At 41.4% G+C, this 144,179-nt stretch overlaps 1 protein-coding gene across 1 annotated transcript; it reads left to right on the forward strand.

The window, feature by feature from the left end:
- Positions 1-21,712: 21,712 nt before the first annotated feature.
- On the forward strand, positions 21,713-104,047 carry tcerg1l (transcription elongation regulator 1 like). The gene is made up of 14 exons (XM_076999433.1): positions 21,713-22,259; positions 22,880-23,140; positions 25,265-25,411; positions 25,650-25,830; positions 35,219-35,395; positions 83,995-84,120; positions 95,196-95,278; positions 96,367-96,455; positions 98,218-98,369; positions 99,565-99,640; positions 100,125-100,260; positions 100,602-100,691; positions 101,221-101,339; positions 102,996-104,047. Exons 2-14 carry the CDS (start codon positions 22,889-22,891, stop codon positions 103,150-103,152), a joined length of 1,785 nt encoding a protein of 594 aa, XP_076855548.1. The 5' UTR covers positions 21,713-22,259; positions 22,880-22,888; the 3' UTR covers positions 103,153-104,047.
- The last annotated feature ends 40,132 nt before the right edge of the window (positions 104,048-144,179 follow it).

The following is a 144,179-nucleotide window of genomic DNA, read 5'->3' on the forward strand; positions in this document are numbered from 1 at the left end:
TCATGAATATTAGAGGAATCCTAACAACTCACATCTATCCCTGCAGATGGATGTAACTGCGTAATACTTCATGTGGTGGTGATGTGGTGGTAGGTAATCATTACAGCAAAAGAAGTGAACTGAATAGTGTATTAACAATAAGAGTGTTTTAACAATAAAATCAATGTCAACTAAAAGCAATATAATTTTTAAAATTAATATTAACAATATATTAAAGTTTTTAAAACATTGTTAGCTAATTTGTATGATGAAGTGTATAGCATTTGGTCAGAGAAGTATTGGTATTAATATTAGATATATTAGTATTAGTAATGCTATAGCAAAGGTTAAGTGGTAGACTGAAGATGGCAAAAAATTTTATTCACAGCTTTTTCCCGTCTTCATCTTCTACCTCCCCGTCCTAATCTCTCCTCCTCTTCATCATATCCTCTCCTCTTCTTCATATTGCATCCTCCTCCTCATCTCCCCATTCTCTTCCTCATCATCCCTCTTCTTATCTTCCCTCCTCTTCATTATATCCCCTCTTCTCTCCTCCTCTTCTTCATCTCACCTCCTCTTCATCATATCCCCTCCTATTCCTTCTTCTTCCTCATCTTATCACCCCTCCTATTCTTCATCTCCCCGTCTCTTCCTCATCTCACCTCCTCTCTCCTCATCTTCCTCATCTGCCCTCATCTTCCTGTCCTCTCCTCCTCTTTCCTTTCTGCTACCCTCCTCCCCTGCCTGGTGCCCTGTAGCAATGTTCACAGAAACTCTCAAAAGAATTAATTCTACAGTCGTGCTCAAGCTGGGTTTAAACTAGAAAGTATTTGAAAGACACAAAGCAGACTGCTACAAGCAATCATTAAATCTGTATTGGATCCTTGTACATCGTATATTGTTTTACTAATTTAACTACAATGCTTACCCATGCACACACATGCACATCTGCACACACACACACACACACACACACACACACACACACACACACACACTATATTTTCACAGCTAGGCCATAGGGCTTCAATTTACTGCATGTGCATATCTTTTCCATTCACACTTATGTGAAAGTGTGAAAGCATTTATTTTTCTTGGGATGATTGCTTTCAATAGCTGCTGTCCAGGGAGTGTTTCGTAACAGGACTTACATTCGGTCTTAATCAAACACCTGCAGGCATACGGACTGTGTATGAAAATGAGATAGATGTACAAAGTGATTTCTTGAGTACATGTGCGAATACAGTGAGAGAGAATATGGATCACTGCCTCAGTCTCACCCGCACCAGGTCCAGTGAACTGTGGCAGTGAGGCGGTAAATCTGGAGAGAGAGAAGTCGACAATGACAAAGTCATTGTGAACAGAACTGCGAGTGTATGTCAGGGCGTGTGGGTGTACATGTTTATGAGACAGAGGGAATGAGAAAGAGTTTCTCATGTTAGCTGGAGCTCAACAGGTGTGCACTAAAGTCGCTTTGCCCACTGTGCTTCTTGAGAGTGGTCACATGGCTCTCCCCCTTGACCTAGTCCAGTGGCCCAGCAGAGGATGGCTGTGTCTGCTCCCCTGGAGAGATGGTGTGCTGGTAGGGAGCAGCTCTGGACATGCCTGTGTCTGTCCCTCTGTCCTGCCACCCTCTGCCCTATTCAGGGATGTTTCAGCAGTTAATCTTAGTGACACCCTCTAACACCAGCAGGTGAACCAACAACTGAACCAGCTTCTGATCCAGCCTCCGAACCTGCAGCTCAACCAACAACTGAACCTGCAGCTGAACCTGCAGCTGAATCAACCTCTGAACCAACCTGCTGAAATGCTGGCAAACGTTACTCAAACCACTGCATTCTCATGACCGGCCTGGTGCAGCATGGGGGGAGAAAATTACTAGAGTGATTTCAAAGGAGGTAGATGTTTCCCATTTAGTTAGCATCAAAAACATTTTATTTCTTGATTCACATGTTTATTTAATTGCATTTTAAGCTATATGCAATATTTTTTTTCAAGCTAGAACTAAAAAAACTGACAACTCAATACATCTGAAAAATATTGATGCTTAAAAAAAAAGTTCAGATTCCTGATGAAATTATTACAATATGTGACTGTCTGTTTTTCTTCAGTGATTTCAATTATGGATAATGTTTCCAATACAGTAAACACGTCTAGAAATATTGAATGCAAATACTAGGCATAATGAAAATCAGAAAATAAATGCTCAATTTTAATTCATTTTACCCCAAAACGAATGCTAAGCACTGCCTAATCAAATATCAAAAACAAACAAACCAAAACAAAAAAGCAACTGGCATAAATTTGATTTTATTGTGTTATATGAATCCCTTCCACGAACTGACCTAGCTGATTTCTGTCTCACCATAAAAGGTAGCCGATAAATCCTTTTGATGTGTATCTCGTCTCCAGCATCAGCTCCCAGAGTTCATTTAAATTTTTTGAGATGGCAAATACTTCAAAGAAACAGAAGTGAAGTAGAGCATACCAGAAAAGAAATTGGGTGGGTGTGTGTAGAGTGTGTGTGTGGAGTGTGTGTGTGTGTGTGTGTGTGTGTGTTTGGGGGGGGTGTCACATGGGTTCGCTGCCATTCTTAATGACTTCACCACTATGGTTTTGTAAGAACAGATTTGATTTGCTTGATGAATTGTGCCTCGAAGCAGTTGCTCTTTGCTAGCCATATTGCACATTTTAAAGGTAACCATGTGCGCATCAACGATCTCCAATGTTAAATTCACACCTACAATGTTTACAGAAGTCCAGCTGGAGTTAATTCAGTTCTAGTATCCATCTCTGGCTATGACTGATAGTTTAAACCACTGGATTGTGACAGTGCATAGTGTCGGCAGCATCTGAAAGATATGCTACTTCTACTGTTTTTATGGCTAAAATCTCATCTGAAAAGATGAGGTTTACATCTGCCAATATATCTTACAAGTCTCAGGGCACAGGGTGGAAGGCTGAGGCATCATGCGTTCGGATCATTAGGCCACCCTGGGGGACGGCCAATAGTTGTGGTTTCACCTTATCTGATAGACCTTAGATGGTGCGATCAGGGTTTTCACTCTCTAGTTCCAGGGCACAGCATCATTGTAGTTCACAGTTACGGCCTCAACACACACAATTGGAGACTGAGAATCCTGTCCTCAAAATGGATTATATACTTTGGTCGTGTCCTCTATGGATTACATGGTAAGATCATGTCCTGCATGAAAATGAAGGGCCTGAACCCGAATGTCTCTATTGAGAAAGCAGAGCTGAGAGTGTACTGGTAGCCTCTAGATGCGTTTCTATTAAAATAGGGGTAAAATAGGGCCTCACATGGAAGAGACAAAGGTTGATTTGCTGTACACAGGATCCAACAGTCAGTCTGGTGTCTTTTACTGAATTTACTTTTACTGTATTTTTTTCTGGAAAGCAAATATATTGCAGCTATTGACAGGGCAGTCATGGCCTGGCGGTTAGGAAACTGGTCTTGTGACCGGAGGGTCGTTGGTTCAATTCCCAGACAGGCCATGACTGAGGTGCCCTTGAGCAAGGCACCTAACCCCAACTGCTCCCCGGGCGCCGGGCTAGGGCTGCCCACCGCTCTGGGCATGTGTGATCCACAGCCCCCTAGTAATCACTAGTGTGTGTGTGTGTGTTCTGACTGCACAGATGGGTTAAAAGCAGAGGACAAATTTCGATTGGGGTGTAAAAATCACAATTGACAAAATATGGCACATTTCATTTCATATGAACTTACTTATTTTTCCAAATTTCTCTGGCTTTGCTAAGACAGCAGCACTGAGTCCTCTTTTCATTTTCATGAGGTTAAAAAACATACATGTTTCACAGGTATTTGAAAACACACTTAAACCCACTCGAGATTCTCCAGAGTGCCTGGTCCTCACTTGGGGAACCTCCGGTTCTACTCAGCTCACAGGCTTTCAATGGGATTTAGGTCAGGGGAGTTGGACGGCCACTGTAAAAGCTTCATTCTGCTCTTTGTGAATTTTTGTGTGGACTAGAAGATATAAATTGGATCACTATACTTCTGAAAGATCGAGAAATGACACAAGCTTAGAGTTCTTGCAGATCTCAGCTGGATTTACACCTAAAGCACCTGGTATTTGACAAACATTGTGAATCCTAACAGGATTCCCAAGGCCTTTGGAAGGGATATAGATATTTGTTTTCAGAAGTGAGCATGATTTTTCTAGGCCTTGCTGTGTCCTTTTATTTTGTGGTCATCACTTTCATTCTCAGCTGTTATGCAGCTGATGGATGACTAAGGTATATGGCATTAGGAGCGTTAGCTATTGTATTGCTACAGTGCTGTAGTGGATCATGGATCAATTCATCGTTATTTTCGTTTAATGTTCTGTAATCTTTCCAATGAAAGACTAAATTGACCACATTTTTTTAGCCATATCAAAGATGATATTTGTGGAAGCAGTGCTAATAATGGGACTAAGGGTGTGTGTGTGTGTGTGTGTGTGTGTGTGTGTGTGTGTGTCGGGGGGGGGGTGGTTTGCAGAGTGCCTGAGTTTTAACAAGACCTTGTTAAAACACATTTAGTCAGATGCATTTTACATTTGGTATTGTACTTTGCATGCACTCTTAAAGATTATATCACTATTATTAAGAGTGAAAATGAGTCATTAAACATTCTCATGCTTTGTGAGCCCTCACCCCACACCCCAATCTGAAGTGCAACATTTGTATTACAGGAATATATGTGCTCTCAGCATGACTTTTAAAGCAAAACATTAGAGTTTTGACCTATTGAATGAGAAAGAGAGAGAGAGAGAGAGAGAGAGAGAGAGAGAGAGAGAGAGAGAGAGCATTATAGGCTGGGTTTGTAGTTGGTTGGGGTCAAGATGGCTATTTCCTGCTGTGATGTTAGAGGACTCCCTGCATAAAAATCACTGAAAAATCTAACCTTTCTGGTCAATTACAAGGCGAGATTAGATATAATAAAGACTGCACTCAAACATTCATAAACTTTAACAATTCTAGTCGATTAGTGCCACTGTCAACAGAGGAGGGGCGGGGGATTCTGCCTGTGTCGAACGTTGACAGGGGGGGGGGGGAGTTGAGCGAACTACTAATAGACCAGATTTATTTAAGCGCACTCGGAGCGGTCATTTTCTGCGTGGTCCTAGCCCTTGATTCGTCGCTATTTAAATATCTTTAAATGTCTGTAAATTTTTTTGCTGATGCTGCCGCGTGCCACTGATTATGCCTAAGCCTCGCGTGCCATAGGTTGCCGACCCCTGTCCTACACTAATGAAACTTGTTAATTTTTAAGGTTACATCTGCTGCACCTCTGGGTTTATCAGATTTTTTATGCATTTATTATATTTTGTATAACAATATATTTTTTACCCAGATTTTGTGAAAATAACATAACATCCTCAGCCATGTATGAAATTACAAGTCACTGAAGGCAAAATAAACAAGAAAAATCACATTTTCTGTATTCATTTATTTTCTAATAGAAGTCCTAAGTCACGCAAATCATCACAAATCTGTGATGTTGCAGCTGCTCTGCCCAACATGTTTTTGTCAACATTCTGATTTTGTGGGTGTCACAGTACTACATATCTTCTCTCAACACCACACTGAACACAGAATGACCACAGGGCAAACCTGACACTGAAGATGCACTGCTGTAAGGTTGCTGGTACAGTCACAGGTAGAAAAACTAGGTTTGTTATCTAAATCACGTTGATACTACACTACAACAAACAATTAAAGGAACAGTTCAGCCTGTAAAGAGGCTAATGATGACAGAAAGACAGTCAGAGATGGCTGTCATGACGATGTTCGATTAACACTGTTGGCACTTTTCATCTATCATCCATTACAAGCAGTGCTATCATATTAGCAGAAGATAACAAAAAAGAAAAGCTTGCTTTGATTTTCTCCATGACCGGCTAGCGGGGCACGGCCCTGTTCTCTCCTCCGGGAAGCAGGCAAGATGGACGGCCTTTGTTTTTTGTGGAAAACATGCAGTTTTTTTTTCAAATATTTTTTTGGCTTGACACATTGAGCATACAAAGAGCTTTCCTGACATGCCAAGCAGGCGACACAGACGATGGGCAGAGAGCTTTTTACTGATGGGAGATTTGATGAGAGATGACAGAGTCACACAAGGAGAAAATCTCAAACAGAAAATAAATTGGTCTACATTCTCCCAGACCTGTGGGGTCCAGCTCCCTCACAGGACCATTTAGTTGATAAGAGGAGATGACAACCAAGAGACAGCCACCCAACCACCCTCAGATCAACCAATCTGTTCCCAGCTTCACCTACCTGTACACTCAACATCTGGACATCCGACATCTGGACACCCAACATCTGGACATCCGACATCTTGACATCCAACATCTGGACATCCAACTGCCAGCTGTCTGTATATATATATATATATGTGTGTGTGTGTGTGTGTATATATATATATATATATATATATATATATATATATATATATATATATATATATATATATATACAAAACACAGACATTACCTATAACGTTGCTGTTTTTATGTACAGGAACAGGTGTACAGATATTAAGCCTCTTTCAAACTGCTAAGACCTCACACTCCTGCGTGATAAGACCAGCATTTCCTGTGATACATCGTGACACACACAGATTGTATATGTTATTAGTTTTATACCTGCACAAAGCATTGTGGTCACATAAGTGCTTCTACTGTTGCTGTAGTAAAACCTGCTGTGTTAGCTGCGGATGTTGACTCGGATGTCTAGTACAGCGCTTCCTTATTTTACCATTACCTCTGCGATCAACAAAACACATCTGCATCTCATGCAACTGAGATACAGCCACTCTTAATGGGAATACATTTAACATAATATTCATTTATGGCACACCCCCTGTTCATCTTCCCTCGTGTTGTAAGTGTGTGTCCTAGCTGTCTGAAAAACAGGCCGGCCTTCATTTGTGTTAGGGATGCTCTCCATCAAAGGGCTTTTAAAAACGCAGCTGCAGAATTCTTTATCACATCCTCCCAAAATCATTGTGACTGATGGAGTTTTGAATTGGAGGTGAGAGGAGTTGATGATGTGGACAGCTGGGGGGAGGAGCTCCTAAAATCCCTTCAGGCTCACAGGAAATGGCAAGATGGAAGAAATCTGTCTGGTGAAGTCAGAGCAGAACTATTAGTGGTGATATTGCAGTTACTAGCAGATAATTATTAATTTAGTTATTTATGTATTTTAAATATTATATATGAATAGAACCCTGGTGAAAAATTTGTTAATAAGTCAGAACTAGTACTTCCAGTGAATCATCCCTTCCTGAAATTATTACATTGTCCTTTAACTTCCTCTAAGAGTAACCGATGAATACTAAACAACTAATGAGCGTTACTCATCCTGGACAAGCCCCGAGTTGTGCTAGGTAGGTTATGCTATAAGAAGAAAGGTCTGCCTTCTGTTTTCTGCAGTGTGCACTCTGTGCACTGGGACCTAGAACAGATTTTCACAAAGAGAAACAGCTCACAACACAAACACTTACAAATTGTGAAGCATATCAGCATCATTATAAGTATTGTTTAACCTAATTTATCCACCTGTAACCTAATACACATTTAAAAAATATGATAGCACCCAGGCACTGAAAAACTTCTACAGTGACAAAATGCTAACGCCACTTTAACTGTTTAACTGTAAATACATTTTTCTTTGAAACAGAAAGAAGAAAGACAAGCTACAGTGTGGTCTGAAGGATGCCTCTCCCATCGTAACCCCTCCTTTCTAGCGCTTCTGCAATGCTTTGGATCAAAGCTGAGTTTTTATCACTGTTAACCAGGAGGCCCAACTGAGGACCAAGACACAGGGCCAGCTGAAAGGACCAACGGTCATCTGTCCATGCTCAGAGACACAGAGGGAAGATCTGCCTGTCATAACACTGTTGCAGGATGTGTGGTTCCTTCCTCAGCAGCACATGTGACATGCTTTCTCCACCAGACCTGCAGACCTGACCATGCCAGCCCCCGTCTCCTGATATAGCAGTTAGACAGGTGCCAATTTCCTGAAGAGCACGACACACCTCTGCACCTTCTACCTTATCCACTTTGGTGTGTGGATTGTCTGTATTTCCCAGAATGCAAAGAACCACAGGATGCTGAACTGTACATGGAATGCCAGACAATTATCTCCCATTGAAGGGTGTTTTGATTAAATGCCATAGCCAAACCTATAATTACCCAATCTATTGCTCAAAATGGCTTTCTGATTAATCTGATGGACTCTATTTTTGATAATTATACATGATAAGTGCCTGCCATTTATAAAATGGACTCTGTGTAGTTCATGTAGTCTTTTGTTTTGGATGTGGCTCTCTCTTCACTGGAAACAAAGTAAACTTTTCATTTACGTGAATGTACATAGAAGACAAGAAAACACCACTGTTACATGCTCTAACAATTTCACCCATAAAGTTATTTAGTTCTGCATATGTTGCATATATTTACAACAAACTGAAGATCCTGATGGTAGCTCTGACTTAAAGCTGCCTTTCACAACACGCTGACCTGCTGGCCCGGTTAACAACAACTAACTGCATTCTCATGCCTGGTGCTGAAGTCAGTGCTGCAAGAACTCAATAAGTACAGAAAACTCTGTTCTCAATCACCAATCATGAGGCAGAGTCCTTTAAACTCACAGCTTACTGAATATTCATTATTTTAAATTTAACTGTCACGCTGGCAGCCATGAAAGACACAAAATGCCTTTTCGTCTTTTAACATCCAAGATGCATCATACACACAAATTGAAGGGTAAACTATGCTCAGAGCATATTTCATGCATCTTAGGAGGAAGAGCAGAGCTGAGAAAGAGAATGTGGATGCAAACAGAATTGGCCCCCAGCACCACTGCTGTGTAGCATGTGTGTGAATGCTTAATGTGTGTCCCGGATGTTTGAAAGTCTCTTTAGAGGCAGGCTGAGTTTGACAGCACTACACAGGAGTGGAGTAATGAATGGGTAAACAATAGTGTGGTTATGCAGAGTCAGATGGCATTGTGGGAAGGAAGCCTGCAAGTAAACTTGTTAAGAGGTGACATGGAGTGAAATGAACATGGGTGCAGTTCCCAAGAGGCACTGCACCCTAACAATGATTGTAAGATGGAGTGAGGATTACTTTGAGCAAATTCTTTAAGAGTTAAGCTGTTGATCCTGACACGATGTGTTTTGGAAGCTGGTCTCATTTTTAACAGACTGACGGCTACACATTCTAATGAAATAAAGAATAAATTTAGCAGATTATACGACATAAAGCTGAAATGCCCATACAGAGCATGTTATTCACATGACCCTTTTACAGAATGAAGGACAGGGGTGATGCCCTGAACAGCATTTAATACATATATTTCTCCCTTATCCCCAACCCCTCAAAACCCCCACTATGCATTAGTGACGTTCAGTGAAGTTTTGAGACATTTTTGTATACAATTTAAAACCAGCACAATATTTTACACACAATATGTTTAATGGACTGTTTACAGAGTCCTGACAAAAGAGGATTTCAGCTTTCTATGTGGTGGCATGTGGGTGCTGAAGATAGCAAACAGAAAGGACAGAGTGATTAAACACTTCCCAGAACAGCTCGCCAACACAGCCAGGAAGCAGTTGGAGAACTACGTGCAGAGCACCAAAATCAAGTGTCTTGATGTAATGAAATTAATTTCTCATCATTAATTTTGCTAATTTCCCACAAATATGTACAGAATTACTACACTGCACAGAGAAAAGCTGCATCTGGTATGTATGACAACAACCAAAGGCTTCAGGCAGGTTTGCCTTATGCTGGGTAGAAGTGGGACAAGTATATGGTTGGACAGGTAGTGGGACAAGTATATGTTTAGACAGGTAAATGATTGGACAGCTAGTGGGTCAGGTAAATGGTGGGACAGGTACTAGGACAGATATATGGTGGAACAGGTATATTGTTGAACAGGTAAGTCAAGTCAAGTCAAGAGGCTTTTTTTGTCATTACATCTGAGTACAGGTACACAGTGTAATGAAATTACGTTCCTCCGGAACTGTGGTGCAACTTGAATCAACAATACAATAGACGACATAAAGTGCAACAGGGTAATAATGTGCAATGTGCAAAATGTGCAGCATGGAACAATATCATTTCAAAAAGTACCATAACACTACAAAAAATACAATAAATACACCAGACCAGATTAAAGACAATTTTCTTGTGTCCCTAAAATGTAGCTTATGTATCATTTTTAGCATATTTTTTGCATTGTTTTACTTCATTATCTAAATTCATAATTTTTTTTTCTTCAGTTTAGGTGAGTTGTTTTTTACACATATATTTGTAAAGCACTTTACATTATTGCTTCATAAATAACTGTACCTTGCCTTGCCTACACCTGCTCTGTGTCAGGGGTGTTACAGATGCAGGGGCCTCATGATGCAGTGGCCCCTAACTGCCGTGTGTAAGTCACCCTCTGTAACCCTATAGTGTACACCATCCTGCTTCACGCTCCACATCCCAAATCTGTGTGAGCATTTGGCATAAATGTTATTTTTCACAAACTTTTGTCACATTCACTTATCAAGTTCAGTGGTTGAAGAAAGGACTGCGGTGAAGCATTTTGTGCAGTGTCATAAACAGTTGCAATTGTTATAAATCTCTGGGGCTCCAAAGAACCTCTTTAAAATCTTCTTGATGTAAAGAGTCAACAAAGGAATGTTGCCTTCAATGCTCAAGATTTAATGTATTCCTGATAAGAGGATCAAAGCCACCCCCCCCCCTCCACACACACCTTTAAATATCAGTCACCAAAATAAACACTTCATTCCTGGGTGAACAGAAATCTTTTTTTTTTATATCGTCTGGTGTGTGGCTACTCTCGTCTAGCCTCCCGCAACAGACAGGAATCGTGTTCTATTCTTCCTCTTCCAACCTAATCATCCTCCTCTTCCCTATCTGTGCTTCAAAGAAACAACTGCATGAAGCTTTGAGGTGTGCGAGTCGGGGACGTCTCCCACCGCATGACTCTAATGAATTGAGCACTGTTCTGTTGTTCACCAGTGCTTTGTGCCTTACACTCTCAACTTTGTGTAAGTTTGTTTGGCAAACCTTCTTAAACCTCTATAGCAATGGACACTTTTTTTTGTCACAAGAAAGGTTTGTGGGACTCACTGAAGCAGTATGCTAATGATGCTTTATTCAGCTTCTTCTCAAATAATGTCTAAAAATACAATATTTTTATTCTAGTACAGTAATGAATTGAGATTATACTATGCTCCTGGGTAACACACTTCATCCAAAGTTCCTCCACACACACTGCATGATGAAACTGCTGTCTGCAGTTTTTTCCCACTTTTTATGTCTTTTATAGGAGTACTGAGGTGTAAGTAATTTAAATGCAATTAAAATGATCATTCTAAAAACGATTAGTCCTCCTATCTGATGCACTGCACACTGTCTTTTATGACATACAGAGTTAACTTTTTAAGACTCGTGTGAGTCACGGCTGCTGCATATAATCAGTGCTTCAGTGTGGTTGGGGGGAGGGGGGGTCTGCGGGCAGTGACCCTGTCACAACATCCTAGGCCCCCCCTAAGACCCCCCCCCCAAGACCCCCCTAAATGAGGCATGGCGGGAGACACATCATTTTTGTGAATGGCGATAAAGTGGCAGCAGTATTGACAACTAAACAATTTTGACGCTATATTTAGCGAGTATTCAGACCTCTCTAGCTCTTTTTTTTCTATAATTATACACGATAAGTGCTTGCCATTTTCTAAAAGTGCCCCTCCCCCCCCCCCCCCCCCTGTGGTGTGAGACACATCACACACACACACACCCCCGTCAACAATCTACTGGTCCCCTCCACTGCCTCCGGGGCCCATCCTGCTGCTTTGCTGATGGTCACAACATGAGTCTGGCCCCTCTAGGTCCCTGATCTGCCAGTCTCTGTCTCCCGCTCTCACTCTCAATGGGGAAGAGGCCACAGCGGCAAGCAGAGGCACCGAGGCTCCAACTCCGATGACTGTGCACTGGCTGGCTGATGTTGTGTGAGTCCTTGTAAACATCCACAATCAAAAGATGCAATCAGAGCAGACATAAAAGTTACTGAATCACACCACGGCTGCTCAGAGCGGCAGACCACATTATGAATATCTACAGCACATTACACTGTCTTTATAATGCAATTGAGAGGTTTGGTGGGAGAATCTATTGGTGCACACAGTGCAGTCATTCTTATTATAGTGCACCACCATCCTAGACAACACAGAATGGAAGTGTAACCTGAGACCATCACCTCATTACTGAAACACGAAGAGCACATATAACTTAGTGCTCCGATTTATTGTCCAATTTTCCACAAGACACATTATTTCAAGCATTACAGCTTGAAAACATAATTACTGTATGCTATGAGACAATTTTCTATCAGCTTAAATCTTTAATGATGGCTCTTTAAACAGGAAGCTGATGGCTTTAAGCTCGTGCTAGCGTGAACCTTCTGAAATGATTGTAACTCTAGTCCACACAAACCACTGAACACTTTTTAGTGTTCTCGTTGTTCTCGTTGCTACTGGTCCAACTGATGGTGCTTAACCAGACTTACTCCTGAAATCATGAGCCAAATGCAACACCTCCACCCTCACAACACAGCAGACATGGAAAAAATGTTTCCAAATGCCTTGCCATGCACAAAGAAAGGATATATGTCACTTCTGTTTTAGGAGTCCAAATATGCACATTTCCAGCTTGTGTGATCTAATTCACCATGAGTCTACCATCAGCAACGTCATCTCTTGGTTAATATTGGTTAAAATTTCAAAATGGTGTTTTCTTATTATTAAGTGGCTGTGTTTCTTGCCATTGGATTACAAACACATCACTTTGTAAGAACTGGGCTAAACAGCCATGTAACATTTCAGGCCAGTACAGTGTACTAGTCATGCTATCAGATTATATATATATATATATATATATATATATATATATATATATATATACCCTTCCCTGTATATATATATATATATATATATATATATATATATATACATATATCTCCTTAGATTATATATATACAATATATAGGAGAAAAGTGGAGAATGTGTGTTGTGGAAAGAAGTTAAATGCCCTGGCCTTCAGGGGGGAAGGGTATAGGGTGTAGGGGGTGGGGGGTAGGGAGTAGGGAGTAGGCGAGGAGGGCAGTGCATGAGGTGAAAATGGGCCACATACACTGAGCAGCATCGTTATCGATCACCCGCACACCGCTTCTCCTGCAGACCCTGATTCACTAATAGAAATCACCTCGGGCGAACGCTAACTTGGTCTGCTCTCCTCCCCGAACCTGGAGCTCAGGACTGTTGGAGGATTGGGGAAGAGACCCTGCAGCTTCTCCGTGTTTGCCTGAAGGAGAAGAACTGGAATTGGACTGGATTATTGTAGAAGCTTTTATGTGGCACAGAAATTGAATTTGCCTTATGTAAGTGCTCAGGAGACACAAGATGTGGGCAGCCATCAGATGAATATATATCGCAGTTATTACTTGCAGGAATCGCGGCTTGGTAATGGAAAGCCCACCGGCTCCTGTCTTGGTGGAGGAGAGGCGGTAATGCACACACAGGCCGTTATCTCATTATGCTAGCCTGCTCCTGCTCGCTTTATTGCAGAAATACACTAAGCAGTTTGTGGGTAAGTATAGCCATTGCTGAAGCAGATCGTGTTGGTGGGGTCCTAATCCGTTCCCAAGTGGCAATAAATACAGGAGCTTATTCAGGTTGGGTGTTATGTTCCAGGTACTATTGTTGTTTTGACCAAGCAACGCACACTCGTACGCACACTTCTAAAAGTATCATATTAACACTGTACACAGAGAGACGAGAAAGAAAACTGTTTTGAAAATGTAGCATAGGATCTCAGAAAGGCATTGCAGCAGGTTTAAAGTGAACTCCAGATGTACGCCTGCATGTGAGGAAGTCCTTTGGCTTTTGGTGTGGTGTGGTGTGGTGTGCATTAGGCAGATGCCTGTTTAGCAAAATCGAGTTGGATGGAGAAATAGGAGTGGCTAAACACTGATTAGATCTGAGGGCTTGTGACATTTGGAGGAGCTGAACCTTCTCTGCCAATCCAAGAACAGCTCTCTCATAATCACCGCCTCTAATGTGACAGTGCCCACAGGGCACCATGGGTAATCAGAGGTGAAATGGCCTGTGCTGGATTCATGCTAGAGTACTCCTGGAGAGCTCCAGAGAGTATGCATAGTTCAGACCAGGAGTGCTGTTATCTGCTACATACCCTTTTAAATATTTAGCTACTAGGCAATAATAATAATAATAATAAAACACTCACATATCCCTAGTTGTCACAATTATATATAGAGACGATTTGGTAAAAATATTTACTGAGTGTTTGTGGCTTCTGATGGTAATGAAAAACATCAGCAGACATGAGTTGGCAAATATCACTTTAAATAAGTTACAATAACTGGTGTATGCCTGATGCTTTATTCAAAACCATGTGGCCCAAAGGTTTACTCAGGAGCAGACCAATTAGACTTTATGCCTCTCCATCATTGCCAGGGTAACTTTAAAAGGCAAATCAAATATAAATGTTTCTTATAGCAAAACATAAAGCTTATCTTGTTAAGGCAATAATGTTAAATAACTTAAACTGACTCAGAGAACTTCCTAATATTACTATATTTTATAATAATATTTTTTCTATTTTATAATAATATATTTTAACCTCATTTACAATACATTTCAATAAGACTCACGATAGACTGTTAACTGTTAAGGATGAAGAATGTTTATTTTGCAACACCTTAAAAAAAACACTATTCATATCTTGTTCAGTATCTAAGAGATAACTCAAAATGCACTCCTGTGTTACATGAGATAAAATGTTCAGCAGAGCAACTAGAAATCACATTTTGAGTCCTGCTCACTATTACAACCTTTACTCTGGAGGAAACCACAACATGGTGGACCTGAGCTCCCTGCTGCTCTGGAACATGCCACGTCTACTGGAACACCAGGCTGGCTTCCTAATGCACACGATAAAGGAATTTAAAGTAATTACATATGTTGCAGCATTTGTGCTGTGACCATGATGACAGTAGGTGGTGGTGTGAATCCCTCTCTCTCTCTCTCACACACACACACACACACACACACACACACACACACACACACACACACACACACACACACACACACACACACACACACACACACAGACACACACACAGTGCAGCACATGGCTGCTGAACTTGTTATCCCTGGCATGCACAAACACACCCAGTCGTAATTATTTCTCTCCTCCGGATGATCCCAACAGCTGTTTTTCCACCACCTTAATGGCTGCGTTTAACAAACCTGCCTTCCCGCATGGTAAAGGTCTGGGAAGTCAAGGACCAATTTGAGGCAGCTAGATAACTAAAAAAGTGGAGAATTCAGCTTCAGGAAAAAAGCATTGAGGCCAAGGAAGCTTATTTCTTTGAATCCAAGGGTGATGAGATACTACTGAACCCAAGGGGGAAGAGATTCTAGTCAACCCAAGGGGGATGATATTCTACTGAACCCAAGGGGGTTGGCATACTACTGGAGTCAGGGGGGATAAGATTCTAGTGAACCCAACGGTGATGAGATACTACTGAATTTAAAGGGGTTGAAATACTACTGAACCCAAGGGGGTTGACATACTACTGAACCCAAAGGGGTTGAGATACTATTGAACCGAAGGGGGTTGACTTACTACTGAACTCAAGGGGGTTGAAATACTACTGAACCCAAGGGGGTTGAAATACTACTGAACTCATGGGAGATGAGATACTACTGAACCAAAGGGGGTTGGGACAGAACTGATCCCAAGGGGGATGAAATTCTAGTGAAGAAGTTATCTGTCACAAACACAGCTTACAAGAACTATGTTTCCTTCCATGTGTAATCGTGTTCTTATTGCAGATGATACAGAGAAAAAGGATTTTAACATAAGACACTTGCCAAGTGGCAAAATCCAGGATACAATTTAAAATAATGACCAAAGAGAAACGGGAATACTTGACAATGCCTTCAAAGGCAGACTTTAATGTTTCATCGAAGAAAATAAAGTATTCCAGTGGGACATTCAGAACAGAAGAAAAGGTGGATGAGACACGCTGGGTATTCCGCTCTGGATAAAAAATAAATAAATAAATAATTGAGCTTTAATAGCAGTGCTGTATTTAGATATGCTGTTTACCCCAGGTGCCAGACAGGTTGTCAGGTGCAGACAGAGAGAGAGAGAGAGGCAGACAGCACTTTCCCCGAGGAAACATACAGAACCAATGCTGTCGACATGGCATGCTAAACTGCTCTTCAACCACCTGCACTCTGCTCTGAAAAAATAGCATGAAAAATCTGTTTCAAAAGAGGATCCTGGCATACTTTTATAGCTTCTGATGGATAGAAGTCATATGATTGTGACAGCTGGGTGGCTGGTGAGAGACATGGTGAGACCTTTTAAGGATGGAACCAAGTAGAAAAAGATGATCCGATATGAAAACCTATTTAAAGACAATGTGAAACTCAACGTGAAACAGAGATCATAAGCCTGTTTTTCTTTTTTTATTTCTGAATCAAACAGGTTGGGGCAGGACTTGAGTTTGAAGAGTAGAATTTGATTGAACAATGAAAATGTGACATTATTGGATACTATAATTTTTTGACCCCGCTTCTTCCCCTCCACCGCGCCAAGACGCCGCCCCTACACCGGAGCAGCTGGAGTCGGACCGGGTGTGCGCCTTCATGCTACGCGGTCCGAGTGACCGAGGATCCCGCGTTAAAAGCGGAGCTCTACCAGGGAGTGGTAGACATGTGGAGGAGGCGAAACCCCTCTCCTTCCCGCGCCCTCTCGCCTCAGAGGGCAGGCGCCTGCACAGTCGGCGCTACCGCGTCGACCCCGGAGGAGGAGTTTGGAGAGGGGGAGTCCGAGGAGGAGTCCGAAGAGGAAGAGTACCCCCCTCCACCTGTGGGCCCTTCTCCCGGCGTGGGCTATGAGGAGGAGGGGGAGGAAGAAGAGGATTACCCTTCATCCATGTACTCCGCTCCCACCGTCCCACCATCGACTATGTTGGGGAGGGGGAAGAGGATGAGGAATACCCTCAGTCCATCTGCGACGACACCACCGTCGACTATGCTGAGGATTACCCTCCGTCCATCTACGGTGAAGAGGAGGAGGAGGGGTCAGAAGAGGAGGACTGCCTCCCTCCGCCTGTAGATCCCTCTCCCAGGGTACAGGAGGACGATGCGTCCACCGTGGATTACGGTGCAGAGGACTATTCCCCGTCCGTGAGGTCTGGAGTATCGGAGAGCGACCCCTACACGGAGGATGAGGAAGAGAGCCTTCCCTCCTCCGTGGGGACTGTAAAGGGGCGGAGGACTCCGGGGGAGAACGTGTCCTCCAGGTCTTCCAGGGCCAGCCCCATGGACTGTTCCTGGGGTGAGAGCCCGGCGGAGTCCATGGAGGGGATCCTGGAGGGTGAGGAGGAGATTATGGACACGGCGGAGGAGCTCCCTCGCGCTGCACCTGGCGCGTACGACAGCCGCGCTGCACCGGGCGCGTACGACAGCCGTGCTGCACCTGGCGCGTACGACAGCCGCGCTGCACCTGGCGCGTCCGCCCGCCGCACTGCACCCGGTGGAGGGTTCGCGGCGAAGGCAGGAGGGGGACTACCCAACGCAGCTTCAGCAGCACCAGATCTCTCTCCTCTACTCGCTCTCCTCCTGGCGCGAAGCCTGGCGCCCATGTCGTGTGTGTGTGTTCCAGTGTTTGTCAGTCTTCCCCTTTGTGTACCTAACCCGTTTTTCCCTCTTGTGCCACTATGTGTAAGCGTGCCTGTGTGTGTGTTTGTGAATGTTCCGTTCAGTGTGTCTAACGTCTTTTCCCCCGTCTTCCCAGGGAGGGTGTGCTAGGCGATTCGTAGCGGACGCTTCGCCAAGGGCAGTCACCTCCCAGACGCAGGACTGAGCGCGTCGGATCCGCCCATCGTCGTGGGTTCGGGGCACTCGGTCCTGTTGGCACCTCGGGACGGGTAGTGCCCTTGGAAGGGGCGTCTGTCACGTTGAGGACCCCGGCCCCTCCCTTTTGGGCGTGTGTCAACGTTGTTTACGTGCTTTGTCTGCGTCAGTGGATATCCGTGGTTAGGGTTTTGTCATGGGATTAATAAGTCTCACCTGTGAATCGTCTCGTGATCACGTGGGGATAATGTGGTTTGTCTATTTAATGTGCGCTCGCGCAGTGTCCTGTGCTCGTTGTTGTCTACAGTCTGCACGTTGTGTACTGTGTGTGAGTGTTTATCGTGCGCTGATTGCGCAATACCTGTTGTAAAAATAAAGTGACTGTGAGCGAACAACCGGACTTGTGTCTCGTCCGTCTCTCTGGCGCCACCGTCACAAAAGCTCTCGATTTACTGGTAAATCTACGTTCAGACTCTTACCTATGGTCATGGGCTCTGGGTAGTGATCAAAATAATGAGATCACGAATACAAGCGTCAGAGATTAGTTTCTTCCGCAGGGTGTCCGGGCAGGTAGAGTCGCTGCTCCTCCACGTAGAGAGGAGCCAGTTGAGGTGGTTCGGGCATCTAGTCCGGATGCCACCTGGGCGCCTCCCTGGGGAGGTGCTCCATTCATGTCCAACTGGGAGGAGACCCTGGGGAAGACCCAGGACACACTGGAGAGATTATATCTCTCAGCTGTCCTGGGAACGCCTCGGTATCCTCCCAGAGGAGCTAGAAGGGGTGACTAGGGAGAGGGAAACTTGGGCCTCTTTGCTTAGGCTACTGCTGCCATGACCCAAACCCGGACAAAGTGGATAACAATGGATGGGTGGATGGATAATGTGAGTTATATTTCTTCAGTGTAATATTCATTCAACGCATCAGCAATATGAACACCTGTGTTTAATTTGGAAAGTAACATTCTGTATAGTTTTGATTCACATGTTCTTGCTGATAATTAACCTGCAACCACTAGAGTTAGAATAAGCCATCAGACACATTTGTGATGTTCGTAGTACATTCCACCCCAGGGCACCTGGTTGATGTTTGTGAACGTGTAGGTAAAAAAATCCCAAAAGCCCTCTGTGGTCCATCAGGAACTCTCATCTGCAATTCCAGATGAATGCTAAATGTCTCCACTTGAAAATTAACCTTTGATTCAGTGTCATGTTTTGTACTGAATTACATGTGATTGCACATTACAAGCACAGATGATTTACAAACAAAAGAATAAATTAATTAATGGAAAAAGCAGAATTAAGATGTTGCTTTGATGTTGCTGCTGGACACTAATTCAGGCAGACTGACCCACGGGCAATCTGGTTCTGATTTAAAGCTCCTAATTACCTTGGTCCGGAAGGAGCCAATCACGACGCAGGGGGCTGTCTCAGGTGAATCACGTCTCTGCCCAAACCAGCCAGGCGGCTGATTGAACAGTGTCTTCGCCTCCTAATTACAAACGCTCATCCATGTTTGAAAGGACGAGCGTCAGGGCAGAGGGTGCTGAGCCTCGTGTGGGTCCTGCCTTGATTTCAGGAGTGGGGATGAGGGAGATGTTGCACTTCAGGGAACACTCAGTTCATCTTCAGCCAATGCTGCATCTATTGCCAACCTTTCTCTCACGTTAATATAGCAGGAAGGCGAAGGTAGGCTACAACTGGCACTGGTGCATGTTGATCACACTAATACTCGTTTAATCAATCGCATAATTAATATTAATAATCAATAATCATGATCAATACCTTTACAAGAGGTCTGTCAGATTAGGAGAAACATGGACTGAGGGATACATTACCCCTTAGCAGCAATAAGTGTTCTGAGGGGGTAAAATAAATATAAAATGAAAATTCTCAAACAGTACACTGATAAAACCACTGATAAAAAAATCCAGCAACCACATAGCAAATTGTAAGTGTTCCAATTCCAGGTGAAACTCTGCATGGTGCAAATAGGACTCAAATCAGTACCAGTGACTTCTCCACAGTGGTCCACAGTGATGTCATTTATATGCACAAAAACACATGCACATTTGTTTAAGACAATGAATCACTGAAGATAACAGTAGACCATAAGAGGAGAATCATGTACATTAATCAGGCAGCATTACACACATGTGTGCGTGCACACACAATTATGTGTGAAGGAGAAAGAGAGCGAAAGAGAAATGCTCAGACACAGAGATCCAGAGAGAGAGAGAGAGAGAGAGAGAGAGAGAGAGAGAGAGCGAGAGAGAGAGAGAGAGAGAGAGAGAGAGAGAGAGAGAGAGAGAGAGAGAGAGAGAGAGAGAGAGTCTTGTACTAATTTAAGGTCGGTTTACTCTCTCTGCACATCTCATTTACAGGGTCTCCTCCACACAGCCAGGCCTGTCCATGTTACATGGTGTAGGCTGTACACACTTACTATTCTACTCTGCTCTGATGGACAGTTTAGGCATGAGGAGACTGCACTTGTCATAGATTGGCTGAAAACAAGCGCACACATGACAACAGGGGAGGTATCATCTCTGTTTCTTTCCTGTTCTGGAGTGCTCTTGTGGACACTGATCCTGCTACACACATGCAACATGTGTCTAAGGGCATAGCGAAGAGAAGGACACCACAGCCGCTCCTGAATCGTTTCAGATGTATGAAGTGCATGAATGCACACACACAATAGTGTATGGATGCACACACACAGCACTGACAGTCACAGACAATTAAGGCTGGCACTGGGGGCAAGGTTGTTTTTGAGGGATTTATTTAAAAACAATCAAGCAAACAAAAAACTTTGTGAGATCTGTCTGTCATGGAGTGGGAAGTGGTGTGGCTTTAAATCAGTGCACTTACACTCTTACTGACCTAGCCAGAACGACACGTGAGCACACTGTAATCAAGTTTCTGTCATGGATGTGTTCAGTTGGAGGGACCAGCTCACAGGGACAGACAGATAATGATTGAAAAGTAGCCAATGGCTGCAGGCAGAATGGGAAAATAAATGCCTTCTGCTGTTATACTCATTATGACAAAAGCATTTTAGTGTTTTGTGTGTGTGTGTGTGTGTGTGTGTGTGTGTGTGTGTGTGTGTGTGTGTGTGTGTGTGCGTGTGTGCGTGTGCACGCGTGTGAGTATGTGCGTACGTAGGCTACATGCATGTTCAAGCGCGCGTGTGCAATAAAGCCCCGTCCTGTGTAAGAAACACTACATTTTAGGAGAACCTTGTCTTGTCCGTTGTGTTTAGGAGTATTTTGGAGCTATTTCACTCACTGTCTGAACACGCCACGAGCAGGAAACTTTAGATAACCTGCACTGCCGGGGATAGCAGTTCAAATTTACCCTCTGGCGGGCTAGCAGGACTGCGCATACAGATGGCAGTTCGTCTGAAATAGGGACCCCTGTTTCAGCAAGATGTCATAGTGTAATTCAGGTCAGCGAGAGGCGATAAAAAACAATCTGACCAATTTGACAAAAAATTGGAAACCTACATATTTCTAGGACGAGTAAAACAATTATCAACCATTTCAAATCATTATCTCCATACCCGTGAGGATAAATTAGCGTATAGTTTTGTTAATGTCTGAACCGATAACAGACAGTGTGCGCGTAATGAAATAATGGATGTAGCCCTGATCAGTCCCATCTGCGCGTTTGTGCACGAGCCCCCCCCGCACGCGCTAGGCGAGTCGCACAGCGGCATATCCGCTCAGAATAGCAATGCACTTCGTGCTGGCGTAGAAGGAGCGGGGTACTTTCATATAAGTTAAAACAAAAAACACGTACATTTAATTCCTTCGATCTGTGCGGAATCTATGGATGGTGACTTGAAGGACATAAAGGCCATAAGGACATAAGTTATTTTAACCCGGAGGATTATAATATGAGTTGAGGTTTATGAAATCTATTTGCACGGCGCGGTGCCCTTATAGGAGTGGCATTTCGGCTGCGGGAGGCGGCGGAGACAGGCTGAGGGATAATCAGAGTGACAGTGAACATATTCTCCAGATTCCCGTGGAGCTTTCTGACAACCCACAGACTGACGGAAGAGCCCTCGAGTCTAATCATGTACATAAAGAGCGCGTGTCGTCCGTGCGCGCGAGGACGGGGAGCAGTCTGCTGTCATTCCGGACACTTTTGAATTTGTTTCGGATCTCAGAGAGTAAATCTTTTCTTTGCACGTTATTTTAAATATATGAACGTGACCGATGCATGATGGATTGAGGAACTAACAGGGCGCGCTCAAGTAAAGGAATCTACGAATCTCATCATTGGTGAGTTTGACGATATGTCCAATTTAGAAACGCGTGAAAATAATCCCGTTACAACTTGTGGAAAAGGATGTGGAGGCACGGCACAGTGCACGTGGAGTGGATTCAAAACCCGACCAGTTCCAATAACTTATAACCGTCCGAACAGCGTTTGCTCGGCGTGTTTCAGTAACGTGCGCATGCTGCAGAATTTGGGAGGTTTTATTTAATAATTTTTCAACACGACAGAGATGTAGCTTCCACGATTTGAACGAAGCTACACTAAGGACGCAAAGCAACTATTTATCTAGAGCCTGAGACGAATTAACGCAAGCTGAAGAGCCAGCTTTTTTTCCTGTTTTTTGGAGGGTTCATTCTTCTGCTTGACTCTAGCGTTTGAGTTCCAGTATACTGCTAGAGAAAGAAGTGCAGTCTTATCTTTTGGCCATGCCAGACATTTAGAAGAAAGCCTTTACACACTCTGGTGTGTCTAACTCTAGTAGTAAGACTTGCTGAAGTGCGTAATGGCCTTGGAGCAATAACACGGACGGGGTTAATAAATTTTTATTGTCTTATGTCGCTGTTCATGTTCATGTTCGCTAGTGTCCGCTCTGTGTCTAACCCGGAGACTGTGCCCGGTATAGGATGTGGGCATGATCCCCGTTCAGCGTGTGAAGGGTCAGCCGCGGATGTGGCAGATGAGCGGGGAGCCTCCTCCGTTGGTGTGGATGATCCCGACCACGAGCGGGCTGTGCGCGGTGGGCTCCGCTCCGTTCCTCCTCACCTCGCGCCCTCCTCCTCTGCTGCACGCCGTCTCCAGCTGGCACTTGTCCTGCGATCCATTTCTGCCGTTAATACGCGCGGCGGATCCAGTCATCAGTCAGTTTCCGCTGCCAAATGTTCAGGTAATGATTGGTTCTCTTGACGGAGTTTGCAAAATGCCATGTTCAGTGTCTATAAAAGTTACGGTTCGTCGAACTCTAAGCAGTTGATTCGGACTTTCATTCAGAAAAAAAAATAGATGTGGCGTGATTGGGAAGCATACAGTCTTCACCATTAGAGAATTGCCTGCATGTCATTGCCTGCGTTTATTGAACCTCATTAAATCTCATTAAGCCTCACATTTTAGCTGTCATGTTCCATAGCTCGGGTACCTCTTTGCGATTCAGTCTAGTGCAGATTCATTCCATTACAGAATGCCACAGAGGGTAATAGACTGACTTTGGACCAGCATTAGCATATTGTCCATTACTTTACAGTTTATGAGTGAGGTTAAGTGGGCCAATAGGAAGGTGTTGAATAAAGAGGGGCAAGCCATTCTTCTCCATGTAGCTCTGTTCTCTGACCACTAGAGGTGTCTTTCTATGACGGATCAATGTACATCACCTCCGGTACCTGAAAAACCGCTAGACATTTAATTTGCATACAAGAAAGAGGGGGAGGATCTTTCCTCTACAGTGACGTAGACATTATGACGAAAGTGTACCAGTCAAAGGTTTATGCCTTATATATTTATATATTTCTGCTAGGATAAGAAAGTGAAAAACTTTAGAGACTTGCTTAGTGCTCAATAGCTGAGTATGAATGAGGGAGAGAGAGAGGGAGAGAGAGAGAGAGAGAGAGATCTAAAAAGTGAGTGAGTACTCATAGAGAGTATATATAGTTTTAACTCTGACTTTCTAGTGCATTACACAGAGCTTGAGGAGAAAGAGAGGGAGAGAGACAAAAAGAGAAAGAGTTGTGAGTGCAGTGAATATAATTTTAGCAGCAACTTTCTAGTGCATGGCAGAGAGAGCTATTGGGCTTCTGATTGACTTACACTGTAGAGAAGGAGAAGATGACTCAGCTGAGGAGAGTGTGTCACAGGTTCCTCTAGGAACCGAGTGTGGTTAATACTGAGCACAGTGGAAGTAGATCAGTGATAGTGCAGAGAACTTACTGCGCTGTGCAGTACCAAAGAGTCCTCACGCCTTCAGCTCAGTATGGGCATAGAACAGCTGAGCAAAGAACATGCAGTCTGCCTACACTGAGCTTATCTGCTACCTGAGGCAGGTGGGACTCTGCGTTAAACGAGTGTGAGCCTGAGGGCTTGAACTGAGAGTCTCATGCATTAGTATTATGTGTTCAGAAATGTTTGTCAAATGTTTAGGTTAAATAGGTGAATGGGTGTTGATACTCCTGTGGTAGTGATCTCATTGATGCATTTCAAATATCTTTGATCTCACTGATCATAGTAAAGAGTTCAGGGTTCTAGATTATGTACAAGGTATGGCAATGTGGGCGTTGGTCATAATCCATCTGCTGCTTCATTCAGGGAATCGTACGCTGTGGAAGAGAGGCCTGGACTGAATACATGACAAAATATGGGATAACCATGCCCAAAAGACACACACACACACACACACACACACACACACACACACACACACACACACACACACACACACACACACACACGTACATACACACGCATGCACGCACACACACTCACACATACACACACACACGCACTTACACACACCATTAGCTGTAGGCAGTACCATGAGATTTTCTGCATTTTCCCTGAAGCTTGCTTTTTGCTCCCGTATTTGTATTAGCTAAATAAAGACCACCTTCACACATTTGTTGTACACTCAACCTACATCGCATAGAGTGTGTAATCTATGCACTTGAAGACTGTGTATGAAGGTGCAATTTTCCAGTAAAAAAAATATAATAAAACCAGCTGATCGCTAACGCCTCACCAAAGGTTATTTAGAGAGAACCACTTTTCAAGAGTATCAGTCATTATTGCTTGTAAAGTGGACTTGCAAAGGCCCTGTCTGTTCCCACATCTAACAGATAACACCCTATTGTGAGTGCATTCATCCCACCAAGGCGCCTGCATTCATGCCAGTGAGGTGCTTACGTTCATATCAGCTAGGGGCTTACCGCACTCTCACACTAACCCCATGGGCTTTCGTGTGTAGAAATATGAATTATTATGGAATTAAACTGAATGACCATACCCTATTTCCTCGGTCTCCCAGTGGGAGGTGCCACCCAGGCCTCCTGCTCTAGGGTTTCAGCCTGCAGCGGGCGTGGACCTGGTGCCCGTGTTCCCTCCCGTGTACCGTGCCGTTCTGTCCCCGCACTACCGCAAGGCCTGGCCGGACAAACGAGTGCCAGACTACAAGGTACAAGTGGATTTCACTGCTGTGGATTTCACATTGGCTGTGGGATTTACCTTTAATTTGAACATAGTTAAAACCAGCAATGTAATTAATAAACAATCATCCATTAGAACAGTAGAGCAACACAGTGTCCTCTTAGCACGAGCACCAGTGCCATATATTACATTAGCTAATCATTAGTCAAACATCACAGAGTGTTTTAAAGAGTTCTTCAACATCTGCTACCTTCTCCTGTTTCTAGGTGTATGTAAATAACGCTCTGGCTCTGGAGACCACCTGGATTGGACCAGAAGAGACGAGAATCTTTCAGCGGCAGGAAAAGCCAAGGTTGATGACAAGCCAAGCAGCGATGAGCATATCCAGGCCGTTGGCTGCCTCCAGGAATTTCCACACTCTCTTTCTGACACCGAGACGCATTTCAGGTAGGAGGGAGGACCTTTTAACTCCCCTGTTCCCATGGCCACAGCTACAGTCCTGCCTTAATCAAGGACTTTATTCTTCAGCCCTTCTATTCCAGACCCTGTTAACAAGTTTTCATTCTCCTGGGTTTAATCCTGTGTTTTAAAACAGGATGTACAGCTATTGGAATGTTGTCAAGCTTCATTATATGGTGCTCATTAAAAAAAAAAAAAAAAAAAAAACGTTTTGGGTTACCATTCCATCTGCATGTTAACGTGTGGGAGGGGAGCCTGCATTATCGGTGCTTGTGAAGTCAATCTGGAAACACTTCACATCTTTCTATGCATAATTTTATTCCTACATGCGTCTTCACTAGCTGATAGAGCAACAGACCCACATACTGTAAACGGATTTTACTGACGGCGTGTGAGGTAGACCCATGAGGAAGAATCTGTTGCCTTACACACAGACCTGAACAAAGGCTCAGAGTATGGCAGACATGAGCAAACAACATCCTAGTGTGTTGTGGGCTGTCTAGCATTAGGAACTGCCCCAGCATCCGACACCCAGAACACCTGCGAGTGTAAGGGAGCGCTCCCCCATAGCAGCCATCCTGAGACAGGTGCTTACGGTTCTGTTGCCCTTATCTGGATGAGGTGTGTGCAGCACCAGACTGAAAATGTAGACTGGCTATTGACCTGTGGGGTCTGGTGTTAAAAGCCCTCTTACGGCATGTTGAGAACAAAAATAATGACTATCAAGTATAGCACACTGTATCAACTTCAGCTTAGAAGGTTAAAACATCTGTGTTTTTCAATCACAGCCATTTATCAGAGGAGCGTCAGTAATTGAACACTGGGCTGGAGTTGATTTTAAATATGCATTTGCATATAGATTTGCATCTAGTGTGTGTTGTGTCTCAATGTGACAAGAGCTATGGCTAAAATGTTTGGTGAATCAAAATAAAGTGCTTAAATGTAGTTAAGCTGTAACTGCAACCTGGCAGACCCTGAAAGGGCAGAGATGTGGATGTCCAAAAAAGCGCTTTCAACCATGAAGAAAAGCTACTGAACAGGTAGAGTACTTTAGATACCACACAGAGCAAGAGAATACAAACAGAACATGCCACCATGAGCTCAGGTGAACCTAGGAGAGGCAACCCACTGGACAATCCAGAACAGCAGGTCACAGCGTGCTAAGATGAACATAAAGTTCTCAGAGCTCTAGAGCAGTTTTATGGAAATGTGTGTTTAGTAGATGCACAGCAGTGTGTAGCCAAAAAAAAAACCTGTTCTCTAATTCCTTAAGGGCTGCAATTATTTAGCATTAATGTAACAGGATGAATGCATTACGTACACAGCTAATGTAAAGCAATAACAGTATTGTGGAGGTGAATCAAGATGCATTGTCACTGAAATAGTTCTTTCTCTGTCTGTCTTTGTTTTTTTCTTCCACTCTCTCTCTCTCTCTGAGGGGTTAGTCTTTGATTGCTTCACGGAGATGGTGGCATGTCCTGCCATTTGCGTTGTAATTAAACAATCAATTACTTGTGTTTGTGATTGAATAGCTGTCAGAGAGGAGCACTCCACTGGAGCCCTGTGGAAGCCAGTGGCTTAACGACCGCATGTGTCTTTCACCACAGTGCTGACAAGCTTGACCTGTCTACACCTTTATCGAATCACCATGCTTATGTTTGAGAGGAAGTAAAAGGAGTTGCTGTGTAAATGGGTTGAGGAGAGAAGAGGTGCTATCCAACACCATGGATCACTACAGACATCTCTGCCTGACACGACAGGCTGCCACAGGGGTCACGAGGTTGAAAGTGAGCGATGGCTTTTAATAGCTGGTTCTGTGGGGCTGATCTCATGGTTTATTGGTCACTTTTCATTCTGATGGCAGTGTTAAACACACAGAACTAAACTGCGTATGTATGTACATGTGTGTTTGTATCTGTAGGTTTGTGTGTGTGTGTGTGTGTGTGTGAGACCATGCAGTCAAATCAAGTTTCATTACTTAAACATGACCATGTTCTCCACTTTAGCTTAATATAAATACAATGAACACATATAATTGTATAATATTTAATATAGTTAAATTATCAATATCATTATCAGTGTTATACCGGTGAACCTCAGTGTGTTCACTTGTGAAGAATGAATTGTTCTTTATGAACATGTTCATGTAGACATGTGATTCTGTGTGCTGAGATACCTGAGAAACATGGAGCTTGCTAACTTGTGGTGAAGGATTGGGTAACTTCTGCAAAACCTCATCACCCTGTGGAGCATTTTAGCAATGGCAGACTCTCCCTTTCTGTGTAGTGTGAGTGAGACATCAATCAGAGAATTCATACATTTTTAAATGCAGATAACATACTAGTAGCATACCAGTGTACTTTTACCATAAACAGAATTTGACAAATAACTCTTATTTAAATCGATGACATTGAAGGTGATGGAATTCAAAATAGTGACTCATGTTACAGTTGCTCGTGTTTTCCTGTAAGGCAAGTCAAATATTAATTTCATTCTCGATATTCCTTAGCATGTCACTTTTCACAGTACATTGTGAAAACATGTTCAAGCTTATATCGCCAGCACCAAACTGTGATGTCCTAAATATTTGATGAAATGGAAATTTCCCAGTAAGCCCATAGTTGTCTCTCAGCACAGACCAGAATAAAACAGAACCAGATGTACAATGGTAAGATCACATGGGGCATCTCATAAAACCACCTCGACCCCATGGTGCCAGAGTACAGAAGCTCTATGGCTCCAAACATTAATCTTCTTCAAAAACTCTTACCCAAGTGCATCCTTTTCTTACGTTTGTTCATAAACCCAAAATATTCTCTCCAGAGATGAGACCATATTTTATCGTCAAACTGACAGCAGCCGTTGAGGACACTGCAGTTATTATGACATCACAATGAGGGTCATGGTGACACTATATGCTGCCTGGTTTAACTCTAAAGATCCTGATGTTCTGGAGACTGCAGTCTTAGCTCTTTAGACCTGGATGGGTATGTGTGTTAGGGTAGGTTCTTCACCCTGCTCTATCACACTTTACTCATCTGTCTAATTACCAAGCACTTTCCCAGCTTTGTGTAGTGGAACCCCAAACATTGCAGTGCTATGGTCCAAATGTACTGCCAGTGAAAAAAAATGTTCTCCATCTGGAGCGAGCATCATAAGGACTGCTCTGTAAGCAGAGGTGGGAGTGTGCACATAAACGTCGGCTTCTTCTGGCTTCTGGCTTCTGCCTTGTGACCCTGTAGCCACAATCTATTGCCCTTATAATTACAAGCTGCAAAGGTTATCAGAACTACAGCTGCTTCTCCACTGGGTGGACTTTGTTTAGAATATGACCCTGTGGCATTTTATGCGGGTTGGTTGTTTTTGATCTGAGTGGTTTGACTCTTTGGATATGCAGGGATACATTGACCTGAAATCCCTACCTCCTTCTGCCTTCTACTTCTGCCTCCTCCTTCTACCTCCCCCTACCTCCTTTTGCCTCCCCCTACCTCCTTCTACCTCCCCCTACCTCCTTCTGCCTCCCCCTACCTCCTTCTACCTCCCCCTACCTCCTTCTGCCTCCCCCTACCTCCTTCTACCTCCCCCTACCTCCTTTTATCTCCTCCTACATTCTTCTATCTACCCTAACTTCCTTCTATCTCCCCCTACCTCCTTCTACCTCCTACCTCCTTCTATCTCCCCCTACCTCCTTCTACCTCCCCCTACCTCCTTCTACCTCCCCCTACCTCCTTCTACCTCTTCTTCCTACCTCCTTTTATCTCCCCTACCTCCTTCTATCTCCCCCTACCTCCTTCTACCTCCCCCTACCTCCTTCTACCTCTTCTTCCTACCTCTCCTACCTCCTTCTACCTCTGGTTTACAAGAAAGGTAAATAAGTCAACATTTAACACACCAAACATATCAAACAATTTCTGTATTGGCATCACATTGCTATTGAAGAATGATCAAAACAAATAAATAAATAATACATTTACTCATAAATCTTGCAGGAAGAGCCTTGTGTGTCCTAATGCTGGCTTTCTAGCAGGCCAAGTAAACAATTAGGAAATGTAAAGTTGAACCTTTTAAACAATGAAGCCTAAAGTTTTCTAACTAAAACATTTCAAACTATAGGCCAGGCCATTCCAGATCATTGATTTCAATAGAATAGTAAATTTTACCTCTATTTATTATGTAAGATAAATATGACCTGTCTCTTTTATGCTTGTGTGTGTGTGTGTGTGTGTGTGTGTGAGTGTGTGTGTGTGTGTGTGTGTGTGTGTGTGTGTGTGTGTGTGTGTGTGTGTGTGTGTGTGTGTGTGTGTGTGTGTGTGTGTGTGTGCACTCTATTTTATGCCTTTTCTGGGCTTTGCATTTCAGCTCACCCTATACCTTGCTGACACTTTTAAAATGTTCTCCTGGGCACAGGAGTCATTGTTATAACTGGTGCACATAGATTTTACTGTAAATATCTCTACAAGTAAACAAACACAGATGATGACATCAGTACTGTCTTCCAATAATGGCAAAATAGTGCAAATTGATCTGGTCTGAATGATTTAAAAAATAATGGTTCAGTGTCATTCTGTTTTAATGACCAGTGTTGGGAACGTTACTTAAAAAAAGTAATTAGTTATAGTTACTCACTACTTGTTCAAAAAAGTAACTGAGTTAGTAACTGAATTACTCTATAATAAAAGTAACTCGTTACCAGAGAAAGTAACTATTTGCGTTACAGTTAAAAAAAAGTTATATGCCAATGAATAAGGATTTTTTTTGAAAAAGCAGTTTTTACAGTGAGTTGAAATGAGTAGATCAGAAAGGTGTTTAACTTTTGATATTTATTGCACATCCACAGACCAGTGCAGGATAAAATCCTTTAATATCCCAAATCTTTGTAAAAAAAATAAAAATAGTAAACAGTTACACTATATAAAGTGCATTTACATCTATCAAATAAATTAAATTCTCTCAATCTGAGACAACTGTTTGTTCACAACAGAAGTAAACTACAACCTCTATTCTTAATAAATCAAATACCCAGTCTGGTAGACATTCAGGAACTTCAAGTATTTTCTTAAATAATGTTTATATCGCCACCTTGAAAATGCTCATTTTTCTTCGTCTTGCTCCTGACTCGCCATTTCTGTCTCTTCTCCGTTTGTGTCGTGTGCTTCGGCGCGCGTGTAAAAACACTGGCTCTGATTGGCTACCATAATGCTGCCTTAGACAATCGCTTACTGACTTGTTAAGTTAAACAGGTGTTACACCGAGAACCGTGAACTATCGAGATCTGTTACTCCTCACTAGTCTGGGCAGCGGTCCGCTCGCATTACTGTTAGTATATCAATATATAGTAACGCACCGCTTTTAATGACCAGTAACGTCAACGGCGTTGTAACGACAGGAAAAGTAATTAATTATATTATCCCGTTACTAACAAAATGACGCCGTTACCTAACGCCGTTATTTTTAACGGCGTTATTCGCAACACTGTTAATGACCATAAAACTATTTGACTTCTGGAACATGGATGTCCCCTCTTGAGACATCATACTGTTACAGCCTAAGGCTGGCACAGAAACCCATGGGCTGTACAAAACACCATTATAATCATCATGGACTGGAAAAAAAGTCTCCAAAAATAAAGTATTTGGTATTTGCAGGGCAGTCTACTTCGGTCTGACCCTGTGAATTGAGAACACATTTGCACAGGCTTCAGTTTATAATTTGCATCTGATTTTGATAATTTGCGATGGTAGAAATTTAACTGGTTTCAAAGGGACCAGTTATGTGAGGAGTGATTCTGTGCCTTCCATGTAAACTCAGGTTCCACTGGTGGCCATTGTGTGGCTCTTGGTCATTTTAAAGCAATGAAGGTGAATTTACTTTAACTCTCCAATTGCATTGCTTGATAGACCTGCCCACAAAAATCTCATTTTTTATCACGATGAATTTGAGCCTGGTCTTATTGACTGGACCTAATGAAATGTGAAAAGTCACTGTGGCCTTGTCAAGATATTTCTACTCATGGAAAATGGAGTCTGGAGGAGAGCAGTGAAGCGTTTGGCGGTTCCGTGGGCTGCTGACTGCAGATCAGTCATACGGCTCCCTCCTCAACTCCTTAATGTGACCTCCTGCTCTGAAAAGGTTCACAAAGACCTTTCATGCTCTAGCTGATTTTCTGGGAGAAGCCTGTAACTAAGACTGCACATAGAAAAGCATGCATATATGTGTTACTGGAGTGAAAAAAAATGTTAGGAAGGTGATAAAGGAGGTGAGGAGGTGGCACTGATGGTGTGCTGGCGTGTTCAGCATATTCACCTTCTACTCTGCAGTATAAGATGTTTCATATAGTAGTAGCATGCCATTTTCCCCTCATACACCATGATGCTACATTGTTCTTAATGATTCACACATTTCTCTGTTTATATTTATATATGTACAAAATATTGTGTTTTTTTTCATACATTTCTTTGTGGAAGAGACAAAATGCACAAATGTACAGTAATTAGAGATTTTAATTCATATAAATTAAATATTTAATATATATATATATAAATATATATTATATATATATATATATATATATATAAATTAAATATATAATATATTCATATAAATTAAATATTAAAAATAATGTTTAAATGTTCAAATATATATATATATATATATATATATATATATATATATATATATATATATATATATATATATATATATATATATATATATATATATAAAGTTTGCAGCTGCTTTGCTTTGTCTTCATGTCTGTTCTCCTCCTCCAGACTCAGGCAGCACAGTCTTACAAGTCATGAGCAGCTTGAGTGGTCTTGTCGCAGGCCAGCAGCAGCAGTGCTCCCCACGGGGCACAGCTTTAGCTGTTTGACAGATCATGGAGGGGAAGCTCCCCCTTGACTGGCTTCTGACAGTCCATTTGCAGAGCAAACAAAACCTTACTGTCATTTTCAAGCTTCTGTTTTTGGAATAAAAACTGGTGTAAATATGTCAGAACAAAAGCATGTGGAGTAGACCTTCAGCATGAAAGTAATTTTGAAGTAAATTTCAGATAAACATAGAGCTTCCTGGGTCATATAGGCTAGAACAGCACTATAGCAGAACAGCAGAAGTGGAGAGAGATGGGATGGGGACTACAATTATATTTACAGAGACAAAGTGAATGGGTGATGCCCTATAAAGTATAGGTACATCTGGACCAATGTTGTCTATGAATACAATTGTCTGGTGTTTCAGCACCACAAGCAGATGGACAGCTCCAGCATCTCACAAGATTTTTTTTAATTTAACTGGCTGCATAAAAAATTCTACTGGTCCTAGATTTTCTGTTCAATTTGTTTGAAACAAGATCCTTTAGAGAGTGAACAAGCCAACAGAATGTCAAGAATGTCATACATATACTGATCAGACCCTGTTATAAACCAGCAACCCGTATCACATACACATACTGAAGTCACATACGTTTACATTTATTGAACTCTACATACTTTTATATTTATTGAACTCTACAAACTTTTACTTTACTGAACTCTACATACTTTTACATTGAACTCTACATATGTTTACATTTACTGAACTCTACATACTTTTATATTTATTGAACTCTACATAATTTTCAAACCAGTCAGGGAGATGCCGGGTACACAAGACGAAAGGGAGGAGAAATACCACTTTTCTCGTGAGCATTACAAATGCTTCTTTTCTTTTTTAGAACGATTTATCGTGTCTGAAGATATTCCTTTTATCAGAGAGAATCTCCAGCATGTATAATTCACAGTTTACATCTTAAATCGTTGGTGGAGAGCCTCCCTCAAGAGAGGCAGCATCACATTCCAATGTCTCAAACTTCATCTCTGCTGGTCTTGTATTTAAGTTGTCAGATTTAAAGCCTCAGTATAAAATCCAGATCCTGACCTCTGCCTCTTCTACCACTGATAAGTTCCTTTTTGACTATTTCTGTCTTTGTTTTTGGTGTCAGGAAAGAACTCTGTTGTAGTGACTCCATAAGGTATTTCCCAGGTGGCCTGCATGTGCATGACAACCACTCTGTCCCTGATACACCCACTCAGTGGCATTAGATAAATACAGTGTGTTTCGGAAACATAGAGTAGGATGCACACTCTAATGTATTTTGGTATCATAGAGCACATTTTCTTCCACAGTGCAGTATAGCTTCGTTTCTCTGAACAGAGCAGGGTTCATTTATCATATTTCTTCGGTGTAGGCTAGCATGGCATAGGGTTATCTCACCGAATACACTAGCATGTCTGTACAGAATCTGATCAGGATGTCATGCTTCTTCAGCACACAGATGGCATTGTTGACTCTGACTTAAAGAGATAAGATGGTTAAAATCAGTTTTACATAGGTTTTTGCAAATTTCAAATATGTTCTCATTGTCACAAAATATGATACGTGTCAAGGTTATTGCTGTGGTAAGTCATACTTTACAGAAGGGTTGAGAATTTTTTTATAGACATTGTGTCCTCAAAATTCAAATAGTTTTATTGGCATTAAATGGTCAAAATACTTGTAATACAAAATATTTGAAAAGAGATGCATGGCCCATCTGAAGTTACAATGATTTACATAAGGTGTGTGTGTGTGTGTGTGTGTGTGTGTGTGTGTGTGTGTGTGTGTCTGTGAATGTGTGTGTGTGTGTGTGTGAGAGAGAGAGAGAGAGAGAGAGAGAGAGAGAGAGAGAGATCTGATTAAGTCTCCCTCAGTGTGCTGGTTCTGTTTGGGCTCCAGACTGACTGGGCTCTGATAGTGCAGTTCCATCACTGGATGCCTCAGATCAAAGAAGCTGCAAAACCCCATGAAAGCATTTTGGCAGCCAGCTAGACCGGAGAACAAAGACGAGCTTTCACACATCATCCAGGAGCAAGAAGGAATGAAATAAATTACTCACAGCTATCTGCTGATAGAAGGGAGATCACAGGAGTTTGCTGGCTCTACCAGTGTCCAGTTTTCCATTATTATTTGTCCTTGTTTCCACTGTCTGTGTGTACAAAAAGTGATTATTTTCTGAGCATGTTTGGGAGTCTGGCAGATCATGCAGCCTTTTAACACCATGTGTTCTTGGAACACAAACTAATTATCATGTGGCAAACCTACGTCTGAGTCCTCTGAGGTTATGCTTGTTCATCTTAATCAAAGTCCCTCAGCTTGGCCGTAAGGGACATTGTCTTCAAGCCCTGCTGTCTCGTGTTTCTGACCCACACTGAGTCTAGTCCTTGAAAGCTGCCTGAATAAAGATTTGCTCGTGCGTTATCCAGGGACATGGGGAAACTAGGCCTCCACACTCTTGTTCAGATAGCAGGCTGGATGTGAAATGCTGCGATGGCGTGCTCACTCCTGCCGCTGTTCTCCCCAGGTTGCCCCGTGGCCATTAAACGAGTGCGGAACAGTAAACGGATGGCTGTGGCTGCGGCTGCTCTGATGGCGATGGAGTCCGACGTGGCCCAGGGCCCATCTGGGTCTTCTGCTCATCCTCTGCATCTGCTCTCTCTGACGCCAATTAAGATCCCGCTTCTGACACCACCAAGCCGAGGTAAGAATGACCTCTTAGTACCAGTGATATCTCCCTTACCCAGCTGGAGCAGGAAAAGAGAAATACTGAAACAGCATACATATTTAACTGACCAAGATTTATGCATCTAATTCTGATCATTCACAAGTAGTGTATATGTCATCTTTCCTGATAACCTACATACTCACTCAACCCAAGTAACTGTTCCCAAGTAGCCCAAGTTAGTTAAGGAACTCTTCTCCAACCATTCGTTTGTTCACATAATGAGTAGCAATGTTGCATACCATAATATATTTACTTAAACCAAGAAAATTTAGACCGATTTTCAGTTGTCTAACCTCATTACAACTTCTGTTTCTAGGCCAAACTTCAAACATCAAAACTTAAAATTTATGTATAAAAATTGTTTGCACATATTATAATCCATAATCTGGTCATGGTACATGTCTCTTCCTGCTATTATTATTGGCTGCTCCTAATATTCTGTTGTTATCATGTGTAGATCAGAGAGTGAGTGCCCTTTACTCACTGGCCTGGCATAAAAGCCACACCAAGCCAACCACATTGTTGTAGTCACACATTTCCCCCGCAGTTAGTACTGGTTTTGTATAAAGCCAGTGTTATCTTAGTTTCCAAACTGTAATTGCAAATGCACGGGGTAATGAATGTATAACTGGAGACAAGGCTGTGTTGCAGAAGCAAGGGCTTTAGATGCAGAGGCTGAGAAAATGCAGAGGCTGAGAAATAGGATTGTAGGCTTTGTTCTTGACCAGGTAGACCGTGGTTCTCTCTTCAGGAGTGACAGATAAGGGAATTTCACTTTGCTGGGGCAGAGTAGTTTAAATCAAGGGTTGGAGTGTAATGATTGAATTGAAAATAAATGGAGAGAGGAGGTTCATTTGCAGGAACAGACAGAGCGTGTCCTTTTCCTCTCACTCACTCACTCACTCACTCACACACACACACACACACACACACACACACACACACACACACACACACACACACACACACACACACACTTCCCTCTTGCATATTGATTGACTGATCTTTTCCCTGCTCTCAGTGTTCTAGAAATACTTTTGATTCCTTTTCACAGGTAGATAGCCTGAGGTAAGGAACAGGAGGAATGTGTGTGTGTGTGTGTGTGTGTGTGTGTGTGTGTGTGTGTGTGTGTGTGTGTATGTGTGTTTGTATGTTTGTGAACTTCTCAAAAACCTGAAAGAAACCTTTTTGAAGAGGTCCATGTGGTCCACCAAGTGTGTGGGTATAATGACTTTGATGAGTGCACCCATTCAAGTGTGTGTGCATATCTGTGTGTTTCTAAGACATAGGCTGGAACTTAACAATCAAACCCTTCCTTCCACCTCTACTGCAGTAGATCTTACAGATTGCCGGTCCGCTTGTCGCCCTGAGACCTTGACGAGTGCAGTAAGGGGCAGTCAGGGCTGTTGTAGGTGGTTTGTTAAAAAAAGGCAAAGAAACTGTATGCTATAAAGATACACATTTCTGAAACTTAAGTAAATGTATATATGAGCATGATCAGTATAATGTCTATATTATTTTTGCAAATCATGCTTTTATGTGAGCATATGATACTTAGGCATGTTTAGCTTTGAAGAGTAACTCCCATTTTGTAAACATGTATTTTGTACAGCCTGTATTGAACTGCTGAAGCACATTTCAGGCTTTGAAGGTCTGGCCACTTTCACGTAGCTCATGAGGTTCCATAATTGCTTTGGTTATATTTCATTGTTTTGAAACTAACCGCTCCTAGCACGTATCATCTGTTAGTACTGTATGATGTTAATTGGGTAATTCTCTCAGTAGTTCAGCCTGCTGGTCTGTGTTTGAGAACAGATTGAGACTAAGCTCATTCTAAGGTGTGTGTTCCCTCAAATTGTGAGATAGTTTTTTTCAGATGGTACAGTACAAGAGAGAAATAACACAGCCGATTCCCCACATGTGGTTATAATCTATACTGGATCATTGCTTTCAGCATATTTAATCCACTTTTATGAACCATATGATATCAAGAATAATTTCCATCATCAGTGTTCCATTACATCATCATCAAAGTCTTGCAGTGAACCAACAACAATTGCTGAGGTAATTGCAGAGAACAGTCTCTCTCTTTCTCGCTCTCTTTCTCTCTCTCTCTCTCTCTCTCTCTCTCTCTCACACACACACACACACACACACACACACACACACACACACACAGATAATGGGCTGGATTCATAAAACTTTCAGTGTCTGCCCTATGCCCACTAAATGTGTGACCTGGCATTTAATTCCTATTCATGAAGTTACTGTGGCGATAATTAGTATCAACTTACCAATGCATTATAATGACTTGTGCCTTAGGTGAAAACCAATCAAAACTGACATGCACATGAGGCCATACGTATTAAAGACCCACGCCAAAGGACTGACCAGCCCCAGTTGTGAAACCCTAGGAATGGCAAAAGTCACTGGTTACATAAAAATGAAGCACATTTTTAACTTTTACCAAGTTGATATGGTGATATCAGTACTTGATAGCAGCAAAACTGGACCTCTTCTCAGTCTGTAATCTGTTTATACCTTCTTCCTCTCCAGCACCTAAATTAGCATTTCGTGTGGCAAAAGTACATGGCATTCTGAGGTCCTGAGGTCCTGGTGAGGCAAGTCTCCTTCTTTTTTTTTGTTCTCCCACGTACTGCAGCTGCAATATTTGCAACCATTCTCACTCTAAAGAGACCAAAAACAGGTCCTTGTAATACATTTGACTAGCTAAATAGGTGTGTACAGAAGTTTTGTTGATCACTTGCTTGTGTGACCAAGTGAGACTATCCTGGCATACATCAGCTTCTTACCAGGACATACCGTCAGACAGGTGTAGGTGGTCATTTTTATGCACCGGTATTCCATTATGAATTGCTAACATCATATGCAAATGAGGACAAAATGTGGTAGCCCACTGGTCTTTGGTAAAGCTTCTGCAATAGTAAACTATCGAGCGAAACACAAAGCCACCAGAAGTGGTTAATCCGGCTAGCTGGCAGCTGTATAAGCAGGCAACGCTTTAAACGTTATGCAACATTATTAGACGGTTTTCTGAGATGCTCGGGTTTGGGAGCTATTACATAAATGAACATTCGCGCCAACTGCGCGCGAGCGGGATTTACTTACCTTGTACTATAACCTATAACCTGTGCGTAAAGTTAACAGGTGATCCAACTTAACTGTCTTCCAAGCTGACGCAGCAGAGATTCTCTAGACTGTAAAAAAAAATGGCTCTCCTACTACATATGAGCCTTTACAGTATAACGGCTTTGAGTGCTCTTCTGGATGCTGGGAAAAATAGCACTTGTGCATTAACTTTTGCGAATAACTTGCCAAGCTACTAAATGAATCAGGGCAAGCATGTTTCTGGAATTATTCACTGTTACGTAATTGATAACATCTGACAAGAGCACCACAGAAACCTTCTACTAGGTTTGCTAAGCTTGCACTTAAGTACAATAACCTGAGACTACCGTAATATATGGTAAAATTGTCATAGATGAACCCAATCAATTAACCCAATTAAGCACCTCCTTGACATGACAACAACTAAAAAATCCAGTATATTAGTTGGAAATAACATATTGGAAAATGATGAATGCTGCACCACTGGGAACATGTGTGAACAAACATGCAGGTCAGGGAGCATCACAAAGGAGCAACGGTGACCGAGGCCGTCTTATTGTTGGGTCACGCATTCCATCTCTAAAATGCCATCTGTGTAAATTTCTTACTAGGTATTGAAGCAGACTGTTATTCCTAGCGTCAATATATTGTTGCATTGCTTCTTATCCACTGTGCATTGCATGAAGCCGTAAACAAACTCACTAATAAACAAAACAAACAAAAATATGGGAACATACCAAACCCGCATTATTATGATATTGTTCTATCATGATAAGAAATGGAAAGACTTATGGAAGTGTTTCTTTTTTTTAAACATATTTTCTTGAATCTTTAGCAAGCACCAAAGAGGCTATGAATAACCTAAAAAGCATGGAGGAAAACCAATATTTTCAAAGCAATAATATCAGACAGGTTCTACTGAAGACAGGAGACAAATATGTTTACTTAAAAGGAGACAGCGAGCTTAGGCAGAGCCTGAGCAGTCCATACCGGCGTGTTTGTGTGGTTACTGCAGAGACAGGACTGCTCCACACAGCGGGTACTCCACACAGCGGGTACTCCACACAGTGGGTACTCCAGCATGTTGAGGGGTGGAGTCATCATGCAAGATGTCTATTATTGATATTTTCATCTATAAACAAGTTCTTGTCTACAAAAACAAGTTCTTGTCTACACATCTACAAACAAATTATAATCGGGGCAAAATGTTTAGTCCCATTTTGAATGCTAACTGTAGTGGTCCATCTGAACACTTTCTTCCCCTGTACACTGGAATATTTGGTTCAGTGTATACAGATGCTGTAGTTCAGATTCAGATAGCAAGGTGATATTGATACACTACTGATTTTTAAAATCAGAACCAGCTATATTATTTAATCCTACCACTTCGTCAGATGATACCAATTATCCTGTCACGAGGCCTTTTCTGCGCTTAACAAAGGCGATGGGTTCTTTGATGATGGTTTTGATTGTGCCTAATTGGCAAGAATAAGAATCAAAGCTAAGAGACAGAAAGTCACCGTGAAAGGTAGCTTAGTTAGCTAGTGAACTAACAAAAAATGCCGTCTTACCTTAATGTGTTTACATTGGGGAGTTGTTTGGTCATCTTCCCCCAACAGATCTGTGTCTGTCTATTTGATATAGCGAATAGCTGTACATTCTCAACCAAATGAAAAATAAATAAAATAAATTCCACTGCCAAATTAATCACACCACTCTTTAGTTTTTCAAGTGGATTGAGCGAGTCATATATTGCAGGAAATAAATGCATTTTTTAACATGGTAACTATAATTTATTATTATTGATAGGGCATACCGGCATGGCAGCACCATGGTTCCAAGATTATTACATTATTAGAAATCCAGTTATTTATTATAGATTAGTGGGTAATACTATATATCACGCAAATGGTAAAGTATGCAGGTAATTCATATTTATGAATAATGAGACATCCCTGTATTATTTGCTGTTAATCAGGGTAAATCTGGTGGTACGTTTTGTGAATTTGTCTTGTTTGTGTTTGCTCGATGTTGTCCACATGCCAGACAGGTAGTAGAACTTCAAACTGTTCCAACTGCTAGCACAGTCTCCTCTGAGAATGTAGAGATTAAAAAAATAGTACAAACAATTCTGTTAAAAAAATCACTGATTACTTTAAAATGAGTGAAAAAGAAAGCTCCTCATGGGTGCCTTGTGAAATCGCCCTCATCCATAATGTATGCTTATTGGAGGCAAAGAAGTAATGCTGTTCTGTATTTATATCCCACAGTGCACCCAGGTAATGGTACTGTAATTCTCATCAGGTGCTGTTTAATAATGCTTCATTGCAACACCTAACTGAATAATGAACCAATTGGCAGAATGAATCACTTTTAATTCCAGATGCCCTTATTATGATGTTTTATTTGTATATATTTTTTTATCACACGCTTTTAAAAAGTGGGTCTTGTAGGTCTTGATATCATCCTATACTGGCGAAGGAAAGATACTGGTGAATCAAGATAACGGCCTGTTCCACAGGGTTAAATGTTAAGACCAGGATGTTTTAATCCTAGGAGTTACCACAAGGACTGATGAATAAATCACAAGTTCAGTCATACAAGACTGCTCACAGCTCTGAACCAGAAATTGCAACTCTGAATTGGAACAGGAATACCAAAAACACACAGGATTCTAATTAGATCTTAGATCTTTGATCTTTGTGAGTGCAGGAATGATGTTTCTCTTATGCTATTTATGTAACACAGAATCTTTTATAATGTATAATTCTGTGTCAAGTTGCAAAATTGTATAACTCTAATTACTATGCTTTTGACAACTTTGCTTTATAATACTTTAGAAAGGCCTTTGAATATCATATTTCTGCATTTGCTCATTTCATATTGATATATATATTGATGGCCAGTATGAGGAATGAAGCCCAAGTTGAACAAAATGTCTATCAAACAAGCCCACAGGAAGAAATCCATAGAGAACAACCTTACAACCTACATCCTTACAACTTAGGGCACAGCCTTTTGCAGAAATAGTAATAGTAATGCTGAGTAGCTACACAGACGAAACATTGGAAATTCTTCACAAAGAATAAAGGAAACAAACAAGGGACAGGTGGGTTCGATAATCATGTGATAAGTGTGTGAATGGGCACAAGGTAGGATGGAGAGCAGAATTCTGGGAGTTGTAGTGTGACGAAGAGGTGATGTGACAGCCAATGCCAATATTTAGTATGTAAGCAAGATCTGTCAGACCAATGGGCAACATTTAAACAGAGTAGACAGAATTAGGATACAGCTCCTTTAATTGTTGTTACATGACTGTAGTTATGTGAGTTACATGACTGTAGCCATGAGTCTTACACTACTGTAGCTATGGGTCTTACATTACTGTAGCCATGAGTATTACATGACAGCAGTTATGTGTGTTACATGACTGTAATCATGAATGTTACATGGCTGTAGTCAGGAGTGTTATATTACTGTAGTCATTGGAGGTCACCTTTAGTTTAAAATGTGTCTCCATTGCTTGGTTGTCCAGATAAGATTTGCAAAAAATGAAGTAAAAGCACTAATGAAGTGATTGAGCGGGTGAAGAGGCCATGTCTTCAGCAAGCAGCTCATGCTGAGGGAAGTGTCAGTACTTTTCCAGTCAGAATTAGACTGTCTGGAGGAGCCCAGGGTTCTTAATTCGCTCAATCAGACTCTTATCAGAGAAGGAATTGGGTGATTGCCCTCGATGTCAGGGTCTGGCTGTTAGTCCCGCTGTTCTGCTCTTCATCGGTAGGGCAGAGGATGAGGAGCACACTGGGTGAATCAAACTGGGTAGCCTCTGTCTGACCCCTGTGCCCTGACCTTTGGCCTGGGGCCTGTCTTAGAGATAAACATACATATTACTATTATTTGAAATAGATCAGTATGTTTGCACTTTTATGCATGTGTGTGTGTGTGTGTGTGTGTGTGTGTGTGTGTGTGTGTGTGTGTGTGTGTGTGTGTGTGTGTGTGTGTGTGTGTGTGTGTTTGTGTGTGTGTGTGTGTGTGTGTGTGTGTGAGAGAGAGAGAGAGAGCATGAAAGAGATGTGGATGTTTTTGAAGTGGAGCTGTACATAGTCTGTTGTTCATGTCATTAATCTTGTGCAGTCTGAGTATGAAAGAGAACACGTCCTGGTGACTCTGAAGGCTGGGGACGCAGCAGCTGTGTAATCTGTGCAAATCTGTTCCTTCCTCCAACAGCCACTTGAAATAGAAGCCTAAGGCTGAGCAGACGTTGTGTCAGTGTCAGGGAGTAGGATAGATCAAAAAATAACTACCACAAATTTGAAAAAGAAAAAAAAAAACTTACGGTGTCTTGCAATTTCTGCCTCCTATAGCTACTGTGCACCTGGGCAGGACCCTGTAGTGTTGGACAGATGGTAAGCTGTAAGTCTTCTGATTTGTAATACAAGTTGGATTAGCAAGCAGACTCCTGCAGGTAAGGAGCCATGAATAACAGCTATTTATTTTTATTCAAAGCATACAGCGCAAGGGTTATTGTCGTAGATTTTTGAAGGTTTAATTGTAGTTGTGACAATAGCGCTATTGCTGTTTAAAATTTTCAAGAATTCCCAGACACCAAACAGGTGTAGGTTAGGAAATTAAAGATCTGTGGAATCCGTGTGCAATATTGAAAGCTGCTGAGATGACTCATAAAGTAGCCCATCTAAAGGAGGAAGAATGAAGTCTGTAATTTCTGAAGACATAGTTTGACAAAAGCCAGACTTATTTTTCAGGTAACCACATCTACACACGATGCATAGCTGAACAATTGTTTTCCTTGCAGAGACCTATCATTACATAACATGATCACACAGGTGTCCTTCCTCCATCATGCATGGAGTAAGCCCACAGATCAGACCCACTCCACAGAGCAGCACAAGCATCCCAAGATTGATCTCATGAATCTGTGTATATTCTTGTTTATGTATTTACGGTACCACCTCTGAAAACACCACTGTAACTCTTGTTACACATACACTTTTTGCTATACTCTACTGTGAATAATATATTTTTATGGTATGCTATTAGGCTCTAGAAGTGTAGCTCTGTAACATCAAGTTATCAAGGCTTTTGTTTCAAATAGGAATCAGAACCATCAAAACTGATATATACATTGGATATATATATATTGCATACACATTCTGAATAACACATTATTTTTAACTTAGTGCCACAACCCAACCAACATCTGGTTAAATGCAACGCATTGTGCAGTCATACATTTCCAAGATCAGCAATTGCAGCTCCAGACACCACTCACCCCTACTTCCCTGTTCCTCCTCACCAGAGTAGTTATCACACACACCTGTTTTCAGCGACGCTAGGGCTATACAAACCCACAGGTGTCTATCAATGTCACACCTGGCCCCGCCCTCACCTGTCAGTCAAGTCTTACACTGTGTTTACATTTGTATGTCCATGCCCTGCCATTTGTAACTCCGCCTTTCGTTATTGGTTTCACGTGTCTCGTTTAGTCCCCTTGTTAGCTTGATTATGTAAACCTGGGTTTAGTTAATCTTGGCTAGTCATTGTGTTTAATGATGTGCTTGTGACCTGTGTCATTGTGTGTTGTTAAGGTAAATGTATGGTTCTGAATAAATGTTTCATGGTTAGATTTTGTTCAGCCTGTTGAGTTTAATTATGTTCTTGTTATTATGTTTCACGCCTTAGATGTTGGCTATATGACCATGGACCATTCTTATGACTATAAGTATGGATTTGCCCTTAATAAATCGCTCTACTCAGTATATGCGTCCCCCTCTCAATTGCGCCACAATGCCCTCGGCATTACAATCGCAGGTTCTTTGCATTAGCTTAGCAGCCACTCCAATGCTACATCAGCATGTGTGGAGCTGGGCTCTTCTTTGAATCTATTTATTGACATATCAGTTGTTTGCATGACTTTTCATTTCCATTATGTCTTTCTGTTACACATGTTCTTTGGACCCTTTTAATAAATCTAACCATGCTCAAGTGCTTGTGACTAAGTTCCTGAGTTCAGACACTTAGTCTCTGCATGAAACTGTATATTCAATATCATAGTCATAATTCAAAACAACTATTTTTTATTATATATTAATGAATGATTTATATATAGAATACCCTACCCCATGTAATGAGAGATGTGCTGTCAAGAAAACGGACAGACCACATTGACAGATAATGTTTATGTCTTCTGTCAAGCTCTGGGGGACATACACTCTAATTATGAGAGCTGTGGTTTATTTCCTTAGACGTTTGATTAAAAGACTTTGGCTGAGAGCTGTGATGTAGTCTGATTCCTGGAAGAATGGCTGAATTATACCACGGAGCTTTTGAAATCTTAAAAGGGCATCATTACCTCTCCATTAGATATGTTCTCCGGTCATGAATGTCTGCACAAAAGAAGTTTGTGTGTATGTGTGCGTGTATTTGTGCGTGTATATGTGTGTGTGTGTGTGTGTGTGTTTGTGTGTGTGTGTGTGTGGGAGGGGGGGTTCTCATCAACCAAGCAGTTTGTGATTGGGTTCCTACTGTGTGTACGACATAATCTCTCTAAGAAAATTATTATTCAAATCATAATCCAACTTATATCGCCCCTTGAAAGTATGGGAACATTGTTTTATGTTCTGAGGCTGAACAATAATAATACTGGCTATTCGTTTTTGATAAAAAAAAAACCCTGATTAAAATATTCCCTTATAAACTATTTCCAAGAGAACATAACTCAAGCACAGTGAAAGAGGTGTTCTGAGAAGATAGCAATGGGATACGACAGGAAATAGGAATTTTGCAATATAATGCAAAACATATAGTGATTGACATATAGTATTTAATATATGGCAGTATGAAAAAAACACAAGACAGTCCTACTGAATTTTGCTTAAAAGTTATTTATATTTATTGTGTTTTTGAATAACATGATTCCACAGAATACTAGTTTCACAGCACAGTAGAAACCTCTCAGATTAGTATTACAAAGGCCATTGATACATGAGATCTAAAATTGCTTAAATGAATATTAACAAGTCGGTACTCATGTATGTAAACAGTGTGCTATGACAAATAATGCAACAATCTGCCATAGTGGATAACTGGTCTCACACTGAGGTTAAAGCCAGCTTTTGAAGAGAAACGTGAGAATCTCATTCCATCTCCAGTGCTATAATTGCATATCAGTAATTGTAATCATTGGGTTAATTTGTGGTCTGTTTTTATTATTTAATTTTACAACAATGAGTATTATAACAAAGCAGCTTTGTGTGAAAACGATTTCCTAATGAACGATACTGTGCTAACAATGACAAGGGAAAAACAGCATTTTTTTTACACTGTGTATAACATTGCCTCTAATGGTACACCTGTGTGGTACCCAACAGCTTTATATAAGGCAGCTGGAGCAGCATCTGTGGTGAGTACACATACATATGACTGTAGCAGTGATACAAGCTATTTGATATGAGCTTTTAAGAAGCTGTGGCTTTACTGAATGGTCGAGCCCAGGGAGAGGTGTCCCACTGCTTCAGGGTCTAGTAATCACCCTTTTCATTTTTGCCGTTGGAGCTAAAAGCACTGCAGTGTGCCTCTGGGCTCTTCTCCAGGAGAATCCCATGCCTTCACCTCATCAACTCTCGTTCCACCACTCCTTCTTTGTGCCCTTCCACATCAATATTCTCCAATTAATTCCGCATTAATATTCAATTAAAGTTGGAAAAATACATCGCAAATCTTCAAGCTGTGCCTTTGATTCCCTGTCACAGTAGATGAGGATCTGCTATATGCTGGTAGTATGCTAATCTTGCTTAGTTCTGTCTTCTGATGTTGCTCAGTGGGATCCGTGCCCCGCCTGCCCCGGCCGCCTCAGCCACTCTCTGCTCTTTACTCACTTATATGCAAATTATCCTTTAGCAGTAACGCCTCCTTAGTTCAATTTCACGTGTCATGGTGGAGTAGAATGTGTGGATGTGCTCTTTGCTGTTACGCCTTCTTGAAGCAGTGCTGTGAAAACCAGGATTGATGTGGAGATGGGAGTGTTATTGCTGCTGTAATACGTGAGAGGAGACCTTTACCACCACAGGATATACAACACATGTCATAGTCTGGTTGTATGAGACACTGCATCATTCTATTTAAATGTGACTGCATTAAACCAGAGGAGGCTTTGATGGATAGCAGTTAATATGTACCAAGAAAGCGCCACGCTGTGGACCAATACACTTGATATTTGTATTGAACTTCACTGGATTCACATATCGGTCCTTATGTCACATATATCATGACCTGTGAATGGCGAACTGGCCCATGTGTGTCCCTGTACATTCTCAATATACGACATTATGAATGTAATTCAAGCGTGTGCTCTTTACCCAGGCCTGTAATTACTCAAATCTAACAAGTAGTTGTTATTACACTTCATTAGTCCTGCCAAACTCTCACTTCCACTCTGTAATTATCACAAAGGCATTTCAGCAAAGGAGTAATTGCAGTTTCTGTTTCTAAAGGCACCGGGGAAGCTACTCCGTGTGTGTGTACCTATATCAGTGTCTCTTTGACCTTTACATTGATTTGGTTTACTCTTCCCGCCTAGTGTGTGTGGAATAGAAACACTTTTTGTTTTGGCACAGATATCCCCAGGGTTGGTGAGGAGTATTTGTATACCTGTAGTATGTCCAGAGTTGGTGTGGATATTTGTACACCTGTAGTATCCCCAGAGTCAGTGTGGAGTATTTGTACACCTGTAGTATCAATCGTAGACCATTTAGCTTGCTCGTCTTATGGCTTAGAGGGTACTGGTAGCAGTCCTGGTGATGTATAATTCATAGACTAGTGAAATATAAAGTCTCTGGCTCACAAGAGGCCCTCGCTGAAATCTGTACACTTGGCAAGTGTATTTTGCAGGATCTCATATTTCTGCCAATACTATTGTAACTTTCTGAAGCGCTTGGTGGGGCCTTGCAGGCCTAATAAATGGATATTCAGCAGTCTTTACGGGGACAGTGGTCATATTTTTCTAGGTGAGTTATTTGTTAGATTCATTCTTCCAGATAAGTGTGCATTCAGCAGGGGTAAAGAGGGATTCAGGCCCTCTGGAGGATGTTGTCGGGGTGGAGACTGAAGCCACTCACAAACACCATCACGTGTCTGAGCTGCTGAACTCAGTCTAACCCCAGTGCTAAGACTTCAGGCGAGCTGCACTCATGTGTGTCAGGGCTTGTTCCCTTTGAAAGGCAAATGACAGGTACCCTGTTCATCCACTTGTCTATATAGGGCCATGGGGAGGTTATGTGCGTGTGCGTGCGTGTGTGTGTGTGTGTGTTTGCCTTGTATCAAAAATGAATCTGTTCAGTACATATATGAGTTCCTGTGAAAATATGATAACATTATCTGCACATATGCTTTCTAAAAACTTGGCAATAACTAGGGAATTTTGCTTTGAAATGCTTTAAGAGGGATACATGCAACCTGCTTTTTGATATTTAGGACTCTTATTGTTATGTACTTTCTTTTTAAAGATGCTGACTACAAGTGCGAGTTGTGGGTTGCTGAGTGATGATGTGTTACCTATGGTATAAAATGTATCATCAATCATCTGGCATTGGGAAATGCTGCACGTGTAGAAGAGTAGGCATGACTCTCTCTCTCTCTCTCTCTCTCTCTGGGATGTAACTGTTGCATTTACATGTAATAGGACTTACAGTACAATCTGCATTAAAATCAGCATACTGCATTTCATTGGCTTTGTACATGTACTGTGCACAATGACAATAAAGTTTAATCAAATCTAAAAAAAAACAAAAATCTAACTAGCATAACCATGGAGAAGGAAAAAATATTTATGAAAGTGGATAGGAGGAAACCCACACCTTAGCATAACGATATAATGTATGTCCAACGAACACCACAAAATAATAATAATAATGAAGCAATGAAGCAGCTTTTCACTGGGCTGCCTGATCACTGGGCTGCTTCTCTCCAGGTTCTCAGACCAACCTCAGACTCTCAGACTCTCAGAGTAACCTCAGGCTCTCAGACTCCCAAACCAACCTCAGACTCTCAGAGTAACCTCAGGCTCTCAGACTCCCAAACCAACCTCAGGCTCTCAGACTCTCAGACCAACCTGAGACATTTTTTTATAAATTTTTTGGTGACACAGAAAAGTGAAATCTCAACAAGCTTATTCTTGTACTCATAATGTCCCTCCACAAGGAACTCAAATACTCATTACAGGCTAAAATATGCATGCTTTTCTAAATCATTTTAAAACCTTTAACATTGTTAAGAGTCTAAGACAATGTGAGACAATGTGAGATGAAAAAATTAGATAGGTTTATCCAGAAGTTAATGTTATGGTATCTGTGGTTTGTTATGAATATACACTACACAGAGAGGCTTTGTCATAGAGTAGTGTAACGTATTGACCAGGCAGAGAGGGATCCAAATGCGGAAGAATATTTATTTAAATGAGACACTTATACAGAAAACGACAGGTGTATTACTAGCACTGGGATCAGTAGCAACAGCGTTTTCTTGGCGTGGTCGGGACGGTCCAGGGTCATAACGGGGGAGCAGAAGTCAGGAGGTACAGAGGGACTAGGCAGGAGACAAGTCTGGGACGTAAGCGAGGGTTAGAACACAGGAGAGCAAACAGGTAATCGAAAGGCTTGGTATGCGGCATGTGTCGGCAATACTTCGCGACTAGGAAGTGGAATGTGGGCGTACAAGTATAGTTTACAGGGGGCGTGGTGATGAGCGTCAGGTGAGGCTGGTTCAGGGGAGATCAGGGGGCATTCCTTACAAGTAGTATGTCAGAGGACAATATGTTGTACTAATAGGTATGGTGCTGTATCAGTGTCAGAGATAAAGCCATATATTTCATTTTTAAAAATGTTATGAATGCTTTTACCCACAATCAGGAACAGATTGAGCTTACAAACACAGTGGTTAATAATATATCTAAGTGTTTTTAAGTGCATCTGATCATTGTGGCTATTGTTGAAAAACCTTTTATGTACCACTGCAATGTGACTTGAATAGGGTTGCAACGGTATGAGATTTTTACGGTATGATAACCGTCTCAGAAAATACCGCGGTATCACGGTTATCACTGTATCACAGTTAGTTTGTATATTATTAAAAGATACACTGACCCTTAAAGAAATTACAACAAGTTTTTTTTTGTTCCATTAACTAGTTATTGTAGAAACCTGGAACAATTGTATACAAAATGTCTCCTTTAAAAAAAAAAAAGCTGTACACACGTTTATATAAATACTGCAAAATTTGAGAAACCTAAATCATGGATTTCAGTACAATTATTTAAGTTTAAATAATTTAATATCTGATAAACTGAGCCTGGGTCAGTGTCTGATCAACAACTGTTGTAAACGTCCGTTGTACTGCCAAGTTGGAATATAACCAGATACTGCAGAAAGAGAGGATTTATTTCTGACATGACCCTCACAATAGAGATTTCTATTTTAAGGCTTTCACACCGAGTCTGGTTTTAACATATGAAAAACAGGCACGTTAGAGTTTGAAAATGAACGCATGTAAATTAATGGCGTCTTTCACATCCAGTGAAAGCAAGGACGATAAAAAGCTAGGTTCATACTTTCACTAGTGACCAGGGCCGGAGTGGGACACTTTTTCAGCCCGGGAGTTTCATGCCCAAATCCGGCCCAAAATTATTTTTCCCTCCCAATCGGCCCAAACTAGAGACTGACATGAGCCGGCCCATCGGGAATCCTCCCGAATCTCCCGATTAGCCACTCCGGCTCTGCTAGTGACCGTAGCGCGCGACTCCGCACAGTTCTTTTGTATTACGTTAACAAATACGAGCCTCTTGTAATTCCAGGACGAAACATGAGAGAACGTGAAGACGTTAAGATTGGGAGTAAACAACCATTAAATAATGTGATGAAAAAGCTAATTATTTCGAGTATATGTATAAATATTTAACTTAATTAAGTTTAAGGTGCTGGGAAAGTGACGTACAAGTGCTTTAATTCCACCTTATAAAGATGTATGAACCCTGCAAACGTGACTTTGTTCATTGCGCTGAGGCGCGGCGCGCGCAAAGTTACAAAATTGGAGAGGTGCACGACCTCGCGAATCGACAGCGCGCGAGACCCTCGCGCACGGGCGGAGCCACCGCGATTACGTCATTTTCGCCGCTGATTTTATAGTTTAGCTTTTTTTTGTTAAAAAATTTAAGTCTGATGCACTTTCTGCCATCCTCACCGCTGTGTGCTGAGTAGCTGAACCGGAGCGGAGTTGCGCATGCGCGGGTCAGTTTCTCCGCTGGCTTGCTTTTTACCGGTAATAAGCAAACGCACACGGTATGGTAACCGTGCATTTTAATACCGTGGTATACTGTGAAACCGGTTACCGCTGCAACCCTAGACGTGAATTCCCTCCAACAAAATACACACAGGATCCATGTGTAGTGTAACGCGGCTCGTGCCACGGAGCGAGGAGACGGACACAATCGCTGAGATGAGCGAGATTTATTACGGGGAATACCATAAGCAGAGTCGAAAACACAGGCATGGGTCATAACAGGCAGGCAGTCCAGACATGAAATACGAACAGACATAATCGGTACTTAAACACGACGGGGAAACACGGAACAGGCAGGAATACAGGCAGCGGAAACAATACTCACAACATGAACAACTGGATAGACAAAATCACGGATGACACGACTGGGGAATGACGGGACTTATATACATAGAACCAAACTAGGGACAGGTGATGACAATGACACTGGGGCGTGGTAACAAACGAGGAATCATCAAAATAAACTAGCAGGGCGGGACAAACAGGCAGGGAACACAGACATGAGGGAACCCAGAGTGACAGCTACGAGAGGGGGCGTTGCCCTACGTGACATGTAGTCGCATGTTCCCTGCTCTGAACCTTCGTCCCTGGAGCACCGGCCCTGTGATGGGACCTTTTACACCAGGAACCCTGCAATCAAACACAGGGTCACCAGTCCCTCTGCCAGACTAAGTGTTTTTGGATGTAGACAGGAGTGAGTGACACTTCAGCCCGGGATGTAATTAAACCTGAATTATTTAATGGCTGGCTTAAGTCTGGTCAGAATGGAGCACCAAGGGTTGTGGTCTAGTTCTGCGTGAACAGTTGTGCACTGTGGAACCCAATTGCATTGCCGCTGGGATCACCGAGGTCATTCACAGTAGAGAGTGTAGCTGTAAGTCAGTCAAAGCTCAATTCTGGCTGAAGCCAGTGTACATTGCATTAGAACTGGAGCACACTGAATTAGTATTGGTGGAGCATTGCTTAGCCAAAGCACAGGGGCTAACGGAACAGATTACAGCCCTGTTGCGTGTTTACCTTTGAGTGCCAGACGAAAGGGCAGGGATAGAGAGGCCATGGGTAGGTGAGAGTTACCATGGGATAAAATCAGCTTAAGATCAGGAGCTTCTTGGCTAAGCATCAGATAGAGCAGCCCACGGAGAGACTGCTCCTGCAACACTCCTATTTCTCTCTCTGCAGGGACGCTGACGACTCACCTGACTGCATTCCACATTTCAGGCTGGCACAGAATAGCTTTTTTGCTTTTTTAAGTACGTGCCTCACTTAAAAAAGAGACTTTTTGAATTCAGATAAATAGCGTAGAAGTTTTTGGTGTCTTGATTGTGTTATGAAATGTTTAATGGTTACTGGATGTTAATTCATTCTTTAAGCAGCATTTAGAAATATCATTAAGTTCTAGAAAGACCTTAAGGTTACAATGTTCAATGATCAAGTTTACAATGTGAAAATGATCTCACATGAATTAAAAGAGTGCCCTTGTGTGTATGCATGAGCTTACATTCTGAGGTTGAGTATACATCAGTATATATACTCAGCATACACGCTGATGTTGAGTATACATCAGTATATATACTCAGCATACACACTGATGTTGAGTATACATCAGTATATATACTCAGCATACACGCTGATGTTGAGTATACATCAGTATACATACTCATATACATAATATACTCATATGTACATAAGATCTCCCCAGAGGTGTAGAAGAATATTCACCCCTGGAGTTGTCAGAAATTCTTATGAAAACCACCTGTAGTGCTGCTCTGCTCACAGATTATGGAGGGTAATGGGATGACAATGTCCTTTTTCATGCTGAGGTACAGGTAACAAAATGGTGCTGGACAGATATATTGAATTAAAATGTCATGACAACACGTTATCCTTGAAGCATTAAGCACACAGCACTTATGAACCTGGAAGGATAAGACAGGAGATGATCACAGGGAAGGCAACAACCATATTTACTTTATAATAAATATTTCTGTTTGGAGAGTAATACTGGTCTTTAAAAAGGACATTGAAGTGAAGAGCACTAGGGAAAACTACTCCCCAATCCCCATATTCCCTCAACAACATCCATATACACTCAATCACCTCTCCCCAATCCCCATATTCTCTCAACAACATCCATATACACCCAATCACCTCTCCCCAATCCCCATATTCCCTCAACAACATCCATATACACCCAATCACCTCTCCCCAATCCCCATATTCTCTCAACAACATCCATATACACCCAATCACCTCTCCCCAATCCCCATATTCCCTCAACAACATCCATATACACCCAATCACCTCTCCCCAATCCCCATATTCTCTCAACAACATCCATATACACTCAATCACCTCTCCCCAATCCCCATATTCTCTCAACAACATCCATATACACTCAATCACCTCTCCCCAATCCCCATATTCCCTCAACAACATCCATATACACCCAATCACCTCTCCCCAATCCCCATATTCCCTCAACAACATCCATATACACCCAATCACCTCTCCCCAATCCCCATATTCTCTCAACAACATCCATATACACCCAATCACCTCTCCCCAATCCCCATATTCCCTCAACAACATCCATATACACCCAATCACCTCTCCCCAATCCCCATATTCCCTCAACAACATCCATATACACCCAATCACCTCTCCACAATCCCCATATTCCCTCAACAACATCCATATACACCTAATTACCTCTCCACAATCCCCATATTCCCTCAACAACATCCATATACACCTAATCACCTCTCCCCAATCCCCATATTCCCTCAACAACATCCATATACACCCAATCACCTCTCCACAATCCCCATATTCCCTCAACAACATCCATATACACCTAATCACCTCTCCCCAATCCCCATATTCCCTCAACAACATCCATATACACCCAATCACCTCTCCCCAATCCCCATATTCCCTCAACAACATCCATATACACCCAATCACCTCTCCCCAATCCCCATATTCCCTCAACAACATCCATATACACCCAATCACCTCTCCCCAATCCCCATATTCCCTCAACAACATCCATATACACCTAATCACCTCTCCCCAATCCCCATATTCCCTCAACAACATCCATATACACCCAATCACCTCTCCCCAATCCCCATATTCCCTCAACAACATCCATATACACCCAATCACCTCTCCCCAATCCCCATATTCCCTCAACAACATCCATATACACCCAATCACCTCTCCCCAATCCCCATATTCCCTCAACAACATCCATATACACCCAATCACCTCTCCACAATCCCCATATTCTCTCAACAACATCCATATACACCCAATCACCTCTCCCCAATCCCCATATTCTCTCAACAACATCCATATACACCTAATCACCTCTCCCCAATCCCCATATTCCCTCAACAACATCCATATACACCCAATCACCTCTCCACAATCCCCATATTCTCTCAACAACATCCATATACACCCAATCACCTCTCCCCAATCCCCATATTCCCTCAACAACATCCATATACACCCAATCACCTCTCCACAATCCCCATATTCCCTCAACAACATCCATATACACCTAATCACCTCTCCACAATCCCCATATTCCCTCAACAACATCCATATACACCCAATCACCTCTCCCCAATCCCCATATTCCCTCAACAACATCCATATACACCTAATCACCTCTCCCCAATCCCCATATTCCCTCAACAACATCCATATACACCTAATCAGTCCCACCAGGATTTCGCGGGCCTTTTTTGTGATTGTTGCGGGCTAAAATGTTTGATGTTGCGGGTGTTTTTCAAAAAAATTGCGATGGAAGTTGCGGTGTGTTTTTGCTTTTTTGTGAGTACATTACAATAGGGAGTAAATGTTGTATGGTTTCCTCTATTTAGTAGTACATTTTAATTATCTATTTACCTATTTATTCAGGGTTGCCAACTTTTCAAGATCGCTTGAAGTGAGATTTGAACCTGGAGGGGGTGGCGAACATTAATTGTTGACGGGGGGTGGGGGGGGGCGGGGTTAGCGAACGTAAGTTGTTACCAGGCGGCCTGTAAAATGGACACAAATTAAGTATTATATCGAGATCGATCGCCAGTGGTTGGCGCCAGAGCGAACTAGTAACTCATAGATATGGATCAGAGATAAATAAACTTTATCTCAGTTTAAAGTTTAAACTTATAAACTTTATCTCAGACCCTCGCCACTTGCGTGCGCTGCAGTGACTTCGCGGGCTACCGTTGCATTGTGGGGAATGTAGTGTTTGTGCGTGCAAAACACCATCGGGCGGCTGTGGCCTGCGGGCCGGTTCTAATAGTAATTAAATATCATCCAGGGGGCCATAGATAATCAATTCGCGGGTCGGATCTGGACAGTTTATCCCCGCTTTCATGTAGTGTACTGGGATACTGCTTTTCCCGATCTTTTTGCCGTTATTTTCGTCGCTCATGCTGCTTTCAGTCTGCTCCTCTTGAACGTATATACGGAAGTAAGGCGGGAGTTTGGTGACGTCACATCAATACGACATCAGTGATTGGTCAAATTTGCGGGAAAGTTGCGGTGATTGGCTGAAGTTGCAACACCGCCCTGAATTCGCGGGGTTTGCTTGAAGTTGCGTTGAAGTTGCAAATCGCAACATCGCGACTTTCTGGAGGGTCTGCCTAATCACCTCTCCCCAATCCCCATATTCCCTCAACAACATCCATATACATCCAATCACCTCTCCCCAATCCCCATATTCCCTCAACAACATCCATATACACCCAATCACCTCTCCCCAATCCCCATATTCCCTCAACAACATCCATATACACCCAATCACCTCTCCCCAATCCCCATATTCTCTCAACAACATCCATATACACCCAATCACCTCTCCACAATCCCCATATTCCCTCAACAACATCCATATACACCCAATCACCTCTCCCCAATCCCCATATTCCCTCAACAACATCCATATACACCCAATCACCTCTCCCCAATCCCCATATTCTCTCAACAACATCCATATACACCCAATCACCTCTCCCCAATCCCCATATTCTCTCAACAACATCCATATACACCCAATCACCTCTCCACAATCCCCATATTCCCTCAACAACATCCATATACACCTAATCACCTCTCCACAATCCCCATATTCTCTCAACAACATCCATATACACCCAATCACCTCTCCCCAATCCCCATATTCTCTCAACAACATCCATATACACCTAATCACCTCTCCACAATCCCCATATTCTCTCAACAACATCCATATACACCCAATCACCTCTCCCCAATCCCCATATTCTCTCAACAACATCCATATACACCCAATCACCTCTCCACAATCCCCATATTCTCTCAACAACATCCATATACACCCAATCACCTCTCCACAATCCCCATATTCCCTCAACAACATCCATATACACCTAATCACCTCTCCCCAATCCCCATATTCCCTCAACAACATCCATATACACCCAATCACCTCTCCCCAATCCCCATATTCTCTCAACAACATCCATATACACCCAATCACCTCTCCCCAATCCCCATATTCCCTCAACAACATCCATATACACCCAATCACCTCTCCCCAATCCCCATATTCCCTCAACAACATCCATATACACCTAATCACCTCTCCCCAATCCCCATATTCCCTCAACAACATCCATATACACCCAATCACCTCTCCCCAATCCCCATATTCTCTCAACAACATCCATATACACCCAATCACCTCTCCCCAATCCCCATATTCTCTCAACAACATCCATATACACCCAATCACCTCTCCCCAATCCCCATATTCTCTCAACAACATCCATATACACCTAATCACCTCTCCACAATCCCCATATTCCCTCAACAACATCCATATACACATAATCACCTCTCCACAATCCCCATATTCTCTCATCATCTTTTTCCACTCAGTCCTTCCTCTTCCCAATCCCTAAATTCCCTCATCAACATCTCTACCTGCCCTGTTTCCTTATTCCCAAGTTAAAATCTCTGACCCTCTAGTTTCTCTTTTTTTCAATCCCTATATCCTCCCATCACCATCTTTATCTGCTCAGTCTCTCACGTGGCCTCTTGATGGGTCTTTGGCCCTGTTCGTTATTGGTGATATTGTGCTGTCCACAAACACCCCTTCCCCACCGTCTACATATTACACTCTCTGACACACATGTGCGCGCTCCCTCTTTTCTCTCTCTCTCCATTACACACACTCTTTATATTTCAATGGTCTGCAACTGTCACACCCCAAGTGTTTTGTTGCTGGTAAAAATATACAAACCCCTCTCCTTGAAGCAGCATGTTACCCACCACGCACCATCCTGTCCGTCAGCAAGGGACTCTCTGACAGGTAATTAGAGCGGAGATGCCATATGTCTCTATCTCTATTCTTTGGGTTCACTGCCAGACTGCAGATCAGAGGTGGATCGTGCTTGATGGGTAACCTCACACTCACAGAGTGTCCACCAGATTCACACTGCCGACATGTATCCACCCAGGCTCAATTGAGATAAAGCACCTTTTGCGATGGATAAGGGTCTTCTAACTGACTATGGGGAGGCTTACCAATGCATCCTGCTTGCTCTGAGCTGAGCTACTGCGTAGCTTAGGACAGCAGCCAAGAACGTGAGAAGTCCTAGCGAGAGGAAGGGCAGGAGGAAGGGAATAGGTGTCACCACGAGCAGGCACAATGGATTAATGTGTCGGTGTGATACACTCTGGAATTTGCACTTGAGGGAAGGCAACGTGACATTGAATTACAGGGATACATAGAACATGTTCTGTAGTGACTGAATTCAGAAGAGCTTTGATCAGAATGCATGTGAGCCAGGAGAGACAAGAGGCAAGACTGCAGAACAGCTCAATGTATACAGCAGGAATATATTAAAAACTTCATTTTTAATACATTTTTCACAAAGAGATGAGAGTGGCTTCCACTATTGTGATGGCACAGTGTCTCTTGAGGTGCAGCTATCTCTCATGCTAATGATGTTTTCATTAAGCTCTTTTCAAGGTTTTATTAATGGAAATAAACCAAGATCTTATTTGTCATCTTACAATCACTGCAAACAATAGCTCTACATAATCAGATCAACAAATCCTCGATGTTTCACATCCACACTGCAGCCTGCATCCTTTGTGAATCCAAGAGGGTGAGTGTTTGTTATTGTCACTTTTAAAACGTCTCCTTTAGTGTAGATGTGCCCCTTGGTCATTCTTTCACAGTATAAGTCACATGTTATTGATGCACTGAAGGCTATGATGTGACAAGAATGACAAGCAGTGTTCATATGTTTACAACTGGAGGAAGACAAAACATACCACACAACCAATTCACAACTCATGAGCTGCCGTGTCTGTTGGAGTAACTCACACTCTAATCTTCACATTCTTCACGAGACATGTTGTACAAGTTGGCTGGAGATTGTCTGCTATGAACAGGTGCCAGACTTTCTGCCCTGACTCCCCTGCCCTCCTGGATGTAGCTGTGCTGGAGTTCCTCCCTCAGCACCAGCCCAGAGCAGCTGCAAACCAGCAGTCACCACCTCCACCTTTAATGAGTTTCACACTATTGAACCAACACAATGCAGACCACACCAGTGCACGTGCAGAGATCCTGACTCTACTGTAAGTCCAGCCTGCCTCTCCCAGCTCTCTCTCTCTCTCCTTCCCTCTCATCATTCTTTCCCTCTCACTTTCACTCTCTCCTTCCCCTTTTCTCTCACTCTTCTTCCCTCACTCTTTCACTCACTCTTTCTCTCTCCTTCCCTCTCACTCTCCTTCCCTCTCTCGTCACTCTTTCACTCATTTGCACTAAGCACTTTCACATACACCAGACTCATACACCAGATAAGTTCGCATCCACATTGAAACTGAGGGCTTATGAAACGCTCATTAACCGTTGACCTAGTCCGCTGCTCCTACATTGCCGCTATGTTTCTGGGATGTTGTTAGCAGCACCTCTAGCTTTCTGTGTGCCTGGGTCTCAGTGTCAGTCCCCTGTCTCTCTGTCTCCACTGAATTCCTGTCCTCCTCCCCATGCAGCACCTCTGCCTGGAGAGAGACATCATTAGCTACCTCTCACACCTTACATCCAGAATTGCACAACCCGCCCAGGCCGCCCTCTTCACTTCCTTTCAGGTTGTTAGGATCTCAGCACCTCTCTGTGTGCTGTCAGACAGACCCACTGTGTGAATGGAGTATTTATGTTCATTTAGACAAATATCAAAGGGAACAAACAACGATGTGCTAGCATGTCCTGGAGAAAAATATGGTAAAGATAACCATATAGAACCCAAGGTTTTCAGAGAAATCGAGCATCTATTGTTCACAAAAAGTGCTTCTGAAGTGCTAGGAGGTGAATCCATGTTATATTCAAAATAGTGAATGTATAAATCATCACATTCATTCCATGGGGTTCTAAAGTTCTGAGAGTGGAGATCAGTTCTTCCTCTTCAAGTTTCCTCACTTCATCGCTACCATGGCAACAACTGGCAATACAGACAGATATGTCAATAATGCAATGCCAATTAACATTAAAATGCCTTGCCTCTGGAAATGACAAATCATTAATTCTAAAGGTCTGAAGGTGTTCCGAGAAATGATTAGCAAACTTACTTTGCTTTCTTGGATGTACAGTTCATTAATTATCTTGCAGGAGATGCGAGAGCTTCTGCAGCAGTGCATGAAGAGGAAGAGGTGGAGAGAAGCAATGCTGCTTTATATTAGTGACTGTGTTGATAAATTTACATGTAGCGCTATTAGAGTGGATGCAGACTGCCCAATTATGTAGCTCGCGCTTGACCAGCGTGGCTTTGATGTGTTTGTTTCATCTGTAGGAGAGTAGTGGAGGTGTGCATGTGGCTTTCACACCACTCTGGAGGCTTCTGAAGTATTTAAGTATCATATTTTTCTAATACCATTTTATGCGTAGGATGATAAGAGAGCACTAATGGATTCTTGTTGTCTTAGCAGACAACATAGCATTTAGTACACTACATTGCAGTCACTCACCTGGAATCTTCTTTAGATTTATATATGGATTTATATTTATATATATATATATATATATCTTTGACTCACATATGAGCTTTCAGTATGACGTTGGTCCACCCTTTGCAGCTAGAACAGCCTCAACTCTTCTGGGAAGGCTGTCCGCAAGGTTTAGGAGTGTGTTTATGGGGATTTTTGACCATTCCTCCAGAAATGCATGTGAGGTCACATACTGATGTTGGACAAGAAGGCCTGGCTCTCTGTCTCCGCTCTAATTAATCCCAAAGGTGTTCTATTGGGTTGAGGTCAGGACTCTGTGCAGGCCAGTTAAGTTCATCCACACCAGACTCTGCCATGCATGTCTTTATGGACCTTGCTTTGTGCACTGGTGCACAGTCATATTGAAAGAGGAAGGTACCAACTTCAAACTGCTGGGAGCATGGAATTGTCCAAAATGTCTTGGTATGCTGAAGCATTCAGAGTTCCTTTCACTGGAACTAAGTGGCAAAGCCCAGCTCCTGAAAACCAACCATACACCACAATCCCCCCTCCATCAAACTTTACACTTGGCACAATGCAGGCAGACAAGTACCATTCTCCTGGCAACCACCAAACCCAGACTCGTCCATCAGAGAAGCAGAATTCGTCACTCCAGAGAACGTGCCTCCACTGCTCTAGAGTCCAGTGGTAGCGTGCTTTACACCACTGCATCCAACACTTTGCATTGTACTCGGTGATGTATGGCTTGGATGAAGCTGCTCGACCATGGAAGTCCATTCCATGAAGCTCTCTGCGCACACATGAAGTTTGGATGTCTGTAGTTATTGACTCTGCAGAAAGTTGGCGACCAGTTCGCACTATAAACTTCATCATCCGCTGACCCATTTACATGGCCTACCACTTCATGACTGAGTTGCTGTCTTTCTCAAATACTTCTATTTTCTCATAATACAGCTGACAGTTGAATGTGGAATATTTAGGATAGGAGCAATGAAATTTCACAACTGGATTGTGGCACAGGTAGCATCCTATCACAGTTTGTTGCTAGAATTCACTGAGCTCCTGAGAGCTCCAAATGTCTGCATGCCTAGGTGCTTAATTTTATACACCTCTGGCCATGCAATTGATTGGAACACCTGATTCCGATAATTTGTATGGGTGAGCAAATACTTCTGGATATATATATATATATATATATATATATATATATATATATATATATATATATATATATATATATATATATATATATATATATTGCTTATGTGTGTGTGTGTGTGTGTGAGTGTGATTTTTTAACTCTCTGCCTACACACACTGACTTTATATATGCCTCGTTTCTTCCTCACTGAATCTTCTTGTGAATTTTAAACGGATGTTTTGTTGCATCGCACCGAGACGTTTCTCTCCTGTAGCTTTTTACTGTATAAAGGGGAAGCATGATTGACAGTTTAGAGGCTTCAGGTGTGGGAGAACTAAAATAAAGGGATGTGCCACACTCTCTTGTGCTCTGTCATTTCAGAGTCCCCTCTGTTTATGATAATCTGCCGGAGCATGAATGCTTACATGTCATCATACCACAGATACAAGATTCTCTTCCCAACACACCTGGATCACACAATACAACATAGAAAATTATGGACTAAAAAATCAAAATTAAATAAGACAGCACACACTTTCCACACACTTACAACCTTGTGGGTGCAGCGTTCCTCAGTGCAGTTTGAGTCTATGACCCATCTGTTCCTGTGAATATCCAGTCAGCGACTGGCCCATGGTCAGACCTTGTGCAGGTGAGCAGGTGGCCTCAGTGTGTAATTATGTGTGCCTACCAAAGCAGCCCATGAGTGATGGTCCTGATGTGTATAATCTTACAGAGCTACTTTTGGCTCTATGTTTAAGTCTGAAATCATGTATTATTATTACTGCTATAATCAGGACTTGGACTCAAGACCAATACATGGACACATTGCGTCTGGATCAAGACTGAAACAGGGAAAGATTGAGTCTGAGTCAAGACTGAAACAGGGAAAGATCGAGTCTGAGTCAAGACTGAAACAGGGAAAGATCGAGTCTGAGTCAAGACTGAGACAGGGACACCTTCAGAGTCTTCTGTTTGGTTTTCCTTTGATGTTGACATTTTTTCCACAGTCTCCATACACTCCATACATGAATGTGTTTTTGAATTGCTTTGACGATTTTTTATAGGCCCTGCCTACTCGCATGCCACAATTATGTACACACCCTACCTGTAAACCATTGGAAAGTTTCTTAATGAGTGTTAGTGTGCCTGCTTCACACAAGTGTGTGTCCAGCGAGGACATATGAAGTTGGGCTTCTTTTCTATGGCACTATAACAAGGTCATTGCCAAACACAGGGCTGATAGTTATCCTCTAAGGGATGGCCTTGATTTTTTTGTGATGTCTGTTTTGTCTGTGTATCCCCTGCATGTGACAAAATAACTTAGCATAAATCAAAAAGGTCGCCTTACAGTAACACTCCACGTACACTCCAAAAAACAACTTTTTAGGTAGGCCTGTAAGTCTAATTAAACATAAATCAAAAACAAATCTGACAGAATTATGTATGAGAAGGTGCCAGAGTTTGTGTGAGAAGATTAATCTTCAGGACAGTAAGTCTGAATATTGTACTTCTACTGAAAAGTGAAGTAGAAAAGTAGTAGAACAAATTTAATGGTAACAAATAAAAAAATATACATTGTAATGTATTAATTTCAGTTTGTTAATTTTCATATAGCTTTGTTTTTAAATAAATTTGTCAGAAACAGATGAGCAGCTGAGTCTCAGTAGACAATTCTAATAAAAACATTTGTTAAAAGTGGTTATGTATACCTGCTCTTCTGGATAATTAAACACCTATATACAACAATATAACTAGAATCAAATACAAATAAGCATAAATTCAAGAACCTCTACAAAGCCTTAAAGGGCCTCGTGTTCTGTCTCATCCATTATTTAAGAATTACTATTCTACTAATGCATTGTTGGCGTAAAATCGTTTCTGCCTAAATCACATTTTCAACTGATTGCATCAGATACTCCCATCCACTCTCCTACCTGTAGTGTATTTTTAAGCAGGAGGACTGTTTACTGACACCAGCTGGTCATTTCTTTGGGAGGCTTTGCCTTCACTCCAGTGTGATAAAACCCTGATGATGTCTTGCCTTAATAAATAACAGGGCGGTTGAGTTAATTGCTGTGATCGTGGCACAGTGGCGTCGTGGTGAGGGCGGCATGACCGCAGGAGCTGAACGAGTTGTCAGGGGTGCTCTGCTTGTAGGGAAGATCTGTCATTTGGTTTCATCTGCCTATCTCTGTGGAGTGTGGCAGGAAGGCACGGAAGCTCACACTGCTTGTTATCCATTGTTTTGTGAGATGGATGAAAACCAGTTTTTATTGTCAGTCTCGGTACTGAGTGTCCCTTCATGCCTTCACACCAGAGGAATATTCTACTGTCTAACACACACACTAACTCACAGGTCCTATTCTTATCACCCCCCCTCTCTCTCTCTCTCTCTCTCACTCTCTCTCTCACTCTCTCTCTCTCTCACTCACTCATTCACAAACACATTCTTTTCAACTCTTTCTTTTTCTCTACCCTATTTTTGTTCTCTTGTGAAGGTGAATCCTTCCATTGGCATGTGCATTTAGCACACACACGCACACACACACGCGCGTGCACACACACGCTCATGCACAAAAATACAAGCCCAAACACACACACACACATGCTAATATGACATGATTTAATATAATTGGGTCTATAGAAAATGAAATGTGAGGTCTGAGAAGAATTTTGACCAGCTCATTGGTGGAAACACTTTGCCTCTGAATGGCTTATGAAATTTAACTGCACAGTGCAATTAGTTTGAGCCAGACACTAAATCATCTCTGTCGTTTACTGTACTGAGCATGTGCAGAGTGGTGAAAGGTCCCCATGTTACACAAGAGTTGATTTGATGAACAGGTTTTTCATAAAAGAAGAAAAAGTCTTGTCAATAAAATATAAAACTATAAAAGGACCTGGCTTAAATACAACAACACTGGTGTTAAATGAACACCTAACACTTTTATAGATGTCCTGCTGGACACAATTGAACACTGTAACTGTAGTTAATTTAGTAGTGAAGGTGTTGATCCAGCACTGTTTCTGTAGAGCCAAGGACAAATCTAGTCATCACATCCAGCATGCATCTGTGCACACCCTCTGACCCTAGATGTACGTGAGTGACAGAGGCACAGGACAGTCTGTCTTAGGCTCTGGGTACTGGTTGTGCACCAGTTCATTCTCGCTGTGTTGTCCCCGTTTCTCATCATCCATACTCTCTGTACTTAGACGAAGATCCAGGAGTGTGGAGAAGGCAGAGGGAAGAAGTGATAATGAGGTGTAAACGTGACTATGGGGACATCCTTGTAATTTTCACATGATCTAAATCTATTTTGAACCAAAGTAGAACAGATGGTTTTCTGAATTGAGCTGCATTAGCTGATTTATTAAGATTCATTTTCATTCAGAATTTGCATACTTGTGTTCAGAATTTGCATAGTTGTATTCAGAATTTGCACTTGGAACACAGTGTTCTCGTAAGGGTAGACGTTCCCTGTATGGATACTCTGTAACTCACATGTTACTGTTATTGTCAAATTTTATGGTAAACTCCCAACAAGTTTGCCCTTTGAATGCAAATGTTTTCAGCAGAAAATCTTAGTGGTCTTGACACAAATGGTGTGCCATGTTAGAATCTTAATCAGATTCAAGGTTGCATTGACTTAGCCATGCACCAAATGATTAACACTAGGTAAACATGACGGCACATAAAAATAATATTTCTGAGATTGTATAATAGTTTGGCTCCATTACATCCAGACTAGCATTGAATTAAGTCATTATTTGTTTGTCTTTAGATGCAACATGCGCAGTTCAATTAGCAAAAATGTCAAATGTTATTAGAATGTCATTTAGCAGCCTTAACATTAGATGTGTGAATCCATTATTCTAACTTAAATAGAAACAGGTGTAAAGCCTTTAGCATTGTTCCTCCAAACTCAAACTAGAGGAGAAAATGAATTACCACTGTGTAAACAGCACTGCATTTATCAGACTCCCTGCAAGCAGAGTGGCACGAAGGCTAAAGCTAATATTTGACAGATTAGGCTTATCCTCCTGGCAAGCACTGTGACATTAAGGTTTCGGCAAACAGCAGCTGAATGGAAGTGGAAGTGAAGGTGCCACTCTGGATCAAAGCTCAGGTGGTGAAAGGCGTGAAAATTTACGAGCACGAGAGAGGAAGGGAAAATGCGCAGGAGAAAGACCTCGAGCAGCACAGAGGTTTCTCTGACTGAGTGGTGTATGCAGACATCTCAGACAACAATGAAGCCATGATTGTGGTGATCAGAAGTGGAATGCTTCTAGATGACCGTCACGGGCTGTGAGGAATGTGAGGAATGTGAAATGCAAGCACAAACTGGACAAAGGATTTAAGGAATAGTGAAACTAAAAAATTAATGCATATAAATGCAACCTGGACAATAACCAACAAACCTTGGTGATCGTATATTTTATTATTATTACACAGAGATGACAGCAAACAGGCAAGGGTCAGGTGGTAAACAGGGTCAGGTGGCAAACAGGGTCAGGTGGTAAACAGGGTCAGGTGAGAGTGGCAAACAGGGTCAGGTGGCTAACAGTGTCAGGTGAGAGTGGTAAACAGGGTCAGGTGGCTAACAGTGTCAGGTGGCTAACAGTGTCAGGTGAGAGTGGTAAACAGGGTCAGGTGGTAAACAGGGTCAGGTGAGAGTGGCAAACAGGGTCAGGTGAGGGTTTTATACAGGGTCAGGTGAGATTGGTAAACCATATCAGATGGTAAACAGGGTCAGGTGGTTAACAGTGTCAGGTGAGAGTGGTAAATAGGGTCAGGTGGTTAACAGTGTCAGGTGAGAGTGGTAAACAGTGTCAGATGGTTAACAGTGTCAGGTGAGAGTGGTAAACAGGGTCAGATGGTTAACAGTGTCAGGTGAGAGTCGTAAACAGTGTCAGGTGAGAGTGGCAAACAGGGTCAGGTGGCTAACAGTGTCAGGTGAGAGTGGTAAACAGGGTCAGGTGGCTAACAGTGTCAGGTGGCTAACAGTGTCAGGTGAGAGTGGTAAACAGGGTCAGGTGGTAAACAGGGTCAGGTGAGAGTGGCAAACAGGGTCAGGTGGTAAACAGGGTCAGGTGAGGGTTTTATACAGGGTCAGGTGAGATTGGTAAACCATATCAGATGGTAAACAGGGTCAGGTGGTTAACAGTGTCAGGTGAGAGTGGTAAATAGGGTCAGGTGGTTAACAGTGTCAGGTGAGAGTGGTAAACAGTGTCAGATGGTTAACAGTGTCAGGTGAGAGTGGTAAACAGGGTCAGGTGGTTAACAGTGTCAGGTGAGATGAAACAGATGAACCAACAATAGTGCGACACAGGTGCAAAGACAAGGAGTGACATCTGTAAAGGGAGTACACATACTTTACACAAATAAAGTTTTTCTTTTTCTTTCTCTAGCTTCATCTCTCATTTTCTCCTCCTATGAATTCACCCTCTCCTTCTCCATGTCTTCACTGTCTTATCATTCTGTAGGTTTAAGATTAGATTAGGATTGTAGAAAAGATAGTCATCCTATCCCTGAACAGGGCTCTAGTGAAAGCTCTGATGAATAGCATTCAATAAAACAATGACACAAAGCTTCCAACATATCTTTATGTTTCATCTGTTGTTTCACGTAAAAACCTGGAGGAAGAGATCCCAATAGACCAAACACTGGTGTATATTTGCATTATAAGACACTCACCTTAACACAGGGGAGGTGTGCTTCAGCCCCCACCATCAGCCATATATGAACTTTCGTAGTGAAAAGATGAATAAATAATATCACTATGACTAGTTTGTCAGTTTTCATTAAGTTCTGAAATTCTTCTAATAGGCATGCGTTTCTGTGGATGTCACACCAGAAATGTTTTATAATAAAGAAAGTTTCTAGCATGTGGCCTCTCCCAATTGGTCAGTGTTACTCAAAAGTGTTTTAACTTTATTGACACTTTCTTAGAGACACTCGTCTAGTAGCATGTTGGACCTCTGTTGGCCTCCAGAACTGCAGCAATTTGTTGTGACATAGAGTTCATCAGGTGTTGACATCATTCTGCAGGAATCTTGGCCCACGGGTATCAGAGGACCCAGGCGGTGTCAAGAAAATATTCCCCACACCAGTACATCACCTCTACCAGCCCAAACTGTCCACGTCTGACATAAAGGAGACATTAATTCATGCTGCTTGCACCACATTCTGACCTTCCCATCATCAGCTTAATGTAACAGAAATCTGGATTCATTTGATGAGGCCATGATTGCCCACAGCTCAGTGATACAATTTAGCCACTCATATACACCCCCCCACCACCACCACCACCCGCCACTATAATAATAGAATAATAGTATTGATACAGTATGGGGATAGGTGGAACATGCAGGTGTGTTAATGTGGTGTGTGTATATGTACTGTATGTGTGTGAGGGTATGTGTGAGCATGTGTGCATGTCCGTCCATGTAACACATATGAACAAGAACATGCGACTACACAGACCCACTGGAGTCTTGCCATTTTCCTTCCCTTAGACAGCAATGGCACTTGAACTCTTCATCTGCTGTTATAGCCCATCTGTGCTCAGGAATGATGAGATCTGCATTTGCACATGTTAATTAGAGCATCAGTGCTATATTCAGCTGCAATTTGCTTATCTGTGCACCCCCTGTTCATCTTGACATCCTCCTCTGATGCCTTTCATTCACAAGTTGTTTATATCCACAGGATTCCATTTCACTGCTTGTTTTTCTCAATAACACCACTCCCAGTGTACTCTCAATACTGTTATATGAGGAAAGCCCATAAGGGGTCTAGCACCAATGACCAAATTATGACCATAGTTGCTCGGATCACTCCTTTTTCCACTTTAATGTGGATTCACACTGAAACTGACCAATGGAAACTCACTCACCTGATTCTATTCACCATTGGTACCCTGTGTTCTTCACGGGTTAGACCATGTTCACACTGAGCACATGTGCCGTGGAGAACGTTCTGCTGCCTGCAACATCCTCCAACATGACCGGTTTGGCAGTGGGTCAGTTATGGTGTGGGGAGGCATTTCTTTGGAGGAACCCTGACTGCCATTAGGTACCAGGATGAGATCCACAGACACATTGTGAGACCATATGCTGCTGCAGTGGACCCTGGGTTCCTTCTGATGCATGACAATGCTAGGCCTCATGTGGCTGAAGTGTGTCAGCAGTTCCTGCATGAAGGTATTGATGCTATGGACTGGCCTGCCTGTTCCTCAGACCTGAATCCAATCGAGCACATCTGACTGTCCAGGAGTTGACTGACACTTTAATCCAGGTCTGGGAGTAGATTCCTCAGGAGAACATCCACCGCCTCATCAGGAGGATGCTCAGACATTTTAGGGAGGTCATACAGGCACGTGAAGGCCACACACACTACTGAGCCTCATTTTAACTCGTCTTGTGGAATTTCCACTGAAGTTGGACACACACACACACACACACACACACACACACACACACACACACACACACACACACACACTATATAAAATCCTGTCCTGTCTCACCCTGTCATATCTGGTCATATCGTTTTTCATCAGACCAGTGTAACACAGTGCTTTTTGGTGTTCTTGGGTTTGTACTCTCCTTTACTGAGATTGATGTCATTTCTGGGATCTGCTGGAGTCTCTCCTCCATCTTAGGGGTCACAGCCTCAGATGCCCCATCACCACCAGGACGACCTTTGTGTTAATCTTACACATTCTATTTCTTTTTTCGGTCCATGGTATTTTTCCAAGGTCTCATATTTCAGTGTCTCCATCACTAGGGACTGCCATATCTATTACCACTGCTGTCTCTGCGTATTGTCTTCTGTAACAATGTTTCTCTTCACAACTATTTGTTGATCTGTTTGGATATGGATATGGCCCGTAGGAACTTCTCATTTTCTACCACACTCTGTGATTTCTCCTCTCCTCCTCCTCCTCTCCTCTTGAGGGGTGTCTAGCTCATATGCCTTGCATATATTCCTGTATACAATCCCTGCCACTAGGTGATGTGTCTTAGTGTATGATTTTGCTGCACCCCATCTTGCATCCGGCTATTAGGTGCTGGATTGTCTCAGAGGCTCCTTTGCATAGTCTGAATCTTGCATCTTATGTGGAGTGATGCATCCCGGCTTTGACGGCAAGCACCGGGGCAGAGGCAGCAGGGACACAGTGAGGGCCGGGCAATGTCTCCTCTGACGGCATCAGCAGAACCCATGGAGTGCAGAGCAGGGAACCTCTCACGTCTGGTGGAGCCATATTCCTAAAGCTCCTTGTCTACTCTAACTTGGTACAGGCCTGTTGTGAGCCTGTTCACAACAGGAGCCACGTCATCGTGACTGTGGCTTTTGCCCAACCCGGGGGAGTCTCCACCACCCAGCATCTGCCACAGTGCATCTGCCAGCCAGTGTGCAGCCTGGGCTTTGCTCTGGTGTTCTGCTACCATGCAAGTGGGCATGAGCGCGTAGGCAGACGCTGCATCAGAGAGCCTGGTGAGAGGCCGCCGCCCCAGCCGTGGGCCAGTCAGAGATCATGTAACGAGGAGAGGAAGATCAGGCTCGAGGCAGGAGGGCGTTTTGGTAAAACAAAAGGAACAAACAAAAAAAAAAACCATGTATAAGTGGGAGAGAGACCCGACACCGAAACATCATCACACACGGAACACAGCAAGAGAGCAGACTGGAAACCCGAACACATACAGCACGAACACATACAGTAACCAACATTTAGGCTAGAAATGAGGGGTGTGTATATACACAGGATACAGTAACAGCTGAAGACACAGCTGAAAACTCGAACATGCTGGGAGACACATGATTAGAAATGACAGCAGAAACAAAGACCAAACACACACACACACACACACACACAGGGCACTAGTATAGTATAGTATAGTATAGTATAGTATAGTATAGTATAATTATGTCTTTACATGGTTATTATAGAACACATACTTTTTTACATGATTATGGTTTATTTCATATTCAGTAACATCATTCAGAGAGAGACAGAGATAGAGAGAGAGGGAGAGATAGTTCAGCTAATGAAGGACCTCTATGTATTTAAACATCTCATACACAGGATCCCAAATTAGGAGCACTTTGCTTGCACAGCTGATGAAGGACCTCTGTCCGAAACATCCTGTGCATTTTACTTACACTGCAGTGCTACTTACACTTACACTTACACTGAGCGACTCAGACAAAGGCGAACACTGCATTGACACACATTAAAGACCCGGGTGCAACTTAATGTTGACAAGACGAGACACAGGTGAGACGGACGAACAGATATTGAACCACAACCAAAGGAAATACATATATGGACGTAAACAGACATAGACTACATACACACACACACACACACACACCCAAGGGGAGGAGTCAGGGGCTATAACTTGACACTTTAAAAAATACAAAATAAATTAAAGAGCTATTTTAATTCTAGTATAACATATACAGTACCTGTTAGTTTTACATTTACATTTAGGGCATTTAGCAGACACTTATCCAGAGTGGCTTACAAAGGTGCTTTGCCATCTGCTAACAGAATGCATTCTGGATAGCTCAATAGATATGTCAGAATTCAAGATACCCTTGAACCAGAATACTGCTAGTATACTACATTTACTTTGGAAATACAGTATATGACCTGTGTGAATATAGGTTTATAGGGCTTTTACAGAAGACATGAGATGCATAAACAGTACTACTGCTAGTCCTGTCAGACGGGGGCACTGAGCTGATATTTCCATAAGTGTTGCATAAGTTGCCATTTGCCTTGGTGTTTTGGGACTGTTCAGCTACCTGTGTGTCAAAATGAGTCGTGCCCTGAGGTCTTATCATCCCTGACCTGTGCTGTCAGAGCGCTGCTACGGGACACGACGTTCCAGAGGAGAGAAATGGAAAGAAAAAAAAACACGCAAAGGAAAAAGGAGTGTATGGTTTTGTTTCTGCACTGGCAGGTACGGCGTAAAACCTCTATTTGCTTATATAATTACATATAATGGTACATAATAGAAACCTACACAAAAAAATTGCATACAGTATATTGTACTAGAATTGTCTACATTGTGAGAATTGTCACAGTGTTAAATTGTCTCTGTTAAATATTATACAGGACTTACTTAATGTGGCCTGGTTCTGATCATTGTAGCAGGCCCTGGTGTGAGACAAAGAGCGACTGAAACTATATGATTGTACTAGATATACTAGACAGCTTCTCCAACATACAAACATTGAAATGACATCTGTGCAGGATATTTGTCAACAGATGTTAAGGAAATAAGGACATCGGAACTCTTTAGTAGAATTACCAATATAAAATTTGGTCCTAATTATGTGAGCTCTATATATACAAAATAGGAAATCATAGCAGACCTTAGTGTCATACACAGATGAAAACATCTGCGGTTGGTCTGGCTGACGAAAGACCGATGTGGAATTGGCATAGCAGGCTGGCTATGCAAAGTGTGCATTCCAGTGGGTAAATCTTACAAAGTGTTACATCATAAATGTGGCCTAATGGCAGTCTCTCAAGAGTGATTTATTTATCTATTCATCTTGGTGAAGGCTATTCCACAACAGCCTACTCTCACTAACTTTGCTCTCTTTCTCCCCCTGTCTCTCTTTCTCTCTCTCTCTGTCTCTCTCTCTCACTCTCTTTCTCTCTCTCTCTGTCTCTCTCTCTCACTCTCTTTCTCTCTCACTCTCTCTGAGAGGACCAAATTAAGACATTGTAACACACTGAATACTCAGCAGTCAAACTAATTGGCCAAAATATAAAAATGTCACAAAACACCTCAGTGTGTCTTGGACTTATTTCTAAGATGGGGCTTCCCAACAAAGCACAGTGTACAAGCTCGTAAACGTACCACTTTTACTTTTTGCCACGTTGTTCTTGGTGAGTCCATGCAACATTCCTAAGAACTATTATAGGAAAGACTTGTGAATTTTTCATGTGAATTTCATGTGAATACAGTAGGCTAATCAGAAAAGCTTTATCAGCTAAACTTGCTCCAGCCCTAATCCTAACCACACATAACCTGTCATGTTATGGTAATTCTTACTCATTTGCAGCTTGTGAGACCATGCTGGGACTTTCACATGAAATTTGTGAAGAACATTTGTGCAGTGGGGCATCTAACGGACATCTAACTAACGGTCGAGCACACGCTCAAACTTTGAGACCTAATACAACAATCAGGTCAATATAGTTGTGCTGTGTTGAAGGGTCAAAATTATTTAACCATTCTATTGCATTCCAATATCAGTTGTGGTGTTTGGCCGCAGATGCATTTACTTTGGTGCTCCACAGAGGTGCTGCATTGCCCACTAAGCTGTCTGTTTTGTTTGTATGTCCACGCTTAAATGGAAGGGCTCTGTTCCCTACTGCCTAAGTCACTGGTCCAGGCCTCCCCATTACCTACAAACCAGCCCAGATCTGTGAATACACATTCACCGCAAGGGTTCATATCCTACATCTTAAATGACCTTTAAAAAATACATAGCAGTTCTTCACAGATTGAAAATGCTTTGACATTTAATAGAATTGACTTCCCTCACCTCTTTTAATCTCTATTGGCCCAGAGTGTTTTGGTAGATAAGTACATTGTGTATTTGCTTCCTGGTTATCTAGATCTCAAATTAAGTTCATGTTCATTGGAAAAACAAACACGACTCTGTGGGTTGTGATGCGAAAGCAAACAGTAATGTTAGCGACCCTGTCCTCTTGAGCTCTAAGCTGTAACATAAAAACCTCCATAAAAGTCAATGACACAGCAGTGGTTCCTTGATCTGTATATAGTGTTACAAAGACATCTCATATCTCCCCTTTATGATAATCAATAGGATAAGTATTCTACACTAAACTGATGTCTGAAATATTACCTTCAGATGATTAAGATTTGAAAACACAGAATTTTAAAGTGCGAATACATTCATACTCACCAAATTCATTACCTGTAGGTTTTTCCCTAATGGACTCTACAACAGTTTATAGCCCTTCTGTTCAAGTTCAGTCCTTAATTGGTGTTACACACCCTTGCTCTTAAGAGGACTCAGAAGAAGGAAATTAGCAGGGACAATGGTGGCAACCTTGGCGTGACAAGTCTGATTGGCTTCCCATTACACACTGCTCAGGCATGACTCTTTTCAGGGGGCATGACTGTGTAACATCTGTTCAGTATGCCTGTGTGTGTGTGTGTGTGTGTGTGTGTGTGTGTGTGTGTGTGTGTGTGTGTGTGTGTGTGTGTGTGTGTGTATTTTGTGGACTTGCATTGCATTAAAAAATACACCCATTGGTTGAAAGTAAAACCAAGACAAGGTAAAATGGAACAGACTAGACAAGCAAAGTAAAGTATCGATCTCAACCGGTGAACTGCAATTTCTCTAAGTACCACAATACAGCTATTGAGCAATCATGAAATTGCCTTGTCATCTTTGTATGACAGGGCAATATTACCAGCAACAATTTATCTTCGGACTTTTGAGTGGACGATCATCATCTGACACTCTAAAGAGAAGAGAAGGGTTTTCATATTTCAAAGTTGTGACATTTTTCAACAACAATCTCACTTGTCACCTTCTGTGTCATACAGATTTGAAAAGCAAGGTTGTGTGGTTTTGAACAGTTTGAGCCCTCAAAGAGCTCAAGTGATATAAAGACCAGCCTGTAGTGGTTAGTGTACATGTGTGAAAGGGCTGGCCAGTATCTACCTACTCCTCTCAAAAAAACATTTATTTATTCTAGAATTTCCACAACACACAAAAGACAGAAAAAAGTGCAAACATAATTCATACATATTTCCAGTAGAAATACAAATATAGAGCATACAGGTTTACAATGGGACTGTGCAGTTATCAGATGCCAAAACAGCAGACTCAAGTAGTTAACAGGTCTTCAAAATTGTCAGCTAGAGGTTGTGTGTTCCAGTGAGTGAGATCTCTCTCAGTGCATGCTCTCTTGGGTTGTTGTTAGGTCACTGTATAAAGTTTAACCAACATCTGTAACATGGTGTGAATCAGGGTAGCACGACACCAGTACTAACAGGTTTCACTGAGGAGGAGAAATGAAACCAACGAAGACTAATACACTAATATAGAAAGGAAACAGTAATACATGTAGATCCCAGGGCTGGAGGATAACAGACTGGGGGGATGAACTGAGCAGGTATGCATGAAGCACAGCATCCGTCTGACGCACAGGTGGGAGGAACCTGTGGGTTTATATAATCCTGGTGTGATTGACAGCTGGTGTGGGCAATCAGTATTCAGGTGAAAACGAGCTGGGGTGTGACGTGGCAGAGAGGTGTGTCACAAACCTGAGTCATGATTGGTGCTCCTGGGTGTGTGTGTGTGTGTGTGTGTGTGTGTGTGTGTGTGTGTGTGTGTGTGTGTGTGTGTGTGTGTTCGTGGAGGTCTGTGAGCACATACTGCCTTGTGCTTAGCCCACTGTTAGCTGGGACGTAACAACATTATTCTATATTTCTACATTATACAAATTGAGGCTTGTTTTTATCTTGAAAAATCCCTAAAATAAATGTCGAAAACGAATCCAGACAGTTGGATGGAGATTTTTAAAAGGCCTTATTGCATTATAATAATTGTAAAGCCAGTAAAGATGCAACTGCAGTTTTCTAAATATATGATGCACAGGAAATTGTATAGTGTCACAGTTTCCCCCTTTGACATCACAGTTGCCATGGTGCTGAGCACGGTGCTTTTTGTTTTGGTTTTGTTTTTGTTTTGGCTGCTGCAGACATCCCTGTCTTGTCTTTCTGTGCCCTTGCTTTTACCAGGCTGTTTCTCCTTTCTGTTTTATTCTGTTTTCTCTTGTCTCTGTTGCCATGTCATTGTTGTTGTTTATTTTCTGTGTATGTCATGTCTATTGTTGTGCCGTTATAATCTTTTCCGTATGTAACTTGTTTTCTGATGTAGTTTCTGTGTCTTTTGGTTGCTCGATCATAGAGAATCCTGCCTCACCTGTCTCTACCTCACATAGAGTGTAGTATGGTCAGTCACATTACTCATTTGTATCACACATGATACTTATTTCATCACACATGATTCAACTGTATGTCTGTATGTGGCTTCTGGAGTCACTGCAAGGTGGTTGGAAATAAAGACTAACAAACATACACAGAGAAACACCTGTAATCTTATAGCCTATGTGTTTGCACCTGGTAATCAAGTTCCTCATGTTAAAAACTCTCAAGACATTTAAGTACATCATTTAAGAAGTTCAGGAACAGAGGAATTTAAGTAGGAAAACCTAATTTTAGCAGAACAATATTAGCCTTATTATCTAGAGGTCTTCATGTTGATTTTAGGATAATTGTTTTATAGTTCTCATTCAAATATGGTCATATCACAAACATACAACTCAGGGTTCTAGGTGAAGGAGCTAAGGTCTAAGTGAAATGCATGTGTGCATTTTAACGATCTATACAGATTGACCTTTAGACAACGTTAAGTCTCTAAATTGTGTTTAAATGTTAGTCGGTAAGGGCTGAAGTTCCTTTGTTCATGCCATGTCATTTTGCAGCTGTATTTTTTCTTTTTAAGAGTTGGATGGATTAAAGCACTTCTACAGCTACAAAAGCTACCCCCCCCCCACACACACACATATTTTCAGAATACAATAATATTTCTGGATTAAGAAAAATTACAATTTTTTTCAAATAGGAGCAGCCTCGGGGAAGCCTTGTTGATGATACCAGAAATAGCTGAGGAACGACTTTTAAGTTCACATCTTCATTCAAGTTCAATAACTTCATTCATCTCTTATAAAATATCTCGTACCTGGAGAGCCCTTTGTTTAGATCTCGCAGGGGAGTTTCGACCACTTCCACAAAGGAAGCGTCTTTTCTCCCATGACGGTGTGAAACAGCAGGCCTCTGAAGGGGCAGGGGGCAGCTGCGAAGCCTGCAAGCTGCTCCAATCTCCCGACAGATGCACCGCACGTCTCATCTCATCGATTCTGGTGTGAAGCTCATCATCTGATGTGCCTTGGGACTCAACTAGGTCACTTTTTTCCCCTTTCTTTGTTTCTCAGAGTTTCTCAGAGTCTGAAGGGGCTGACGGGGCTTGAAACACTATGAGTTCATCCAGAATGACTCTCACTTAAGCAGCACTGCGATTCGAATGCCTCTGTGTCTTATTTGTGGCAAATATGACGTCAAATTATACAACAGCCACACTGAAGAGACAAGCACCCAGGGAGAATCTACAGAAACATTCCATGTCATCTGCACAGCCATATGCTGACCTATTTATGCAGCTGTGTTTAGATTAGGTAAACAGCTGTCTGGAAGCCATTACACTTATGCAGAGCACAAACAACTGCAACAACAAAACAGTGAACATTTGTCCTTTGACTTGAATATCTTGCTCTAATAACTGCTGCACTGGATGTGGCCGGTGCCCTTTCATCTTTGTTTACAGTGATGTCATAGCGGCCGGTCCTCAGCTCAGGCAGGTCAGAGGAGAGGGGATGTGCATGATTGTGCAACATGGCGTAACAGCACCTGCACATGATGGCTGGACTGCACTGGAAACTAATGAGAGAGAAGACAGCTCGCGCTAAAGCCACTTCATTGATTTAGATTGAATTCTCACCCGAGAACACATCTCCTGATGGATTGTCTTTTAATAGGTAGTTTCACCACAGGCTGTTCCTTTATCACACATTCTTCTTATTCCTCTTGTCCTTGGGTTAGAATACTGATAGTGTGTGTGTGTGTGTGTGTGTGTGTGTGTGTATTATATATATATATATATATATATATATATATATATATATATATATATATATATATATATATAATGTCTTTTTTGTTACAGTTCCCCATATATTCAGTGGTTCCCCCAGTCTGCTGGTTTCTCTATGTTACATTTGCTGATTGTGGTTTGTTCCTGTCATGCAGCATGTGTCTATGTGTCTTCTTTTCTCCCAACCACACACATCCTCTCCACTCAGTTCCACTGACCAACTCCCCCCTCTCTCTCTTATCCACCCTTGGCATCCACCCTTCTCCTGCCCCTCGCCTCAGCCCGTCCTGCCCTGCTGGACATCCATCTCCCTGCTGGAGGTCAGGCGAAGCCCTGCCAAGCTACAGAAATGCCACTCCTTATGAAGCACACAGATGACACTAAGTCTCTGTAAGTCTTGACGCCTACGCAGCAGTGTGGAGAGGCCCAGCGGCTGGGAGCAGAGTGCGGGCTACACTCTTACCATCCCCGCTGCCTTCAGCTCTGGACATAGTTGAGATTAAACTCGCCCTCTTAAAGAAGGCACATTTAATGGATTCAGGTGTTGTGCCTGTTGGTGGAAAAAAAAATTATCCGCAGTCCCACAATATATTCAAATGAAGTACACAGAGACTAAATAGAATCTGACAAAAACAAGGGTTAACTAGAGTGATGAAAGGATGCTAAGTGCAAATCAAGAGTAGAATGAAAAACAAATTGAATGAAAAACAAGAAGCTGAAATTTTACAGACCTGCTCCTGTATACCGCCCAGTTCAAACCGCAGCTTTACATTCTTACACATGCTTGCTGACACACATGTGCTGTCTAGTAGCCATACAGCCATGGAAATCTTTCCACTGCTTCCTGGACAAACTTAGTCATGGAACTGAAACAAAACGCCTATTTGAAACTGTTGGTAAAAGGCTTTCCGTTATGGTGCTTATGTTGGTTACTGAGCGTTTTCACATTCTCATGTTTATGTCTGCACAAGCTTTGTTTATTAAATTACTTCATAATTTTAAGCACCAGTTCGGTAGTTAACCACAGCTGCCTTGGAGGGATGTCACAGCTCTTCTTTTTAAGTTGCTGGGACATAATGGATGCACTTTCCCAGCTTAATGTCAGTACTGCTGATTTGCTGCCTGGTGTGTCCTAGGAGTCCCCTGGCTCCAAACCTGGAAATGCAATCCACTTGTCCTCTGTTTCTGTATATTACTCAAGTCCATATAGCGCTTCATGGCAATTATTGAAGTCTTGATACACTGTAAAAAGTAAAACACTGCTGTCATTCATTTAAAGTGTTTTTTCTCACTCTAGTAGTTAAAACATATTAGATTATTTGCTTGAATGCAAGTAATTAATTTATACCTACAGTTTGAACCTGCTATTTTAAATTGATACAGTATAGAAAGTCAGCTGGACAAGTTGAGCCAATGACAAATATTTCGTGTGATCGATTACTTCAGTTTTATTAGGTTTAGCCAATGTTTTATTTTTTACAGTGTATAGGCCTAGTGAGATTTCCCATGGGATTTTCTGCAGAGATTTCAGATGGTCAAGTTAGTGGAGATCAGTAGAAGATCAGGGACCAACCCTATACAAAGCCTCTTATTGGGAACTATTATGTTAGTCACATAACCCATAAGGGCCAGACACACTGATATACAGTTCAGTAAATCAGTAATATCTTATCCTGCTTAATCCACAGTCATGGGGTGGGAACCTACTGCATGTTGTTTTCTTCATGATAGAAAAAGGCTTTTTATCTCTTGATGTGTCTGCAGAACGGTTGTATGTGCAGCTCAGATCAAAGAACATGGTTGTGCTCCTCGCAATAACAAGCAGACTGTGTCCATAGACTATATTATTTAAGAAAGAAATGCATGCAAATCTGAGAAACACATAATAGCTGTATTACGAGTTCAAAGCCTGTTTCAGATGAAGGATATCGGGTTTCTGTTAGCTTAAACATTATGTAAATGACTGAAATATAGGCAAGGCTGCATGCTGAGGAACACATATTCTTATTCTGTAGGGAGAAAGACCTTTTAAACCACATATGGTATTTCAGACTTTTTAATAACTAGTTTGTCAGTCATTCACTGCATGAATAAGGCTGTGTGTTTTGAAATGAAATGCTCAGAGGAAACAATTTTCTTTATAATGTTGAGTTTCTTTAAAGTTAAGTAGTACAACTATGCATTTTGTATACATTCAAAGAAAGTGCATACCTGGGAAATCTAAGGAGAAGGCAAACTCTTCAGCATGTCCAGGGTACACACTTCTTGTTCCTTTTTATATGTATGTGTGTGAGATCCTGTTTGGAAACTGTGGCCATATACAGCAACTATTGTGTGAAAAAACACAAATATGTGTGAAGAGAAAAAATAAAACAATAAAATATTACACTGGATATTTATGGAAAATGCACAAAGCAGTTGAACCTCTTAACCCCAGCATCTATCGAGCAGTGTGTATTCACACATGTAGCAGTGTTTAGAACAGCTTGTTTACCTGTAGTAGTTTAGCTGCTTGTAACATTATGTTAGGAGTGTCAGGAAAGGTTTTTACAGTATAACTAAGGAATGATGCATGTTACCAAATGCAGTTGTTATGCACTGAGAGAGAGCTAAATACTACAAAATCTGGAGGATTTGGAGGAGTGTGTGTTTGTGTGTGTGAGGGATGTATATGAGTGTGTATCTGAGGGATGAATACTACACATTAAACATTACACGTCACACATTACATTACATTACATTACACTCTGGATAAGAGCATATATCAAATGCTTTTAATGTAGTATAGCAACCATGATTGATGAAAGAGAGAGAGAGAGAGAGAGAGAGAGAGAGAGAGAGAAGAGAGAGAGAGAGAGAGAGAGAGAGAGAGAGAGAGAGAGAGAGCTTACACCTGAATGGAAATTGATTTTTTTGAAGCAGTTGTCAATTAGTGGAAGAGCAGATCTAAATCACCCACTGTATTGTAGTCACCCTGATGTATGTGAGAGACCATAAAGGTCTAAAGCAGGTGAGGGAGACAAGAACAAGACTTAACAGACCAGAGTTTGTTGGAGTAAATGACCATTCTGAAACAACAAGGGGAAAATTGTTCATCGGTATATCTTTAATCCATAGCACTGGAGTAGTAACAAAAATATGTTTTCATATTGAGGACAGATACCCCGCACAACTTAAAGGTTTTTTGTTTTTTTTCTGTCTGTGCTCTGTCCTTTCAAATAAGACTTCCATGAGCTTTCAGAGGGCTCTGAAGTCTTTAGAACAATACATCATACATAGCGTCCTCGTCACGCTCCATCACATCATCTCTGATATCAAAAGGCCCTCAGGTTCTCTAAACTTCACTTTGAGTATGATCTGCTGTTCAACCCTTCGGAAGGTTCTTAAGCTGAAGGTGGTGCGTGGCCCATATCCACGTAAGCCTTAAAGATCACATTAGTCTGTTTTATCCTGGACATGTGCCTGAGCCAGGGGGAAATGTCAGGAGCGTGAACCGCAGGTGTGTGGATGACCTTTTGACACTCGTGATGGCTTTTTTCCCCATCACATCTATTCTTCTGTTTATGTAATCAGTGTCTGCTGTTGATGTCCAGGATTGAACTAGCACCTGTCAGTCTGCTGTTCTGTGAGAGATGCAGGTCAAATTGGTCTAGTTCACCTTGAAAAGGCAACCAGCTTGATCTGTCATGATTCATGCCAGCGTTACGGTTGACAAGGAAAAAACAAATGCATCAATGGTTTGGGTCTTTTGGCCTGAATTCTCTGCAACTTTGATACAGACTTTGTCTTGTTTACCTGCTTTGTTATCAGATTATCTTACGAATGTGTGCATGGCACTGATCTCACTGGACCAATGACAAGCTGATCATTCAGGCATTCTGAGAGGGGCGCTTCAGTCACTGCTGGTCAGCTGTGTTTCTGCATAACAGAGAGAAAAGGTGTAGAAACCAGACACCAGACACCAGAAACACTTGAATTATTTATTTCTTTAATGAGCTCTGTCTGAAGAAAATAAAATTGTGATTGTGTGCATGTGTGTGTGTTTGTGATTATGTCTGTCTGGGTGTATGTCAGAGAGTGCGATTCTAAAGAGACAATTCATGCATCTTCAATTAAAACATTTAATTATATAAAACATGTCTGTAACCAGTATTAAATAACATGGTGTATGTGTGTGTTCAAGTACCTATGAGTAATTAATTCACAGGTAATGTGTATATGTGCATATTAATTTCTCTGTGTGTGCACTCAAGCACATATGCATGAAGATCTTTCCGCATGTATGTTGGCATATGTGCATCCATCCATGTGTGTTTGTGTGTGTGTGCACATTTGTTTAGTTGGAGCAACACAGTGTGTGTTGGAAGCCGGTGGAGCATGGTGGTATAGTTGTGTCCTCAATAGGGTCTGGGTTTATGCAGGACTGCGTCCTCCCCATGAATGTCAGAACCTCCAGAAGGCCTTTATTCCAGCAGAGCCAAAACGCTCAGCCACAAATCACACTCTTTATCGGAGCACACTGCCCAAGCGCCTTATTGATGTAGCTCCACTGCACCTGTGAGCTAGAGCTGTTGATTTGTGACCTTCCTGCAGGCGAATAGCGTGTGTCTGTGCACTGTGTATGTCTTTATTGTGCAGTTTTTGAGACTCTTTCAGACTTTTTGCATTCTGAAAGTTTAACCCTTGCAGTCATATTGAGCCTTTCTTTATATAAAATAAGACAAAAGACTTTGTCAAAAACAAAAAGATAGCTCTCCTGAACATACTACACGTCTGATCCAACCACCAACTGATGATGCTATAATTGTCAGTTTTCTCTGAAACAAAAATACTGACCCTCTGAGGTCTAACACATCTGTTGTGAAAAAATAATTCTGTAACACCATATTACTGTCATGTTACAGCCCCTGACCCCTCCCTTTTGGGCATGTGTTTAATGTTGTCTATGTCTAGTCATCTGCGTCTGTGGATCTCCGTGGGTGCGGTTGTGTCTGAGTGTTCATCAGTCTCACCTGTGGCTCGTCTCGTCAACACTTGGGGCTTATGTGGTTCGTCTATTTAATGTGCGTTCGCGCAGTGTCCCGTCCTCGTCTTTGTTAGAGTCATTCATGTCAGAGTCATTCATGTGTGAATGTTTTTCGCGCGCTGTCTGCGCTTATTTGTATTTGTATCTTAAACGTGACGTCGTGAGTGAAGTAAGGATTCTGTGCCTCGTCCTTCGCCCTGCACCGTGCGTCACAATTACTAATTATAAGAGCAAAATTAAAACTATATACTGTATAATGAACAATATACAAATTAAAACACCACAGAATAACTGGACCTCAAATGATTAAAGGATATTTGAAATACGTCTATCTGAAGTGCTAGCCTGCTTGTCTGTTTGTCGGGACTGAGAGACATTTCTAACTAAAACATTCCAGGATCTTCTGATGACTCAGAGCAGTGGAACCTCTAGACCACTTGATCCTTCACCTGCCCTTAGCCTCATTTGCATCTGCTGAATTCTATGTGCACTCATTCGCTCATTCCCTGCATAGAAATGAGCTGTGACTTCTCACCTGCGCTAACGCTGCTCCTGCCTGCTTGGCTCTCATTCTGAGCCTGCAGTGTCATGAACAGTGGGGGTGTGACTGTTGTATGGCTGGCTGTGGAATTCTCCGGTAGGTGCAGTAATAGCCTGGAGAAATGTAAATATCACTTGTGCCTCCGATATGTTTCACATAAACATAAACAAATTATATTTTTCTCTGTCAGTCTTTCTCCATCTCTCTCTCTCTCTCTCTCTCTCTCTCTCTCACACACACACACACGCACAATAATTTATTTCTTTTAAAACAGGGTAGTTCAGACTCTACGCACAATATCCTATCATATAAGAAGCTGGTCAGTGATGCAGGAACAAAAAGCACTATTCTATTATTTTTTGTCATTAATTTTGAGGTTTTAATGGCCCATAACAGCTTGTGGCTTTTGGACACGCCATAAGTGCAGCCACAACTATAACCCGGTGTTATTGTGCAGGACATGCTGCTCCATCTTGACATTTTCTCCCACATTACTGAATGCAGTTAATGGAAAACACATATTTAACTTAACACATATTCTGCTCATTATAGCATATTCATTTGTAGCTTGTTTTCTGGTAAAAATGGGAGATTCATATTGACCTGACACAGTCAATGCCCAGACTAAAGTTAAAGTCAACATAATTAACCTTTTCTAAACGAGGCTTTGGTTGCCCACCTGCATGCAGACAGGCAGAGGGAACTAAAAGGTTGAATCTCACCAATTGAAGATAGACTATAAATAACCTAAAAACCTCTATCCCATTGAAACGGTAATCTACCGAGAAGAGCTTTGTTATTTACCATTACAATGTATGTGTCTGTGTTTTTATTACACTGCTGTAGGAAATTTATAGCATCATTATTTCCTAAACGTTCAAACTTGGACAAAGTTAAGTTACAAAGTTAACGCCACATGGATGTCTGTGGGGGGTGGACCTGCAATACTAGAGTTTTAATCCTGACCCAGCCCATCTTTGGAGGGAAGTGGGGGGTGGAGTCAGGAGAACCTGGACTAGGGCTGTGGGTGGCTTCTGCTTTGCACACATGCCACAGAGGTTAGACACGCAGGTGGAGGTGGAGCGGGTCGTACACCGGGGCGTGGGGGATATGCAGGTGGACGGGCGGGGAGAGGTGGAGCGTGGGGAATATGCAGGATGGTAGCACCGCAGGTGGAGGGGCGAGGAGAGGTGGAGCTAGAAGAACATGCAGGACGCTAACAGCTGTGCTTTCAGTGCTCCATTAATATCCTCATAATCACTGCTTACCTGTGACAGGATGCTTGGCCCTCGCATGCAGAAAACTGCACCTGTGTGCTTCCCCTGAATTGGTATGACTCAGCTCCCCACTTATGACACGCTTTGAAAAAGACATGTGCCATACTAGTTGACATGCTAGGACACGTCGTATTTATGCTATATTTCTCTCTCTCTGTCTCTCAACCTCTCTCTGTAACTCAATCTCTCTGTCTACCTCTCTGTCTGTCTGTTTCTCTCTCTCTCTCTCCACCCCTCTGTCATTCTCTCTCTTTGTTTAATGTTGTGGAAGCTCTGTAATACATCGTAGAGCATCTTTCACTCTCTTTGTGTGACCTACAGGGTCCCGGAACAGCTGGAAAGGTCTGCTAAGTCCTGTCCTTCCCGCGCAGATCACCGCGGTAACATCGCTGACTGCTCCTGGTGTGACCCTGGTGACAGGAGACTGGAAGGGTCAAACAGCTCTAGGTGAGTGTATGCTGAAAGTGTTTGCACAAAGCGGTTAGACTCCAACTTCAGCCTGAGTTCATTCCAGTAAATGCCAGTAAAGTTGGGTTTTTTATGAACATATTTAAGCTCATTATTGATCAATCCATTTTGTTTCATGGATGGATGGACATTTATGGACTGTATTTATTATAATAATTTATAAAAGGTTACCATTGTTATTAAAACATTATAATTATCTTAATCACCGTGGAATTATATTATTTAATTCTAATTATATAATTATGTTATATGCATTAATATATGTTGCATTAAATAGGCAAATACAGAATGGAGCTCAAATCAGAGTCACTGCAGCTGCAGCGTGGTCATCTTCCTCAGTCAAACACTGCAGCGTGGTCATCTTCCTTAGTCAAACACTGCAGTGTGGACCAGTGTTAATTTCGTTGACGAATAATTTTTGTCATAGTTTTCGTCAACGAACCTTATTTTCATGATGAAAACGAAATGATAACTAAATAAAAACTATACGAAGGGATAAAAACGATGACAAAATTAATGGACATTTTCGTCAACGAATAAAAACAAGACGAAAATATTGGCCAGCGACGACATCTAATCAAACCTGATTTAGTTTAGTGAAAGGTAGGGTTAAGTTAAGAAAAGATCCAACCGTAACTACTTTAGCGTACACGGAGAGGCGGGACAAACCGGGTAACCGTCCAATCAGTACTAACGTCATCACATGGCACAGAACCCGAGAAGACCATACTAGCCGGTGAACTGTGGTCACTCATGAAATTCAACTCGAAGTTAACTCGACAATGTCAGCAGGGAGAAAGATGAGCGGCGATATATGGACACATTTCTCCTTTGACTTTAAGAAAAACAAGACGATGTGTAAACCGGGACGATGTCGGAAGAATACGACGAATGAAACGACATCTGCGGGCTATGACATTGCTTTTTTTTACGGCACCCAGTTTTATATAGAATGTAATATGTATTGTTCATAAACTCCATATGTTTTCAGGTAGAGCGGGCCTACTGGTCATCAATGTTTTGTTTTTGTTATGCTCAATAACTATAAGTTCAGGTCAATAAAGTTGTTTGGAAATCTGTTTTTGTATATATTGCACATACAAACAATAATATTCTGTAACTGGTTAATAAATGTTTAATTTTGTGCAAGTGTATATAATGACTATTACACCATTTATATTTTAGTCAACTAAATTCTTTTGATAATTAGTCGACTAAATTCTAATGATAATTAGTTGACTAAAACTAGACTAAGACTAAAAACAACTCCAATGTCTAAATTATGATTAAAACTAAATGACATTGTAAATGAAATCCTTAGTCAAACACTGCAGCGTGGCCGTCTTCCTTTGTCAAACACTGCAGCGTGGTTATCTTCCCTAGTCAAACACTGCAGCGTGGTCGTCTTCCTTAGTCAAACACTGCAGCGTGGCCGTCTTCCTTTGTCAAACACTGCAGCGTGGTTATCTTCCCTAGTCAAACACTGCAGCATGTTCGTCTTCCTTTGTTGAACACTGCAGCGTGGTTGCCTTCCCTAGTCAAATACTGCAGCGTGATCGTCTTCCTAACACTAAACTTACTCCCGTCGTCTTCCTAACCCTAAACTTACTTGTGATGCAGATTGGCAGCCACACACACCCAGAGCCTGGAGTCTTTTTACAGGGCGCTGTATGGGGGCTTAGAAGAGCTTAAACAGCAGCCATGCATTTTGAGCATCTGCATGGCAACAAGGGGCACCAACAAACAGCCAGACATACTGGAAGGTTCATTAAGGTGGAGGAGACTACCTTAAAGGAAGTGGTTATGTCTGACTTAGTTAAAATAATGAAGCTGTCTGGGTATGGAGGATAGTGGTCCAGAGTGGCCTGAGAAACATAATCCTTCCTCCCCTTACAGGCCTCCAGAGCAAGCAGTTAATGAAGTTAAAAGCTGTTGAAATTTGAGCTAGTGGTGGCATTTAACAGTTAAAGAGAATATCAGTGATGGATCTGTGATGTATCTTTATGTGTAACCATTTGTTCTTGAGCCTTTTCCATCAAAATTAATTGTTTGTCAATTAAAATAAATAGAAACCAATTCTTCAAATATGTTTTTGTAATAGGAGAATGGAATTCAGATGCTTGCGGATTAAGATGTTTGATATCAATTTACTTGGAAAAGTCAATGGTAACACATAATCAGAAAACGTGCAGATGCCTCTGTCTGTAAAGATATTATAGCCAGGCAAGGAGAGACTTCTGCAAGGATGACCATGAGACCAGATCTGGCCTGAGAATAGTTGTAACAATCTCAGGTGAGAATATAAGTTTCTGGTCCAAGTCAACCTGCATTCTCCAATCCCGGGCAATGTCTAAGAGGGTTGGTGGTTCCATATTCGCTGCAGATTTTGCTGGGAGTTGTCCTGCTCTTACAAATGTTGTGGTGGATATGCATCCAGACACTGATGGATGAAGGGCGTTGGTGCTGGTTTTCCTTCTTTCCAAAGAGACGGCCAGTTGTCATAGCACCTGGTTATGTCTCCAGATATGAGGATGTGCCTCAGAGTTGCAGGGGTTTGACAGACCACACAAGAGGGATCTTCACCAAACCACTGGTTGAGGATTGTGGGTGTTTGAAGAACGTTAGCTCTGACGATGAAGCTGATTTGGCTCCCTTCCATTTCCCAGAGATCCCTCCAGCTGAGCTTTCTTTGTTCCAGGCATTCCCAACTAGTCCACTGGCCCTGTTTCGACTGTGAAACTGCCTTTGTGCGTCTGTCTACCTCCTCTTGGTGCCGCACCTCGGCCACAACCAGCTTTCTCTTCTGAGTTGGTGTTGCTTTGTGCCACATGGGTCGGCTTGTCCCAAGCCCAACTCCACCTCTTCCATGTTGCACCTGGCCTACAATGTCTCCATGCCCGAGAACAGATTTCGCTTGCTCTCTGGCCTCAGATGTAATCCATTTCCTCCCAGTTGCCAATCTGGGAGCGGCCAGTTGAATCCGGTCATCTTGGGAGTCGGTCAGGGTCATGTTTAGCCTCACTTTAATGCATTTAAACTACTCTGTGAGGCTAGAGACAGGCAAATGCAGGGCACAATGTCCAATGTGATACATCACTTCTTGATGTATGAACTGACCACCCTCTCCAGCTTCTTCACTTTGGTCATGGGGATCTCATATACTGCCAGAGGCCACATCAGGCACAGCAGCAGACCAAACTGTAGGCACCACAATTTTAATTTCCCAGGAAGCAAGATTTTATCTATGCTGGCCAGGCCTTTGATCGTTTCTTCCCTCAGCTGGTCAGCCTGGTCAGAGTCTTTGAGGCTGGCATTGTACCAGCATCCCAGGCTCAGAAGCAGTTCTGATACCAGCAGAATGGGAGTCTCCTTGATGTAAAACCTCTGGTCCACAAGTTTTCCTTTAATGATAGATATGTTTCTGGATTTACTGGGTTTAAACTTCATCCGTGCCCGGTCATTATTGACCTGAAGTTTTCCCAGCAGGTATTTTGTACATGCCACGGTTGAGGTCATGGTGGTCAAATCATCAATGTATGCAAGAATGGGATGCAGACAATGTCCAGATTGCAAACGTTCTCCTCCCACAACCCACTTGGAGGCTCGAATGATCACCTCCATTGCCATGGTGAAGGCTAGAGGGGAGATGGTACATCCAGTCATTATTCCCACTTCCAAGGATTGCCACAAAGTTGTGTATTCTTTAGTATGAATACAAAATTGAAGATCTAGGAAGTAGTTCCTCACCAGATTTGTGATGGTATTTGGGATGTGGAAACATTCAAAGGCTGTCCGGGTGAGAGAATGGGAGATGGATCCAAATGCATTGGCAAGGTCTAGGAACAGGGCGTGCAGATCTCTTCCTTACCTTCTGGCTGATTGGATCTGGTGCCATATTATGCTTGTGTGTTCGAAGCATCCTGAAAACCCAGGTATTCCGGCTTTCTGCAGAAATGTGTCTATCATGTTGTTTTTCTTCAGGTACATTGTCAATCTTTTAGCAACAATGCTAAAGAAGACTTTCCCTTCCACATTTAGCAGGTTAATCTGCCAGAACTGACTGATGTTTGAGGCCTCCTCCTTAGCATTCCTCCTGCTCTTCGCCATGCCTTTGGGATGGTCTGCTTTGTCCATACCACCTTCATTTGTTTCCATAGCACCCGCAAGACGTTTGGGGAGTTTTTAATACAGCCGGTATGGAACTTCGTTTGGTCCTGAAGCTGAAGCTGCTCTTGCCTTCTTCACTGCTTCCACTACCTCACCCCACCTAGGGGGACTATCGTCAAGTTGGTATTTCGGTTGAGGAATGGGTGGCATGTCTGATGGTATCTCCCACTGTTCAACCCTTTGGTTGTCTGTGTGAGTTGTTTTCAGGTGACCTTCTAACTACCGCATCGCCACCATTAGTGACCCGCTCTTCTCCTTTGTGAAAAGTCCTTTCACAAATTTGAAGGGGTCGCTGTAGAAAGCTGTTCTCACCTTTTCCTTCCTTCTGTGTCACATTCTGAGATTTCCACCTCTCTGCGATCTTCCCAGGTGCCCCTACAGGTCTGTTCGCAGGAAGTCCATGCCCACTCTCTTCTGGTGACACTTTCTTCCAGCGCTTCCACAGCTCCCTTCTTTCTCTCACTAGGAGCTGGATCTCTTTGGCTTTCTGAAAGGCCAAACCAAACAAACACAATCCAAAATATAGCCGCAAGCGGCGATTGGCGGGTTCACACACAAATAGGCATATTTTGGCCTCAATAGGCAAAAGGAAGCCCAAAAGGTCCTTTAGACCTAAAAGTGAAAAGAAGCTGTTTGGGTTTGGCCAGTGTGTGCTCTACAGATAGTGTGTGATGACATCTGCGTGTGTCAGAAAGGGAGACACAGAAATAGCACATCTGGCTAGGGCTGCATCTATGTGAACAATATAGGAAGGCCTGCATGTGTCTATACATGATTGGGCCTGTATATTACAGACAGAGAGAGATTGAGGGTGCCAGAGACTATGCTTTGCTAATTCACTCCTTGCACGCCTAACATGACTGCCCGTGTATTCAAAGTATGAATGTAGTCTGCAAAGCCTGGCATTACATGACTGACATGACTGGCATGACTGGCATGACTGACATAACTGATATGACTGGCATGACTGAAATGACATCACTGGCATGATGAACAAAAGTAATATGACTGATATGACTGACATAACTGGAATGAGTGACATGACTGGCATGACTGTAATGACATGACTGATATGACTGACATGACTTATGTCTGACATGACTGGACTGACATGACTGATATGACTGGACTGAAATGACTGACATGACTGGACTGACATGACTGTTATGACTGGACAGATATGCATACAAACTATACATACATTTAGGTAGAAGTGTGTGTGTGTGTGTGTGGTAGTGTATGTACTCAAACTATGACAACATATACTAATACATACATACATAAGTATACATAGAAACTATACATACATATAGGTATAAAGGTGTGTGTGTCTGTGTGTTTGTGTGAGAGAGAGACAAAAAAGAAGCCAAATATCAGTTTGTATGAGCATGTGTTAGTCACTGAGATATGGGTGGGTATGGCTAGGGAAGTGTCATTGTGAATGCTATAGGAAGGCCTGCTTGCGCCTGTATGTGTGTGTGCCTGGTTAATAGACACAGAGAGATCTAGGTAGCCAGAGCAATGTTTACTTAGGGCACAGAGATGGGAGGGGGAATGTGGGTGAGAGTGTGAGAGAGACTGAGAGTGTGAGTTTCAGCTTGCGTGCGTGTGAGAAGGAGAAGGTGACAGAGGGACTTTACATGCATTTTTATGCATTGTATATAATACTGCACTGTAGAGCCATACGATAACCGATTTAGATGAAACTTGACAAATTTGTTCAGGATGGGATTCTGAATGGGCTTGTGCATTTTGGTCAGAATTGGGTAAAATATGAAAGAGCTTTAAGAATATGAATATTATATGTATCGATGCTGTCCATTAAAAAAATATTTAGCAGGTATAAGTGTCCTCAAATCCAAAATCTTTGGATTGTTTTTTGATTTCACACTCTGTAGAGTATTATAAGACTTTGCTTGACATGATAGTATGAAAATCCTAGGAGGAGTATGAAAAGTGATGATTTCAAACTATTATTAACTGTAAATAAATTGTGCATTTTTTAATAGGACATGTAATGGGAAAGTTGTTCGCACTACTGCAAGGAATCAAAAGAGTCCAATTGCATGTTCCCAAGTGGAATTATGTAGGGGATACACTTGCTTTTTTTGCAATAGCGCCCCCCAGTGGCCAATCGACACCCGGCTGGATTATGTCATAGGGGGCGTGCACTTGTCCACACCCAAGAGGTTTCGTGCAGATCGACCAATGGTAAGCCTGTCAAACGCGTGCCGATCACTGATTGGCCGATTACGTCAGCCATTTTGGAAGTATGGCATGTCTGCTTTAGGACCTGGTTCCCAGAGGCCCATAGATGATGTCTGCCAAGTTTCATGTGGATCGGCCAATCTGAGTGCATGGGGCAAATTTTTGCATGTTATAGCGCCCCCTAGCAGGTGAGGTATGGCAACCTCTGCGAGCTGCCCCAGACCCTCACACGGAAGCTGTCTGTGAAGTGCCATCTCATTACATGCAAGTTTTCTTAAGTTAGAGCTCCATATGCGCAAAATTTACTATTGAATTTACGCCCCCTCATTTGATTGGCTTATACTGACTAGGTAGTGAAGAAATTAGCATTTTTGTTGGATACATTTTAAAGTTCAGACTCTTCTGAACGTTTTGATACCACATATGTGCATGTATGTGAAAAATCCAGGGACTAGTTCGCGCTCAAAGATGTGTGCGATTTTGCACATTATGCAAATTAACTCGAAATCTAAGTGGGCGGAGCTAAAGGGTCCTAGAGGCTTTTTTGTTTGGTTTGAGCCAAGGAATCCATCAGAAGTGGAATTTCGTTTCTATGACCTACGGTGTAGGAGATATGGACCAAAACGCAAAATGCTGCGCTATAGCGCCACCATCAGGCCAATGTGGGTCATTGTCTGGGTTTCCCTCATTGCACCTCTGGTGCACCTGTCTGCCAAGTTTGGTGTTTCTGGGCCTTACGGTCTAGGCTGCAGTATGCGTTTTACAGCCTGAAAAATAATAATAATAAGAAGAAAAACTCGAGCAATTACAATAGGGTTCCCACACTATGTGTGTGAACCCTAATAACAGGTGAAGTCAAGAATACCAGAACAGCACTCCAAAGAAAAGGCTCCGTATGCATGCTAGTCAGAGGCAGTACTTTACAATAAGGAAATGTCACAGGTCTGCTTAAATAGAGTAAAGTTAATGAGAGTTCAGTGATAGCAAGCAATATTCCAGAGATGACCTTTGGAGAACTCAGATGACACACTGATGCATTATAGGAATTAGAGTTCTGATGGTAAGAGCAGGGCAGTGTGACAATTTATAAACCATACTGCTGAAACTTGTGCTGAAATGCTTAAAGCCAACAGCCTGGACAAACACAGCCAAAAACCTTTTTGTGATTCACGTGGGTGAAGTTGAGGGACAGCTGAACTGAATGCAACACCCGGTTCACATTCTTGTACCCAACATTTCTCATACTTTTTAAAGCAAATTTATACACATGGATGAAATTACAATGTCCATACACACCATGACACACAACTGATTTTATCACCTAAATATAACTTTTAGAAAGTCTGCTATCCGGTGTTATCTATTGTTCCTGAGAACTATAGTTAGAATGCTCCCCTTCAAGCACAACCCATGTCTTTTTCTCATTCTCTCTCTCTCTTTCTCTCTCTCTCTAGCACACTCATTGTCTACGCTTCAGTGTGAATTGTGAATGTCCTGAGTGCTCATTCACCCCGTGAGGAGTTGAGCCTGGTTAGATACCAGCATTACGCTGCAAAATAGATTATACAGCCAATGACTAGAATTGACAATCAGACAAGTGTTCTCATTGTACCCCGGAGACCCTTTTTTTTTTTTCCTTTTTTGGACAGACCTCAGCAGATAGGTAGAAAGGATGCATTCACAAATTAGTGACCATGCTAATGTTGCATATACATTATTAAAGCACTGAAGCACTTTGTTTGCACAGCTTGTGAAAGATATCTGCCCATTCTGTCTTACACCTGTTTCTCTGGAAACGTCATGTACTTCATGGCATATATATATATATATATATATATATATATATATATATATATATATATATATATATATATATATATATATATATATCATTCCACAGCATGGTAATACAATACCCTTAAGTTGTTTTAGCATAAATGAACGATTAGGCTAACTTGATTCATCTGGAGCAATATACTATTATGCTAACCCAGGGGCATTGCTAGAGCTTTTCACTCAGGGCTCGAACCCCAAATGGTATCAGCATCTCCGGGAATTTTTTTTTTCCAGGATAATACTTTAGTTTGGTGGAATAGTTTTGGTTATTAAGCACAAAATGATTTTTAAAGGGGACACTCACTTTTCTTTTTGGGTGTCATGAGCTAAAATAACCTTCAGATTTGGATCTCCTTATTTCTTCAGGAGGCAGGATAATAGCAGTATGCATGGCCGGAGTGGGCCACTTTTTCAGCCCGGGAGTTTCATGCGCAAATCTGGCCCAAAATTATTTTTCTATCCCAATCGGCCCAAACTATGAGCCGGCCCATCGGGAATCCTCCCGAATCTCCCGATTAGCCACCCCAAATCTGAATATCTCCACCAATGGCTTGACAAGAATTTTTTTTTTGTGTGTGTGGTGCAGACCTACTTGTATTATACTGAGGCTAAGAGCTAAGCTCAGAAACTGATCTGCTGGGTGCAAAGTTCAGCATGGAGCCTGCACATATATGATAGCTAATCACCTTTCCAATCTGGGCCAGTACAATGTAGCACTGGCAATAAAACCTTTCCTAAAAGAGACCAATACCAACTCTTCAAGGCTAAACTGCAGATGAGGGAAATGTAAGTACTGAAAACATTTATTATGCTAGCTATATTAGCTCTGTGTTTCCTAGGATCTGCCAGCCTTGCACTGACCTTCCATTCAGATCTCGGCTTCAGTGGCTGAATGACTGAGTGATCACTGGGCAATCGTGCCGCATTAGCAAAGGTTCAGTGTCATCAGTGCTGTGCAGGCATCAACACACTTTCTTCCCTCTCTTTAGCAGAGAGCTTCAGCTTTGAGTTGTGTGTATTTTATTTGAGCACAGAAACGTTACACACACTGGCCTTGTATAACACGTTTCTGACTTTGTGTATAGTCTTGAAGCAATGCAATACATGTTTTCAAGTTTGTTCAGTTTGATCTTGTTAAAACTAAGCTGTATGCTTCGGTAGAATGGAATTAGTGTCACTAAGAGTCAAACAGCACTGCTGCTATATCGATTTGCTGCCATCCTGTAGATAGCAGTTGAAATCAATTTATCCACCAATCAGTCCACTGCAAAAACTCACTTCAGTCTGCTTTTATGTCTCTTCCTTTACTGATTTACCTGCATTTTTTTTACTGAATTGCTGCCATATTGAGGCAAAAACAAATAGCATATGATTTTTAGCATTTCGGGTAACCTTCTAAGATCTATTTTGCAGTGACCATAATTGTAATATTATAACAAATAATTGTCATGGTTTGCAACGGAGGCAGGATGCCGAGACGAGCATACGTTTATAAAATAGCTTTTATTCGCTAGTTAAGCTGAGCAGTTTGCGCTTTTAGAACCTAAAACCCTTCTCACAGACACAGAGCTGGACTCAATAAAGACGAGCAACATTGACGACATCGACAGACATATATATACTTTAAAATAAATGAGCCCCAAGTGACATGATGAGACATGACTTTGATGAGAAGAGACACATGTGAGACGGATGAACGCATGCACGCTGAACCACACCCAATGGAAATACATATATGGACAATAAACAGATGCAGACCATACCTACATACGCCCAAAAGAGGGGTCACGGTGTACTTTGTGACAATAAATTTTGTTAATGATAATCTGATAATAACTTGATCATCTGCATGATGTATTCTAAACTAATTTCCTCATTAGTTGATCCATACTTAACAGTTTGACATAACTATGCTAACAGCTAACAGTAATAACAAACAAAACCTCGCTGCTTTACAGTTTGACATAATCTTTACAGCTTACATCATCTTTACAGCCTTATGCCATCACGTTCAAATGCCACACAGCCCAGAGGACATCTCTCCCATCTGAGTGCACCCTTCAGTTAGCATGTACCAGAGTCTGTAGCTGTGGATACAGGAATGTGTGTGTGTGGGTGTAAAATTGATGCCCTCCACTTTTTAGTGTTACATAATTTCTACCTCATAACTGAAAATCAAAGAGATAAATGCATGTATAAATAAATAGGCAGATAGAATTTTAAACAAATCCAATTCTTCAAATGGTTTTACCTGAGGCATATATATATATATATATATATATATATATATATATATATATATATATATATATATATATATATATATATATATATATATAAATGCCTCAGGTAAAACCATTTGTATATATGCATTGTGATAAATTATGGGAAAATGCTTCTTGAAAATCATTGTTACACAGAAGTGTTTTTTAATCCAGAAATGATTTTCACATTTGTTTCAGTGAAAATTATCTAGATTGGTTATAAATTGATTTGACTGGTATAGCAAGTTGATATGAGAGGACTATTATATAATCTATTTTAATGTTCTACTTCTGCTGACAAGATCAAAGATAATTTTCACCCTTTTGGTTTTGTGCTTTCAGTATTGTGTTTACTCACTGCTCTAGATTATGCATTGCTTGCAAATGAAGATATGATTGGTAGACCAAATGAAGGCTTAAGTACTTTAATTAGCCTGCTTGACTCCACTTAAAGCGATATTGTCATTCACACCAACTGAAGCAATATCTCAGATGTGAGATGCCTGTTGATTGCACATTGATTGATTGTCTGGGGCTGCTGAGAATTTCAACTGCATGGAGCTGTGTTCTTCCCTTTAGATAAGGCGCTGGAAGTGAAGAAACCACCTTGTGCTGGAGCCTTGGTGTTTAGCTCTGATTCAGCCCCAGAGGACAAAGCTGAGGTTTGTGGTCATCAGTCACTTTCTACATCATTAGCTCTCTCTGATCATTATATTCATGTAACTGGCAACATCAACCTAATTGGCATAACTGTTCAGTTCATTTAATTCCCTGATCTATAGTTCAGTATAAATTGAATCTAACTGTCTTTGTTCACAAAAAGAGAGAAAATCAAACTGATTGGTGATAAAAGCCTGAAAACAGAATGTAGCTAAGATTTAGGGTCCAATTAAGATGGCTCTGTTATCGCTTGGTTCGAGTACAGCTCCTCCTCAGTGTCCCCTACAGGCTGATGGTTTGGGATGTTCTTAAAGCACCATTAATTAGGGAAAACCTTCCCAGAACACAGGTTAATTTGTCTAGACACACTGTGTAAGGTTGTTCCTATCAGCCCTAGAGTTGAAAACTGGTCATGTGTGTCATTTGGTCAGCTAGAGGTTGTGTAACTGACTTCTATCCATGTGCTTTGAAGATCAACTGATTATCACACAATAATATCCACTCAATATTCTGTTATTAGCCTCCAAACCCTTGTATGAAGCACGTTAATTGAACTTCTTATTCATATAATAGATTAGCAGGGCTCCAAGAGTTGAGTGAGGCCATCTATGAGTCTGCCTTCTCCCTTTCCTTCAGTTCACTGCGTTTTTTGTGCTAATTTGGAGATTAGGAAGATGATTTCCATATAATTTCCTATCAATGTAGATTGATTAGATAGTGAAGGTTTTCTTTTCTTTTGTTTTGTCTGGCAAGAATACACGTGCACGAAAAAGGAATCAGAAATCTGAAATATGAGAATGAATATTTTAAATCCTGAGAGGACACTGACTGTGTTTAGTAAACAGAGAAGTGTGTTTCTTCTCTACTGTACTGTATTTAGTAAATAGAGAAGCGTGTTTCTTCAAATTCAAATGTATTGACTTTTCATATGTAAATGTAAAAAAAGGTCCTAGAGATCAAACACAGTTATACATAAGCTGGATATCTCACTGTGTGTGTGTGTGTGTGTGTGTGTGTGTGTGTGTGTGTGTGTGTGTGTGTGCGTGTGTGTGTGTGTGTGTGTGTGTGTGTTTGTGTGTTTAATACTTAGGATGAGCACTTTAAGGTCAGCATGAATATTGACAGCTCACCCAAAGACAATCGGCCTGTCGCATCAACACCTGTACCAGGATCACCATGGTAACCAATCCCTTAATAATGCATTCTGCCGTTTTCGTTTGATTGACAGCAGGTAGTGCAGAACACTTCAACCAACATCCTCAGAGAGTCCACACTGACAACCGTCTGTCCCGCCCACACTTTGTTACAGCCTTGAGTCTTAAAATACAGTGTGTTCTATCACCGCGACCCATGCCTGTCTCCGTGCCATATTTAGGAGTGCAGCTTGGCATCTAACCAAAAATGGTGAATTGTGCATGGCCAAGCTCCAGGCCTCAGATCGTCCATGGTCTCCCATCTCAGCCCCGCACCCAAACTGTGCTGGTGTCACACAGGCAGCCGTTTCACTCCCACCACCACCTCCACCCTCCTGCCCTACTACCACAGCAGGCTCTGTGGCTTATCTCTGTCAGCTTTTGTGGAGTGGAGGGTGTAAATTTGCTTGAAAAGGCTTTACGTTAACCATGTTGTGAATGGCTGTGGTTCAGAGAGGCCCTTGGCAGAGGTTCTTTCTAGCGCTTGCATGATCTAGTTACTGCTCATATAGTTTAAGCCCCCAAGGCAATTTGGGGCACAGAGGATGTGTGGGTCTTGGGCCGGCACCTCAAGCTGTGCATATGCAGGAACATCTGAAGTGGTACAAAGGCCCAAGGGTGATGGGTTCTTAAAGACCCAGGAAATATATTATAAAGGAAACTAGAGAGTTACATTAAACATGTGAGAACAAATTCAACTAAAAACATAAATATGATAAAATACTGATCTAAAATTAAGTAAATTGGTTCATCAGTCCTAGCTGAGAGTAGTCTGGGTGTGGATGTACAGTAATAGGTCAATGGGCTTGCTTGATTGGCAACCGCTATCACAGAACTGCAGGCTGCGGTGCTAGTATGGAGAGAGTGAGGGAGAGAGAGAGAGAGAGAGCTGAATAACTGCATGAGTAAAGCAACTTCAGATGTGTGAACCTGCCGATGAGGATATGGATGCAAAATCATTCTGAAACTGAGCTGCCAGGTTAGTGTAGCATATGTATAAAAAAGCACCAGATATAGGTGACGGAGTTGTGATGGAGCTGTGATGGAGTTGTAATGGAGCTGTGACAGAGTTGTGACCGAGCTGTGATGGAGTTGTGACCGAGCTGTGATGGAGTTGTGACCGAGCTGTGACGGAGTTGTGACCGAGCTGAGTGTTGGAGTCTGCTCAGGTGGTAGTCCAGACCTAGGAATGTGACTCAAAATGTCAGCATTTGTTAGTTAAGCAGTGTCTGAATGAGAGCAGAAGGATTTGGGATCAGAATGACACCCTGTATGTATTATGTTCTTGTATCACTGGGAAAATTCATATTTAGAAAATTCATCCTAGCTAGCTAGAGTTAAGAGTTGGTTGTAACCTTTTCAGAGAAAAAGAATGTGTCATTACCATTTGAACAAGGGGCGTAAACAGCAGGCACCATTTTAAATTGAGCTATCACATAAACAGTTCAGAACCACAGACGCTAGCTGCTAATGTCTGTACACAACATGATGGGAAGCAGGCTTACAGGCTTGAATTGCCTGCTGTCAGTGAGCTTCAATGTAATATTGGCAATATTTTCCAACTGTGTGTGGTGTGTGTGTGTGTGTGTGTGTGTGTGTGTGTGTGTTTGTGTGTGTTGAAGTTGAAACATAACATTCTGCTTATAGTCTTTCTTCGCAGATGTGTTTGTGTGTGTCAGCCTTTTTTTTTCTCACGGTGCAGTTGGTATGTTGAAACCTCGGGTATCTGTGCCTCCGTGTGTTTGCAGGTGTGTGGTGTGGACAGGAGATGACCGAGTGTTCTTCTTCAATCCTACCATGCAGCTGTCTGTGTGGGAGAAACCACTGGACCTACAGGACCGGGGGGACCTTAATAAAATCATAGAGGACCCTCCACATAAACGCAAGAAAGACTCATTGCGTAAGGTTGCATGGTTTTGCAATTCAGAATTGAGATTTTTTATTTCTGACTCGTATGAGTTCTGAATTTGTCATTCCAGAGCTTGTGTATTATAATGCACTACTCTACACAAACAATATATTTCTCCAAGAAAAATGGCAGGTTTAGCCATTGAAGGAAATGTTTTGCTTCACTGGATAACAAGGCAGGTACATCGTCATGCTCATCAGATCAGGAAATCGTTACGCTGAATATGTGGCAATTACATAACTTTACAATTTCCTGTGTCAGTCTAACGAATTTCAACTATCAATGTAACCCCCTAATCAGAATGATAAAAAAGACAATAACTGGAAATACTGGCCTTGGTGTTCATGGATTAGCTAATAAGGACTAATCTGACACGATTGACTGTGCAAATATTGAATCAGTTCAGATTTTGTCTGGAAGTTATTACTCAGCTGAGTAACTTCCCCCTGTGTTTGTTCATCTTCATTGATTTGTTCTTATTGCAGTCTCCAGGAAACAAGCTATTTATGGTTGAGCTTCATAGCTGAAGCAAAACAAATAGCCATTGGTAAATGTATCCCTGGTTTTATTATATGGATCTATACCTTAGAAGGGTGCCTTAATGTATGGATTTTATCAAATAGAATTTACTGGGTGATTTATTGGTCATCCCAGTCATTCAGTTGAATTGCTGTACTCTGAAAGTTAGGGTAATTGGAGGAAATTGTAAAAAAAAAATTAGCATATGAACATTTATGATACAATTACAACCTGTTTAAAAGTTGAAATAATTCACAGGGTCCCAGAAGCACTATGGAGCAACCCACTGTTAGATGGTAGTCAGACTATCACGTAGCACACAGTACTGATTCAGACTACTGATTATGATTTCTGTTTACTTTTAGCTGTGCAGTTTTTATCAACATTACTAATAATACTATTCCTGTATTTTAAAGCACTGATTTAATTCAGAAAACCACATCTTTTTAAAAAATCTTTTAAAAAATAGCTTAAGATATTTTTTGAAGCTTTTGAATCTAGATTACATTACAAAATAATAATAATAATTAAAAAGCAATTTTTTTTTTTTTTTTGCATGCCTTTTTGCTTGAGTATAATACTCCCACTGGAAACTTTTTACTGAATGCAGTCTGTGGCCAGAAACCTAGTATAAAATTGATTAATATTCTACTTGTTTGGTCTATAGAGGATGGCTCAAATTCTCCCTCAGCTGAAGATGAGGATGATGATGAGGAAGACATTTCAAAATCGAAACGTAACAAGTAAGTCTGCTATTTAATGCACACTGATTGGCTGCTCTTCAAAAGATATTTTTAAGATAACGTTAGACTTAACTGATTAAATCAAGTGTAAGATATCGGTTCAAGGTTCAGTGATCTGGTGTAATGGTTCCAGTTTCTTTTTGATGAAGCAGCAGTTTAGCATCAAACATCCTAAGCATATGTTTCTGAGTGAGCAATGTGTAATGTTCATATTAATGGACCCATTCCTCAAGAAGCTTCCTGAGAAATGATTGTCAAATTTACATTCCAAGGAAATATGCAGGGTGTATTTTTTGAATGTGTGAATATGCCTGTGATTGTGTGGGCATGTGTGTGTGGGCATGTGTGTGTGTGTGTGTTTAAAAACTAGGACAACTGAAAGAATGTATATGTGGATTTGGAACAGATACAGGAAATACCCTAAACATTGCTTTCAGCACATGTAGGTTGAACAGATGTCTTTCTGCCTTTGATTCCATTCGAGGCTTGAGGATCCGACCAACTGCACGGCGTCCAGCACTGAGAGTCCTGACGTGGGATGCAGGGCTACTGCTGTTCAGCCCGTCCTGCCCCTGGAGCTCCGGGTCACTCACTTCAGAGATATGCTGCTCGAGAGAGGGGTGAGCAGTCTCTGGACTCCACCTGCACACAACACCTCTAAGCTACATTAACTCCAACAGAGCAAACTTGAACTCAACTTGGCTGCAGGATCATATTCCTCACTGGTGAGCTGTCAGTGGTAACTTCAGGGTTGAAACAAAGGGCCCTCGGATACCTATTTGGGGTCTTAGATATGTCTGAGGGTGACTACTGAAATAATCTCCTCAAGGTGAATATAATCCTGTCATTTGATTCTGTGTACGGCAGTAATAACAAGACTTTTAGCTGACGGCTAGACGTGGAGTGTTATTGCCTATGTTATTGTGTCTAGTCGTTTCTTCCTCTCCTACCTCAATATCAGGTGTCTGCATTTTCTACGTGGGAGAAAGAACTACACAAAATTGTGTTTGACCCACGTTACCTCCTGCTGGGACCTGAGGAACGTAAGCAGGTAAAGCCTGTTCGATCACCCCCTCATACACACACACACACACACACACCAAGGTCTGAACCTAGTCTTACACAGATGTGATCATATAATAAGTGAACATGACTGAAAAAGGTGGAAGGCTTACATGTGAGTGGGAACATGGACTTATTAGATTGGGAACAAACTGAGAATGTGATTCTTAAATCAATCCTGCACCTCACAAAGATGCAGTTCAGTGTAGCCTTAACAAATCTGTTAAAAATACTTTAAGGTGCAGTGGAGGATATTGGTGGCAGATTTCAGGGGGAAAACCTGTGTGCAGGTCTGTTTGTGGGACAGTTTCATAGAGTCCACTACAAACATTAGATACACATGTGTGCTTTGGTTATGAGGTTGTATCCCTCCACACCCTCACAAGCTCTGTTTGTCGTTGGTTATGAGGTCGTATCCCTCCACACCCTCATGGGCTCTGTTTGTCTTTGGTTCGGCACACTGCTGGCTGGCAGGGTTTGGCCCTGTCTCAGTGACTCAGATCCTGCTACCTCCACAGATTTTTGATCAGTTCGTCAAGGCCAGGATAAACGAGGAGTACAAGGAGAGAAAGAGCAAACTGCAGCAGGCGAAGGAGGAGTTCAGAAAACTGCTCGAAGAGTCAAAGGTCACATCCAGGTACAATCCTGTTCAAGAGGCTTTAAAGGGCGAATGGACTACAAGGGTCTTATTAATACCTTACTTGTTGTATTAATGAAAGAGATCCCAAAGAGAAAACATATTGGCCCCTTACTCGTGACCTGAGAATTATTAATTCAGGTATTGTATTAATAATTTATGTCATCTGTAGTGCAGGTCTAAGTTTCTTTGAGTTTGTATGTTTGATGATAACCCTGTTTCATTTAAGTTCCCTGAAGGAGAAAATTCAAAGCTCTGCAGTCACTGCTGGGATTAGAACTCTGTTTGATGTTCACCTTTGTGTGCAATGAACAAAGTTCCTGTGGGTCATTTATAGTCGTGACACATTTACATTAACATAGTGCCACTCATTTGGGAATTTCCCAGATTAGACATCTATAAGGAAGAATAAGAAGCGGTTTCCAAATATGTCCTAAAGTGGCAACATTGAGCTAATAATTTGAAAATATGTGAAAATGAGAATAATATGATAAATTGTAAAAAAGCATGAGACACAAGTAGTGTGTGTGTGTGTGTGTGTGTGTGTGTGTGTGTGTGTGTGTGTGTCTGTGGGTGTGTGTGTGCGTGTGTGTGTGTGTGTGTGTGTGTGTGTGTGTGTGTGTGTGTGTGTGTGTGTGTGTGTGTGAGTGTGTGTGTGTGTGTTTGTGTGAGGGAGAGAGGTAGACTCACATTTCCCTTTCCTTTCTGAGACACTAAGTGTACTGTGTCTTCAGACACACAAACAAAATTATTATTTAATTATTAGCATTAGTGTTAATGTTATGTTAGTGTTATCTGTCAGTGTTCATGTAATGTTTTAGTGCTACGTATTAGTGTTAATGTTATGTGTTAGTGGTATGTGTTAAGTATTAGGGTTATGCGTTAATGTTATGTGTTAACATTAGTGTTAAATGTTAGTGCTAGTGTTAATATTTTGTGTCAGTGTTAATGCTATGTGTTAGTGTTAATGTTGTGTTAGTGTTATGTGTTAATTGTTAGTGGTGGATGTTAATGTTATGTGTCATTGTAATGTGTTAGTGTTAAGTGATGTGTGTTAGTGTTAATGGTATGTAGTATTTGTTAATATTAGTGTTAAGGGTTAGTGCTAGTGTTAAGTGTTAAGTGTTAATGTGTTAGTGTTACTGTTGTTACTGTTGTGTTGGTGTTCATGTTATGTGTTATATTATGTGTTAGTGTTAGCATTAGTGTTGTGTGTTAGTTTTAGTGTTAATGTTATTTATTAGTGTTAGTGTTAAGTGCTAGTGTTAGTACAAGAAGCCTCCAATTGCACATGGCAACATGACCCCATGTGAACATGCCCAGATAGAATTGCTATCTGGAACATGTCTTCCTTGTACTTAGAGTCCTAAAACTGAAGACAGGAGATCTGGTGGGTGGGGCAGTCTGGTGGGTGGTGCGGTCCTTTCATGCAGCCCCCACCACCTTCTGCTTTGCTGAACCTGCCCATTTCTAGCCACAAAATGAACAGCCAAACCCATATTAAAGTACAACATGCTGTGAAAGGTTATGTGCACGTGCAGCCGCAGAACAGAATATCATGACACCAGCGAAATGGGAAATGGAAGCCTTCAAGATAGTAGCCTTCAGGATAATGTACCGACCTGGCTGACTTCCTTTCTCCACTCTCTCCCGCAGGTCGACTTTCAAAGAGTTCTCAGAGAAGTATGGCAGAGAGCCTCGCTTCAAACAAGTCCCAAAGCAGAAGGACAAGGAGCTCCTCTTCTCCCAGTTCGTCAATGGGCTCAAGAAACGTGATAAGGAAAACCGAATAAAACTGCGTAAGATGAGATGAGGATGACAGGCTGGGGAAATTAGCTTTTTTTTTTTTTTTTTGCTTTTTTTTGGTGAATACTGTGACAGAATCACCTATCAGATAATTCTCTGCTCACATGGCACAAGGACAAAAGATAAATAAAAAAATAAAACAATCAAAATAATCAGCCAATCAGGTTTGACTTTAGTGATGGTTGAGCTCTGACGGATTGTGTTTCATATTGAAGCTCTATGTGGCAGGATATCGCAGTTAAGAAAAGGGACATGGTGTGTTTCAGTAAGCACATAGACTATACTGCTTAAAGCCATTGACCTGAGCAAGCAGGGATAACGTGATTTTTAAGGATTGTAAATATGTGTTGATAATGTTGCGCTGTGATGGTTTAGTGGATGTGCAATCAGTATGTTGAATGTCACAGCAAAAACATACGATTCTCCACAGCATCTGTGAGAATCACCGAGTTGTTGTTGTTGGTGGATTTTTCAATTGTTGTCTAAAATGATCATTGTGACAAATTGTTATGGTACTGTAAGATTATAAATATGTTTTGCATCTCATTCACACAGTTAATGAATTTGTGTTAAAAGTCAAGAATCCTAGCAAGTGCACTTCTGCACACAAAAGCACAGTGTATTTATTTTAAAAGACTGTTTAATTGCTTGGGCCATAGAAATGTAGAGTATTATTTATTATTTTGTTTGCTTGTTTTTTTATTTATCTTATGTGACATACCATAAGCAATGGCATATTGTTACCATGTAACAATTGTGTGCAGTTATAGACAAGATGCCCATTTTGAATTTCATGTTGCTCAGACAGTTTTAAAGAGTTTATTAAAACATTTCATAATTTATTTACTTTTATCAATGTTTTGTTTTATATCAAATACAGTAACATTGTTGAAAAAAAAAGTTTTTTTCTTTAAATAAAAAAAATCTAATGTATAAGCTAAATTAAACGCATTAAGTGAAATTATTCTCAAATTGAAGTGGCCAAATATCACCTTCACCTGTTAAATGTTTTATTTACTGTGATTTCCCAAGTCTGAGTGAGACGTGTTTTAATGAATTTAAATAAGTCATTAACAGCTTCACCACCACATCCCTGAACACACTGCTAACATGCGGTGGAACAGCAGTGAGACTGCTCGTTTGCTCTTGTTTGCTCTTGTTTGCTCTTGTTTGCTCTTGTTTGCTCTTGTTTGCTCTTGGTTGCTCTTGTTTGCTCTTGGTTGCTCTTGTTTGCTCTTGTTTGCTCTTGTTTGCTCTTGGTTGCTCTTGTTTGCTCTTGTTTGCTCTTGGTTGCTCTTGTTTGCTCTTGGTTGCTCTTGTTTGCTCTTGTTTGCTCTTGGTTGCTCTTGTTTGCTCTTGTTTGCTCTTGTTTGCTCTTGGTTGCTCTTGTTTGCTCTTGGTTGCTCTTGGTTTGTTTCCAGCGTGTTTTGTTTGAACTTCGCATTATTGCTCTTCTTCATGTTTGTATATTTTGCTAAATGTTGAAGTTAAGAAAGAGGCTCCTAACCAGACCCTGCCATCCAAAGGCATCCCGATGAACACAGCCTGGATGTCTCAGTCTAATATTTGCTGTGTTTACCTATTCCAAGAGTTTAAAACATTAATGCAAAAATGTTTCTAATGATAGTGTCAATAACAGTCATGGCTGGATTTCTCAGGCCTGAGGAGCCCTAGAGATTATTGACACACTTTGCAATGGAGGTGCAAAATTACTGAAATTTTACAGAAAATTTACTAAAACTTTCCTGAAATATATATTTTTTATTGCTGAAGTTATGAGCAGTGTTTTGAAAACTCCACCTAATCACCAGTATGGAAAAACACAATCAGTCAGCAATAGTCAGTCAAGAAATCAGTCAACAAACCTAAACTCAGTTTGAATATTGAGTATTTATTTATATATTTAAAATAATTACACAGAAGGAACTGTGATGGATGTGAGAGGAAACTTTCTTACAGTAGTTGCCATGGTACAACGCCTGCCTCTCCTCAGCATCCTTCCCCACAGTCTAGGTAGGCGGCCCCTTCACGGACCCTTTCATGCAAGTGTTGGGGGAAACAGTCCCAGCTCAACCGAGACCAGAACCCCAGGCTTGCAGATGCAGTTAGAAACTCATTGTCTCGAAGAAATGATTCTAGTTTAGGAGAGAAAAAACCCAGCTCAAAAGAAGAAAATGAGGGCAGAGAGAGAGAAAGAGAGAGAGAGAGGGAAACACCACAATGAACTCATGGAGCTGCAGAAGACGAAACTGCCTAGATATCACAGCCAATGTTCACAGCCTTTTAAACATGTGCTGGAACCTAATGTATAAATAAGTATTAAATTATTTTTCACATTTATGGATGTGAAATGAGTACTGCATTCGGAAATAATGTCCATGGACTTAACAAATGGTGGTTGAAACAAAGGTTTATTGTGCTGTGGGCAATGTGACTGCACTATTCAGAAACGTTAATGTTAAAATGAAGAAATAAACAACTGGACAAAGATAACTGCAGACAAAGTGTGAAAAAGCAAATAAACCGATCAACAAAAGAAGGAATGTGAATAAACTGAACCCATACACACACATCTATAATATATATAATATATAATATATCTGTAATATATATATATGACTACTGCTGAAACATGTGGCATATGCAGGAACTCCAGCATGTGTGATATAGGGAATCTTTCACTTGTGTGGCTGCCTTTGCTGGACATATGAGCATCAGACCGAGGTGAATAACCATAAAATCAGGCTTTGAACATTCACGCTTTGAAGCTGAGCAGACAGACTGATTTGGTTTTGTTAAGACAAATGTTTTAAGTGCCTCTCTTGACAAACTACAATGATCTGATTTAACAGCTTGACTTAATAGTTTTCCAAGACTGGCTAATAATGAAAGACTGAGCTAAAATTAAAAACACCATTAAGGCTATTACAAGCAGAAAAATAATTACTGCCTATTGCCATGTTTGCATTAAAGAGTGTCTGCCTTATTTACTCTCTTGTGTAATGGCAGTGGTGCTAATGAGTAGCATGCATTTAAACATGTTTAAACATTCAAACATATTTCAGCTGACTCATTACTGTTTCTTGAAGTGGTATGAATAATAATCCATGTTCTCCTAAAGTAGAAAATGAAGCAGGAGGTGGGAGATAGAAGATTAATGCCTGTAACACACCAATAAAACCACTCTGCATTTTTTTCAAGGGATGCCCCATTTTAACAGTCACTGCAGAAAGTGTCGGCTACCACAGAGTCGCACATGTTCAATATACTCAAGAAGATACAATACTGTCAGTCATATTCTAGATGGACATTATGTTATAATACATTTGGACATTTTCTCTGCAGACAAGATGTGTGGATGTGAAGAACATAAGCAGCATGGCTGACTGCCCCCTTGAAGCAGAGTGGAGATCACAGCAGGGCTGTGTCAAACCTCCAGCAGCCAGCTCAGAGTGATGGAACCCACTCGCAAGAGTAGAAAAGTCAACAAGGCTCTTCCATCACTGCCAACCCTGTAAAACACAGCCATAAATAAAAGTAAGAGCTGCAGGCCGTGTGTGTGTGTGTGTGTGTGTGTGTATGTGTGTGTGTGTGTGTGTGTGTGTGTGTGTGTGTTGGGGGGTGCTGGAACTCCACTTTATGGAAAAGTAAAGTCCATTATGGCACCACAGGACACAGAGAACCTTTGGTTTCACACCATGCATTCATGTACACTGATCCATTATTGAAAGTCCAGGTGACTCATTCCATAATGTCTGCTGTAGAAGCAGAGGGGAACAGTCACATGGCAACAAGAGATCACTCATCCTCCGATTGCACTGGCATAGAGCTAAAGCACAAAGCAGAAAAAATAGACACTGGATCTGATACTGGCAAATCCTCCCATTTGACCAACATGAGTGTGAACCGAACGAGGTGAATTCACATTCTGTATTTGTTCAGTATAGGACGTTTTTGTACAATACATGGGAAAGAAAATCACATAATAAATTCCTTAAAGACTACGTTTAAGGCTAGTCTTATTTTACACCAGACCCCCAATGTGAAAATACCTGCATTCAAGTGTAAACAGTGATTGACATTCATAATACAGGTTGTTATGGCTCCATACTATGTGTGCTGATGGACCACATAACAGACAAGGAGTGTGTACAGAGAAGGGAATGAATTCCACTTCAGCTGGTTCTTTGTCGAGGTGGAGGAGTCAGAAGGGAAATTAAAGCAGGTTTCATCAGAAACCTGCATTTGGGTCTGTTGGAAATCTCAAGGAGGTACAGAGAGCTTGAGAGAGTGAGGAAGTGAGAGGTAGAGACAGAGTGAGAAAGTGGAAGAAAGAAAGGTGTATGCATAATCATGTGCAATAGTGTTAGTGCACAATCAAATACATTTTAATCAAAAGACACAAAGCAAATAACAGCTTCCGCAGAGGATGCTGCCCTCGATACGGATACTGCCAAACTTATTTAAGAAGCGCTGTATTTTGATGTGTTTCATAATATACAGAATATCCTTATAAATCCTTATAAACAATAAACAGGGATTCTGGTGTTGATATTTTTGCGTGTTTGGATGATAACCACAGGCATTTGGAACTGGATAGTGAAGTGATCAGGAATCTCTTATAGAATTGAAACATTCATTGTCAATCTAATTTGAAAATCACAATTTCTAATAACAATTTCACTACATAATGTCTTTGGTGGAGCCTTTTAGGAACTGAACGGGATAAAACAGATAGATTTGTTTTAAAAGAAAGGAACAACAAATAAAAAAGGACTACCTATAAATATTGTTTTATAAGCTTGCTCTTGCCTGCTGTCTGAGGTACAGTTATAAAGCTGAAATATCATTCATCAACTGCAAATGTTGCCACAGCCACTATGATACACAGAACAACAATACAGATGCCTGAGTGGGGGCGGGGTTTATCTGATCCCTCCCTCCACTTATTTGATTTGGGAAAGGAAAGAGCTTTCTGGTCTTCCTGATCATTTGTAGCCCATGGGTGGGAGTTGCCATTAGATGAGACATTAGGTGAAACATTAGGATGTTTCTGCATTTCCTCTTGGTTTATCTTGCCTTCTTGTGCCCATGACATGTTCACTGTGAAAGTAAATTTTCTCAGATTTGTTGCAGGAATTAAAATACAATGAGTAATTATACGATATGAAAAAAAATCCTCAAACACTAATTAGCACTATCTTCAAGCCTTGGGTGATTTGAAAATAGCTGAACACAAATTCAGTTGAATAATTTGCCTCCCTCAGGAAACTCAAAAGAATTAATCTTATAACTATAAAAAGTTCAAAAGTTGAAAAATTCTGGAGATTACATAGTAGGAGACACCACAGACTGCTTCTTGTGTGCGTTCTATGCACTGTAAGGAAATTGGCCTCGGTGGTATCGATCTTCCTTGAGCTGTTATGTACCATGTATGCACACACACTGCAGAACTATTTATAGGAGGCTATAAAATCTAAAAACCATTGGCCATGAAATATAAAGAAAACCAGCAGTAAAACCCTATTCATTAGGAGAGGTATGAACAGCTCCGGTCCTGGAGATGCAGAGTCCAACCCTAATCTAATCCATCACATCTGTTTAAGCAAGGCCTTCCACAGCATGTGAAGACCAGGGTGAGGTATTGGACATGGATCTCCAGGACCAGAGTTGGATGCACCTTTGTTAGTGACTTCTGTTCTAGAGATATTCCAGTATTGTTGGGAGTGGTATAGACCTGTATGCACAGTGACCCCGGCCCAAACACCCCCCACCCCACTCCACCCCCACCGATGCCAATTCTCCATACAGTATTCAGCCCTCATTTCTTCTGAATATAGACCTTTCTGACATTTATGGCTTAGTGCAGCTGCTCCTACCTGGACAGAAGCAGAACACACACATATTGAGCATCAATTGTTAAAAGTGTCAGGGCTCTGGGGAATTAGCCCAATATCTAGGTAATTAGGTAACACCTGGAACAGACTGAAGTAAAAAGGACTGCAATGAAATTGAAGGAAAAGGAAACATATTTCAAGTGAAATGGTCGCAGGGACATGATGAGGCGAGATTGCCCACTCCTTCCTTCATGGGCTACGTACTCAACTAAACAGATCTAGTCATTTGTCACAGTGAAACTGTAACGAATCCAGGCGTCAGAGCAGGGCTTGAGATCACTGGGTTCACTACCGCTAATGGAGTCGTTCCCATGTGTCTCTGTGAAAGTGCATCAGTGAGCATCTGCCTGAGTAACACCGCATTCTGAGCAGTTGCTGGGCTTAGCATTGGCCCTGGTGCTGAAGCAGAATTCCTATCCTGCTCACCAATCCTTTGAAGATCATGACCTATGTTGACTGATGGTTTATCTTGATAGCTAAGCATGTCATGCTGTGTTTAAGCATTACGGGCATTACTGCATATTTGCTCATTACTGTATGACAAATTTCAAGATGTCAACAGGGAATGATTTCTTTGGTGGCATTTCCACAGATTTGCTGAGCTTTGTAAATACCTCATACAATTGTGAATAAAAGTTTTTTAAATTAAGAATCTCTTCAATACAGTATAAGCGTCTAATTAATTCAAACAATAACACATGAAGTAAGACACTCCATGTGACACACTGCGGGTTCCAAGGCCTAAAACAGTGTCTGAGCAAGAGCAATGACTGTGGTCTTGTTGAAAAACTTTGGTACACATTCTGGATCACAGTTCTTGGTGGGTGTATCTGGACCTCATTTCCTGCTATTGAGTTTTTAATGGTCTCTCTTTTATCAGGAGTTCAGTACAGGAGGAGTGGAAAAGGCCAATGCTCTGTCACACTTCATCACACACACACACACACACACACACACACACACACACACACACACACACTTCATCGGTAGCAAGATAAAAAAAAAGAAGAAAAAGATAAGTTCTTCACTGTTATTCAGTTCTCAAAATAAGAAGGTACAAAGACACACACACACACACACACACACACACACACACACACACACACACACACACACACACACACACACACACACACACACACACACACACTTCTGAAGACAACCCCACACCTGTTTTATCACCACTCTTGCAAGCGTAACTCGGCACTGCTGCCTGCTAATGGTCCCGAGCTCAGCCTGAACAGTAAGAGTTAATCCCGCCCACTCTCGCCACATGGATAACATGTGCCCTTAAGCTTCACTCCGTCTCTCATACAGGAGCTCAGCCAAAGCTACAGGTTCTGAAAGCTTCATTTTCAATGTGACAGTATTGCCCAAACACTGTGTCCATCCAAAATTGCATCAGCATTTCCATTTAGAGGAGCAGAGATGCTATTTAGAATACTATTATTTTCTTGGGATGATGTGTAGTGTGTTGTGATGGCAATATTTCCAACCATAATAGTGTGGCATCTGCCACAATCTCAGAGAGAGGAGGGGGAGCAGGGAAGTAGTCACGGCAACGATTCTCTGAATGGCTCACCGTATTCTGTAAATTCAAATGGAATGTTCAATTTTGTTATAAGATTTATCTTCATTTTATGTTTTTAGTTGGATTTTAGTTTAAGCATGGTTCATCTGTAGTTGATGATGTCTACTTGTCTTGATTTACTTCTGGTTACTTTCCTCCACTTTCTGTAGTTTAGTTAGTTCTGTTTCTGCTTTTTTTGCAGAGTCCTGAAATTAAGGATCTATTTGTGAGCTGAAATGCTTCCTTCTTTGTGGACAATACAACAGTGTACCAATGAAAATATCTTTTTATTCTAAAAAGAAACAGCTAGATCCAGAATCATGTTCATCAGAAAAGCTTCGCTTTAATAGAGTGGAAGGGAATCTCATAAACCAAACGAGTAAGTCTTGTCTATAAAATACAGTACAGTTCTATGTGAATGTCACACAACATAAAATTCAGAAAGAGATCCAATAGATGTTCAGATGCGACTAATGTTCAGGAAAAACGTCTCCTCAACCTGACCCAAAGGGCCACCTTCTCGTGTGGCCTGTCTGAGCAACTACGGTCATGTTCATATATCATAGAGCCCTTCAGGTGCCTTAAGGCAACCACTGATCTTCACGTCTTGTCCAAAGGAACAGAATACCAGGTGTTTGATTTGTAGATTGCATGACTACAGCTCGTGCTTGCAGATTGCTTGACGATCAGCAAGTGCCCTAAGGTACCTTAAGGCAAATTAGATATACTGTACAAACATTATTTAGGAGCAGCTATAGTAAATGTCTTCTTCAGGTACTGAGCAGTGCTGCAAGATCAGGGAGATTTGGAAAACGTATTATGTACATCTCACATGAAAAGGTTTAGATCAATGATGCGCACATGCCGTGACTTTGTGTATTTGCGTAGATATTTGGCTGGTATAGTAGTCGGGGCAACAAGAAACAGCTAGAGAAAAAACAGCTTTGCAAAATTTACCACTCGACGCTAATTACTAGACAATGAGCTCACGGATCAATGTTACATTAAGGAGTGAGCCGTCTGAGCCATACTGCTATGCCAATGGTGTCAAAGCAGTTTGATTTAAATAAGCACCGTACGTGTCACATCTCTCTGCCACGCGAGTAATAACACAGCATGAAAAGAACCCGGTGGTAGGAGTCAATGTGTCAATAAGTAGATTCTTTTCATCAATCACCGTTAGAAGTCATTATTATCCAAAATAAGGAACACAATGCATTCTGGGTTGGGGAATGTCAATTTCTTGGTTTCCACAGTCATTTATGGGGATAGCTGTGACAGGCAGCATTTAAATGGAGCACAATTAAGATTTATTGTGATGGGGAGTCCATATTTTTCCTGGTACCACAGAGGGATTGTGATCTCTCGCTGGGATGCATTTGGCACAGCTAACGGCCAGTCCTGATGACTGAGCCTGAGCATGTTAGAAATGTCACGTAGGTTATATAATTTTCTTCTTTCGTATTCTTTATATATATATATATATATATATATATATATATATATATATATAAAGCATATTACCGCACAATGTTGACGCCTCGTGAATTCCCCATTTCCACGTCGGTGTTAAGTGTTCAGAAAAGAAATGTGATGCGTGCTGTTTGCACAGTTCCGTTTTGGAAGGATAAATTAAAGTCTCCAAACTTAATGTTCCTTAAAATGAAGACGCTTCATCTGCCTGACTGGCAGTATTATTCTAGCTGACAGTGCATCGGTCATTTGGCAGATGGAAGGTGTACTCTGCACTTTGTGGATTCCTCTCTAATTAATCAGAGGTCTATTTACACATGCGGAGTAAACAGGCCAGACGCGCCGTGACACCAGCTTAGTTACTGCTATAATGGAGAAATGCAGTAGCTAATGAAACATCGTTCAGAGACAGTTCAGTGTTTTTGATTATTTTACTGTGAAGATCAATAAGAAAAACAGCCTGGTTTCTCAGTTCTGTGCTTCCATGTCCATTAATACTCTTTGACTTTCTGGCTATAACGCTGCGCAGGGTATTTGAAAACTATGATTACTTAACAGAATATAACACCTTATCTCCAGTGACATCCGTATACGGCTTTATTTCTCCATTCGCAACAGAACAAATAAACAAATAATTTGATGTGGTCTCTCTCTCTCTCTCTCTGTATGTGTATGCTTGCTAGGTCAGAGGTTTTACTCTCTGACACAATATTAGTGCTTTAAATATTTTAACACGGGTGGCAGGGTGGTGTGGTGGTTAGCACTGTTGCCTCACAGCAAGGCGGTCTGGGTTTGTTTCTTGGTCTAGTCCGCTCTGTGTGGAGTTTGCATGTTCTCCCTGTGCCTGGGGTTTCTCCGGGTACTCTGGTTTCCTCCCACAGTCCAAAGACATGCATGTTAGGTTGATTGGTCATTCTAAATTGCCCATAGGTGTGAGTGCGTGCGTGTTTGCTGTGTGGTAGACTGGGGACCTGCCCATGGTGTACCCTGCCCCCGCCCGATGATGCTGGGATTGGCTCCCAGCCCCCCTCCCCCCGTGACCCCGACTAGCGGGATTAAGCGGTAAAGATGATGATGGGTGATTTCTTAACACTGACACTCTTTATATGTTGTTCTTGGCTTTCTGAATTAAGCCACATGCAGATATGATCACAGTGAAGACAGCATTTACTGTATGTTGTGTTACATGATTCAGGTTTTACTAATCACATTAAGTCCAGTCCTTCTGCAGATCTGTGTGGTTGATATGGGTATGTTCTGTCCGCTGTCTCTAGGCCTGGGTTGCTGTTCCTACACATAGCCATCAGGTTCATATTTGTCTGGTGTCCCTCCCCCTGGTTGGCATACAGAAGTGTATTGTTTGGCCACTGTGTGTGATTCTCCAGTATGACATCCTATTTTGCTGTGGAAAGATTTACTCTGCAGTCTCTTCAATCTGTGTGCTCTCCATGTTCAATCCTGGCTACTGTAGCACTTGATTCACCTGGAACATGAATACGTCTGTCTGTCTCCCCATCTCTGATCATGTGATCATGGCTCAGCATGTCCACAACTCTAAGGAGGAGCTGGAGAAAAGCTAACATAGTCTGAGGTAACACAGCAGGAACAAAGTACATCTTATTGTCTGTCTCTACCACGGCCCTAGGGACCTCTCCCTTAACAAGTTCAGTGTTTCTTAGTCAGCCGAGTGGAAAAAAAAGAATTAACTAAAGAGGTGGCAGCAGGGGTCCTTTAGAAGTGGGTGTTAGAAGCCTTGATAGCTGCCTGATGTTTTAGTTGACTGTCCAGGCCATTTGGTCCTGAAGCTGCACTTGCTTTGATGTCTAACAGGCAGCAGTATCGATGTCTTTTCACTGCACAGTACCCAGCAACATGGCAATAACCTAAGAACTCACAATCTTGTCCAGTGGGATCATAGAGGCACACTGAATCACTACATGGGCTTAGGCAGATACAAACACACACACACCTAAAAGCAATGGCACCAAGCAAACACCACCATAACAGAAATGTGTAGGGCCAAGGTTATCCCAACAAACACTTTTGTATTTATTGTTGAAAATGTACTATTTGTGACTATGTAATGTGACTATTTCACAATTATTAATTTCACATTCATGATCATGTACATGTGTCTACCGTAATGGTGTTCCCTCTGCAAATAGGGATCTACTCAATTAATAATGAAACAATACAGCTGTACTTTGTGGTAGTGTCCATATCTTTGTGCATCTGCCTGGCCTGCATTGTTCTGTTCTGCAGAGAGAGATAAGTACACAGCCACATGAGCTAATCCTGAAGCACTGGTTACCTGCTGCCTGTATTGTCATGCTGCCACAGTTTCGCACAGATGGTGAGTTTACCACTTAGGGGCAACATCTGTTGTCTTGAGCTACAATGCTCTGAGCTATGAGTGTTGGTCACGAGTTAATGAACCCTCCAAAGCAAAGTTACAGAAGACAACTAAACACCAGCAGTCACATTATACTTCTACTTCTGTGTATGTGTGTGTGTGTGTGTGTGTGTGTGTGAGGGAGAGAGAGAGAGAGAGAGAGAGGGAGAGAGAGAGAGAGAGAGAGAGAGAGAAAGAGAGAGATTATATGTCAGTAAAAACCAGAAATAAAGAAAAACAAGAAATAAAGAATAACATGATTGCTTGGGTCTTTGTTCACACATTTTCCCCTCCAAATTTCGTTTCTTAGTTTTATTGCTGTAGTGTTACAGACACTTGTATGTTTGTACTTGTGTATTAGGAGTTCTACAGATTTGAGCACTAATTGCATGTTTGATCAGTGCCCATGGGTTTAGATATCACACCACACACACGTGTGTACTGCTCCAGGCTCCCCGGCACTGGACAGTCAAGGCTTAAGAGCCCTTCTTCTGTCTCACACATTTCAATTTGAGTAGGGTACTTAACCTCAAAATGCTCAAAGGTGTTACAGATTGGCAGTCCCATGTACCCCCCCCCCCCCCCCCCCCAATTCAGACCCACCCCACCATAGCACAGAATCTGGAAATACAGCAGTCTGTTCAGTCGCCGTACTATAAAAACAGGGTAAAGAATTGGAAATTGGAGCAGATTTAAATTCCTTCTTCATAAATGATGATTTAACTTTTAAATATGTGTATGGGAACACTCCTACAATTCGGTGAAGATTCCAAAGGCCAGTGTGGCTGGGTGGAAAATGACCTCCCAGCACCTAAAATATTAACCAGGTCTTCAATTCGAACTCAGCATCGCCTTTGCCATCCGTCTGTAACCCTCTGAGTTCTGGTTTCTCTCTCCAGTAAAGAATGCAACACTTTCAATGGTTAATTAATCAAATCTTGGCTCTTTTTCAACAAAAAACGAAAACTAATCAGCTATCTTAGGGGGGAGGAGAGAGGAGGAGAGATATAGAGAGATGGGGAGAGAGAGAGTGATAGAGAGAGAGCAAGAGAGATGGAGGGAGGGAGAGAGAAAAAGAAAGATCGTGTGTAGCCCTGGTCCCAAACCCTAGCCTAATCAGTCATTTTCAGGTGATTCACACAAGAACAAAGCTGACCGTGCAGAGCACCCTCAAGGGATCCATTAGAAACCAAAACAAAGCTCTTATCACTTATTCATGCTGATATTGTATAATTGGAGAGTGTATATGCCACAGTAATTTACAGTGTTTGGCCACTACTTTGTTTGTACCATCCAGGTTTATTGCTCAGATTATGTTAGATTTCAAACAGAGATGACTTTGGGTTTATACTAATGTCTTTGTGGAGTTCTACAAGAAAGAAAGAAATAAGTGATTCCACTTAAATAGTTCAAGCTAATGCATAGGCCTATAGATGGAAATCAACTGGCAGAACTCATTCATGTTTCTCTCTGATCATCAGACAGGGATCCAGTCCAGCTATAGTGTCAACAATGGCAAACCACAATAATATACTGTAAAACAGAATATGTCTGGAATGTCTTAAAATCTTGTTTAACATGGATTATTGGTGCAGCACATTGAGTATAACTGAGATGTTGCCTTGCTTTTTGACATTGATTACTTGATCATTTAATGTCTTGTGTACACTCACACTTGATCTGCATTGGTCTGCTAGATCAAGCATCTTAGTCTGCTGTTTCAATAAGCAACCTCACAGGAGTTTTTTGCATGCAGCTTATGACTTTAACAGGACTTTAGGTAGGCTACAAGAACATGAACTCAGGTGTCAGACTCAAATACAAACCAAATTTGTACAGTGACTTATATATGAATACCACACTGTTCCCACTGCGCTAGCATATTTAATATGCAGCTGATTAGCTGATCACAGTAGGCTTGTCACACAGTAAGCTAAGGAGTTTTAAATCATGTAATAATGAAATGTTATATCTTCTGATATAAAAGAAAATAAAAGAAAGACCAGCTCATTAAATTCCTTCTGGCCAGGAGGGTTTTATTTTGTTAGCAGAAGTTGATTGTCCCCCATGTTGAATGGATTTAGTTGTGGGCATTAGCAACAAGTTGAACCAGCAGATGCTGATTTCTGCACATGCCAGGAACAGACATCTCTCAGGGAAATGGCATCCCGTCCAATAGCCTGAGCAAACCATCAGATGTCGAGGTAGGTAGATAACCTCTGGGGAAACTACATCCAGGTGATTGAAGTGCCTGGATCTGTGTGTGAGCAGCACTCACAGCTTTATCTGCTGCTTTCGTGTAAGGTTTGAAGGGGAGAAATTGGGTGAGGCCGCTTGTGTCTGTTTGCTTAGGGAAGATCTTGTGTTTTAATTCCGATGGTGTCACCAACGACAGACATGCTTCTTCATTCATGCCAACCTGCTGAGTTCATGTCTGAGGTGAAAATGAAGGTGCTGTTTCTCTGCGTTGGACACACATGACATTAAAAAGACTGCTCATTGAACACGGTCTTTTTCACTTTTGCTGAATGACATTAAACAAGTGATCAAACATGACACTAAAGATATAATGTCAAAACAAATTATGTACAACTGCAGAGGAATTATTCATTCATTCATAACTGCATCATAGTGCGGATGTTAGTGGCAACTCATATGTGACTATAAATTGAACATTTAGATTAAGAAAGTAGACAAATGCAGAGAAGCACAGCATTAAGTCCAGTCATTAGAAAACATAATTAGTGTAGTGTATATGTGGGCTATATTTATTAATTAGTATATGTGGCAGTCTCACCCATCTCCCTGTCTGTAAAATTGATATTCGGGGTTATTCTTTGTTTAATGTGGTAGAACCTGTTTAGAATAGCATCATATAAAGAGTTCAGATGCAGAACTAATATTCTAAAACAGCAAGAAAGTCAAGTGTCCTGTAGGCTGCATTCATTTGAATTTGCACAAGAATGAAACTTTAGTTAAAGGCTAAAACAATGTTGTTTACTGTAGATCAGTTCTCCACTCAGTCTTCCAATTTTGACTCTAAGTGTCACGTCCCCACTAGACACACTTCTGCTAGACTTTCTTTTTAACACAGGAAAGCATCAAATAATATGAAGTGTAACATAATAAAACATATCTGAATAAAGATAGTAGGCCTAAGTATAGAATATAAATCTTACTATTGTTATCTGTTATCTTACTGTTATATTATCTTTATATTCTATAGGCCTACTTACAATCTTTATATTCAATAGAATCTTTATTTTAGAAATTTTAACATATATCAATATTTAATGCGGTGGCTTTATAACGCACTGTCTGGACAGAACTGTACAGAGAATAGTTCAGTTCTTTTCAGTTAGACTGCTCCTAAGAGTGCTTGGCATATTTCAATATGGGGCCCTGAAATGGATCCAAAGAGGAGCCATACCGGATGGTGCAGAGAATTCAGATCAGGTAGGAATGAATCAGAATGCAGGTCCCACTCTGATGGAAGCAGTTACTGCTATAAAAATGTGGTTTACCAGCATGCCTACTACATAATGAAATTCCACCACACCATGTACACCTCCTACAAGACAAACATGTTACATGGAATTGAATGTTTAAGATGGTTAATGTATCTGTTGTTGGTCTCTCAAGCAGAATGGCAATGAAACAATTATGGAAAATGCTATTCTTCTATTTCTTCAATTAGGAAATGGGGTGTGCTGCCTCTGTACTGTTGGCTTTTGTTTTTGATGTTGGCATCGCCCTATGTTGTCTCTGTCTTCTCCTCTGGATGGGAAATGTTCAACATCAAACGGGTTTGACACTTGACAGATCTCCTCATTTCATTCTTCAATGACTTTGTGTCATTTCGCTATGCTGAGGCACATCTGACAGACAGTCTCGCCTTCCAGCCAGCACAGTGCACACACACACACACACACACACACACACACACACACACACACACACACACACACACACACACACACACACACACATACACACACACACACACACACACACACACACACACACACACACACACACACACACACACACACACACATAGGCACAGACACACACACAGGCACAGACACACACATACACACACAGAGACACACACAGACATACACAGTGCTTTGTTTCAAGCTGAACAATACAGAGGAAAGGTTGATTTGGGATTACTTAGCAAGTCAGTGTTGCTATTAGAAGACATAAAGAGTTTCAGTTCCACAGGAGTAGCATTTCAAAAGGGCAGAAGGTGAATTGCGCAGACATCTATTATGCTTTTTAAATTTTGTTGATTACTAAACGGAGGGTTTACAGTAACAGGGAACATTAGTCCAGGTTATAGTATATTTAAAATGTATGATTCAATTGTTTTACAGAACAGAATGCAGTTTTTACACAGGAAAGTATAATGCTCAGCTAAAAGAAATTAAAGTTATCTGAAGACTTCCATTCATTATAGTAAGCCCAGGTGTGCCAAAACCCACTCAACATGATCAGTCCCCACAGTATACAACAGTATTGATCAGTTGAACTATGTGATTCAGTTTGGCATGAAGATTCAGTGCGAAACTGTGGAAGGGTACTTGGAGAACCTCGGTTGAAGTTTTTCGGCAGATCCTGCTCATTCAAATTGACAGAAAGATTGGGAAAGAGAAACAGGAAGAAAGAGAAACACAATACATCTCGAAAAGTAGCGAAGGTCTTTGGCCCCTGCATTATCCCTGCATGCCGTACCAATCAATGATGAAGACAAGTGAGGGAACAGAAGGCTCAGACCATGGTTCAAGGGCCATGCACACTCATGGGAGCACACAGGGTGACTATCAAAACCAGAAGGGCTCCCAATGCAATGAAAGAACTGCTGCACTGCTGAGTCGTAAATCATCAGCAGTTTGATCGTATTCTCATGGCGCTCTGTTCGCTCAGAGACCCTCAGTGTCATCTTTTACACCACAGACTACAGGTGTCCAGATCGACAGGTGGGAAAATCTTAAATCCTATGCAGAGTGTATACGTAATGTAATTAGAATTATATTTTTCCAGCTATGCAACCAATCTTTGAAAGATATTAGCCCTTAAGGGTTTTGAGATGTTCATGCCTTCATAACCTCTAGGCTGAACTACTGTAGTGCTCTTCCAGTGTGCTGTTCTAATTAATCACTAAATTACATCCAATTTATACAAGAATGCAGCAACCACATTTATCGCTACAACCAGAAAATGTAATATTATTCCTGTTCTCAGCTCTGCACTGGCTCCCGGTCAAATTCCATACTGACTATAAAATACTCCATCTGACTCCTTTTCCCTCTGCCTAAATGGTTTAGTCTCACTGTATTTTGGTGAACATTTTGAACCCTATAACCCTGCACATACTCTTCATTCAAAGGTTGCTCTTGACAGTTCCTTGAATTAGAAAAATCACAGCAGCTAGTCAAGCATTCTCACACAAGGCACCCCAACTCTGGAATAAGCTTCCTGCCACAGTGCAGCATACAGACATACTGTATTCTCAATCTTTAAATCAAAACCGAAAATGTGCTCATTTGCACAAACCTCTGGCTAATGCATTGTATTTACAAAATGCTCAGCTGATGTGTAAACAGCATTCCATGTGTTGCTACATTGTTAAGCCTTATACAGATATGCTCACTCCACTGACTGCTGTCACTCTGTAATGTTTCCCCTTTTCTCTCCACTTTCACTTTACTTTCTCCATCTGTCCTTGAGCTCTTCCTGACTTGACGTGTTCAGCTTGCTCCCTGATTCTGTTTAATGTACATATTTGCACAAATGTCACATTGTGGTGTCGTTGCTGTGTGTGTGTGTGTGTGTGTGTGTGTGTGTGTGTGTGTGTGTGTGTGTGTGTGTGTGTGTGTGTGTGTGTGTTTGGCCATGTGTATTGTTTTTCCTCATGTGCTTTTTCTTTTTGCTCATTGTTCCTCTCTATAATTTTATTGATGTAGTTATTTATCTACTGCTTTCATTCTCTGATGCTGAGGTTCATGTGAACTCGAGACTTTCTGCTTCCTTATCTCTGGACCATTGTCTACCAACGTCTCCTGCTTGGGACCACATTGTGGTGTCGTTGCTGTGTGTGTGTGTGTGTGTGTGTGTGTGTGTGTGTGTGTGTGTGTGTGTGTGTGTGTGTGTGTGTGTTTGGCCATGTGTATTGTTTTTCCTCATGTGCTTTTTCTTTTTGCTCATTGTTCCTCTCTATAATTTTATTGATGTAGTTATTTATCTACTGCTTTCATTCTCTGATGCTGAGGTTCATGTGAACTCGAGACTTTCTGCTTCCTTATCTCTGGACCATTGTCTACCAACGTCTCCTGCTTGGGACATGTCTGATAAAAGAGGCAGTCATAGCCTGGTGGTAGGGAACTGGTCTTGTGACCGGAGGGTCGTGTGTTCGATTCCCAGACCTGAGGCCATAACTGAGGTGCCCTTGAGCAAGGCACCTAACCACAAATGCTCCCCGGGCTAGGGCTGCCCACCGCTCTGGGCATGTGTGATCCACAGCCCCCTAGTAATCACTAGTGTGTGTGTGTGTGTTCTAACTGCGCAGATGGGTTAAAAGCGGAGGACAAATTTCGATTGCGGTGTAAAAATCACAATTGACAAAATATGGCACATTTACATTTTTTATTAAAGGACACCTCATCTTTCCTGAGTTGGTCCTGGGATTCAGACATGTAGTAACCAAATCCTGTCTGTCCAAGACCTGTTTAAAATCTGTTTAAATACCAATCAAAATGTATTTAAATAGCACTTTTTACAGCAGTTGTTGTCAAAAGCATATTTACAAGTGTCCGAGTCCAAGCCCCCAGTAAGCAAGCCAAGGGCAACAGTGGCAAGGAAAACTCCCTAAGAACATGAGGAAGAAACCTTGAGAGGAACCAAGACTGAGGGGGGAAACCCATCCTCTTCAGGCCCACGCCGGTCACCGTGACAACAATAATTAGAGAGATACATACAGGAATGATAAATAATTCTCATCTTTGTGTGTATTTGTGTGTGTATTTGTATTTGCATGTGTTCTCTATGTAATTCTTATTCTTAGAGTCCTAGACTTCTTGATGGTTAGTAATAGTAGTCCAGGGCTGTGGAGATACAGCTATAGCAGGGGGGAATCAGGGTGGTGAGAGGGGCCATTGCAATGGGTTGATCCTTCATCTTAACTGGTAAGGCAGGGGATGGCTAGCCCAGACATGGACCTCATCATCTCAGGGTGGTCTTTTAGATACTACTGATACAACTCCTACTGTCTGAGGGAGGGAATCAAAAGTCATGATTGCAGTACTCCTGAGAAGATTCTGATAAGTCTGGTTTATGACTTTCAAAAATAGGAAAAAGGACTCCAAATTATTGCCTCTAAGAAATCCTCTTTTCTTCAAGACTGTTCTGAATAAAGTCATACTTCTGATTTTCTAAAATGTGAAGTTTCCGAGCTTATGAATACAAAATCCAAGGCATTAAAACAAAGGCAGTGACGAAAGCAGTTTTCAACCCTGTGTTCTTCTTGGCGATGCCCAAGCCAAGGTCTGATGACTCTCTAGGGCACTTGATTAGGGCCACTCTTCCCTTGTCCCCATTCCAATGTGCTGCCCATGTCTGGGCAAATGGCAGTCAGCTAGAGCAGGCTGATTACACAATGAAGAGAAGTATAAATTGACTGGTAATCACCTGCCGTGGGAGAAGCTGGAGACCAGCCCAGCGAGTGGAATTACCCAGACTGCTCTGTTCTTTTGGAACCAAAACGTTGATGGGTAACAGTAATGGCGGTGCTCACTCAGAAAGCCAACAAAAAGATCAGATTGAGCAACAAAATCTGTTTCACACTTTTTTGTTTTCACACTAAAATACATCATTAGTATGTAGTCATGGCCTAGCGGTTAGGGAACTGGTCTTGTGACCGGAGGATCGCAGGTTCGATCCCCAGGCCATGACTGAGGTGCCCCTGAGCAAGGCCCTTAACCCTCAATTGCTCACTTGTATAAAAAATGATATAAAAATGTAAGTCGCTCTGGATAAGGGCATCTGCCAAATGCCGTAAATGTAAATCATTAAGTGAAGTTTTTTTAAAGTTCTACATGAAGTATATATGACTTATACATCACAATATATTATATTATTGATATGTTAGGCTATTTAATAACGTTAGTTAAGAGACTTATAACTTGTCTATTGTACAGTGCATTGCCTTTTTTTTAGGAACTTAGGAACATTTTACTTAGGAACGTTCTTCTCTAGTGTCCAGTCTGCTAACACAGAGGGGATCCACTTTCCTTAAGGGGATCCAATTTCCTTGAGGAGATTCACTTTCCTTGGTAGCAATTTTCCACACTGTATATGAAGAATTTACAACAACAACAACAATGAATTTAGAGAGTAAAAAATACTGAATATATTATTCAATTATACAAAAGTGCACAAAAATCTTTTATAGCATGGAGCAGACTGTAGAAAAAAAAAGTTATTCTTGACTGAGCAGACATCTATAGAGGCTTGAAAGTCTGCCCACCCTGTAAGATATGCCTCAGGAAGTTCACATTTGCTTGCAGAGAGCTGTACGTTTTCTAAAGAGCAGCGTGGAGACCGGATGTGACTGAGCAGAAGAGATTGTTTAGTCTTCAAAGTGTTCTGCTGAAAGCATTAAACAGGTCATCGTACGAGACGATGGCTTATTGACTGCCCAGAAATGAAACAGTCTGAAGTTCCTAAGAGCACCGCACGGTTCACCAGCGTTCACAGCATTTTAAGCAAACACTTTAAAATACAATCTCACATAAATGTAAACACAGAAGAATGATACAAAGTTCTGTGTACATCAGAACAAGCTTGTTTGTTTCCTTAGATAAGTAAAGAGATCTCACAGCTGCAGCGAATATGTAGGATTTCACACAGACTAGCATTTGAATAGGTTTGGTTATGTGTGGAATTGGTTTATCATCCCTAGCACTTTTTACAACTTAATTTGAACAAAATCCAACAGTCGAATAGTCCTTGCTCATAATTCCTGCGGGCACTATGATTGACAGTGGAAACTAAGACAAGGGATTGCAGGCGCTTTTGTGTTTGCTGGAAACGCTTCTCCCATTGCTGGTCCCCTGAGCATCTGGGAGACCATAATAGACCTGATCATCACCAGCAGTCATACGAGCTCTGCTTGATTATTTTCTCTCTCTCTCTCTCTTTGAGGGGAACAGAAAATTACAGAATGCTAATAATACAGCAGGAGTGTCATTTTCTCAGCTGTTGGCAGTATCAGTCCCATCCTGGCTAGAGGAAGACGTCCCCCCAGCTATCCACTTTAATCACCAGGAGCCAGGGGGACCGCTCACATGTACTACACAAAGAACAATGGGACATGTGACTGCCATGTGTCCCCTCTGCAAAGACACCACAGGGCCAGTAAAAACCACAGGATCCACTCAGATTTCATTATGACATATCACACCAAACAAGCACCATCGTTCAAGTAATGCAAATGAACCTTCAGAGATTAGCTAGTAGAGTGAGAAAGAGAGGGAGGGAGAGGAGAGAGAGAGAGAGAGAGAGAGAGAGAGAGAGAGAGAGAGAGAGGGTGGTTGCTTTCTTTTGCCAAAACAAGCAGAAGGGAAAACTGTATCTCAGCAATTTGTGACCAGAAAATGATAAATAAATCATTACATTTTAACAAGCAAGCTACTTTTTGAAACTTTGCTTCTATGTCACTCTACTGCTAGAAGGAGCAAACATCTCCAGTGAAGATTCACTGGTTCTGTACTGCTACAGGCAAAACTGAGATCAGGTGTGAAAGGTCATGTAGTTCAGATAGGTAGTGCATATATGAATTTCCAATTTTGTCTGGTAAAAACCCATGATTCAAGGTGAAATTAATAATCAGAATAATCTTCAACTTTTCTGTATGTAACTGAAATATTAGGGATATTAACAGTATATGGCCCTGTTATGGAACATGGAAATCCCTGGGTGTTTGGCTTGTAAGTGTTAAATAAACACCCAGTCACTCACATTCAGTCAGTCACAGACATTTGTGTCTGAGATCTTATACAGTTGTGATCAAATTTATTCAACCCCCACTGAAATAAAGTGTTTTGGCCAGTTTGACATTGATTTTGATCATTTCAGTCATCTTATTTACAATTATATCAAAGAGGCACTTATAAATTAGACAAACATAACATAATATTTATGATGGAATAACCACAAATGTCTTTACTGTGCTCACATCATTATCAGTTTTATTCAACCCCCTAGTGACATTATTTTTTAGTACTTAGTACAACATCCTTTTCCAGTTATGACAGCTTTCAAGCGTGAAGCATAGCTTGACACAAGTGTCTTGCAGCGACCTATGGGTATCTTAGCCCATTCTTCATGGGCAAAAGCCTCCAGTTCAGTCACATTCTTAGGCTTGCGCACTGCAACTGCCTTCTTTAGGTCCCACCAGAGGTTCTCAATTGGATTTAAGTCTGGTGATTGCGATGGCCACTCTAGAATGTTCCAGCCTTTCATGTTCAACCATGCTCTAGTGGACTTGGATGTGTGCTTCGGATCATTGTCCTGTTGGAAGGTCCAACGTCTCCCAAGCCGCAGGTTTGTGACTGACTCCATCACATTTTCCTCCAAGATCTCCTGGTACTGAAGGGAATTCATGGTACCCTGCACACGTTGAAGCTTTCCTGTACCATTAGAAGCAAAACAGCCCCAAAGCATAATTGACCCCCCGCCATGCTTCACAGTAGGCAAGGTGTTCTTTTGTTCATAAGCCTGGTTCTTCCTTCTCCAAACATAGCGCTGGTCCATTGTCCCAAACAGTTCTAATTTAGTTTCATCTGACCACAGTACACTGTCCCAAAACCTTTGTGGCTTGTCCACATGACTTTTGGCATACTGCAGTCGACTTTTCTTGTTCTTTGGAGTCAGCAAGGGGGTGCGTCTGGGCGTTCTGGCATGGAGGTCTTCGTTATGCAGTGCGCGCCTTATTGTCTGAGCTGAAACTTCAGTGCCCACATCTGACAGGTCTTTTTTCAGTTCCTTAGCAGTCACGCGGGGATTTTTCTCCACATTACGCTTCAGGTAGCGCACAGCAGTCGCAGTCAGGATCTTCTTTCTGCCACGACCAGGTAACGTTTCCACTGTGCCCTTTAACTTGAACTTGCGAATGATACTTCCGATAGTGTCTCTTGGAATATTTAACAACTTCGCAATCTTTTTATATCCATTGCCATTCTTGTGAAGAGCAATAACCTCTTCTCTTGTCTTCTGGGACCATTCTCTTGCCTTCACCATGCTTGGAAACACACCAGTAGATGTCTAGAAGGAGCTGAGTATCACAGTCCTTTTAAATCTGCCTAATTGGTGCTTATCATGCTTGATTGCTGCTCGTTGACATCCACAGATGTTTTCAATACCTGATGGAAAACACTGGAATGAACCTCTGTTCTTAGGAGTGGTAGTCGTAAAGGGGTTGAATAATTGTGTCAATGAAGAAATCACAAAAAGGCCATTTAATACTTTATGACAAAAAAAATTGATGCTATCTTAGTTGCATTTAGTTCTTTAACAAGTCCTTGTAAGATTTCATTATGAACACAATTACAAATGTGCACTGAATTCCATAAAACCCTTCGCAGCATTGGGGGTTGAATAAATTTGATCACAACTGTACATAGTCAAACAACGAATAAAACATATTTCACAATTGTTTTTAACATTCAACTGTCTATGCTACACATAGAATAACCTATAGAGAGGTACAAAAGACATTCAAATTTCAGTAACACCCCCTCCTCACCCGCAAAAAAGTCATTATCAGCAGATAGGAAAACATTTTTGTTTAATCCTTTATATTGTGCCTGTATCCAACTGCTTTCAGAACTAGTCTCAGATTGGAAATGTATAAATCAGATGTGATGGTGAACTATGAATAAAATTTAAATGAATAAAAGAAATAATATGAATGCTAAAGGAAGATACAGAAATAGCATAAACATGCATCTTGTTAGTTGCAGATCTGGTTTGAAGGGAGCTTCTGTTGAAGCTGAACACCATGCTTGTGCTAGCAAGGAGCAACTCAAAAAACCTTACAGATTTAGACCTTGCTCAGTATGCAAATTAGCTTGTTACAAGTCAAGGACAGATTATTCAACAGCAATATGATATTTTTCCTGTTTCTCTGGATTATCAGGTTTATGCAGCTAAGCCTCTATATGGCTGTCAGTGCTTCTGCAGATCTACATATTGACCTCTTCATTATAGATCTGTGGGAGTGGAGATCTGTTTCACCCGTCCTTGTCCAGAGACAAACCCCTTTCATTTTAATTTCTTTTGCTGGTACTCAACCCTTTCAACCCAAATTTTCCTTGTCGTTGCACTGAGATGGAATGGAAGATAAAAAGAATTTGCTCAGCCTCTATAAATCGCAATACTATCCCAGTAATAGACAAGTTATGGCTCTTACTGAGCCCACATTCTAACCTTATCGTTAAACACTAATCCAATCATTAATATTTGCATCTCTATGATATATTTCTATTATATATTTACTTCTATCTATTTGCAAATTGGAAACCACAGTAAACAATTTATATTCTGTGTGTGGCAGCCACATAGCAGCTGTGTGTGATAGCTTTGTATTAAAGACTTAATTGGAATATCAGTTTCAATTATGATGCTGTGTTTCTAAAGGCTGAATTACAGTTGAACTTCTGTGCTGCATGGACAAGCACTCTGTTCTAATCCATCAGGTCTGATTTTGGTTCTGTTTCTGTGGTCAACATGTCACTCCTGAAAGTGTGTTGCTGAATCTCAGTGGTACAAAGCAAATGATATCCATTCTAATCTGATTTGTGCAGATGTCTAGATATACAAGCCAACAGCGATAAAACCTTTGGCACAATCTCTGTATTCAGGTAATGATAAACCCATCTCTCACCAAAGGCTCCCCTACATGTCTCCCAGTCCTCGTGGTGATGTGAAAATGATGACTGTCAGACACAATGAAAACAGCATGGGTCCACAGAAATGACTGAATGTTTGAGCACTCTGGTAGTAGAGATAACGTTTGTTTACATCGCCTGTAATAAAAGCCCCTCACCAGGTAGATGCATCCCAGAGCAGTACCCTAGGTTCAGTTCAACAAATGAACTTCATATCAGCCATGTGATTCAAAGTAAGTGAAAATAGTAGCTGATAATAACTTATTTGAACTTTATCTGCAGTAGTCCGTTTGCAATATAATGCAACGGGTGCAGATGAAGTTCAAACAAGTTGGAAAATGAATGTGATCCCAATTTTAGTGCTGTAATTTGAGAGTCAACAGGTCAATAATGTGACATAAATCCCATTTATAATGCCATTAAAATATCTGGTGTGTTGAAGTCATGCCTGGTGTGTTGAAGTCATGTCTGGTGTGTGTTGAAGTCATGCCTGGTGTGTGTTGAAGTCGTGTCTGGTATGTGTTGAAGTCATGTCTGGTATGTGTTGAAGTCGTGTCTGGTGTGTGTTGAAGTCGTGTCTGGTGTGTGTTGAAGCTATGTCTGGTGTGTGTTGAAGTCATGTCTGGTGTGTGTTGAAGTCATGTCTGGTGTGTTGATGTCATGTCTGGCGTGTTGAAGTCAAGTCTTTGCTGCACTGTTTTCTCATGCTATGGTACCTCAGAGCTCCAAAACCTCATTGCACATTTCCCACAAACTATTTACTCAAATTGTTTGCAACTTTAAATAAACTTGTTTGTTTTGCCAGTAGTATAGAATGCTGACTACATACTGCCATTCAGTAGTACAGACTGGTGTCCAGTAGTACAGACTACAGACCTTTGTTGTGGCCCCTGGCCATTTGTTCCTCTTTGTTTTGCTGCAGTTCAATTTTTTCTTTAAGATTTCATTGATGCTGACTCATGGTGTTGACTCATTGTGTGTACAAAAGGTGATTATTGATCTTTTTCCCCTCCAGGAAGTCTTCAGCAGCTGGTAGGAGATCAGCCTGTGTCTATACACTAGGGCAAGGTCAGATTTGATCCATCCCTTCTTCAGTTCATGATAGAACGAGTATGTATTAGCTGTAAGATCAGTGTTTATAAATAATAGATTTACATGGAGTGTTTGTCACATTACGCAACATGTTTATTCATAAAAGTGCAAATTACAAAATTAGGACTTTTCACTGGTGTTTCAACACCTGCAAACCACCCAGATTCAGAGTACTGTCCTAAACAGTTCTCACTGGGGATGTGTTTTTGTGTAGTACTTCAAGCAGAGTTCTTGAGAGGTAACAAAATGTTGCAGAATGTTCCTGTCACAGGTGAAGAGTGTGCTGAAAAAAGGAAGTGAGCAAACACGAATCTCCCACTGAAGCGTTTAATGAAATGAACCGAAATAGCCAACGTAATGTTCAATGACCAACAAGCGGGCATGACAACTAAACAGGCTTAAATAAAGCAAAACATAATGACATAACAGCTCCCTGGCAATGTGGCTACTGACAGGTGACACGCATCACCTGAGAGAGGTGTGGGCTAACAGAAACAAGAGCAACTGATGGACAAAATCTGAAAAAAATGTCAATAAGAGTCCACATGCTCGACCTCTGCTGAATGTCATTGCCTATTTCCAAATTTCCAAATGATCTGCAGGTTTCTTATCATATTAAATAAATTATCTTATCAATATTAGTCACCTTACCTGGTTAAAAAGACAATAAAAATATGACATAAAAATAGTATATAACAAGTCAATCTATTCTTTCATTAATCCGTTCTTTCTCTTGTTATAATAATTGTTATCGTCTTGATCTGCCTACTTTAGGGATGAAGATGAAGTTTGGAGCTCAATTCCAATTTGATGTCAACATGACAAATTCAAATTCTGACAAATTAGAAAAACAAGAATGGTTAAGAAGATTAGATGTAAGGGTGGGATTGTCAGTAGCAGCTTTTCACTTCATAAATAGAGAATCTGACCTTTGATGAATTGATCCAGACTATGTTTTTGTGCTCTGAGAGGAATGCTTTGTCTCCAGGCCATGCCAGTTCAACTGTGATTAATCCATGAATTCAACCTGTCCGCACAGCAATGACACTACTAAGGAAGGCCTTTATTATCTTGGTGCAGAAACTATTTTGAAACTTTACTGAAGTCCTGAAGCTGGACTCCACTGACATCCCTTTCCACTGCTCCTTTCAGCACACCAAAGCTCACGTCAACCCTGCGTTCCCTCTTTGTTGTATACCCAAAGGCACTGTATGAGAAATTATGAGCTTATTTCCCAGTGCGCTCACTCTAGCAGGGTCATGTCCTTTCACAAAACACTCATGCCCACCTCCCTTCTTCCCATGAAATGCCAGCTTGCTTGACACATCTGTCATGCAGGTGGCAGTGTGGCACACACATGGAGGCCACACATCATGAGATCCACAAGCTTCTACTCCCTTCCCAGGACCAATCAGATTGACCACTGCAGACTGCCTACCACATACCAATCTAATTGCAGATTCTTGTTGTGCATGGAGCTGTTCTCGATTCTCCAGAGAAAAAACGAGTTTCCATCCAGATTAATAATCCACTGTCACTATTAAATGTCACTCAAAGAGTAATTTTCCTTTTCTCTAGTCTTTCTGACATTGTGACATTTTTGCAATGTACTTTCTTCACCACCTCTAGTCTCAGGCCTGTTTATATTTTGCCATCTCACATTTTTCCTTGATTTGTGCTTTAGCTAATTCTCAAAAAATGTGCACTGGATTTGTGTGCTTAAATTTCCTATGCAAAAACATCACATTGACTCTATTCAGTGTGAAAAGATTCTGTACAGAATCTCCCAGGTGGAGGTGCATGCATTGACAAAAAGCCCTGTAGCCATTTGCCTTGTGAAATGAAAGGACTGAAATGAAACACTTCAGAATCATTAAAAGCACTACAATCACTGAAAAGACTGCTGAATTACCAGTTTACATAAGTTATTCAGTCATACAGAAGTATTAAGCTTAAACTGTCCAACATAAGCCCCTCCCTGGCCAGCAGAACAATAACACTTGATCAAAATCTACAGAGGATAGGAAAGGGAAAAACCAAGCTACTACCACATATTTATTGAATTTAAAGAAGTATGAACCCCTTGAGATGCAGTATCCCTCTTTCATGGGACTCCTGAGTATAATTAAGAGAGAAAGGCATATGGGGAGGAAACCAGACAACACAAACTAAACACCAGGACAGCAGCAATATTGGGTTTATCCCCCACATCCGCTGGTGGATCGCTCAGGAGGAGCGGCATACAATATTTATGTTCTGGTGGTAAACATTCTACTGAGTTATTGATTGAAGACTCTCTTAATAAATATCTCCTCCAGATCTCCACACAATTTCCATTTAAGTGTGTTCATTTGGGAGGTCGTGAGAAGTACATTGATCGTTAACTCCCGTTGGAAGGACACACAGGTAGAGTATGTTCATTAAGAATACTTAGGGTTAGAAATTGCACTGCAGTAAACAAGCTCACTTACATGGCATAGTGCAGAGGACAGCCTAGTGCTTCCAGACAGTGCACAGACCCCAGTGCACCCCACTGTGGACCAACTCTGGGCTGGTTTACAACCATCGGGGAGCGTGCCAGAAAAGTGCAGCAATTACGTTATTGTGTGTTTACTTGATTGATTGTTTGTGGATAGTCAAATAAATCAGGAAAAGATCAATGCCACATTGTTGTTTTAGGTTTGCATTCTGCGGTCATAGTGTGTGCAGACACATATGGTGAATCTCTGAACATGCATAATATATTAAAGCGTGCACCCAGGTTAGACATGAGCACCGCTCACTTCACACCACTGTTTCTAGAATCACAAATGTCAAGAAAAGAGAAACATAAAGGGAAAATAAAGGAAAAGTCGAATGTAATTTATTGTTTACTTTTTCTTTTCCTTTCTCATGCATATACACACTCACACACTTACACAACCTACTCACATAACCATTATTGTATACAGAACACTTGCTGAATTGCAATAATATCATGCCTCCTTTCCCGAAAGCCTTCAAGCACCAGGATCATTGTAAGCAGGAGTAGGGGTACACATCTGGATTCTCTCCTAGTGAACACAGTACTACCAAAGCTGAATGCAAATATTTGTTAGTGTAATAAATTGTTAATGTTCAAAATGATAGCACAAAAACTGTGAAATAAAATATTACATTGACTGCACAGGGCGATGAATATATTATCACTTTTTAGGGATAAAGGAGCAGAAAATTCTTTGACTCCACTGTTTAACTTTTACTGGGACAGATCAGATGCTTCTTTACTGAACTGAGCCAATATGACTTGAAAACTTTGAAACACTCTGAATTAAAAGCCATTTAACCTCCTTAGTTTTACTTTCCCTATCCATCTCCTTATTTATAACCATTACCAAGTTTGTATTCATTATTGTACATCCTAATCCTACTCTTGTCTGTGGCATACTGGACATGGCAGTTTTATTGAATGAATGAACATTTGTTACATATCCAACAGCTTCAATTATTCCAGGAGTGATTGATTCATGTTTGTTTACTGTTCATTTTGAACACTACTCAAGTACTAAAACCATCAGTGCTAAATTGAATATTGAACTCAATACAGGCCAATAGGAGATTAGGATTATAAGCATAAATGCAACAAAGCCAGTATTATGAATGACAACAAAATGAAAAAAACTGGTTAAACAAATCTACACTGAACGGCCAGTGTCTTAGAGATACTCATGTAGTTGAACCTCGTTTGGCCTTCAGAGCCACAGCAGTGTGTCAGAGCATAGATTCCACTAGATGTTGAAATTGTTCTGCCTGAATGTGTGAACAGTATAGCTTCTTTCAGTTGCTGCAAATTAGATGGAGATACTGACATGCTCTGAACAGCCCATTCACCCACGTCCCAGAGATGCTCTGTAGGATTAAGGATCTGGGGACAGGGGAGACCAGCTAAGCAAGGAAATATTCCTAGAACCAGTCTGTGACTATATGAACCTTATAGCGTGGTACATAGTCCTGCTGAAAGAGTCATTTCAGGGTACAGGGAAAAAAAAGCTACTACGAAGGAATGAAGTTGGTCAGCCACAGTTGAGCCCTAGTGTCCAATCGTCCATCCACAGGTATCAGAGCATGCAGGCAATGTCAAGAAAACATCCCCCCACACCATTACTCCACCTCCAGCAGCCTGAACTGTTGACTCCTGACAGAAAGGGTTCATGCAGTCATGCTGTTGCATCATAACAGTGTGGTACTAAAGAAATGTGGATTACTCTGACCAGGCCACGTCTCTCCATCTCTCAGTGACCCGATGTTGATGTGATCTTTTGCCCACTGGAGTCTTACCTTTCTGTTTCTCTTAGCCAGCAACGTCAGTCAACCTGGTCGTCTCATGTAATTTGCTTGACTGTGTTCCACCTGATCCGGAATGATTCTTGAGTTCCTCCTGTGACCCCTTTCATTGACCATTTGTTGATTCCCTTTCACTGGATGTTCTTCCCGATCAAACCATTCCTGGTGCTCTCTCGACACCACTGCATGAGAAACTCCACAAGGGTGGCACTGACTCTGGCTATTCTAGCGCCGATGACCATCCCTCATTTGGAGTCCCTCAGGACATTGGATTTTCCCATTCTAATATGGATTAAAACTGTGTACGGAAGTTGCTGTGGATAAGAACATCTGTCAAATGCAGGAAATGCAGGCATCCCAAGTTGCAAAAGTTGATTTCAGGGAGGTTACCCCCCCCCGAAGGTTAAGTTGTTGAGTGGGGGGTTGGCGAGTGAAAGTTGTTGAGTGGGGGTGGGGGGGGGGTGGCGACTGAAAGCTGTTGGGGGGGGCGATTATAAGTAAGTTGTTGAGCGGAGAAGAACAGGCCAATCAGAACCCTCTCTCTCCTTCCCACTCGCGATTAGAGAAAAAAAAAGTCTGTCGCCTGTGTGCGCGTTTGTGTGGGTCACTCGTTCTGAATTCCGGGAGATTATATGTGACTCGCGGGTATCAGGGAGACACTACCGAAATGCGGGAGACTCCCGCAGTTTCCGGGAGACTTGGGATGTCTGGAAATGTAAAAGACTTAATGAGAGGAAATTTTAAATAAAATAAAATAAAAGTCAAAGGAAATGTACCCTGTCTCAATTCAAGGTTTTATTCCATCTACAAGTGGATTAAGAGGAATCTTTAAAAACCCTGAACATTTCCTGAAATGTTGAAACCACTGGAAATCCAGACGTTGGGCCAATAACAGACCATCATGGTGGTTTGAGAGGTGAGGCATATCAGGATGAGGGGTAAAGGTCAGAAAAGAAGTTTAAAAATCCACAGGAAAACACCCTGAACATTGGCTAAAGCTGAAAACATGAGGGTCATTCAAAGCACATGAGAACAGATCCTTTCACATTCATTCAGCCTTTCACCTCAATCTTGGCAAACAAGAGTTGAAAGGTTGCATTTATTTGCAGCAATAAGCGATGACAAAATTTTATTGAGCCATGCTACTGTATTAATGAACTGAACGTGGATTAATAATGTTCTGATAGCACAAATGTTAAGATTTATATTTACAGCATTTTTGGATACTGAGCTACAAGACCACAACTAAAGGGCACCAAGGTAAGTACTAAAAATTATTTTGATCTTTATAAAGAAATAAATAAAACATCAGGCAGAGCTCCATCAGTCATGATAAATAGAAAAGAACATGTCACAATAATAGCTAAGAAAAAATATTTAACACATAGCAAAATAATAGGACATTAGACTGCCCACAAACACATGCTATGGTATGACATAGTCTACAGCCAGAATGACACTATATAGTGGATACTGGAATATTTGGGCCCAATCAGTATGTGGATAGTATGTAGTAGGCTATTTCATACACAGCCATAGGGTACTGTTAAGAAATTGTGGTTCTTTTAGGTTTATTGCATTGTTTCATTTCATTCCTGAGATGTAGTGTGCTGGTTGTATAGTGAGTTTAAAAAAAAAAAAATAGAAACTCACTTGTAGCATTGAAATAAATAAAGTATTATAACTCAACCATCTTAATCATTCCTGATAGAAATCTGCAGTCTACATTCGAACCATTTAGCATTAGTTCTGATGCACTTCATAACCATTTCTTTAAAGTACTTGACCTTGGACTTCAGTCATATTGCATTATATGAGTCGCTAAATGTTTTGTTTCATATATTTTTGTTTCTGTTTCTGACTCATTATTCTTCCCTGCAGTCCTCACCACTTCAATATTCTGTAACAATTTCATCAAATCAGTGCTCTAGCATCAAGTGAAATTACCCATGAAACTATAACATAGTGTTTAACAATACCCCTGATAAGGTAACAGGTACAAAGAGACACATCTATTGTGAAATTTCCAGGCACGCCCTTCTGCAGATGGAATCAGACCCATCTGGAAACAAACACATCTACTTAAAAAAAAGACATTACATTTCTCTGTGAAGGAGAATAGAATATGAGACAGAATATGAGCCATCAGCTCCAAAAATAATCACCTTATGTCAGTATTCCTTGATTATTTGTGACTTTCATATCTTTTATTACACAGATATCTCATGCAACCTGCCACAAATTATACCCATGTCTTCCATCCCTGCCGACTGCAGTATGTTAATTTCCATCGCAGCCAAATGCGTGTGAATTGGTATAATATTGTGGCTCTCTGGACGTAATGGGGAACCCTGGACATTTAGGAGAAACAAATCAAATCTCAGAAGCAGTTACGCCGAGACGTGTACAGTGGCTCTCAGCATCTGGAATCAATGGGCTACAGAGAGGTAATGTGTTGTTATTCCGTCAAAATGTGTCTCTCCTCCCAAAGAGCAGCGGTTCATGGAGATGCCACACATTTCTAGAATGTTTAAGCAGTTGTTTTCTTCCCTCTCTGTATTTGTGTGTGAGAGTAAGGGAGAAATAGCAAGTCAGAGAGAGACAGAGAGAGAGAGAGAGAGAGAGAGAGTGCAAGTGTGTGAGAGGGCACACATTTAAGCAGTTCACAATTTAAACTTCAGTATGATAAAGAACATCGATAATGAATGGATGGAAGGCTTTAAACCTCTGAACGCTTGGTGTGAATGTGCACTGATTAATGAAGCTGTGTCTTGCTATTGACAGCAGCATCAGCTTGTTCTGTTCAAGGTACCACTCCGTAGCCTCAAACCTGTAACAAAATCATTCAGGTAGCAATTCTATTCCACAGATACAGGCATCAGAGCCCGCACGCACAATGACATGGGTATTATTGCGTTATGCATTCTGCTTCTGGCCTGTATGTAAAGACAAAAGATTAAAATGACATTATATCAGTGATTGTAGTTCTGCTCAAACAAAGCTCAGATATTACTCTGGTTTTGGGGTAATACAAATATTTTTAAATGTCACAAATCCACTAAAACAGCACAGGGATGCTCTGAGCGCTCTCTCAGACTCCTGACCATGCATGTATGTGTCACTGCCAGGGACCAAACTTATGATAAATGTACTTTGACAGAAGAGCACATTTTCAAATAGTCAAAAATTGACTTCTTAAATAATTCAGTTTTGAAAGTTTAAACATTTAGAAAATTGTTCAAATTTGATGTATATGTTAAAGATATAGACATAAATGTTGTATGAAACTATGAACAATATTAACAGCAGTTGAAATTTCTTAAAATATTGGCAAACTGCATAAATGTAAACCTTTAATGCAGCCGCTGTTGTGCACTCTGGGCTGATGTGTTTTCAGCTGCTTTACGATTACACATCATTATTGCCAATGGTGTGTCCATATATCTTTTAATAAATAAAAAAATGTGCCACACTTCAGTTGAACGGAACCTGAGAAACTTCTCAAAATACTTTAAAACTACCAGTACTTACATTTTTAGAAAACCCAACAATGCCTGTTCAACAATTGTTAACCCCATCAGGAAAATAATATACTCATAAAATAGCATATAACTAAATAATGTAATTGTATACACTATAAAATGAAGACATACAAACATGCATAAATGTAATTCTAAAATTTGGCCTACATTTGGCCACATGGGCATCAATCTAATCTGGCAGCGTTCCTGGGTACCACTGTTCCATACCATAAAGACATGCCAGTATTCCATAACAAAAGAGCTATGTGTGATTGAGAGATTCTGAAAATGTGTTTGGATCCAGCATGTAAAAATACATAATAAACAGGTATTTTTCAGGAAGCAAAATCATTGTTGACCAGTGTAATAGGTCTAATTTAACAATGCATATCCCCAAAGAAAACAGGCATCACAGAGAATATCGCCGTTTCCTGCAAATAGCAACAGGTCCCTGTCTACGTAGGTAATGTTACGCATGTTATTATATGTCATTTTGCCAAAGCCACCCCCCACCTCACTATTTTTATAGACATGGCCCCAATTGTTATGCCTACATCCAATTTTATTTGAATACAAAATACAAATAATTTTGCTTTCTCCACAAAGATCTACATAAAATACTGGGGACACCTCACATCTCTAAAAGCTGATATCTACAATTACCTGGAATAATATTATCATTATGGGCAAGCCAAATTAGATGTAAACTACCTTTAACATTAACACACAGAATGTAAGTTTGCAAGTAACTTCAAGTCCATTACATAGTTTTCTAAATGTCAAGCAAGCTAGCTACATCTGAATTAATGGTTGTGTGTGTGTGTGCACATGCAAACAGGTTCATGGTGTGTCTGTCTGTCTGTGTCCACTGATATGTAGTGTATTAAAACAAATTAATTTTGTTAATTACATGTTAATGTTAATTACATGTTTTGAGCTCAATTAATTCAAGAGCAATTATTCACTTCAATTTAATACCTATGAATGTCTTGTACACCCAAACCCCCAGACATTGTGAAAACAGTTTTTCAGGAATGTGAGATTTCTGGTATTTCACCCTCCACTTAAATCGTTGTCTGTGCACACAGGAGACAATCACAGAGCGAAGAGGCAGTCTGAGAGCATGCAGTTCCCCATGTCCGCTGCTCTGTGTCCTGTGGTTAGTGGAACATCAGTCTGAAATAGCTTGAAAAGGTTTCTTGATCACTCACCTGGAACACAACCAGCACTCACTCTATTCAGGCCTTTGTAATTGAAGGATTGTACAGGTTCTTCTGGATGCTCTTTGGTCAAAGGGATTGCTCTTGCAGCTATGCTGGTTAGGCATGAGCTTGCTTACTGGAGCTTTTGGCCTTTGATGAAGCAATGGGGGACCTTTTTCATGTACTTTTTTTTTTGGCTAGCTCACTGTAGCAAAACTTTGAGTGGCATTTCTGGGAAGCACAGCTTATACACACAAATGTCAAGACTTGTCAACAACCCTACACTTACTACCAGCTTTTCTTCGTCATTCCAGTTCCTAGACATTGAACGGCCCGCGGGCCACATCCGGTCCTCTGGTTATCTATGACTGGCCCGCGCTGATAAATTAGAAGTCACAGGTAAATATGTGACTATGACACCTATTACACTGTGATACATGCATGAAATAAAACTTCACTGCTTTTATTTTGAAGGCAGCTGTTTTGGTTTTTGTTTTTAAATTTGTGTCTATCTCATTAGTTCGCTCTAGCTTTAAAAAAAATAGCTCTTAGATCTATATGTCAGCTAACAGGAAAAAAATAATGATTGATACCTAATGCAGTTTTTTTAACAAGTAATAGACTTCTAAATATTCATTTACTGAAGTAAAATGTAAAGCTGTGTGCTTAGTTTGCAGAGAACAGTTAGCTGTGTTTAAGCATTAGGCCAACAATTTGAACTGTTATTACGAGAGTAAACACGGAGAGAAATACAAGAACTAGACTGAAAAAGGAAGCGTTTGCAAATGTGTCCCTCTTCAGGAGACCCGCAGCAAAACGGATCAGGTGAATTTGGACATTCAGCTGCAAAACAAAGCAGATATTTACTTTTTTGGTCTGGGCTCTGGACGAGAGCTGTGGTCATACAGCCCAGTTACTGATCTATATATGTGGAGATGTGATGATACAGCCCAGTTACTGATCTATATATTTGGAGCTGTGATAATACAGCCCAGTTACTGATCTATATATGTGGAGATGTGATGATACAGCCCAGTTACTGATCTATATATTTGGAGCTGTGATAATACAACCCAGTTACTGATCTATATATGTGGAGAGTGGTGATACAGCCCAGTTACTGATCTTTAAATGTGGAGCTGTGGTGATACAGCCCAGTTACTGATCTTTAAATGTGGAGCTGTGGTGATACAGCCCAGTTACTGATCTTTAAATATGGAGCTGTGGTGATACAGCCCAGTTACTGATCTATATATGTGGAGCTGTGGTGATACAGCCCAGTTAGTGATCTTAGAGCTATGATGATACAGCCCAGTTAGTAATCTTTATACATGGAGCTGTGGTGATACAGCCCAGTTAGTAATCTTTATACATGGAGCTGTGATGATACAGCCCAATTACTGATCTTTATACATGGAGCTGTGAAAAAATAACTTTCTAAAGTGAACAATCACAAGTTTATTTAGTGATATAATTATGTCCTCCACATTTTTGTTGTATCATTGTAATGTCTCATTCAGTGTTTATGTATAGTGTATACAGTATACCTGTTTGTATTGTGCAGAACCAAGTTACTATATTACTAGCCCTCTAAAACCGTTCCAGTTTCTCATGTGACTTCTTGGGAAAATTAATTGCCCACCCCTGGTATAGGGGAAGGCTTTTGGAAGTGAGTTGGAGTGGAGCAGAGCGTGAAGATTAGCAGAACTAGTACTCTGAGGAAGTTTGTAGAAATCTCGCCCTTGTACTCTTTCTTTCTCTCTCTATTTCCCTCATCTCTCTTTCTGTCTCGGCCTATTAAGTAGTGTTCAGCTCTAGTCAATGCTGAATTTCTTTATTTACAGCATGCCATCTATTGCCTCATTACAACCAACTGTCTAACCAATGGTGTCTGTCTAAACGATTTGAATTTGGATTGGATTTTGGATTGGTTTGGATTATCCTGCTAAAAAATCCGGTATTGCCTTGTATTCATGAGATACTCTTTAGATATCATTAAATAATTTAAATCCTAAAGTACTCACTAAATAGAGTAAAGAAACACCTATATTGTGAGTATCAGTTCCCTGTAAAATCTCCCATTTGCTGAAAAAGATTACCAATTCAAGTAATAAATTAGGCTAGCAGGATTGTTTTTGCATTATGAGTCTCGGTTGGTTGGTTATGCCTATTCTCATGACTTGCATTTGGCTATGCAATAGAATTAGCTTTTTCTAATACATTTGTTAATTATAATTTGTAATCAGATACATTTATTCAGTTTTAAACAGTTTAAAAATCTTCACCCACACATATTTCCATCCTAGTAGGTAAGCAGGTAGGGGTAAGTATGTAAAAACATAAGCAAACAAATAAATAAATGCCTACAGAAGCCTTTTTGTCCTGACCAAAGATGGCAAACAATAAAGTATCCACAAACCAAAAGCTCCATATCATGTGGGAGGAGCCTTAAGGCACTGAAGGACTGCATCTGCAACTGTGCATATCAAGTGTTTGCCTCTATCCCCACAGAAACTGCCTCTATCCCCACGGAAACTAGGAGCATCAGTTTGTTGCCAAAGCAATGCTCAAAAGAGCTGTAAATAGTCTCTTAGGTTGAAAGCAGTAGCAGTTCGTAGGGCTTCGCACTTCATATCAACCGTCCTTGTCTTTGTCTGCCTACGCTGCTGGTGTTATTTCTGCAGGGGCAGGAATTGTATGCCAAACACATTCACATTTATGGTATTTTTTCTGTTGGTTTATTTTTTTTTTGTGTATTTTTTTTTTTTTTTGAATATTGCACTTTTCTGCCAGGACTTCAATAAAGCAGACTCCTGAGGGCCTCCCCACGTTGCACAACAGGACACGGACACCTAAGAGCCAAAGCCCAGTTGTTATGGCGCGGTGAATGCAGAGCCCTGCTCCTGGCTCTACGTGATGGCTTTCTACAGACGCTGTGGTTAATGCCTCTGCATATGCAAAATCAGCTAATAATGGTGAAATGCAAAAACCACACTGCTGCTAGCCCACTTATTCAGGGCCAAATTTCCCATCAAGCACTACATTACATGAGTTCCCCAAAGGCAAAACATTTATTTCAGATTAATATTGTTTATTTTAGCTATGAAATGTTTCAAAATAGGATTTTTGTACAAATAATATTATATACCAGCTTGTGAAATTTGTGTGAAACTGTTCAGCAGTTTTATTTCCATTTAGCATGAAATACACAAGGCGTGTGTAATATTAAAAGGCAATCCAGACTCCAGATTCCAGCACCACAGCATTTCTATAAAACAGAGTCTGAACTCATTTCCTTTCCTTCCAATAAACCAATTAGTACATACAACAGTCTGGTGTTCATCATAGTATTTGTAAAGGATTAAAACAGTGAGAAAGCTACTGACTGGAGGGAGACCTGTAGGGTAGGGCTGCTAAAGTGTGGTTCTGAAATTCCACTCTCGTGTAAAGGGTAGAAACTTCCTCAGTTAGGATTGCTGCTGTGGGTTTCCACTGCCCACCAGTCTCTCAGTATTCCTTAACAAAGTGTTGGAACATGCCCAAATCTTCACTTCCACGACACCACACCACAGACAAACCCTCAACAGCCTTTGTCAACAAAACCTAGACGTATTTGGTACAACCTCTTTGGAAATAAACAATTACATAATATGTGCAATATTTTGGCAACCTTGCATCATTACAACTTAATCATCATGCAATCACATTTCAATTTAATCACAGCTCATATTTATCACTATACAGTGGCTAACTCTTAGCAAACGTCCCCAACTAAGTTACATTATTTATTTCAGCCAATCACATGCTTGTCTTTTTTAATAATCCTGGTCAGCTCTTTTGTAAGAACAAAGTTCTCTCTGACTCCAGGCTCATGTTTTATTCTTGATCGTCTCATGGAAGAGATTGATCCTGTCTTGTTTTGGTACTCTTTGTTCCACCCGAAATAACGAATGCAGTGCAGCATCATTCGCACTGGTTCATTTGTGTATTAACCTGGTCAACTGATGGGACTGTCACCCACCGCCCTGACATCACAGCACAGCAGGCCTAAGGAAACTGTTAACATGGACAGAGGGGCCAAAGGACCTTGACAACATTGGTGTAATGTCTGCAGTCATCTGAATTATTGAAGGAGAGTGGCAGACTTGTGCTTTCTGTGATAAAATTCTGAGTTATTTTAACAGGACTGAAAAAAAATGCAATCAACGGTCTTCCATTTGGCTCCTTGTTAAAAAACAAAACAAAGACAGACCAAAGCTGTAACAGAGCTCTCCCAGGTTTAAAAAAGTGTGGCAAAATCTTACCATTGCAATGTCCTGCATACAAAACAAGGAATACAATTTATTTTGTGGGAAAAAAAAACAGTATCAAAGTTTTTTGCATGTGACTGTGTATTTCATTTGAACTGTAGCAGACCGAATTGCACCATCCTGTGTTTTCATGACCTTTTCCACCTCATTTTTGTTTGATTTGTCTGATGGATTTCATCTGCATAATCAAGCAGGTGTGATTTTTCCCATTTCACATAATCTGGTTGCTGTGGTTAGAAAGTCCTGATGGGCATCCAGTGAAGCTTTTGTTTGAGGACCAGTCTTCCAGTGTGCCCAGTTTACACTGTCATTCCTGCTCTAGCCCAGAAGAGTACCTGTCACCAGCAGGATTAGCATCTAGGGCTGTCTCTTTAAAAATGGAGGTCACGGAGGCTATTCACTGGCAGCTCGCCCAGACACCCTTACGCTCTCCGCCAGCATCGACTTTTCCAGGCCCGATTTTGTCTCTCTTGGCCCGATGCTCTCACATTGATCCTGGCCCTCTCCTAATAGCTGCAGATTTCAGACTATGCCCCCATAGACGTACAAATGGAAATATGTTGTTAAATATATAATGGACAAAAGGAATGGGCCAGATTGGTAAAACAAATGACTTTACAGCCTTCCTGTACCGATATAATTTATATTAATTATTAATATTGACTTTGTAAAACCTATTTTAGATATTTTATATGCTACTGATTTGGCAATAACTGTGTCATGCTTGGGTCTGTCCCAAAACCTAGTGATCTGTCTGAGTAGGCACTGATTCTGTACGCAGCCGTTTAAGGAGCAGCGTTATAACCGACATCTATCATCATAAGGCAGGTTACTGAGAGGCTGTGGTCAGAGAAAAAATTCATAGCTTGTTCTTGCCCAATGTATGCGACCGGTGTTTATTTACCTCAGTTTGTAGTGTATGCGACCGGTGTTTATTTACCTCAGTTTATAGTGTATGTGATCGGAATATATTTTAAATGTCGCATTAGATACTCTAATTGTTGTGATTATTTTGTTCTTGAATATTCAAGAAACAGCAGACAGAATTAAAATAAGGTACATTTGAAAATTATTTCGCCAGGTGCAGAAGTTGTGCTTGCGTTAAATCATGGGATTGCCTTAGCGGCTGAGGAAGCATTCGTTGCTGACTTCAAATTCGTCCAGATTAAGAAATCTCAGCAGGCAGCACATTTGAGGAATTTAAGAACTGGAACGGTCTACGTGTCGGGAGCGCGCACATTATGACGTAAAACGTTTATGTAGACAGCTCACTGGGTTTTGGGACAGACACATTATGTAAGCGATAGCAAGGGTACAGTTTTTTTTTTGTTTGGTTGTGCGTCATCCATGTTTTGCTTGTGCATTTTAGAAGTACGTTAACAAGTAAAAGAAAGACCTTTCACACCAATCGTTGAGCAGCTGAAACTTACAACTTCATGGTCTTAGGTTTGGCGTACTGCTTTTCAGAATAAGTAAAGCTAAACGTTCTGTTGTCTGAGAGTTGAACACACATTGGGTCTAGTAATCAGCCTTAGGCAGGGAAAGCCAATCCCAGGAAGTGTTGTCTTGTCTCTTTTAGTTGCCAGAGCAAAGCAGAGAGGAATCAGTAGCTTTGTTTAAGCTGTTGGAGAGGGAGACAGAGGGAGCTGGACCAGAACAGTATAGAAAGACCAAAGTGAACATGACTCTGTGTGAGACGTGCTCCCTCTAACAGCCTCGCTCAGAGCACCACAGTGTTGTGTCTGACATTTAAACTGGCCTTCCTACAAACGAGAGTGAGGAGCCAAGCCAACTTAGTGAGACTTATGACAGGCTTCTCATCACAGAGACGAGAGAGAGAGAGAGAGAGAGAGAGAGAGAGAGAGAGAGAGAGAGAGACTGAGCAGTGGAGTTTGAATGAGATCAGAATGCACAAAACCTTTCCATTCATTGCCCTCATGCCACCACATCCCCTCCCTCCCTCCTGATTTTAAATTGCTGAGGAAGGTGTCTAGTGGTCTGAAACACCATACAGCAAGCAAATATGATGGTATGAAGGCTGCCTATAAGAGCATGTGTTTTACTAAGATGAGTGCTTTGATAAACACACACACTTTAAAGCTGCTGCAAACCATCCACACACTTAAGAGATGATTCCATACTACATTGAGCTCTGTGACTTCCTTTCTCCACACATTCTTTTCATTCAGTCAGTGTCATGTTTGTTTGTTTGTTTGTTTGTTTTTTTCTGTTCTGTGTCCTTGAGGACCAAGCAAACTCTCGATCTATTCTGTTATGCATCAAAAGATCACATCAGAGGTTCAC

Source organism: Brachyhypopomus gauderio, chromosome 3, assembly GCF_052324685.1.
Source record: "Brachyhypopomus gauderio isolate BG-103 chromosome 3, BGAUD_0.2, whole genome shotgun sequence".
Lineage (NCBI taxonomy): Eukaryota > Metazoa > Chordata > Actinopteri > Gymnotiformes > Hypopomidae > Brachyhypopomus > Brachyhypopomus gauderio.

Bases quoted from the DNA above. Each gene is read 5' to 3' on its own strand.
- tcerg1l (XM_076999433.1), top strand. From the start codon at position 22,889: ATGATCCCCGTTCAGCGTGTGAAGGGTCAGCCGCGGATGTGGCAGATG. The intron at 25,412-25,649 runs GTACAAGTGGAT...TCCTGTTTCTAG, and splicing joins AACGAGTGCCAGACTACAAG to GTGTATGTAAATAACGCTCT. The intron at 100,692-101,220 runs GTAAAGCCTGTT...CTACCTCCACAG, and splicing joins GACCTGAGGAACGTAAGCAG to ATTTTTGATCAGTTCGTCAA.